A 132,367-nucleotide genomic window follows, 5' to 3' on the forward strand; every position below is an offset into this window, starting at 1 on the left:
TGGGGTTTAGATGGCAGGTCCTCGATGTCCGTTTCACAACTGCCTTGCAGGGCCTTATACTCCATCTGTGGGCACAGCTCCCTGCACCATGGTGGCCCTGTATAATACTCACTTGGTCCAGGGTCAATCAACCGCATGCAGCTATTTTTTGTGGCCTCTTTTTTTTTAGTTCTTTGGAGCTGGTTTGTTTTGTTTTGTTTTGTTTTGTGTCACTAGAAAGAGCAGAAGGGGGATCACAGAACAGCTGAGGGTCCCCAGGAACTCCTGGGTTTTAATTCCAGCTCTGACACAGTCTCTCTTTGTGGCCTTGGTTGGGTCACTTAACTGGTCTGCATATGTAAAATGGGGATAATACTTCTGTCTGGAGAATTAATTAGTTGGTGTTTGTAAAGATCTTGGGAGATGGAGTGCTATATATGTGGTGTAATGAATGGCAAGTGTGTACACCACACTCTGCTGGAGAGAATCAGAACTGTTCCACTGTATGTCCTAGGCCCTATACTGCTAATGGTGATTCTCCTTTAACTCAAGTGGCCAGGGCATGTGAGTTCTGTTCCATCTGGCTGTGGTGTATGGCACAGGGACATCTGTGCTCAGTAGCCAGGTGTCTGTTATTGCATTAATACCAGGGAATAAAAAGGGAGGGAGGTGCCTTTCCCAGCCACTAGTGAGTATAGCCCTGAAACTGAACTGCAGAAGCAGACAGGATTCCTGCTCTCTGGAGAATCTAATCTCTAATCCAGCAAATTGGTGCTTCCAAAATCAACAATTCCACCAATACAAGGAAGCGTTTCCTTACTGGAACTGCCAGCTCCTAGATCAGCCCCAGTGCATGGAGGCCTTCACCCGCTGGGGGCCTGTTTGCTGCCCGTGTGCATTAGACAGGAGCCACCGGCTGGGCACAGCGTTGGGACTGACGTGAAATGAGTTTTGAAGGGTCTCAGTCTGGCTCCCAGGGGACAGTCAAAGCACGTCACCAAAAAATCCCCACGCAAATTGTGCCTGCTTAGTCCTGTTGTCGGCAGCCTGAGTCGAAAAGTCAGGGGCTCTGTGGGCCATCGAGGCAAACCTGTGTCAGGTTCCGTTAAGCTGCAGCTCCATCTGTGTCTCGTCTGACAGCTGCCCCGCGGTCTTTGCAACATCCAGGAATCTAGGTTTCTAACGCAAGGGGCCGACTCGGCGGCTTCTGTTACAGCCACGTTTGCTAAAGCAGTTTCTCTAGAAATAGCTGTGGGGACGTAGCTGGCTTTGGGGATGGCTCGCGCCTTTCACGGCTAGGTCGCGGGTTCAAATCCAGCCTGTCGTCACCTTCCAATGGCTGATGGTGAAGTCAGCTTGGTATGTTTGCAACCCGGTTCCTTGGGGGGCGGGCGGGTGGACAGGTGGCTCCATTACAAAACTCACTGGCGTGGGAATGAATTTGCGGCCTCAGCAGGTCAGTCAAGGGTTGAATGAACAACAAGACAGTGTTTACTGTGAGCTGTGGGATCCTGACAGCTCTGGGGGAAGGCATGTGGTGTTGCTACCTATGCTGTATATAGCGCGTCGGTCTCCAGGGGCCCCGGGCCCTAACCCACTTTAAAATGTAAACAGAGAGCCATCTCTCTCTCAAATCGCCTGGATCTCTGGGCAGATGCTGGGCTCATCTTGCATTTTTCTTCTTTTCTGAGCGTGATTTCTATAGGAGCCTATTGATTTCATGCCTCGGGCTTTCCCACCAGGGCATATGACTTCCCAGGCTGGTGCTAGCAAAGCACCGTGGGTCTCTCCGGTGTTTCTCTCTCTCTCTGGTCGGTTTTTGATCACTCAAAGAACATTCGTCTTGGTGGCTTCTGAAGGCGGCTGGGTTTTCTGATGCATTTCTCTAAAGAAAAAAAAATCACCCTAAAATCTCTCCCTTCACTAGCTGAAACCAAGGAGACATATCACTCTGGTCCCAGATGAGCTCGTCCCTCTCGGCCTGTTCTCTCCTCAGTACGAGCTCCTCTCCTGCCCTAGTGCAAGAGGCAAATGGCTGGATTTTTCCAGAGCCCTGTTAGTGTGATTTAAGACTAGCTCTTGGATTCAAGGCAGCTCTGCTTTCTGAGCAGGAGGTTAAAGCACGAACTGCTTGTTAATGTCGAAAGAGGAACCCAGGCAGACAGGTTGATAAACAGCCCCTGGCACCAGGATCCTTAAATCCTGCAGAAATGCAGCTCTTAAAAGGACCCCTCCCCCCCTCCCCCCCCCCCCCCCGCCGCCCTTGTTTTTGCTTCGCTGGGCTGTCTGGCTCCCAGCACCTCTCCTTTTGCTGTGTGTGTCTCACCTGGGATTTATTTGGCATGTCTGTAGTGCCTTTAAACCCAAAGGGCCTCCCAACCATACTCCATAGCACCAGTGAAATGCAGCCACCTCTGGGGTGGAATGTGGGAGGAGGGGAAATTTTGGCCGGAGACACCTGGGTTGACCCTTGCTCTGATGAAGAGCTCCCGGGGGATCTCTGACATCCAGAAAGCACTGACCAGTGCTCAGTTTATCTTTCATAGGAGGACAAAAGTCTGAGCTGACCCAGTCAGGATCGGAACCTGTCGTTTCAGGGAATCCAAGTATTTTAAAACTGCTGCGTAGAGCCGGCTGGTTTTAGTGGCAGCTGTGTTTGAGGAAGGAAATGAAGCCAGGTGAGTACAGAACGTAGCCCATGGCTTTTTGCTCTAGTTGGTGTTTCTGATCCTAGTTAGGGGAAGGGAGGCAGAGCTGAGACTAGAATCCAGGGGTCTTGGCTCCAGTCTAGCCTAGAAGCCAGTGCTGTGAACATGGACAAAGCCAGTGTCATTGGGTGGGCGCTCAGAATTGCAAAGCAGAAAGTTACCCAAGCTTAGGTGAAAAATACAGAGGCAAATTTTCCTTTTAAATGCTACAGTGAAGATCTGAAACTCCAGAGCTGTAGCTTGCAGGTAAATTTCTCTTCAGTGAAGAGAAGAAAAAAAGAATTTAACTCCTTCCCACCCGCTGCTTCCTGCAGCTGCTGCTGGCATGGGAGGCAGTGTCCAGCATTCAGGCCACGGGCATCAGAACACCTGGGTTCTCTGCCACTGCCCTGCTGGGTGATCTTGGGCAAGTCACTTCCCCTCTGGGTTGCTAAGTCCCCTCCCATCCTTTGTCTGTCTTGTCCATGTAGACGAGAAGCTCTTCAGGGCCTAGCACAGTGGGGCCCTGCTCTCAGCTGGGGTCTCTAGACACTCCTATCATACCAATAAGTCATGCAGCCAGGTGCCTCTTCTCAGAGCTGTCTCTGCTGCCCCTGGCTTTCCTACGGAGATCATACAGTAAGAGGTAAGAGTTTTAGAGGAGCCGGTGCTGGTGATGTTCACTGCTGGGATGGAGTTCAAGGTCTTGGAATGACCCACAGTCCTGTGCTGTTTGTGTGGGGCTCATCCTATTGGTGGAACATGCTTAATTGCTCCCTGGGATGGGCAGAGCACAGGGCTGGGGGCCAAGAACTCCTCAGTAGTTAATATTTGTATGGCCATAGTCCCTGGGGGGCCTTAGCTGAGAGCAGGGCCCCCTTGTGCTAGGCACTGTACGTACATTGAAAGAGACAATAAGAACGGCCCATACTGGGTCAGACCAAGGGTCCATCCAGCCCAGTGTCCTGTCTTCCGACAGTGGCCAGTGCCAGGTGCCCCAGAGGGAATGGCCAGAACAGGGAATCACCAAGTGATCCATCCCCTGTCGCCCATTCCCAGCTTCTGGCAAAATACAATCCCCGCCCCAAAGAGCTCCCAAGATAAATAGACACAACAGACCCAGGATGGGAGGAGAAACAGGAACACCAGAGCGGGGAGGTGTCTCGCCAGAGGTCACCTGCTAGGTTAGTGACGGAGCCAGGAAAAGAAGGCCGGTGTCCTGGTGTCCTCCCGTGGGGGACACTGCCTCTCGGTACAGCAGTACAGCTGCAAGAGGGCGGTGGGCGTAGAGCTTAATTTCTGCGAGGGCTGAGCCCTGACGCCTCTGGGCCTGGCAGTTCATAGCCCCGGTGCCTCTGGGCCTGGCAGTTCATAGCCCAGCACCTCTGGGCCTGGCAATTCAGAGCCCGGCACCTCTGGGCTTGGAAGTTCGTAGCTCCAGCCCCTCTAGGCCTGGCAGTTCGTAGCCCGGCACATCTGGGCCTGGCAGATCAGAGACCCGGCATATCTGGGCCTGGCAGTTCGTAGCCCGGCACCTCTGGGCCTGGCAGTTCAGAGCCCGGCACCTCTGGGCTTGGCGGTTCGTAGCCCCAGCACCTCTGGGCCTGGCGGTTCGTAGCTCCGGCGCCTCTGGGCCTGGCGGTTCGTAGCCCCAGCAATTCTGGGCCTGGCAGTTCATAGCTCCGGCACCTCTGGGCCTGGCAGTTCAGAGCCCGGCACCTCTGGGCCTGGCGGTTCGTAGCCCCGGCATCTTTGGGCCTGGCGGTTCGTAGCCCCAGCACCTCTGGGCCTGGTTGTTTGTAGCCCCAGCACCTCTTGCCATGTCAGTTATGAAAGTAAAAAATTGCTTGAGCCCCAGCACATCTCTCACTACAAAATAAGCTCTGCATATAAGTGCTAGGAAGTGGCAGCGGTTGGGTCCTGTGGGTTTTGTCACCATAGTCCCTACTGCGGCCTCCCTCTCTAATGACTGAGCCTGTGAGATCCCTGTCACCTCTGCAGCAGCTGCTCCCCTGGGTGCCTGGGCTGGGGGGGGTAAGGAGGGGGCATCGCTTTGCTCTCAGCTGCCTTGAAACGGTGCCATAAGCCACAAACCGGGAATGCTTTGTAACGGCGGGAGCTGGCTGGGGGGGAACGGTTCCTCCTTCCCAATTCATCACTAATGCAGGAGCCGCCAGCCCCTCACGGCTGCGGTGAACACGAGATAAAAGCTAAAAGAGGCATCAATAATTAAAACCCACTCAGGAGCCGGTAAGTGCAACCAGGAGCCGATCGAAGGGAGCGCCAGAGGAGAGGCGCGGGCAGCTGCTGTGTTCCTTTAAGGAGTCCGGGCTTTTTGCCTCCTGCCCCTGCCCCCCACCCGTGGAGTGATGTGGTGACAAGGTGTCCTGGAAGCGGGACAGCTTGGTGGCTGGGCCCTGCCTGTCTCCTCTGTAACGAGGCAGCGAGCGCCTTGCCCAGCATGGCAGGAGCTGAGAATTTAGCTTCCTGGAGGTAAACAGCCTCCCGGGTCCTATTAACGGCAGCAGCTGGTCTGCTCGAGCAGCCCTGGGCATGGCCGCAGCCACAAATCTGAGCGCTGTGGGAGGAGGGAGCCTGTGGCATTAAAGGTCAGGAAGAGGTTCCAAGATTGAGGTTCATTTTCCAGGCCTGCTGCTGATTACTTTAATGGGAGGCAGCTAAGTCCAATGGATGGAGCCCTGGACTAGCACTCAGGAGACCCGGGTTCTAGTGCCAGCTCTGCCACTGACCTGCTGGGAGAGCTTGGGCGAGTCACATCGCCCCATGCCTCAGTTTCCCTTCCCGTCCTGCGGTTGTCTTGTGTAAGCGCGGAGCAGGGCTGTGGCTGTCAGATCTTGTTGGAGGTCTCTAAGGGCTCTCAAAGTCAGTGTTGGCTGATTGCCATGGGGGGAGGGCTGTGTGGGGCCCTTCCTGGGTTAGAGGGGAGTGCATGTTAACAGCGCCGGAGACAGATTGTTAGCAGACAGGGGGCAGCGGGAACTCCTGTCTATTGGTATAACACAAAAACTAGGGGTCACCCAATGAAATGAATAGGCAGCAGGTTTAATGCAAATAAAAGGAAGTATTTCTTCACACAACGCATAGTTAACCTGTGGAACTCCTTGCCAGAGGATGTTGTGAAGACCAAGACTATAACAGGGTTAAAAAAGAACTAGACAAATTCCTGGAGGATATTAGCCAGGACGGGCAGCGATGGTGTCCCTAGCCTCTGTTTGCCAGAAGCTGGGAATGGGCAACAGGGGATGGATCACTTGGTGATTACCAGTTCTGTTCATTGCCTCTGGGGCACCTGGCATTGGCCACTGTTGGAAGACAGGACACTGGGCTAGACTGGATCTTTGGTCTGACCCAGTATGGCTTCTCTTATGTTCTTATGGCGTGTCTCCACCCTGCAAGGAGCAAGAAGGGAATCCCGTCTCCACGGGGCATTGTGTCCTTGGCCTCTCTGCTGAGGCTGCCCACAAAGGAGTTAATTAGTGCCAGGAGCGCCGTGCCATGTGGATAGCCAGCTGCTGGGCTGAGACCCTCCAAACTCATCTCACACGGTCCTAGAAGCAAGTCAGATGGTAGCAAACTTCAGCCGCTGCCAGCCTGGGTGGAATTGGAGCCAGCAACTTGGAGGCGAAAGGCTGTCGGCCTTTGCCGGCCCTGTGGAGAGTGTCAGAGAGAACTCATTCGTCCCGTCTGCCATCTGCAGCAGGGAACTGCCATCCAGGTGAGACATCTGTCCCAGGCGAAGGCTGCGGTTCTGGAGGCCTTGGTGCTGTGCTTACAGACCAGCCAGACCAACCTGTAGGATGGGGTGTGGGGTTAGCGCCTCCCCACTGATGAGTTTCAACAGCCAAGCATCTGTGAGTGCAGCTACACTGAGAACAGGCCTGTCCCTGGAGGGGCAGGGCAAACCCGGCCTTTACATCCCAATGGCCAAGGAAGGACTGAATGCAGCAGGGCCAGTAGGGGGCAGGGTATGGGGCGTCTCTACAGGTGTCCTGCAGCCCCTACTCGCAAGGAGCACAATGCAACCAGCGCGCTGGGTGCTTTGAGTCTAGCCAATGGCCAAGCACCCCCCGCAGTGTCTCCATGGTGGGCAGGGAGAGAGGGCTTTGCAGCAGTCACGGAGGCTACTGCAGCCACAGAACGGCGCCGCCACCCCCACACCTGCAGGCCACCCCTGCCGGCTCTCAGACTCATAGACTTTAAGGGACCATTATGATCATCTAGTCTGACCTCCTGCACAACACAGGCCACAGAATCTCACCCACCCACAGGCCATTGGGCATATTTACCGCAAATAGTCAAAGATCAATTAATTGCCAGAATTAGGCTAGCCCATCATCCCATCCCCTCCATAAACTCTTGAAGCCAGATATGTCTTTTGCCTCTCATTTCTTCGGGCTGTGCATGCAGGTCCTGCCCCAAAGCTCAGCTTCCCCTGGGCACCCGTGGCTCTGCAGCAGGCCCCGGCGAGGTCATGCAGGGGAAAAAATCCTGAAGGAGCACGCTGGGCTCTAGGATCAGCGGCGCGGGGTGCTTTGCACCCAAGTCGCCTGCAGGCTGCTGGAGAGAAAAGCTTGTGTCCAAAGTCCTCAAACTGTATTTATATCCTGAAAAATTATGTATGGAGGCCCCAACCGAGATCAACGCCCTGTTGTTCTGGGCATCGCAAACAGACAGAGCCTGCCTTATAGAGTTTACAGTCTAAATAAGCACGGGTGGGAGGGGAAACTGAGGCACAGAGAGGGCAAGTGACTTGCTCAAGGACACCCAGCAGGTCAGTGGCAGAGCTGGGAATAGAACCCAGGTCTCCTGGGTCCCAAGTCACTGCACTAACCACTGCCTTTCAATAGCTGCTGGTCCTCCGCTACCGAACTGCTGCGAGTGGGCCAGTGACCAGCCCCCATGCAAGTGAAATCTTGCCTGCAATCTTGGTTCAGCCTGGCTGTCAGGAAGCATGTCCGTGCCTTGACTCCCACACGCTTCTAAGCGAACAGGGCACTGAGCCGTAGCCAACAATCGCTTAATCTGCCGGTGCCTGATCTGAGACCGCTCCTCAGCGGGACGCTCGGGAAGATTACGCAGTTATCCGATTTGGATTTGAATAGAGCGGAGCCCGTGGCCTGTAATCGAAGTGAGTGCACGGTGGAGACCGTACATCTCATATTCTGTTCCCACCAAATCTGCTGTGCTCAGGCATCTCCTGCCGACCCCCAAATGCAAATCAACCGAGACTCCGGAGATGCTAGTTGTAAATCTGATTTCACAGACTTAGCAGAATTTTTCATTCCCTAATGTGGGGGGTGTTTCCTGGTATTTTAACCATAACCCCTTCAGGCTCAGGATTACCTCCCGGCTCCAAAATCATCAGCAGAGGGAGGATTTTCCCACCAATTGGTTCCCTATAAATTATTTTTCTAAATGAATTTTTCACCAGGGCAAATAACTGCGGGTATATCTGCTGACACTTCACGACCTCAAGTACCCAATTTGCTATTGAATGCACCTGCCAAATTGCACGCACAGTTAATTTGCAAGCACAAAATCAAGGCCCTTAAGATCTTGCGCTTATTTATCACGCGTGGCTTTTTGCGAATGATTGTGTTTGGATTCTCTTGGAAAGGGTATGGGGCAGTGAGGACACAGCCCTGGGTTCTGTTCCCAACTCGGCACTGACCAGCTGGGTCACATCCTCTCTCTGGCCTCAGTTTCCCCTCCCACCATAGGTCTGTCTTGTCTATATAGATTGGAAGCTCTTTGGGACAAGGATTGTGTCTCCCTGTGTATTTGCACAGTGGGGCCCTGATCCTGGTTGAGGCCTCCACGCGCTTATGAAGAATAATAATGGGTGTTTGCACCACTTGAGTTACAATGAAAATGGGTCTGCACAGCGGAGTTTAAACTCCCAGCCATACTTTGGATGGCGACCAGAGTAACTTCCATTAGCGGATGCCCAAAGATTGGATACCCCTTGGGTGTGGACGTGAGGCCGTTCCCCCCGGCATAGGGACAGTCCCGGCAGCGGAAATTTTCCCAGGTGGGCAAGGCCTAAGAAGAGAAGGTAGGTCTCTGCTGCAAGAAGTGTACACTCATTAGACACTGGGATTGCCCAGATTCCAGCCCTCGGCCGCCAGCTGGTTTCAAGCAGGGGAGAACTCTGCGCGGAGAGCAACTTTGCAGGTCTGCGCTAGGGGTCGGTGCCAGCCGCTGGGGTTGTGTTGTGCAGGAGGTCTGAGATGGGGTAAGGTAAGGAAGAAGGATGATGGATTTGGGGGGGGGGAGGGTGTGTATGGCAGGGGGTTTCTATTGCACCCTTTGTTCTCATCTTAAATCGGATCCGGTGTGAGAGGGGGTGTGAACTGGGACTGACGGGGAGAGACCAGGTGTGTGCATGGGTTATTTCTATTTGTACACGTGCCCCTAGAGACACCAGTTGAGATCAAGCCCCTGGTGTGCCAGGTGCTGCACAGAAACACAAGACAGCCCCTGCTTCCAAGAGCCCACAGCCTAAAGAGATGGGATGGGCAAAGGGTTGGGAGAGGAGACAGCAGCCCAGCAAGGGGAAGTGACTTGCCCAGAGTCTTCTAGTGGGTCAGTGGCGGAGGTGGGTGCAAAGCGCAGGTCTCCTGCTTCCCAGCCCCATACCTTATCCACCGAACCTTAACAAGGGGCAGCCCTTACTGGATCGGAATGGATGGGGCATCCAACACCACCGCGCTGCCTCCATGGCAGGGTGGGGAGGGGCAGCCCGTCGGGTCTCTCCAGCTGACGTGCGCAAATGGGGTCCGTGGTAGCTGACAGCAAAAGTTCCTTCTGTCCAACGCTGTGCCTGAGCCGCTGGCATGGCACAGAAGGAATTCTGCCAGCGCCCGCCCAGCCTGGCACAGTCCCCGGCTCTCTGGCCGAGGCTCTCAGCAGGTTCAGCAGCATCCGTGTTCTTGCAAGGGGGGCTTGGCGTGACTTTTGGCTTTCCTCTTGTTTTCCAAATGAGCTGCAATAAGCAAGGCTGGGTTTGGGGATGGGGGGTCTAGCGGGAGGAAACCCCAAGAGGGTGCCCTAATTTGAATTGCCCGTCACAGCTGGAGACCCTGACAGATCGGGGCCCTTTTGTGCTAGGCCCTGTCCATATGCATAGAGACGGTCCCTTCCCCTAAGAGTTTATACCCTAAACAGAGAAAGAGTAGGAGGATTTTTTACAAATGGGGAAACCGAGGCACAGAGCGGGGAAAAGACTTGCCCAAAGTTATGCAGAGAGTCAGGGGCAGAGCCAGGAACTGAGGCCAGGCGATGTTCATGATGGCTCTTTGGTGGGGGCAACATTTCTTAAACTAACCCAGTTTTGTTTGGGTCGGACTCAGAGTGCAAACCCCAGCTCAGGAATGCCCTGAAGGCCAGGCGGGGTGGTGGATCCGGCTTGAGAAGGGCTGTTTTCAGCACACGGCGCTGGAGCCTGGCTTTGATTTCAAACACCCCCATCATACTCACATCGGTCGGTCTCATTGCTGACAGACAAACGGACATAGCTACATGTGGGAGGCCGCATGGCTAATGGACAAAGCAGTGGACTGGGTCTCAGGACAGCTGGCGTCTATTCCTGGCTCTGCCACTGGGTGACCTTGGGCAAGTCACTTACCCGCCCCGTGCCTCAGTTTCCCCATCTGTAAAACAGAGAGAATGATAATGACGTCCGGGGCAAAGGGCTCCCATATCTACCCATGATAAGCGCTAGGTGGTTTTTATGGACTAGTTCCAGTGCACACTGGCCCAAATTACTTCTGGGCTCTAAACTAACCTGCCTCAAGGATGAACCAATCGCTGCGTCAGGGTTCTGAAGACTTTTCCTCCTCATCCTGGTTATTCTATAACTGCCTATTTCAGGGTTACTTGTAACTTCTTCTGAAGCATCTTGTACCGGCCAAGGTTGGAGACTTAATAGCGGCTAGAGCTGGGTTAAAAATGCTTTTGGTTGGTTGGTTTGGTTTTAGAAAAACGGGGGCGAGGGGGGGAGAAAGGTTTTAGTTTTTGTCAAAATATCCCACAAAAATTGGTTTTACCACCAAAATCCAAAACTGAAACATGTTCACCTCTCAAAAAACCAAAACAACCCCTCCTCCCCTTCAGATTTTTTGGTTATTTTTTTTTTTTTCAGTTTATAAAAAATGAAAAAAGTTGACAAAAATCAGTTTGTGATTTTTGGGGGGGTCAAAACTTGAAATTTTCCTGTGGAATTTTATTTTCAACAAAACACCATTTTCTGTTAAAATTACGCAACGCAAACATTTCTGCCAGCTCTACCTGTGAGCTCTGCTTGGTAGGAGGACATCTTTGCCCCACTGAAGTCAACAGAGTTTTCATCTCTTATGCCTGTGGCTGTTAATTGTAGCTTACTGCTAGAGGTCGGGGCTGCCTTCGCTCCTGAGAAATGTCCAAGGGGGATTTTTTAATGAAGCAACGGAAAAGCAGCACGAGGAAGGCGTTTGCTGGGCAGGGAGGCAGGTTGGAGCCTCATTTAAGCATTTAATTGAGGTGAAGTGGGGGAAAATACCAACTGCTTTTTAGTAAGAGAGATTAATTCAACACAGCGTGTGAGCTGAAGAACTCCGGTGTACCTCTGCTGGTCCCATAGTCTCCATCAAGCGTTCAACCAGCCAGTTATTCCACAGATGCATGCTCATGTCACCAGGCAGCCCTCGTAGTCTGGGCAGGATGCACTTACCTAGTGATTTTTTGGGGAGCCGATTAACCCTTTTGTGTCTGTGCCATGCGACAGAAATGGCCCAGCTGGGCATGCAGGGAGGGGAGCTCTGCGAGAGAGGCAGGGTCTCCGTCCAGCAAGTGTGAAAGGACTTGTCCTCTTCTCTGCTAGGATCTGCCACATGTTGTTGTAGTAGAAAGAGCAGGGTGCATGGACACATAGTCCGACCCAGTCCCTGCCCTAAATCGACAAGACTGACCCAGGGTGGGAGAAAGAAAGGAGCATTCTCCCTATTTTATGTATGGGGAAACTGAGGCACAACAAGATTATGGGGCCAGATTCTGAAAAGCTCTTGGCACCAGAATAATGGGGCAGCTTTTAACAAACCCAGCATACCGAGCGCTATTCAGTGGCTTGTCCCAGGTCACCGAGGGCCTCCGGGGAAGAGCTGGCAATCAAACCCAGATCTCCTGAGTCCCACCCCTGTGCCCTAACCGCCAAGCCCCCCCCCCCCCCCACTCTGTGTACACACGTGCCAGGCTTGTCCCACCTGTGCAGTCCCACCAGTGGGAGTTCCCGGCACAGACATGGCCCCGCTGACCTCACCGCCTTGCTCCGAGCAGGGGCGGACGCCCACCGCGGTGGAAACACCAGCTCCCGTCTACACTAACGCTCTGACTGTTGCTGTTGCCAGCGCCGCTGCTCCTGCGGTAGCAACAGCGGGTGATTTTAGGGCTGGGGGTTCGGAGGAGTCTTAGTCTGTCGGTTTGTCAGCTCTGCCTCCTCCGATAGCCTCCATCCTGCGGCAAGTAAATAACATAATTAATAAAAGATTAGGAAGAAATGTGGCACATTAAATATTTAACCTCCTGGCTGCCTGTGTGCGGAGGGCCAGGTACAGCTGGCTCCTGTAATATTTAAGGGTTGGCTCTTCCCCGTCCCCTCCCGTCAAAAGTGGGAACTCTCCAGAAGTGGAGGCCAGGGCAGGGTGCAGCGCGGACAGGGCGGATGAACCCTTCCAGGCGCGGGGGTGCCCTGTGGGCGCGCATGGGGCTGGTTGGTGAGATACAGGCATCGGTGAGGGAGAAAAAACTCAAGCCCGCTCCAGCTGGGAACTCAGCCCCTCCCCACAGCCAGGAGCGCTCTCTGCCTTTGTGGCTGGCAGCAGAGCCCCTCTCCACACCAGGAACCTCAGCTCCTGTGAGCCTGGGAAGGAACTCAGCCCTTTTCCATGCCAAGAGCTGTCACCTCCCACCTCGGTACTGAAGAGGGGCAGCAGCTTGTCTGTCCTGGGTGCATAGCCACTCAGCCGGTGCCCACAGCTGGGAATATCTTTCCTTTCCAGGCCTGGGAATGACATGCCCTCATCATAGCCGAGGCTGGCCACTCATCCTTTCTGGGACCTCTGCTCTCCGTGGCTAACATCTTCCCTTCACGGTACAGCCCCACACCTACAGTAGGGCGTGGTCATGTCCTGGCCAGAGCGATGGATTGGGTGCCACAACAGGTCTCTTCCAGCTCAAATGTTAAGGAGCTCTGATTAGGCGAGGAAATGTCTAGTGGGCAGAGGAGAGGGCTGGGAGCCAGGATGCCTGGCTTCTAGTCCTAGCTCTGGGAAAGGGTGGGTCTAGAGGGGGGACTGGGAGACAGAACTCCTGGGTTCTAGGCCCAGCTCTGGAAAAAGGTGGGTCTAGACGGGGGACTGGGAGCCAGAACTCCTGGGTTCTAGGCCCAGCTCTGGGCAAGATGGGTCTAGAGGGGGGACTGGGAGCCAGAACTCCTGGGTTCTAGGCCTAGCTCTGGAAAAGGTGGGTCTAGGCAGGGGACTGGGAGCCAGAACTCCTGGGTTCTAGGCCCAGCTCTGGGAGGGAAGCAGTATCTAGTGGTTAGAGCATGGGGATTCTCGGGTTGTGTTCTGAGCTCTGCCCCTCACTCTCTGCTGTGCCTTTTGGGAATATCCCTTTGCCTCAGTTTCCCTTCATGTGACACAGCGAGAGAAATCCTTCCCTGCCTCCCAGGGGTGCTGCGACACTTAATTGATTTGAGTTCTCCCCTGCCGAAGGGCTTTAAGGCACAGCGAAGTCCTGTTATTCCAGGAGCTGAGACTGGGGAGGGGGGCGGCAGGGCTTCGACAGCTCCATGCATTTCAGGATCATCCCTGCTCTCGAGCCCTGAACACAGGTTTAATTGGACGGCAAGCCCCAAGAAATCAGCGCTCGGTTAGCAGTGGCAGTAAAAGGTTTGTTGCGTATTAGCCTGATGCCAAGCCAAGTGTGGTTAATACCCTGAAATCCTGGGAATTTACGGTGGTCAGGAGTGGTTGCTGGGGCGGTATCGACGCTACAGCCCATGCGCTCGCTGGCTTTCCTAATTGCAGCTTTTACATTTACGGCGAAACGTGCAGAATGGATGAAATCATCCCTTGGAATCTTTTTGGCAAAAATTCTAGCACTTTGGGGTTTGTCTTTTTGGTTTTGTCTAGGTCCACCCCCCCCCCCCCAGTCTCTTTCCTCGGGGGGGAAAAAAAGGGCCTGCTGCAATCCAGTGAATAACCACACATAGCATCTTCCATCTGTCGCTCTCTCAGTGGGTCTATAGCAGGGGTAGGCAACCTATGGCACGTGTGCCAAAGGCGGCACGCGAGCTGATTTTCAGTGGCACTCACACTGCCCGGGTCCTGGCCACCGGTCCGGGGGGCTTTGCATTTTAATTTAATTTTAAAGGAAGCTTCTTAAACATTTTAAAAACCTTATTTACTTGACATACCACAATAGTTTAGGTCTATATTATAGACTTATAGAAAGAGACCTTCTAAAAACGTTAAAATGTATGACTGGCACGCGAAACCTTACATCAGAGTGAATAAATGAAGACTCGGCACACCACTTCTGCAAGGTTGCCGATCCCTGGTCTATAGCATTATCTTCTTTTCAAAACTGGGGAAACTGAGACATGGGGACTCGCCAAAGGGGATGCAGCAAATTGGTGGCAGAGTCCAGAATAGGACCCCGGCATCCTGGTTCCTGAACTTATGATCTATCCACTGGTCCTTTCTGGCTTGATGGGGTGAGATGAATCAGTCTCTGTGACTCAGTGGTTCTCAACCTTTTCCATGCTGGGATGCCCTTTCTGTCTGGACTGAGACTTAGGCGACCTGGGTTCTATGCCCAACTCTGCATTGACCTGCTGGGTGACCTTGGGCAAATCATTTCCCTGCTCTCTGCCTCAGTTTCCCCATTTGCAAAATGGGGATAATGATGCTAACCCCCTTTTGTAAAGCATGTTGAGACCTCCCGATGAAAAGCATGGTATAAAAGCTAGCTACATTATCTAATCCAAGTTTCAGCAATATGGGAAGGGCAAGGTAGTGGTCATAACTGCCAGCATGGGAACCCCAGCTGTGTGTCCTTCCATCTTTGGTCTCTCTGAGGAGGCTGAGAAGAAGGCAGCTAACAAGGGCTGACTGTGGTGGAGGGCTTTTCCCCCTAGAAATTGGTCTGAGAACCAACAACTTATTACATGTAAGCAACCCTTCCAGCAGCCTGGGTTATACAGGAGGGCAGCTGCGGTGATCATGATGGTCCCTTCTGGCCTTGGAGTCTATAAAACAGACGTCAGCTGGTACCACTTTTTGGTCATTGCCAACCAGTTCCCCTTTATATATTGATTGGAGTGTGGAATAATAAGGCTGCAAAGGACTAATGTATACAAGCCTTTTAATCGGCTCCCCATGTGTTACAGGAGGATTTCAGATTGTCTGTGTAGGGGAGTCCCAGGAATGACATGAGACCCGTGGCTACCTCCTAACAAGACCATCATAAAACGGTCACATTTCTATAGCCTCTTGCACTGCTAAGGGTCCACCTACCTCTACAACCATGCTTCACAACTACAGACAGCCACACAAAAGCAGCCACTTCGGGGGTGGTGTGTGGCCGCTGGCCCATAGCACGCCACACAATACTGGGAGGAAAATATCAGAGGGGGTAGCCGTGTTAGTCTGTATGCACAAAAGCAATGAGGAGTCTGGTGGCACCTTAAAGACTAACAGATTTAGTTGGGCATCAGGTTTTGTGGGTAAAAAACCCACTTCTGCCTCTAAAGAAATGGGTTTTTTACCCACAAAAGCTGCCCAACTAAATCTGTTAGTCTTTAAAGTGCCACCGGACTCCGTTGTTTTTACTGGGAGGAAAGGACATTTGTTTTTTGGGCTGGGCGGGCTGTTCTTATGATCCCAGCAATTTGAAGATCTTTAACATCCCTGCAGCTGGGACAAGACCTGTGTGTAAGGGGGGCTGCAGAGGGGAACTCCGAGGCGGCGTTGACCCAGCTGTGGGTAGGAATTTTTAGGGTTCCCAGGGGCTGGATCGCGCCCCAAAAAGGGGGTTCTGTCTTTGGGGCAGTTTGAAGGGAAGAGCCAAAGATCCGCTGGGTTTTTACTTTGCTTGTTTTCACTTTCCCAGGGGGAGAGCCTGGCTCTGTTTGCTTCTCCCTCTGCTGCGGGCGCAGCCCAGTGGACAGGGAGCTGGGATGTGTGTGTGTCTGCAGAGGCCCTTTGGTGATGGAAGGTGCTGTGCTTAATGTTAAAGGGATGTGCGCCTCTCTGGAAAGCCTGATTCATGGCCAGCAGGAAAGCCTTGCTCAGTTAGATCAATGTGCTGTAATTATACCATCCAGCCACTTCGGGTGGGGATGCTGAGGAGGGAGCAGGCCCCACGTTACTTTGATTGACAGGGCAGAGGAATTAGCCGCAGGAGCTTGTGGGCAATGTAGTTTGCAGTTCCCCCTGCGCTTTGGGGTTGCTGGAGCAAGCTTGGGGCTGGAAGATCAGGGCGTTAATTTGTTTGCCAAGAGCGGGAGGGGAGGGGAGCTGCTGGCTCAGGCACAGAGCGAGGACAGCCCTGGCCCCAAAGAACCGCCAGTCGGGGGCCAGCTAGGGAGGGGAAGGATGCTGTCAATAAATCATAATCCCTAGGTTTTAGCGGCTGCAGATCACCCATCACTTTCCAGGGGCTCAGGGTCCTTCTCCCCCGTTTACAGCTGGGGAAACTGAGGTGCGGCCCAGCAGCTCTCAGTCTGTCCCCAAAAGGACACAGGCCCTGCGGGCGTAGTTTGGGGGACAATGTCCCCTCCAACAAAATGCAAGTGTGGGCTTTGCTCCTCCACACAGGGCCCCATTGGCTTGACAGGAGCGTCTCCCCCCCAGATCTAGAAGTCAAACTACGCCTACGATAGCCCCCCTGGACTAGCGAGCGGCTGGTACGTGGCCCTTCGCCCACAGGCCGGGAAGCAGCGATCAATTCCCCGGTCGGTGGGTCGGGGTGTCTATCTAAGCAGGATGACATTGAGCAGGGAAGGATGCTTGCAAATTGAGCCACCCCTCTCCCAGGAGCCCGCTAGCCCCCGGCCTCCCCCAAAAACTAACTCTGGGAGCTGCCCCAGCTACAGCAAAGGCAGGAGCTGGAGGGGGAGCAGAGAGGACTACAACTCCCAGCCTGCCCCGGGGCTGTTCCCTCCCCCACCCCCAGCTCACTCCTGTTTATCCTCCAGCTGCTCTCGCTCCTGATTAGCCTCTGAAGCCTTTGACATCAGAGACCCATGTGGGAACGGGCGGGGCCGATTGGCTGGCGCTCGCAGCCAATGGAAGCAGGACCCCAGTAGCAGAGGCTGCAAAGCTGTTTAAGGTGGACCTAGGGGCTGGTTTTCTCACCAGCACGAAGGCTTGGGTGTAATAATAATAATTAATCATGATCCTGCAGGGAGTGGGGGCCCTTTGGGAGGAGTCTTCTTCGGGAAGGAGAAGGCAGCCATGGCCTGGCTTTTGGGGCGCCTGGAAAGCCAGGCTGCCTCCCTGCCTAATAATCAGCCGTTGTCATTTAGGGACACACACACACACACACACACACACACAAATGTCTGGAGAAATTGCTCTTACAGCTATTCCAGCAGGAGGCGCTGTAGGGAATGCTGGCCAAAAGGTCGTTCACAGCTTGTCCAGGCTCAGTCCCTGCCAGCAGGCGGCCCGGGAGGGAAGGGTGCAGGAGAGGTGGGTGTGGGGACCTTCCAAGTCCCACCTATGTCAGGTGTAGCTTCACTCAATGCTACAAAATCCTCCAGGGAGCCATGCCAGTCTGCTCCCAGCAGGAGGTGCTGGAAGGGATGGCACAGCTGTGGGGTGGCCACGAAAACCAGCTCTGAATTTTTTCCCGGTCTCTCCAAGGAAGCCTGCCTCAGTGACCCAGGGAACGCCCCGAGACTGCAGCCTGGCTTGGATCACTGGGTCCGACAGAGGCTTTAAAACCCTGAGTACATTTTATGATTCTATATTGATGATGCCTTTACTGCTGTGCGAACAGCACGTGCTATTTCCAGTGTCAAGCCATGGGCTAGCGAGATGCTGCTGCGTAACGCCGGCAGACCGCTCTGCTGTCCAAAGGGCCAGGAAGCATGAAACCAGGTGGATGGAAGCTCCCAGAGGGCAAAGCTTATTAAGGTTGGCTTCATTTGGGTCGGGGGCTTACATCCAGGCCCCTTCAGATCTGGGCCCACCTGTCTGAGGCACTGGCAGTGGGGCAGCATGGATCTCTGTGGGAGTGGAAGATCCCAGAGGCCAGTGGGGTGGGGGGCCTGTATGGAGGAGAGGTCTGGGGGAAGAGACTGTTGGGGCAAAGGGGAGGGACAAGGGGGGTGGGCTGGGAGAGATGGGTGTGTCTGGGGTGCAAGGGAGGGACAGTCAGCGAGTGGGGGGACATTTGGGAGGGGTCCCCATCATTCTGGTTGAGGCAGCCCAGCCCCACACTTTAAGGGGGCCCACGCAGGGATAGAACCGAGCCAGTTTGGAGCTGAACAGCCCAGGGGACACGAAAGGCCAACGAGGAGGCCAACCTCCCCCCCCCCCCCAAATCCGGGGCCCTGTCCTCAAAGGCCAAGCGAGCAGGAGACTGAGCGGGCCAGTCGGCTAGCAACCCATCCTCCCCCAGCCCAGCAGGATGCGGGGGGGCCGCTAGGGAAGTGGGAGCAGCTGCTTCCCTCGGTTCAGTTTGCCTTCCCACCACGATGGGGAGGAGGGAGGCGGGCGTGGAGCGGGGGCGTGTGGTGGGGGGAATCTCTGCCCTCTGACACCTCTAGCGGGTGGGAAGCGTCCCTGGCATGGATCCCAGAGCCAGCAGGCAAAGCCCCTGGTGCCACCTCCTACCGAGAAAGGACCACCTTAAGGATCCGGTTCGACAGACTCCCCTGCTCTCCCTTTGCCTTGCCAGGAGGCAGTTTTCATTCTAGCCAGGGACCGCTATTGAAATCCGGCCAGATTTTCTACTGACCTTCTGTTCCTGCCTTTTTTGTGTGTGTGTGTGTGTGGTGCTTTAAGACAGATTATATTTCCCCCCAGCCCCGTGTCCGATGGGGGGGCCGAGGCGACCCGGCCAAGCACGACCCACTGGGGAGGAATTCTCTCTCCCCTTTCACCCGACGGAAATGTTCTTCGCCCCGGCTGAGCCGTACCCACAACAATAAATAATTGTATTTCAAAAAAAAAAAAAAGCCCATCGGAGGAAGATTCCAATATCCGTCCGTCCCTCCCGGAGACAGGATTCCTTCGCCCGCTTGTTCTCCTGGTGACCAGCGGCTGTTGGAGAAGTTGAAGAAGAAGCCAGGGTGGGGAGGTTAAAGAGGTGTTCTCCCTCCTCCGGTGGGCATCAATTTTGGGCAAGTCCCCCAGGATGTACCCACAAGGACGGCACCCTGTAAGTACCATCCTGGGCTCCGGGTGTGCCGGACGGGCTGGGGGTGAGATGAGGGGGGGCGGTCCCTGGGCCATGAGCTAAGGGAGAGGAGAGGGTTGGGGTTGGAAGGTGGGTCAGGGCAGCGCATTGGCGATGGGGTGGGCTGGGCTGGCAGCAGCGTTGTTGTTACTGATCCACTCTAGGCTCCGCTTCAGTCTGGGCAGCCCTTCAAGTTCTCGATTTTGGAAATCTGCGACCGGATTAAGGAAGAATTCCAGTTCCTGCAGGCTCAGTATCACAGGTGAGGGGCAGGCCGTTGGGGGAGGGGGCGGGCAGGCGTGGGGGAGGAGGCCACGGGGAAGGGACCATCCTGGGGTCGGGTGAGAGATGCAGATAGACAAGTGTCTAGGATCGCAGGGAAAAGGGGGTTGGGGTGGAGAGACTGGTGCCCAGGGTTACAGGTAAGGCAGGGGATGATCACAGAGGGGCGATTCTGAGGGTCCCAGGTAAGGCAGGGCCGGGCGCACACAAATCCGAGGGGGAGCGTTGAGGGGTCTTGGGGTCACAGATCAGGGAGAGGGACCCGGGGGTGGGGTGGGACAGGCAGTTCAGGGGATACATGTCAGGAGCGCGCCAGAGCTGCGCTCGGGGTCACAGGCAAAGTGGGAGGAGGCAGGTTCGTTTTCTCAAGCCACAGCAAGGCCTCGCTGGACTCGGTGTTACAAGGGGGAACAGGCGATGGGAGCAGAGAGGAGCTCAGGGGAGTGGGGCTGGCCGGGGGCCAGATTTATACCCTTCCAAGCCGCTGACCAGCTGGTGGAATGCCGCTGGGGACGTGCGTGGCACGGAGCGATGGCACCCGACTCCTGCTGCGGGGATGGCCCCTTCCCCCCCGCAGCGGGGCTGGGTGGGAGGTGTGCAGGGTGCAGCTTGGGGGTGGAGGTGGATCCGGCTGCAAATAAAGATGGTTTCCCCTTGCAGTCTGAAGCTGGAATGTGAGAAGCTGGCGAGCGAGAAGACCGAGATGCAGAGACATTATGTCATGGTAAGAGACCCTCTTGACCACCCCCCTGAGGGGCCCCATAATCATCCTACCGGGACAGGTCAACAAGCCATTCAGCCTGAGAGCTGGCCTCCAAGGACCGCCACTCCTAGCTGGATAATGTTGCCCTCACCTGCCTATGGGTGCTCTCCCAAGGGGGCGGGGGTGGGGAAGGGCACTGGTCAGGAAGGAGTTAACATCTATTCCTAGCAACGGTTGGTTCCTGCCGCGCCGTCTGCTGCCGCTGCCATGATGCTGTTAGATGCTGGGAACGATGCCATTTTTTCATTTGGCCTCGTAACTATTGACGTCCAGCCCTTCCAGGTGGAGAGGGGGTGGCTGGAAGCAAACCGAACCCCGAGGTCGTTTCATAAAACCCCTTCCAAAGTACTGCCGGAGGTTGGATTCTGACGTGGGCTTCTTGAAACAGCCATCGCGGAGTTAATCAGAATTGCTACTTGCCACTGCCCATAATTCCAGCAAATTATAGGCCTCCGGCGATCAGCCCGGTGGGGTTAGGGCTGAGGTTGGAAACGGGATAGGGACACAGGAATTGCCATGGGGAATTAAACCCAGGGTGTGATTCTAGCCCAATATCTTGTCTCTGATGTTACTGGCTGCTTCAGAGGAAGGTGCAAGAAACCCCTCAATAGGCAGTTATGAGACAAGCTGCCTCCAGGGAAAACTTCCTCCTGACCCCAATAGCTAGGGGTTGTGCATGCCCTGAAGCATGAGGGTTTATTTCCCTTCCAGAACACTCATTGATTCTTTAATCTTTACTGTTGTCACTCTGGCTGTCCCTGTTCATACAGATGTATGATCCCTGTCCAAATCCTGCCAAGTTCTCCACCTCAGTGACTTCTTGTGACAAGGAGTTCCGCAGGCTAAACTGAGCTTTGTCTGGAGAAAAAAAAATCACTTCCTGTGATCAGTTTTGAATTTTCCACCTTTCTGTTTCATTGACTGCTCCTTCGTCCTGGTATTATGACAACAGGGCGAATCAAAGATCCTGAACTACCTTCTTTAAACCATAATATACCTTCTCCAGGTCACCATCCTGAACTCGTGCTAGGTTGTAAGTGACTGAAAAATCATTTCCATTCGTCCGTTCCTGGTGATATGAGTTTGGTGGGTCTCGGTCCAGTCCCTGGTGGACAAGTGCCCCTCCCACCATCACAAAAACCCATTGTTGCCCTTGATGTGCATTGCCAGAGGGAGTATAGCCCAATGGTTAGCGCTGGAGCCAGAGAAGTCAACCCCTTAATCTCTGGGTGGCCCAGAGACTCCGAGTCCAGCGCTCAGAGTTGGCCTAGATTGGGCTGTGGAGACTGAACTCTCCTCCAGGGACAATGCTGAGGAAGCTTGCCCAGGTGGCTACACACAGGCCTTCAATCTCCAGGCCTGGTGAACCATCCCCCTGTCCTTGTTTTCGGCCTCCCTGCTTAGCTGAATCCTGGTCCTGTGGCCCCTCCCTCATCTGAAGGGGCGGGCCTTCTGTGGGCTCCTCCCACCTTCCCAGAACTGAAAGAGGCCAGCACCTGTCCCCAGTCTGTCCCTCAGTCAATAAATCTGGGCCTGGTCCTGGGAAAAGCAAAACTCATCTCTGTAATTGACTGCTGATGGAGTTACACCAGGGCCAGTTTGGCCGGGGGGAGGGAGCCATGTGGAGTAGCTACCAAGCCCTGCTGGTGGCTGGTTTGTTATCTGGTGGCGAATGGAGAGTCCTCTTTTAACCAGCTGTGTTGTGGTTTGCTTTCAGTACTACGAAATGTCCTATGGGCTGAACATTGAAATGCACAAGCAGGTGAGTGAGGGGGGGCTCTTGATTAGCTGGGGGGAATTGGGATAAGGATATACGAGCAACCCCATCTCTGCAGCATCTCTGGAGACTGTTCCCCATCCCAACCCCAGTTATCTCCGACGCCGACCGTTCTGTGTCTTCGTCTGGGGCTGGGTCTGAACGCGGAGCTTCTGGCTTAGACCCGGGGGGCTGGGAGAATTTGCTTAATCCCATAGGACTGCAGCCTGGTGATTGGAAACTGAGGTTCACTTGGGGGCTGGACCTCCAGTCTGCTCAGGGACTTGAATTCAATAGGCAGCCAGGTGAGGAGGACAGTGCAAGGCATTCCCAAGGCACCGTTAGCCGGCCAGCCACCAGGGCCGGCTCCAGGGTTTTGGCCTCCCCAAGCAGCCAAAAAAAAAAAAAAAAAAAAAGCCGCGATCACCATCTGCGGCGGCAATTTGGTGGAAGGTCCTTCGCTCCGAGTGGGAGTGAGGGACCGTCCGCCGAATTGCTGCCGAATAGCTGGACCTGCCGCCCCCCTCCAGAGTGGCCGCCCCAAGCACCTGCTTGCCAAGCTGGTGCCTGGAGCCAGCCCTGCCAGCCACATACCCGATTCAGCGGGTAAGCTCATGCCAGACCATGGACCCATTCACTGCTGACCTGTATGCAGCCTTGGAAGGGTTCCATTTGTATTGGTAAATGTCGATAAGCGTCAATTTCACCGCACGCGCACACACCAGCGAAAATATTTCCGTCGGTGATCATCTACATTTACAGATGGGCAAAGTAAGAAAAATCCTGCCTGAGAAGTTTTGATTTAAGGCTGTTTCCTTTGTGGATTTTGACATGTGATGTTGACAGTTTGTGTTCTAACCGTTCTAAAGCTTTAACTTTCTGGATCTCAACATCTACTGTCATTAAATATTTATTGTCGACGCCTCCCTCCCTAATTTCCTGCAACTGTGAAAATGTAAATTGATAAAACCCGGGGGGGGAGGGTGTGCTTAAAACCCCTAATTTTGTGCAACTGGGAACATTTAAATCCATAACAATTGGAAAATGCACATGGCCGAAGCTCTGGGTGTGATTATGAATTATGTTTAGTAGAGTAGCACCTCGGGACCAATGGAGGATGGAGCCGTGTTGTGCTGGTTGCTGTACAAACCCAGTGTAAGATACTGTCCTTACCCTGAAGCGCTTGCAATCCAAATAGATAAGACAGACCCAGGGGAAGGGATCGAAGGCTTAAGCAGAATGATCAATGTGATGGCTGCAAATAGCATGGTAGCGGCATGATTTTTCTTTCGTTTAATAACGTTTGGGTGGGTTTTGTTAGGAGGGGATCAGCTAAAACGGAAAGACAAGGGGAAAAGGGGGGCTGAGAAGGAGAAAGGTGTGAGGGGCAGGTGTGGAACCAGTTCGCTGGTGGTTATCTGTGTGCTAGAGATTGGCTAGTAGGTCGGTACTTCCTGCCTTTGGGTCTTAGCCAATCTGAGGGGGGCTAAGGGTCAGCTTTGTTAAGGTACTTCGGCATCTAAAGACGCAGAGCCATTGATTTCAAGGCATTTCTGAAAATCCCACTTGGGGCCTATTTTCATCTGTAGGCACCAAAAGACCTTTCAAAATCCAGCCCGCGGTCCCCTAATTAGGCCCCAGCCCAGTGGCCATTAGCACCGCTGCGCTCTTAGGCGGCTGGTTTATCTGGCATCTCCACTACAGAGAAAGCTGGGGGTGACCAGCAGGGAGCCGGAGAGAAGGCCTAGAGAAACTGAAAATCAAATGGATCTTTTTTTTTTCCTTCCCTTCCCAAAGACGCTGGAGTGTTTTTCACCATCCCGGTCTCCTTTTGTTCCAGCTGTAATTTGCTTTCCTCTTCAGATTTATCAAGCTAGTCATCGCAGGGCTGGCTGCCAGGGAAATTAGTTTGGAACGGTGCCTGACAAAGTGGCAAGTCGACTGCCATATTTCTCCAGCTGGCTCAGCCCTCCAAGTTTGCTCCTTTTGTTAGCAGGGTGGTGCGTGAGAGTCACTTTCATTCTCAGCTTCCTAATTGACTCCAAACTCTGATGGGATCCCGAGATCCAGCAGGCACCCCGGGAGCGGAACAAGAACAAACCATATTTGTTTGTTGTACAAGGCAACCAAGCTGCAGCGAGATGGAAAGGAGTGTTGCCAAGTGGTTAGAACAAAGGAGCCTGGGAACAAGGACTCCTGGGTTCTAATCCCAATTCTGGGAGTGGGTCTCAGGACTCCTGGGTTCTACTCCTAGCTCTGAATGTGTGTGTGGTCTACGAGCAGAAGACTGGGTCCGCGGACTCGGGCTCTAGTCTTTAGCTGCGGGTGGAAGTACGCTTCGGTGGTTAGAGCAGGGAGTGGGAGCTGCAGGTGACGAGCAGTGCTGCTTTTATTTCCATTGGACTGAATTAACCCCATTTGGTTTCTGGTTGCTGCATCTCCGATGCCCTGTCGCTGTCGGGTGTCAGGAGGGAAGGCTGGGTGGAATTGCCGGTGCTGTGTGCCCCGCTGGCTGTGACTGGGAATAGCCGGGGCCGTGTTACTTAGGGGGCCTGGCAGATTTTCTTTGTTCTTCGCTGGGCTTTATATTAGCGCTCGCGAGCTCTCTGCACCTCTCTCGGCGAGGCCTAGAAATCTGAGACGGAAAAATAGAGCAGACCAGCTTGTCTGTGTCCCCAGGCGAGTGCCAAGGTGGATTTGCTGCATGAGGTTTAAATGTTATCGAGCTCCGAGGCTTTTACTGCCTCCCTTGGGAAACTGTTTTCGTGCAGGAGGCAGTGTATCCAACGGGGCCGGGCACGAGGCTGGCAGACCTGGGTTCTACCCCTTTGAGACTGTGGGCAAGTAACCGCCCCTCGCGGTGCCTCAGTTTCCCCCTCTGGAAAACTGAGATGATTGTGTTGTCCCCTCTTCAGAAAGGGCTCTGAGATCAGTACAGCTGAAGGGCTAAGTGTCATCATGCATCTAAATAAACACCAGTGCATAAATTATGTCTAGGCAGCCCACCAGCCCTGGCAGTTTAGAAATTCCATGAGTGGGGGTGACGGATCAAGCCCAGTGCAGGGGGTGGAGCAGGTTTTTATATCCCTAGCTATCGCCCTGTAGGGAAGAGCCCCAAATCTCCCAAGCAGCCTGCCAGAAAGAGCTCAGTGTCGGGTGGATGAACTGTTTTGCCTTATTTTGAACCCACTCGAACTCACTGTGGGTTGGAAAGTTTGACTCCAGCTCGAACGCTCTTGGTATCACGTTCCACTTGGCAGGGAAGGGGGAGAAACATCATTCAGAGAAGCCAGTCCTCTCTAGGGCGGTCCCTCTGCTCTGGCCGTGGGCCAGCCGAGCTTCGGGGCTCTTCTGTGCCCCGCGCTGAGCACAGCCTGTCGTTTGGCTAGGAAGAGTTTTTCAGTTGACTCAGCCGTGAAAGACAAGACAGGTGTTAGGTGAGCGAGGAGAGCCTCATGGCTACGGCGCCGGCCTGGGGCTCAGGAGATCAGGGTTAAACCCTGTCTTGTGAGGTACTTAGTCTCTCTGTCTGTTTCCCCATCTGTGCAACGGAGATTATAATGGTCCCCTCCTCCGAGGGGTGTCGTGAACTCCGTGTGTCTGGGTGGTGGTGTTAGGGGGCAGACGAGAGACCCCCTAGGAAGTGTTCTGGGTGAATACCAACTCCTTTGGCAACCCCCAGAAAACAGGGGTTGGCCAAGCACCCAGCCCTCGTACCAGTGGGCAAAAGGCACAGGCTGCATGCAGGATCTGTGCCCGGCAGGAATGGTGGAGCCCATGAAATCCAGTGCATGTAATACCCGGGGACATGCCCTGCAAAGTCCCCACCAGGACTCTGGAGCAGAGATCCCTTAATCCATCCTGGTCTTTGCACCGAGCCCCGCTGCAGGCCGGGATGGGAGTTTGGGAGTTTATCCCAGGCTATCAACATCGCTCTTAGCCCTGAGCCTGGGGGGGTGGGGGGGGCTTGATTTAAAGAGCACCCGTTCTTCTAAGCAGCGCCAGCGCTTGGCATGACAGAGCTGCCTTTTGCCCTTTCAGGCGGAGATAGTGAAGAGGCTGAGTGCCATCTGTGCCCAGATCATACCGTTCCTGACGCAGGAGGTAAGCGGGCGGGCGTCGGGCTGCCTGGGGGATGGGTAGAGTCGTAGTGCAGTGGCGGTGAAAGACACTAGGAGGCGCTAGGTTGCACTGGGATAAAAAGTTGTGCTGTGTGAAAGGGAGATCCCAGGAGGGTGAGCGCCTCTGGGGGTGTTCCCCCTGGGAGGGTCTCCTGGACCATAACCCGGGAGGGGGCAGCTCCGCCTCGTCCCCCAGAGGCTCAGTTGTCTTTTCGATGGGGCGTGAGCTCACGCCCGGCCGGGCTCCTGACCCGCCGTGCCTTCCTTTCCCAGCACCAGCAGCAGGTGCTGCAAGCCGTGGAGCGGGCCAAGCAGGTGACCATGGGGGAACTGAACAGCATCATTGGGGTGAGTAGCCCAGCAATGGGGGAGGGGAAGGGAGTTTTGATCAGGAAATTTGGAGCCAGGATGCCCCTGGCAGGGTAACCCCAGACCACAGCTCCCGGCTCCTCCCAGCCAGCTGGATGGATGCTCCCGAGTCCCTTGTGTCTTCCTCCTTTGCAGCCAGACAGTCGTCCCCCCCTGCGGCGCACCACTCAGTGTCCCACAGGCAGCAAAAGGCAGGAAAGTTGGGTGGAGGGGAGGGAACATCATGGCCTCAAGGCGGCATTGGACAGGCCTGGGTGGAGACCAGGAGCCTTCTGACAACAATGGCCAAACTCCCAGTGACCTAAGAGCTGCTCCGGGCCCTGGGCAGGTCTCGAGGGGAGCTGTTGAAATCGCGCAGGGAGCCTTGGGGGTCATCCTGCAGCAGAGAGCCTGATCACCCCCCACCTCCGAGAGGGTGTCCCTGTTTGTGCTCAGCCCTGGGCACCGTTGGCTCATGGCTGCAGCTGGGCGAAGGATCTTGGAACTGCTTCGGGGCGGGTAGCGGGGCTAAGGGGGTGGGGCGAGTCCGGGGGAAGGACGTCTCGTAGCAATACCCCGCAGCCCTGGCTCTTTCTCCTTCAGCAGCAGCAGCTCCAGCACCTCTCCCACCACGCGCCTCCCATCCCGCTCACCCCGCACCCTTCGGGCATGCAGCCTTCCAGCCTGGTCAGCACCTCGGGACTCCTGGCCCTGTCGGGGGCACTGGTGGCCCAGTCTCAGCTTGCCGCAAAGGAAGACAGGGCGGTTCAGGATGCTGACAATAACAGAGGTAAGGGAGAGGGACTTGCATGGTGCGGGAGTGGGGAGGGACAAGGGGCAATTAGCCCTTTGAAGCCTGAAAGATGCCCGTTCCTCCTGGGGGGGCAGAGTCAGGCTGGCTAGGGCGTGGACTGGAGGGGAAGTGATTGGTCCCTAAGGAGCACTGCCATTTGGTGTAAGCCAACAGCCCCCACACCAGGGGCCTTCAGCAAACCACAGCAGTGAGAGCAGACGTCGCCCCACTCTGCCCTTTACCCAGGGCTCATTGGTGTGCGGCAGCTGCCGGCTCCGGCCAGGAAAGCGCCGGGCGCGGCGAGTGATAGATGAAGCTAATTAAGTCTCTGGAGCCTCGCGAGGTTGGCGCTCTTTTTGACGGAGGGAACAGCTGCGGCGCCGAGTGGACCCCGGAAGGCGCGCCCGTGGGCAGGACGTGTGCCTGGTGGTGTCCGTGAAACCCGTGCACAGGACGCGTGTGTCTTTATCGGTGTGCCCCATGCATGCAGGGGTGTATGTGCCACTGTACGTGCGTGGATTTGTGCACACGTGTGAGTGTGCGCTCGTGAACGCGCACGCAAAGGCGTGTGTGATGGGCTCCACTGGGGCGATCAGCGGAGCTGCTGCTGTTTCTTTGACGCTTTGCCCCGTACGTCTCCCCGGAACGCTCCGTCGTGTACCAGGGGCTTTAGCTAATAAGGATCCTGTTATCCAAACCGCTCCTTAGTCCTGTCTCCAAACGGTTTGGGGGGAAGATGCCATTAACAGCCTGCTCTGGGGCTGCAACCTGTGCACTGCCACTCGGGGACGGGGGGGACTCCTATCAGCTAAAACCCAGCTCGTAGTCTCCTCCGCCCAGCGTGGCCGAGGATTGGGAAAGCCGCAAAGGTAGCACAGTGGGCCTTTGCACCTCCCAAGGATCGGTGCCGACTGGCTCGGAATGGGGGAGGAGGGGGAGGTATGGAGCCAAGCAATGCTGGGATCCTCGGGTACCAAACAGGGCAGGGAAGATGCCTGAGAATCAGCTTCCCCAGCTAGCCCGAGCCAGGTGGAAATCAGGAAGGAGGGTGGCCCTGCTACATTGTGTGTGACATCCACCCCCTGGGCATCTCTCCGGGCTGCATCAGCGGCTGCGACCTCCAGCGCTGCCCTCTCCATCTTTCTCGGTCACTTCCTGTCATTGTTGTTTGACCCTTCCGGACTCAGCCCAGCTTGTTCTCTGTGTCCACCTGCTCCCTGGGCAGACATTGCTTTGAAACTGAATGAAACGGCCACCTCCACCTCCCGTCCTTTCCAGCCTCTCGCCTTCCATGGCTCTGGTCCTGTGTTCCTCCTCTCCCTGTCCGACGTCGGCGTTTAGCTTCCCCCTCTGTGCCCACTGCTTCCAGCATGCTTGGTCAGGCCAGCACCACACTCTGGCTCTATGTCCATGCACTCAGAGGGTAACTCTTGCCAGCTGCTCTCCGCCAACGCTCAGCTTGGCGAGGGGCATGGCATAGGAGCCTAGGCAGGTAGTGGCATTTGGTATTTCCCACGTTGTTTTCAGATAAAGATGCCCGTTGCCAATGCATACCGTTCCATTGGGCCATCAGCGTGACATTATATTGATCAAGAAGCCTGCCTGCTAAAGTCCTTACTGCCAACCCCAAATGTTCAGCGCTCATGAGTCAGGCCCACGAAAATCAGTAGATGGTTCTAAAAACGGCGCTGGGTTCTATGTCTTTTTCCTTCCACTTCAGACCCATTTTCAAGCTTTTTCTCCACAGCTCCGAAGGCTAGAAATTAATTTTCTCCACAGCTCCGAGGGCTAGAAATTAATTTTAATTAATTTTGGTTCCAATGAAAGTTGAGATTCTTGGGCACTCGCCTGACTCCAGGAGCTGGGGCTTTAAGAACATCACTAACATAGTGCAAGACTCAAGAGTTAGGAACAGTGTAATAAACTTGGAACCGATGTCCTCTGTTCCAATGATTTATACTGTGCTGTCTCGCAAAGGGTGGTGGAAGTTAACAATAATAGATCGTTCTTCTCTGATACCTTTTGTAGTAGAGCTGGGCGGGGATTTTTTTTGCTCGGAAAATGCCGATTCACTGAAGATGGAATTTCTGGTTAAAACTAGAGAGACTGACTCTGGAGACCAGTGGTTAAGGGTGTGAGGGGCCCAGGTTCAAGTCCTTGCTTTAAATCAGACAAAGCAGGGATTGGAGCCTGGGTGTCTCGCAGTCCTGGTGAGTGCACTAGGCTATTCTGGGGTGGAGAGAATCCATTTTTCCCCCCCTCTCCTCTCTTGCATGTGTGCGCTTGTGCTTGCTTTCTCTCTTTTCTCATGAAAAGATTTAGAAGGGTCTCACTTTTGTTCTGATAACAGAATGAAACCAAAGGTTGAAATGGAGTTATTTTCCAACCAGCCCTACTTTTTAGACCAGCATCACAAAATGGTTTACAACCCCTTACTTACTATCTTAATAATCGTTAAATTAGCTAAAGGCTAATGTTCATGTCAGCTACTGTGGGTCATCATAGAATCTAGCTCTAAAATGCTTCTTATCCAGACATCTCAAAGCACTTTGTGACAGAGGTTTTGCTATCCCCATTTTACGTATGGGGAAACTGAGGCATTGGGTAGTGAAGTGCATTGCCCAGAGTCACCTGGCAGCCTAGTAGAAGAGCCAGAAATAAAACCCAGGGCTCCTGGGTTGCACACTGGTGCTCTGTCCACTAGGCCATGCTGCCTTTCAGTAGGGGCAGTGTATGTTAAACATAGGTTGCGGTTAAGAGGGATAGCTCAGTGGTTTGAGCATTGGCCTGCTAAACCCAGGGTTGTGAGTTCAGTCCTTGAGGGGGCTATTTAGGGAACTGGGGTAAAAATCTGTCTGGGGATTGGCCCTGCTTTGAGCAGGGGGGTTGGATTAGATGATCTCTTGAGGTCACTTCCAACCCTGATATCCTATGAGTGTGTTCTGAGCCCTGAAGGTACTAGAAATGTTGTTGTGATTTATTTAAAGGAAACAAAAAGGGTGATTCAACCATTTGTTTTGTTTCTTTACACACCGGGGTCCCCATGTAATGTTAGCAACCCAAACACGACAGGACTAGCCTGGTTTATGAGACGCCAGAAGCGAAATGGACCAGTCTAAGGTCTCTGCTAAATTGCAAACAAACCCTAGACTGCAAACTCTTTTTTGTCTTTTCAATAAGTGTTCCGGTGCTTCGGCCGGTTCCCTGATGGAGAACCCTCAGGTGCACACAACGGTTACATAAATAAGAACAAAAATGATGAAAGGGAAACTATGTTTTTAACAGCAACAGAGAGTCCTGTGGCACCTTTAAGACTAACAGATGTATTGCAGGATAAGCTTTCGTGGGTGAATGCCCACTTCGTCAGACGCATTATTAAAAGCAAAACTAGATCATTTTAAGTGGCATAAGTGGCACCAGCAATCGGGTGTGAGCGTGTGTGTGTACACCCTCCCCACACGTAGGTGCACGCTTTTAATTTTGACAGTGTCTCTTTAAGGTGCCCCCCCCCCCCCCAAAGAAAGACAACAGTTGGAAGAGGAGAAAATCAGGCTTTACTCTTTCTTGCTTAACCCTTTGAGAGCCAGACAGGTAGGCCGATGGATGCTTTAAGACAGGGGTTGGCAACCTTTCCGAAGTGGCGTGCCGAGTCTTCATTTATTCACTCTGATTTAAGGTTTCGCGTGCCGGTCATACATTTTAACCTTTTTAGAAGGTCTCTTTCTATAAGTCTATAATATAGAACTAAACTATTGTGGTATGTCAAGTAAATAAGGTTTTTAAAAGGTTTAAGAAGCTTCCTTTAAAATTCAATTAAAATGCAGAGCCCCCCGGACCGGTGGCCAGGACCCGGGCAGTGTGAGTGCCACTGAAAACCAGCTCGTGTGTTGCCTTTGGGACGTGTGCCATAGGTTGTCTACCCCTGCTCTGAGAGGAAGCTTGTCCTGTGCACTGCTGGGCTAGACGCGGGCAGGGCCGGCTCCAGGGTTTTTGCCGCCCCAAGCGGCGGGGGGGAACCCGCGATCGGCGGCAGCTCAGCCGCGCCACTTTCTTCTTCCGCAGCAATTCGGCGGCAGGTCCTTCCCTCTGAGAGGGACCGAGGGACCCACCACCGAATTGCCGCCGAAGAGCCCGACATGCTGCCCCTTCCCCTTGGCCGCCCCAAGCACCTGCTTGCTAAGCTGGTGCTTGGAGCCGGCTCTGGATGCAGGAGACAGTAGGTGCCCTCCTATGGGCTGTGTTGTGTTGGATTAGATGGTCCCTTTTGCCCTTAAAAACCCGTGCAATGCTACGTACATCTAAGGGGTAATCCTAGTATCTCGGGGTGAATTATTCAAGAACTGGTATGATTAAATCCATCCTGCATTATGAGATTGTAATCCCCACCCCCACCCCTTTGTGCTGACCAGTGAGTCCTGGAGCGGTTAAATCTGTTCGGAAACCCCCATCTCTTGATTTCTGTCTGCTTCATCCCTGAGCATCTGTCCTCCTGCCAGAGAAGATTGGGATTCTGCTGGGAGAACCCATTTATCCTCTCCAAATGCTGATGCGATCATTACCAGCCAGGATCTTCGGGGAGCAGGAGCGCTGTACAGACAACCTCCGGCTGAAATTTGCAGCCAGACCCCTGGTGATCTCGGCTCAGTTGATGAGATGGTGTTTGTGTCACATGCATTGCATGCAAAAGAGGCCTGGTCAAAGCTTGGGAGGAGGAAAAGCACACACAGGGCCTGTGGGTATGGGGATGCACCTGGCTTTTTTCTACAGTTGTGTCCAGCATCAGTTAGCCTGTCTCCCTTTAGCCAAGGTATTGTGTATTTACCTCCTGCCCCCGATCTGAGTATCCTCAAACTTTGGGGAAGTTCAGACCCTCCCCTTGTAGCTAACGGTCGCGCTGAGAGGGGAGGAAGGATGGTCTAGGGCAGTGGTTCTCAGCCAGGGGTTCGCGTACCCCTGGGGGGGGACGCAGAGCTCTTCCAGGGGGTATTCGCTTAGTTTGACAACAGGCTACATAAAAGGCAGTAGTGAAGTCAGGACAAAGTAAAATTGCATACAGACCATGACTTGGTTATACTGCTCTGTGTACTATACACCGAAATGTACATACAATAGTTATATTCCAGTTGATTTGTTTTATAATTATATGGAAAAAAGGAGAAAGTCAGCCACTGTTCAGTACGAGTGAGCTGGGACACTTCTGTTCTTGTATGTCTGATTTTGTAAGCAAGTCGTTTTGAAGTGAGGTGGAGCTTGGAGGGACGCGAGACAGAGCAGACTCCGGAAAGGGCACAGTAGTCTGGAAAGGTGGAGAGCCGCTGGGCTCGGGGAGAGGGCTCTAGGCTGGGACTCGGGAGATGTGCTTTCACTTCTCAGCTCGCCCACAGATTTGCTGTGGGACCGTGGGCAAGCCACTTCATCTGCTCTGGGCCTCAGTTCTCCATCTGTGAAATGGGGGTGATGTCCCTACTGTGTGTTTTGAGCTTTACACAATCAGAACAATACAAAGACACGGCACAGGCACGCCTGGGCTCCAAATAACCGTTTTCTCTGGCCAGACATGGACAAGGCCTAGCTGCTTTGGCTGGGTTCTCGCAGCTTCTAAAACACAGAACACGGTGAGCACCACTAGAGGGCTCACAGACTACTCAAAGGGATACCACCCAATTTCTTGACACTGCACTCTCCCTATCTCACTTGGGTATTCGAGTACAGTCCGTTACTGATTGTGAAGTGCTAGAATACACACTGATGAGACCCGAAGAAGCACCCTGATAGAAAGTAGCAAATCCAGGCTACATGGAGATGTTGCAGTTCCCGTATCGCTCACGAGTACAAGCAACATCAGCCCTGCAACCTGGGCCAAGGATCAGGGGTTCACGCTGTCCTCCACCAGAGAAAATTTGCTATTGTTTTACACAGACAGTTTCTCTTTATGGTACAAGCTGCTACATCACAGCCCTCAGGCTTTGGGGTTCTCTAAATTCCTGCTTGGGGGCTGTGCATCAGACTCAGATGGGTGTGTCTCAGACGCTTACCTGTGATTATGTGGGGTGACCAGACCAGGGTAACCCTTGATGCTGGAATGAAGCCCAGTGGGTGAAAAGATCTAATTCTATTCCCAAGTGATCTGGACCATCCATTCACTAGTGCAAGGAAATGATTGTGCCCCTGTAGCCGGGTTGCCAGGAATGGCTCTGTCCAGCCTGTCCTGGCTGGCAGAGAGCCCTGATTACTCTGGGGACGTACAACCCAGCTCAGACCTCTGCGGCTTGGGCTTGGCCTTGTGACATCAGAACTAAATGAATCTCTTTGTTCTCCCTTTGTGTTTTCCCAATCTGGGGCTATCTACGCACCTGTGTCTGCCTGCTGGATGGACCCCAGAGCGCACGCCAAGCCGGGTAAGCCATGCGACGGGGGCCTGGCGAGGACCTGTCTGGGTGAGGGTGGATATTAGCTTAAAGGAAGGTGTTGGACCTCAAGCAATGAGCGAGGGCTCATACTGAAATGACAATCTTGGTGCTCTGGCAGGGTGGGCGCGTCTCATCCCCTCCCGGCCTGCAAGGATCCGGAGACGTGAGGTCAGCTGGGCTGTGCACAGGGCTGGAAGCTGAGTTTGAATCCCAGCTCTCAACCTGAGCCTGGGCAAAGAGGCCTTTGGCTTTCAGTGCCCAGCGGAGCATTGGAAAGCAGAGGCTAGCCACAGTGCAGGGTACTCTGGCCAGGCCATAGGTGGGACCAGGTTTGGTGCATGGCCCTTACACCAGCTATGCCCCCTGCATGGCAGGTGGATTCCCGGGGGGCCGCCCTTTGAGACCCCAGAGCAGCAGAGAGAATGAAGGGCCGAGGGGTCGCTCTGTTGGTGAGACAGATTCAGCCAGACTCCATCTTTGGGTGTTTTCAGGAAGAGCCGTGAGTGGCGTCTTCTCTCCGAGCGCTGCGCCCGGCTCCCTTCTCTTGTGGTTGCACTGGGATTCCCAGGAATGTTTTGTTGCCTGACCTTTTCAAAGCAAACAGCCCCGAGATAGCATTCCTGCTGCCCTTTGTTTTCAATGCCAGGGCTGGAGTCTGAGCCGTGGCCTGGGGGGGAACCAGCGGGAGAGAAACGGGGATGTTTTCTGCAGCGCTCGGGATCCACATTTAATTTGCTTCTGTGGACAGATTATTTCCAGGGGCTGGGGGTGGAGTTGTATTAAAGCCAGAGAGCCCCATTTGGAGCTGGTGTCAATTGGCATCGCTCCGTTGACTTCAGGGAAGCTACCGCTACCTACGCCAGCTGGGGGTCTGACTCCAGGGGGTTCTCCCCTGCCTCGGGGGGCAGACACCAGGGACTTCAGTTGAGCAAGGCTGATTGACAGCAGTTGGGGATTGGGTCCCACTGACTTCAATGGAGCTCTATCTGGTTACACCATCCGGAGATCCGGACCCATTGACATAAATGTAGCTACAGCTGTTTGCACCCGCTGAGTATCTGGCCCAGAACTGGAATTTGCACCAAGGAAGCAAAGATCATTGACGCATTCCCCAAAGAGCTTTGCTTTTCCCTCTTGGGGGTGAGGAGGGATTGGCTGGCTCGGGGAGGGGTGCACAGGATGGGACTTGCCCTTGGATCCAGCCTGTCTGATGGCCTTGCGGAGTGTGTGTGGGGGGGTGAGTCCTGGGCCCGCGTTGGTGGAGAAGGATGATGGCCTTGTAACGAAGACGTGGCCCGAGGAGCTAAGGTTACTAGTTTGTGCCACTGAGTCACTTCCCTGCTCGGTGCCTCAGTTTCCCCCAGCTGTCAATCGGGGACTGTGATCCTCACAGGGCCGGTCTGGAGGCTCAATTGTCTCCAGAAGGAAAGAGCGAGGGACGTGCCAGGGGTGACTTGTCCCAAGGGCTGGGCTTGCAAAGGCTCCGCACGTTGGGTGCTGTTTGGAGGAGCTGGGCCCGGTGGGTGGAGGCTGAGCACTTAGCAAACTCGGCCCCTGGCTGGGAACTTGGGCAGAGAAGCTTGGGACTCGTGGACCATAGAGGCTGAATTCCCCTCCCGTTCCTATCTCCAGGGTGGGTGCCGGCTGGCAGGAGCCGCGAGGCGTGGGAGAAGCTTGCCGGAGGGCTGCCCTGGGCTGGGGACGGAGGAATGGGGACTGTCATGTACACACAGTAATAAACATGGCTGGGTGCCTGCAGTGTGTAAAACAGGTTGCATCCATTACACCCTTGTGTCCGCTGAGGGGGTTTCTGGGAATTGGGGGGGGGGCTCCCCTCCCCCATGGCTGTATAGTTCACTCGAGCCAGCCCCATAGGAAACAGGCATATTCCTATTGTTCCTGACATCAGAAAGTGTTACCTGGAGCATCTCCTACGGTCCTCTTCACCCTACTTAAAAGCGCTACAAAAAGCACACAGGAAACCCATTCACCCACCACTAAAATGCAGCCACCTCTGGGGTGGAGCGTGGCGGCCATTTAACAGCTCCCCAGCAATGCCACACGGCAGCTCAGGATGGGAAGCGAAGGGTAACGGATCCCGATGAAAGCTGTGAGGAGCTCTCAGCAGTGTGGGGGGGGGGGGCGGGGATCAGTGATCAAGTCTGAGCTGGGAATGTGCCAGATAAAGGGGTTCCTTGCTGGGGGATAAAATAACCCCCTCGCTTGGACAGGTGGGCGCCTGTTCAGGAGCATGGGGAGGGGGGGCAGTTTAATGATGGAGGTGTTGAGCCTGACTTGGCCCATTTGCCCGCTCACTACGGCGAGTGTCTAAAGGTCGAGCTCGTCCCAAAATAGCCTCTTACGTCCTTGCCGAGGAGAGAGCTGTTCTGCCCTGCTCTTGCAGCGATCATCTGCGTGTGCTGTGCCTCCCGATCCCCGTGCTGCTGTATTCCCGCCTTGCCTGCCAGTATACTGCGGGCACCTGCGTGAGCAGGCTGGGCCAGGCCCGGGGATGCACAAGGGTAGGGGTGACCTCAAACCCCCACTTAGCGCATCCCTAGCTCTAGCTAGCCAAGGGTCACGGGGAGGGAAACTGAGGCATGGGGCAGGGAAGTGAATTGCCCAAGATCTAGCCAGGGCCAGGAATAGGACCTGCGTGTCTTGAGCCCCCAGTTCTAGGCTTGAACCACTCCTCCTGCCTTTAGATCTCTCTCTCCCTTTGTGTGGGCTCTGAGCGACTGGTCTCTCACCTGAGCCGTGTCCACCTGTGAAATCCAGGTGACTTGACAGGAACCTGATGGGAGGAGGGGGAAGAGGAGGTGTGCTCTGATCTCCCCAGTAGGGCCAAAAATACCCTATTCAAATGTATCCCAGATTCATGCTACTCTGGCATTTGTCCTGGTGGAATAGGAGGCTAGGGAATGCTTCAGGGCAGAGGGAGCTGGCACCGGCAGGGACTGGTGGTGCCTTGGTGTTAAATTGCTTTGTGGTTCAGCCTTTCTGGTCTGTAGCGAACGGTGGAGGCAGGGCAAGGAAGGGTTAAAGAACTCGCTGTGCCCCTCAAGATGGCCAGTCATTTGCATCGATCCACCATGAAGGATGGTCTCGTAATTCCTCCGAGGATGAGCAATGGCGTGGGCTGGACCAGTGATGTGCTAGGCAGCCAGCGCGCGGCACGGGAAGAAAGAACCGTGGCTACCGTGCCACAGCAGATGGATTGATCCAAAAGGGGTCGATTCCAGATCCTTCGAGGAAGGCGTACGCCCTTGGGGGCACGTACGCTGTGTGTTCGTACAGCACCTTGCCCCGTGGGGTTCTGGGCCCTGATTGGGGCTCCCAGGCATTACTGCAGTACGTAAGTGGGGTGGACTGGGGAAAATTCTGCCTGACCACAGCCACGGATCTGCTTGTGCCCTGAAGCCTGAGGATTGATGGCCTTTTGTCCTTTTCATCTTGGCACGTTGTCACTGGAGAGGCCAGATAAGTGACTAATCTTTGGAAGCGGTTTGCGTTTTCCTACAGCAGGGAGTCCCATGCATTAACTATCTGCGGGGCGAACAGGTCGCTTCCTCTGGTCCACTCTGAGTTTACTAGTGGGAGATCTTTGCTCCAAACAAATGCCAATTCATGGAGAGGAGCGGGGGGTGGGGAAATGACCAATCTTAGGCCAAAACTTTCCAGCCTGGCCACTGATTTTGTTTTCAGATCTAGGTGTCCCGGGGCCTTATTTTCATAGATCCTGGGCACCTACAACTTGTTGGGAACTGCGAGTGCCCAGCAGCCTGGCACATCAGGCCCCAGGATGTCTCTGGGGGAGCACCCCAAAGCCCAAGCACCCGGACATCAGTGCCCACTTTGAAACCCCTGTATCCTCTCAACCTAATCCGGTAGATTAGATCCCATGTAACACCAGTGTCAATCCAGTGTCACTCCAGATTATACGCCAGTTCCACCGGGATCAGAATTTGGCCAAAGCAGGTGCGTGGGGATGTGGGGGAGGAGAGCACGGTAGCGGGGGATAAAGGGATTTAAGACACCCACGCAGGTTTTGTTACAATCAAACCTACACCAGGCCGGTGCCAATGGGGCGGGGGGGAAGGGGGAAAGGGACGTACTAACTCATCTTCATACCTCACCTCCCTTGTTCCAGCGGTGAAGGGGTTAAGGCGGGGACGTGCAGAGTAAACAGAAGACTGCTGATGGGGATTTTCCATTCCTGTCATGCCTCATTATCTCCCAAAGGGGCAAAACTTCTTTCAAGTCCAGGGACTAAGGGAGGCCGCTGTTATTCGACTGTTGTTTTAATGTAGCCAGTATACAAACATCTCTGTTAGGGCTGGTCTGCAAAGAGACCACAGCGCTTCCTCCAGTGGTGGGGGTACCGGGGGGGGGCTCTTCTGCTCCCAGCTGCCCCCCCTTTCCTTCTGGAAAATGCTTATTTAAATAGGTCATTTACGAGGCCCACCTGCCGCACACAGATCTGTTTGCATGTGCCAGCTCCCAGCGACTGGTCTCTCTCCTTGAACTGACCCCCCCGCTCCCCATCCAGATGCACTGGCCGTGCCTGACTGGGGAAAGGCATGCGGCCTTGTTGGGCTGGGTGGATTTTTTTATTTCTCCCTCTTCCTTCCGTGCAAGCACAAAAATCCTGCCAGCCCAGCTGTGGAATGATTTACTGAAGAAGTGACATGCTGGCAGCTGAACCATGTGCGTGCCCAAAGGTGGCTGAGCCCAGGAGAGGAGAGATGTTTGTTTGTTTTTAAGGCAGGCGGGTGGGGAGCAGGCAGATCTCAATCTGGACAGTTGCACGGGCTCCCGGCCAGCGCTGGAGGAGTCTTGGCCATGGGAGCTAAGGGCAGAACGTGAAATTGACAAAACTCAGCAGCTGTTTGGTGCCTTTTCAGGGAGATCTTTAAGTGTTTTATAAACATTCAGTGAATTAAGCCTCCTGGTCTTTTCCCCCCTCCTTGGGAGGCAAGTAAGGACCATTATCCTGATTGTGCAGATGGGGAAACTGAGGTGCAGAGAAGCAGTTTGCCGGAGTGAGTCGGTGATCGAGAACCCAGGAGTCCTGGCCCCCAGTCCCTGCTGCCCTGACTGCTCCACTTCACTCCCTCCTGGAATGGGCAGCAGAACCCAGGAGTCGTGACTCCCTGATCCACGCTTGACCCTTAGACAAAATTCCCCCTCCCTGAACCAGGAGTAGCCCCGCGGAGTCCTGTCTCCTAGTGCCCCCTGCTCTAACCCACTTGACCCCACTCCCTCCCCAGAGACAGGACTCCGGGATTCCATTTCTAATACTCGCTGGCTGCTCTAACCACTGGGCTAGAACCTGCCTCTGCCTTTTAACATTTGGGGTGTGATTTTGCACAGTGCCAATCTGAGAGTTTGTGGGTGCGTCCAGGGAGGGGCAGGGTCCCAGGGTGCTAGAAAGGCAGCTGGAGGGCGGGGGGAGCTGAGGGCATGAGTTGACCTCCCCTTTACATCCTGCTGCCAAGAGAGCGGATACGATGGGGGTCTGGTGCCAAGAGACCCCCCCGCCCCCGACTAGCGAGGGAGATCGGGTGAGCGGCAGCATTTACGAGACCCCAAGTCTCCACCCTGGCCTTTGAAGGGGTTCAGATGCCAGAGCCCAGAGGCCCATGATGTTAATTCCCCACCCCGAAAAGAGCGAGGCCACACAGGCTGACGGCCAGCCGCAAAGCTGGCAGCTGCGTGCGGAGCTCCAGTCCCCTTGGCCTCTGGGGAGGAAGCTGTGGGAAATGGCTTGGCAGCTTCTGGGACTCTCCGCCCTCGCTGTGCATTAACTCTGGTCTCCTCTTGCTTCCCCTGTGCAGAGCATTTCTGCCTCCCCTCCGGAGAGCCTGCAGGGCGAGGAGCGGCCGGGCGGCACAGGGCTGAAGCGGAAACGGGAGGAGAAGGACCTACCGGGACATTATGTGAGTGCAGCCAGGGAGCGTGGCGGGCGACACCCGGATCCCTGCCCCTGGGAGGATGGGCCGGGTATTGCTGCAGAGGGAGGGGGGGCGGTTCTGGAGCTGGCAGAGGGCAAGGTCTGGGTTTGCCATACAGTGATGGAAAAGGCAGATCCCGCTCCTCTGGGGCTGTTCGGAAGAACAGGTTAGACAAACCCCTGTCCGGGACGGTCTTAGGTTTACTCGGCCCTGTTTCAGTGCAGGGGGCTGGACTTGATGACCACTCGAGGTCCCTTCCAGCCCTGCAGTTCTATGATTCCGTAGCAAACTCCAGCGGACCAATGTTCCACTGCACCAGGCCGGGGGGCTGCCCTCCCTGAACCCCCAAAGGGTTATCTGAGAACCCCAGGCGGGGGGGCTTTTCAGCCTGGCAGTTATCAGCAGACTTCCCCACTAGGGCCTCATGTAGAAAGGTCGCATGGTTCAGTGGATAATGCACTGGGCTGGGACTCAGGGGACCTGAGTTCTATTCCTGGCTCTGCTGGGTGACCTTGGGGACGAGCAGCTGGGTGCCTCACTGGGAGTTGCTCCAGAAGAATCTGGGGCCGGAGCGGGCCTGATGCTGATCTTGCTTTCAGGGTGTAAATTGGCTTCAACGCCATTTAAGTCAATGAGCCAGATTCTCTGCTGGGGTGACCTGCACCCTGGGGGAGCTCTCGTCCCTTATCGAGCCGTTGGAGGCAAGGCAGGGGGCCTTGGGCGGTGTCCAGAACAGAACCCCAGAGGGGGTCTGCTCCAGCCTCTCTCATTAGGGGTCATGTAGGCAGGTGGCGTGTTCACTGGATTGGGACTCAGCAGACCAGCATTCTTTTCCCAGCTCTGCCACTGACCTGCTGGGTGAACTTGAATAAGTCACATCCCTTCCCCGTGCCTCAGTTTCCCCCTCTGACCTTTTGGACTGCAATCTTGCTGTCTCTCCTTAGTTGTATGTACAGCACCTAGCGCATTGGAGCCCTGATCTCAGTTGAGAGCGTTCGGCTCTGTTCCAATACTACTAACAATTCTACACCCGCCCAGCCTGTTGTTTTTAATGTTGCCCGGATGCTGTGGGATTTTTCTTCCAGATTCTGCAGGAGATTTGGGGGCGAAATCTGGGGGATGATGATGATGACTTTAAAAAAGAAAGTTTGGTCCGGACCCTATGGAGAGAGGAAATGGCGACTCTGAAGAGGTTTTTTAACTAAAAGGGACCTTTCAACATTGCTTGCTAGCTTTAAAGTGCTGCAGAAAAATATTTGAGAAAATATCTTAAAAAAGAATTCCACGGGGAGCCCTTAAATCCGAGGAGTTTCTGGGTCTCTGCTCTGTCTGACGCAGCCTTTGCTTGTGTGGGGTCTGATCCAAAACCCATTGAAGTCACTTCCTTGGGCTTTGGGTTAGGGAGACAAGCCAACAGAGTGGAGAGATGATAATAATCCTTAGGGTTTATCTAGTGTTTTCCAACCGTTAGTTTAAAACACTTTACAAAGGACATCGGTATCATTCTGCCCATTTTCCAGATGGGAAAACTGAGGCACAAAGAGGTGACGTAACTCTCCCATCCAGCAGGCCAGTGGCAGAGCTAGGAATAGACCTCAGGTCTTCTGAGTCACAATCCAGTGCTTGAGCCACTAGGCAGCACTGCCTCGAAGATCTGTCCTGTGTCGGTATTTTGCTGTTTTAATTGTTCCTGGCTCTGTTTCTCCCCTCGGCAGGACAGCGACGGGGACAAGAGTGATTATAACCTAGTAGTGGATGAGGTGAGTGAGAAGTTTTTAATTAGATCTCTTAAGGCCTTGCCTAGACACACAATTCATATTACTTTAGCAGTACTGTTACAGCTGCAACCTAGGATGGAGGCAGTTCTCTCAATGCGAAGGTAAAAGCTGCGCCGAAAGGGGAATGAATTATGCTGGGGTAAGGCACCTCTAGCAACTGTACTGATAAAACCATATCTGGAAACATCTCTCCCCGAACCAGAATAATGATACTGGTCTGAAATCTCTGTATAGACCAGGTCTAAGATGGTAACTGATGGTGATTCTGTTAGACAGAGTTGCCACCTCTGGTGGTTTTATCACAAGTCTCGTGACAGTTGGTGTTTTTTGGGAAGCCCCAGTTCTGGAAGTCACGTGACTGTACCAGAATCTCGGTTTTCTTTAAAAAAAAAAAAACAAGTCCGTTTCTAGCCTTCCTGACTGTGGAGAGAAGCTGGGAAGTGTGACCTCAGAAAGACAAATAGAAAGAACCCCAGAGCTGTTATTTTAAAAGAAAAAATCTCCCTGGTCAGCCAGGTCCGTGGGTTGGCACGCTGGAGGCCAACGGAGTGGACCTGCGCCTGTCCCTGAGTGGAGACTCGACTGATTTGCAAACAGTCGTTTCGTCTGTCTGGTTGATTATATTGTAGCAAATCGGCGGGTGTCCCCCAGTTCTTCCCAGTCGCTACCCAGCAGCCTGTTGCAGCCAATTGGAAACCACCCAACGCATTAAAAGAGAGAGAGAGAGAATTAATATGGCTTGCAAAATTCCCAGTGCATTCAAAAGCAGAGGCAATTTTCTCGTGTCCTCCTAGGCTACATTTGCAAAAGCAGGTCTGGATCCTGCTCCACCACCTGTGTGACTCTGGAGCTCAGCCGATTAACCCCAGTGCACCAGGGTCTGAAGGCTCTGTCTGCTTTTCTCTTCCCCGCTGCAGGACCCGCCCTCGGAGCCCAGCAGCCCTGCCCATGCACCCAGCACGAAGCTCCCGCCCGCCCGCAGGGACATGCCCGAAAGCCCAGCCTCCCTGGCCTCCAGCCGGAGTACAACGCCCCTCAAAGTGAAGGACCAGAGCCTGGTAAAGAGATGGGCTGGCAAGCTGGAGAGAGGCCGTGGGATTGGGGTGGGGGTGGGGGTGTCGGCACCTACCTCTGTATCCCAGGGCACTGCCCCAGGGGGTCTCTCCCTGCTGCAACACATGGGGGGGGGAGGGGAGTGGATCTGGGATTCTCTGTCCCTGCTTAGAGGGCATGTCGCAGGCAGTCCAGCCTGGAGGATGCACCGGGGGCTGCCCCTGCTGGAGCTCTGGACTGGGGAAAGGGGATGCTGCCCCCCCCGCAATCCCTTCCCATGCTCCTTCCCCCATCACACGCAATTGCTTGGGCTTCCCGTCTGGTCCTTAACCCCTCAAGCACTTAACGAGAGAGCTTCTCGCCACTCCTTCTCCCCGCCATCCTATTGCTCCCTGCCCACCCCACCTCTTCCCTGGCTCCCCCGTTCCTGCCAGACACCAGACACCTGCCACCTCCAGAGGGGAAGAATTGCATTGCACTTCCTCCTATCCTGATGCAACCCACGTCCCCCGCTGCTGGTTCCAAGCCCTGGAGGGGTCATAGACTGGCAATGGGGTAAGAAGGATTGTGCCAGGTGGAGAGGTGGCAGTGGGAGCTGGGGGGGGGGCACAACAGACCAGGGGTTACTCCTCCTAACAATCCTCTTCTGCCAGGATCTCTCCCATCTTCTCCAGCACTGAGGGCCAGCTGGAAGCCTAGGAAACAACCTGGTCCCCAAAGGGTTAACCCTCCAGGCCACACTACGCTGGATCAAACCCAGAGTCTGTGTTCCCTGGAGGTTCTCCGGCGCTCTAAGGGTTAACCGCAGCCGAGCGAGACAGAACGGTTTGGGGCGCAGGCAGTATGTGGGCTTTGCTGTGCTATCAGCAGGCAGCCTTGCCTAGTGGTTGCAGCAGGGTGGGCTCTGGGAGCCAGGATGCCTGGGTTCTGTTCCCAGCTCTGTACTGACTCGCTGCACGTCCTTGGGCCAGTCAGTTCCCCGCCCCGGGCCTTGCCTCATCCCATCTGTGCAGCGTGTCTAACGCGCCGGGGGAGCATGAGGAGGCCCTAATTAACGAGTGTGCATCAGGCGCTTGGAGATCCTTGGCGTGCTGATTAATTAATTAATAACGAATCACCGCTATCGCTAGCGGGTCTCCCGCGCTGCCTGGCCAGGGGCGAGTGCCTTTGGAAGGGAGGTTAATATGCCGGTAACTGGAGCTTGGCTTTGCAGGTATTTTCCATCCGGCTGCCTGCAGAATTCCCCTGGGCTCCTCCGCGCGCTGTGCAATCTATCGATTTGCCCAGCATCAACCTGATTCTCAGATTGAAACATCAGCGGGAGGGAGGGTATTGATTGCGCTGTCATTCCCAGCCCAGCCATCGAGTGGAGGAGCGGGAGGCACTTACCAGATTCATTGGGAGCAATCTGTCGGCTGCAGGGGTTTGGGAGCCTTCATTAGGGTTGCTGGCGTTTCTCCCCGGGACAATCTGATTAGAGCAGGCGAAATGCCCTAAGTGATGTGAGATTTGCGGGCTCCGCTTGGATTTCTACCGGTCTCCACAGAATCCCAAGGAGAGCAAAAATGCACCAAGGTTTATTGGACAGCCCTTCAGTGAAACAGCGGGCAGGGTGGGGCGGCTGGTCGATGGGCCTGATCCTGCAAAGGGGCTGGTACACACAGTCCTGGGGCGGGGGCTGCAGACTCTCTGTGCAAGTATTAACTGGAAGGGGGTGTTCTCTAGGGGGTCAGAGCAGGGGGCTGCAAGTCACCACTCCTGTGCTGTCTTCCCAGCTCTGGAAAGGGGTGGGATCCAGTCTGGAAAGGGGTGGGGTCCAGTCCCAGTGGTTGAAGCAGAAAGAGGGGCTGGGAGCCAGGACTCCTAGGTTCTATACCAAACCCGGCCACGGAATCTCTCTGTGACTTTGGGTAAATGACGTCGCTGTCCTGTGCCTCAGTTTCCCCATTGGGGTGTGTGAGGTTTCATGAATGGGCAGGTAGCGCTCTGGGGGGCCTTGGCTGGAAGGCTCTAGAGCAGGGCAGGGCAACATCTCCTTTCCATTGCAGAACGATGTCTCAGCCAACACTCCCACCTCCAAGTCCTCCAGCTCCTCTCCTCCACGGGACTCCTTAACGCCCGGCCCCGGGCCAAGCTCGGCCTCCCATCTCCGGCAACTCTCCTCCAAGCCGCCTGTCACGGACACCATCAGTGAGTCTCTCTAATAAGGCATCCGCGTCCTTCTGAGAAACTGCCTGGCCTCGTAACACAGCATGTGTGTGTGTGTGCGGGGGTGCATGGCAGCCGGTGCAGTTACTACAGGGCTCTGGGTCAGTGGTGGATTTCCACCCATATCACAGCCAATTTTATGGAAGCGCTTCTGCTGTGGTAATATGGCGTGTGGATCAATTACACCAACCGGTCCAATGCGTTAAGGTGCTGAGAGCCTGCTGTGCAATGCAAGGCCCTCCTTGCTTCTCAGGTGTGGGTCCATAGTATGGTTTGTGTCAACCTGTGGAACTCTCTGCTGCAGGAATTCAGTGTGGCGAATACTGTGTCTGGCTTTTGGAAAGGGTTCTGCATTGTTTCTGACTCATAATATTGCTGGCTATTCGTGTTAAAACAAGGGTGATCAAAGCGCATGCTTCAAGACATTGGCTGAAGGGCTCAGGAAGGAACTGGCAGAGGAAGGATGATCTTGTGGGTACGGCGCTGACTGGACAGGGACTCAGGAGATCTGGATTCAGTTCCCGGCTCTGCCACAGACTCCCTGGGTGGCCCTGAGCCAGTCATTTAGGCCCAGATCCTCAAAGGTACCTAACTCCCATTGATTCAGGTGTCTAAATACCTTTTGAGGATCCAGGCTTTACTCTCTCTGTGCCTCAATGCTCCATCTGTGCAAAAGAGATCGTTGGCTTTTCGTCTCTTTCGATGTGTCTACACGGTGCCTAGTTACAAAGGGTCCCTGGTATTGGGGGCCGCGGGTTATTTGGACACAATTAGTTGATCCTAATGTATTTTCCTCCCCACCAAGGTGCATATTTCTCTGTAGCCCAGATGCCTTTGGAGAGTTTTCATCTCCTTCTGATGCATCAGACACTGGCCACTCCCAGAGACCAGGGCCCAATGCTGTGGGTGCCGGGCGTGTGTGTACCCTACACTGCAGCTGAAAGGTGTCAGGCCCGGCCTGGGTTCGATGTACATGTGCTAGCTCTGCTAGAGCGAGCGCCTAAAATAACAAGGTAGCCGGAGCGGCTCGGGCTAGCTGCCCGAGTGAAACTCCGTCAGAGTTCCTCAGCACGTACTAGGTGGCTAGACTGAGCCGCTGTGGCTACGTTGTGATTTTAGGAACCAGGAAAGAGAGACGGAAGCAGACGGAAAACAAGCAAGATCTTACACTGGACCCTCTTGGTCTTGTGCTAGGAGACAGGACAGAAGCTCCCGATCTCCCTTCTCTGGACCATTCAGTGTTTTCGAGACTCTATCCTCTGCCCCCTGTTCGTCTCCTCCCGCAGGTGATGCTCCCAATCCATTCAATCTCTCTTCCTAGGAGAGTTTTCCCAGGTCCTCGGTCATTGGTGGCTCTGCCCCCCCCCCCCCCCCCGTTCTGCAATATCCCTTTGGAGATAGGTTGGCCGGTAGCCAGAAGAAGCCGCACCATTGAGGTATTACTCCCTTGAGTAAGCGGTGCAGGATTGGGCCCTGCACTGTTGGTTGTGGTTTGTTTCACAGTAATGCCCGACTGAGATCAGGGCCCCGTGGTGCTGGGTGCTCCACAGACAGCAAGAGACGTGGTCCCTGCCCTGACGATCTAGCTGTATATGTGGGGATCACTTGAAAGCCCTTAGGGGTGTGGCTCAATGTTAAAGGCACAGGCCCGCCGAGGTGCCTTGGACTCGCTCTGCCTCTCTGGGGGACGCTGGGCAAGTTACTTTGCCGCTTGGTGCCTCAGTTTCCCCATATGTAAACCAGGAGCATGACTGACGTCGGAGGGGTTGCTGTGAACTGGTGTTCGGAGAGCACTTTGCAGTCCTCCCGTGAGAGGAGCCGTAGAGCATCATGGGGCTTTCGGCTAATAGAAATGCGTCCCGGCTGAAAGCTGGGTAGTGGGGGGGAAACGGTTCGATCAAGCCTGGCAGTTTTTGAAGTGGAAATAGAGCAAGACTTTGAGAAATGAAGCCCTTTTCTGTGCTAGAAAATGACTCCGACGAGGGGATGGAAAGGGATCTTGATAAACCAGGAGAACTTCTGAGATAAATGCACCAGGGTCAGCTTCGCACTCACTTGCGCTGATGTAGCGTCATTCAATACAAGCCCAGTTTAAAGGGATTTCGGAGCCTCTGCATCAAGGGTTTGAAAGGCACCACGGCTAGGGCCGCTGGCTTGGGACTCAGGAGACCTGGGTTCTAGTCCTGGCTCTGCCGCTGATGCCCCAGGTCACCCAGGGGAAGTCCCGTCGCCTCTTCGTGCCTCAGTTTCCCTGTTGTCTGCCTTGTCTAAAACATTTGAGGCCGCAGCTGATCTGATCTCAGCTGAGGCTTCATGGTGCTACAAATATTAACTGCTCACAAGTTTCTGGCTTCCAGCCTTGGCTAGCAGAGCTGGCTCTTGGCACTCAGGCAGTTAGATCCACTGGTCCCAGGTTCAATCCCCGCTGGCCATGACCCACCCTGGGGCGTTACGCTGCCATTGCAGGTAACCAGCACCCGGGGTGCTGCTCAGTGGCTGTGTCTCTTCTCTCGAACCCCCAGCTCTGCGCAGCCCCCTGAGCGTGCCCAGCACCTACGCGTCTTCATTCGGGATGGTGCCCCACGCCGCCATCAACGGCGAGCTCGCTGCCCCCAGCACCTACGTGAGCATCCACCTCTCTCCGCAAGTCAGCGGGACGGTGATGTACGGACGGTCCCCTCTGGTGAGTCGCGGACGGGCCGGGGCAGAGGCCAGCTCCGCTCCAGCCGCCTCCTGCAAAGGCCCTTCTCCCCCCCACCCCCAAAATCCCATGTGTGTGCGGGGGATGGAGAGTAGCAGTGGTGACCTCAACAGGGGCAGCTCAGTGCAGGGCATGGGCCAGCCAAATACAGTGGGGCACCTTCAGGGCCGGATTAACCTTTTGTGACCAAACATATCTGCGGGCCCCCATGGAGGCAATGGAGCATGGCACGAGGAGGTCTGTCCCCAAAGCGAGGGGCCGGGCAGGGGCAATGGGGCGGGGCATGGCTGGGCGGCCCCGCTCTGCTCAGCACGAGGGCACTATTTACAAATCGGCAGTTGCCAGACACATAGTGGCCCACCCGGCCCTGTGCTGCCAGCGTGCCCCTTGCCTTCGGGGGCAGGCCCATGCCATGTCACACGGCCCCCTCACCCAACACCTCCCCCCGACTCCCAGTGGCCAGAGCCCCCCTGGATCCACTATGGCCAGCGCCCCTCCAACCCCCGCACAAATGCACAGCGCACCACCACCCCTGCCCAGCGCCCCCCACAGAACCCCCACTCCCTAGTGCCCCAATACACACATTTTCCCCGCCCTCTCACACCCTAGCACCTCCCCCAGCCGGCACTGGGCACCTTTCTAATTAGGGGTGTGTGTGTGTGTGTGTGTGTGTGTGTGTGTGTGTGTGTGTGTGTGTGTGAGAGAGAGAGAGAGAGAGAGAGAGATGGCCCTTTGTCTCTTTGAAGATCTTCCCCCGTTGGAACAAGGCCGGGGCGGTGCCCTTTGCCGCCAAGCCCTGGTCCCATCAGAGTTTTGCTGCCATCGTCAACAGGAGTAGGTCTCAGCCATGGAGATTGTGGCCCCTGGTGTCAGCCGCTGCCCCCTCCCGTATATTCTTGGAGGAAACAGGCTGCAGAGATAGCCAGAGAGGTTGTTCTAAGCCAGTCTTCGTGCAGGGTGGCTGGATACTGCTTGTCTGTAGGCCCAACTCCTGCGACCCCTTCCCACCACGCCGCTTTGTGGACCATGTTCCCTTTGCTTTGCAGGTGGCTTTTGAGTCTCACCCTCACCTGAGGGCTTCCACCGTCTCCTCCTCTCTGCCGGCCATCCCCGGTGGGAAACCGTAAGTGCAGCCAAATCTGTGCTGGGGGGCAGGGAGGAATCATGGAAACACCCCAGGGGGAGGTGGTGGGATGCAGGTCACCGAGCCAGGCACCCGCCAGCCCACAGCAGAATTCTGCACAGAAGCTCCTGCGTGAAGCCGGGAGGAAGGATGGCCCAGTGGTTAGGGCTCTGCTGTAAGACTCTGGAGCCCTGGGTTCAACTCCCTACTCTGCCCCTGACTGAGTCGCGTCATTGTTCTGTGACTCAGTTTCCCCATCTGGGCGCTGGGGTTTACGGCCCTGCCTCTTGGGGGGTGGGGCTGTCAGGACCAATACAGGCTGGGAGGGGCTCAGCTAGCACAGTAATGGGGCTGGGTACCTCCCTGCCTGGAGAGGCCCCTCCTTATCTAGCGTGTGACCCCCGCCCTCCCTGGCAGGGGAAATCCCCAGCACCGCCAGCCGGAAGCTCCGGGACAAAAGTGGGTGACAGAAGCCCAGACACGGAGCGTAACGCCCAGGAGGGCTGCGTCCCTTTAAGGCCCGCCAACACTTACCTGCCTCTCCCCCTCCTCCAGCGCCTACTCCTTCCACGTGAGCGCCGACGGGCAGATGCAGCCGGTCCCCTTCCCTCCCGACGCCCTCATCGGCACCGGCATCCCCCGGCACGCCCGCCAGCTCCACACCCTGACCCACGGCGAGGTGGTCTGCGCCGTCACCATCAGCAACTCCACCCAGCACGTCTACACGGGGGGCAAGGGCTGCGTGAAGGTGTGGGACGTGGGGCAGCCTGGGACCAAGACGCCCGTGGCGCAGCTGGACTGCCTGGTAAGGGGACAGGGCATGGGGACAAAAGAGCTTCCGTTGGCTCCAACACAATTCCTTGCTACCCTTGAGGGCCAGATCCCTGGCTGGGGAAAATCGCTGAGGATCTGGCCCTATTTGCCCGCAGCAGCCGAAGGCACCGGGTCGATACGCACTGGAGATTGTCACTTAGTTTGTTGGAGTGGCACCTTCTCCAAGGCCCCTCTTGGCTGGTAGACTGGACCATAGAGTTTGAACTCAGGATCCCCGAGTTCTAGTTCTGGCTTTGCTGCTGTGTGCCCACCGTGGGCTGGGCTGTGTGTGTGTGTGTGAAGCCCTGCCTCAGTTTCCTCTGTCGAGCCGGCAAAGGAACCTTTCCCGGGCGATGGTGGGAAATGATCTCTGTGTGCGTCGGCTGGGGCCGTTCCAGGCCCGCTTCCCCGGCGCGTCGGGAGCATCGGCGGGCACTGGAATTGCTCCTTCGCTAGAAAACCCTCATCCAAAGGAAGAGCAATTCATATTTGAGCTGCCCCCCGGGGCCCTGCTCATTAGCATGCCAGAGACTCCGGCGCTCCTGCCATGACTGGAAGGTGCTGTGGAGCGTGGCAGGACGGCTCATGGCTGCAGCACTGGGGGAGGAAGGGGGGGGCACTTGCTCTCCTCCCATCTCTGACCAGTTTTTGTCCCTCATGCCACCCCCCACACACACACACTGGGGCTTTTCTGCTTCCGAGGCCTCCATGTGCAATGCCATGACCGCGCCAGCAAGCGCAGGGGTGTACGCCAGCCTGCCAGCCAGGCCAGGCCGGGGAGAGCCACAGGCTGCTTCGGAAGGTAGGGCTGCTGGGGAGGGGCGATCGGGAAGAACTCCAAGGTATTTCGGCTCCTAACGCCCTGTGCGGAGGCCGCCGGCCGGGGTGGGGGGGAGCACGGCCTAGCGTGGAAGCTGGTGGCCTCAAATGCCTGTATCTGAAAGGCCTAATCCCAGTGAAATTTCCTTAAGCCCCAAGCCCACGGGCCGGCGGCAAAGTGTCCCAAGAGCGGCGGGTCTGGGACTGAAGCGGCAGCAGCTTGGGGTCACTGCAGCACTGGGCCGGATGCTGCGGTGCTGGGCATGTTAGAGGGGGGCTGGGCAGGTTTGGCTGACCGTGGTATGTGCTGAGAGCTCCCTGCGCTTTGCACTGCTGTTAAGAGCCTGCGTGGGGCGCTCTCTGTCTCCCCCAGGCCTCAGAAGCCCTGACCGGGATGGAAGGTAAAACAGGCCAGTCTCTGTAACTGGGCACTGACACCCTCAGGCACGCGGGACAACGAATGGGCTTGTGCGTCAGGCGTTGGCCGGGGCTTCAGGAGATCCGGGTTTAATTCCCGGCTCTGCCACTGACTCCCTGTCTGAGCTCGGGCAAGTCATTTAATTGCCTGTGTTCCAATTGTAAACCCTTGGGGCCAGAGCCCTGTGTGCGCGCACGTGCAGCACCTAGCACCGTGGGGCCACTGGGCAATGAATAACAGCTTGTTGTCAATGGCTTGATGCTGAGACCGGACCCTGGGCTGCTTTGCCAAGGGCCCTAGACTCTTGGCAATGGGCAGGACACTGGGTCAGGTGGGGGGGAAGCAGAGGTGGGGAACTGGGCTGCTTTGGAGTAAGGCCCGGAGCGCTTTAGAGCGGGCGGCTGAGCCCTGCAGGGTAAATTCCATTGACCTCCACTGAGTCCCTGGCACTGGTGCCCCCTCCCTGCAGGACAGGTGGCACTGAGAGGCTGCAGGCCTGCCGCTGGCCTCGGGGGTCTGACCCAAAGCCTGCTGAAATCAGGGGAGACTTTCCACTGACCCTTAAGGGGTGCTGGGTCAGGGACCCCCCCACTCCGCAGTGACTGGCTTTAAGGCCGCTCCTCCCTCTCCCTTCCCCAGAACCGCGACAACTACATCCGCTCCTGCAAGCTCCTCCCGGACGGGCGCAGCCTCATCGTGGGGGGGGAGGCCAGCACCTTGTCCATCTGGGACCTGGCCGCGCCCACCCCCCGCATCAAGGCGGAGCTGACCTCCTCGGCGCCCGCCTGCTACGCCCTGGCCATCAGCCCCGACGCCAAGGTCTGCTTCTCCTGCTGCAGCGACGGCAACATCGTGGTGTGGGACCTGCAGAACCAGACGATGGTCAGGTGAGCCCCCCCCCCACACATGTATCTCACAGGGCCTTCCCTGTACAGCATGCGTCTGGGATCAGCTGGATGACCGTTGCTGGTTGGCGACGGTCAGACTTAGGGGTGCCTGGGCTGCTGGTGTGGGACCTGCAGAACCAGACTCTGGTCAGGTGAGCGCCGGGGTTTGCCTTCCCATGCTGCAATGCAGTGAAGCTGGCTAGCGCTGGAGAGGGGAGGTGCTGCCTGCCCCCGGCCACAGGACCCGAACCTGCAGCAGGTGACGGTGCCTGACGGCCACGCTCTCCCCTCCAGGCAGTTCCAGGGCCACACGGATGGCGCCAGCTGCATCGATATCTCCAACTACGGCACCAAGCTGTGGACGGGGGGGCTGGATAACACGGTGCGGTGCTGGGACCTGCGGGAGGGGCGCCAGCTGCAGCAGCACGATTTCAGCTCCCAGGTAGGTGGGCGATGGGGCGCTGCAGAGCCCGAGCAGGTGTGGGGGGAGGGCACTGTGCTCTCCCCTCCCCCAGAGAGCCAGCCAGGCAGGGACCCATTTCCTGGGGCCTGACTCTGCATTCTCCCCAGATCTTCTCGCTGGGTTACTGTCCCTCGGGGGAGTGGCTGGCCGTCGGCATGGAGAGCAGCAATGTGGAGATCCTGCACGTGGCCAAGCCGGAGAAATACCAGCTCCACCTCCACGAGAGCTGCGTCCTCTCCCTCAAATTCGCCTCCTGCGGTAGGAGTGTGGGCAAGTGCAGAGGCGGGCTCGGGATGGCCGAGGGGTTGCATGGCCTAGTGGGCAGAGCAGTGGCGGGGACTCGGGAAAAGGCATCTGTTCCTGGCTCTACCGCTGTCCTGCTGGGTGCCCTTGGGTCAGTTACTGCCTCACTCCGTGCCTCAGTTTCCCCTCCAACCCGAGGTCCATGGAACTGATTAGCAATTTGGGGTTGGGGCAGTTTCCCTACCTGTCTGTGCAGCTCCGGCACAATGGGAACCCAACCTCGGTTGTGGGCTGGAGTTGCTAATGGCGCACACATCTCATCTAAGCGTGAAGTGGCCAGCCCCGGAACGTGAAATGGAACTTGGAAGGCTGCGTGGATGGGAATCCATGTTTACAGGCAGGCTGAAAGTTTATCCAGCCCGGGCTGTGCTTTTGATGCTCCCGGTGCATCGTCCTCTGCTCCCAGGGCAGGTGGCTGCTTGTGGGACGCTGTTGGAATCCCCCACCCCTATGGGCAGCGTCTCCCCTTTTGCTGAATCTCTCGACCAGGCACGTGACAGTCCCCCGCTGACCCATTGGACTCTCCCACTGCAGGTAAATGGTTCGTGAGCACAGGGAAGGACAACCTGCTGAACGCCTGGAGGACGCCCTACGGAGCCAGCATCTTCCAGGTGAGGAAGGGGCACTCTGCTGGGAGGCCCATTCTGTTTAAATCCCTTGCCCCCGGCAATGCATAGCATGGAAGCAACTGCCCAGCCCATCCGTAGCTCCCCAAAGCCAGGATCATAGATTCCAGAGCCAGACAGGACTCTGGTCTGACCTCCTGCACGACGCAGAACAGGAGTGTCCTGAATTAATTCCTGATGGACACAGAGCATCAGTTAAATCAGTGGGAGGCTTTTCCCTTGGTTTTAATGACCCTTAGCGCCAGCTTTCCCTGCCAGGTGGAGATAGAAAGTTGGGCTTCGATTTTAACTCACCGCAGAACAAGGCCTCGGCCAGTCTTTGCCACTGGTCCCCCTGGCCCTGCTCTCTCAGCCTCCCCCCCTCTGTTATCCCACTATCGAGGCCACCCAGGGCAGGTTCCCTCTCCTAACCTCCACCCCCTCTCAGTCCAAAGAGTCCTCGTCGGTGCTAAGCTGCGACATCTCGATCAACGACAAGTTCATCGTCACGGGCTCCGGCGACAAGAAAGCCACCGTCTACGAAGTGGTGTACTGAAGGGTGTGCGCGGGGGTGGCCGGGACTGAGCTGTACCGTGACCAAAACCCCAGCGCCACCCGGGGCAGCCTTTCCAACCACCCGCTGTGGCCTCCGAAGGCGGCGTGCGCTGGGAGTGGGGCCCCTCCCCACCGCGTCAGCTGCAGAGCGGCCCGAGAGCCTCCCGGGCTCGGAGGTGGGACCTGTCAGTGCTTCCTCAGGCTGAGTGCGCAAACAGGTGCAGGCGGATGGAGACACGAGACGCCTCGCTTCCTTTCTGCATCTTCCACGCTTCCTCCCAGGGGCAGATGTGGGGGAGTAAGGACTAGCTGGGATCTGACCAGAGAGGCCGGGCCTGAGCGGTTTCCCAGCGCGGGGACTAGCAATGGCCAGCTCCTAAGGCACGGAGGGGAGTGGCTACAGGTGCAAGCGATGCTGTTCTCACTCAGCGAGCGAAGGGGCTGCGGCCTGCCACTTCTCCCACATTATTGCTACTGATTTAATGACGCCAATTTTCTGTTGAGAAAACAGCTGTAATTTCTCCTCGGTAAATAAATGTATTTAACAGGCCGCGGTTTCAATCCCTGCCTAATGAAACGTGTGGATTTTCCGCGTGGCGGGGGACAAACAGGGGGCCCACTTCAGCACGTTGATTTGCCATGTCAAACTGAGCCTGGAAAAATGTGGAGAAGATGGGCCCCGGGCTGCTAACGAGACCCCTCCTCCCCTCCGGATTACAGCCAGAGCCCCCCCGAAACGCACCCGCTGCTTCAGTGACTTGGTGGAAAAGGAGCCGGCGTCCGCCCTAGAGATGCTGGTGATGGCTGGGTCCTCTCGCGCGGGGGGGGGGCTGAGCTGGGTGAGCTCTGCTACTGCCTCTCTGGGTGACCTTGGGCAAGTCACTTCCTCTCCTGAGGCCTCCATCCCTCACCTGTGGCCTCCATCCCTCACCTGTAAAATGGCTCCCAGGCTTTTGGGGGTTTACTGTGAGCTCTTCAGTGCAGGGCCTCCCCCTCCCCTCCCCCTTGGGGGATGTGCAGTGCCTAGGGTTGCCAATGCTCCCGCATTGGCCAGGAGTCTCCTGAAATTAGCTTCAATCTCCTGCTTGCTATTGAAAGCAATCTGGTAGATTTTACTAGGCCAAAAGTCCGGTTGGCGGGGATGGGGCAGCGGGGCTAAGGCAGGCTCCCTACCTGCCCTGGGTGCGCGCAGCTCCCCGAAGGGGTGGCATGTCCCTGCAGCTCCTAGGCGCAGGCAGGGGCAGCCGGTGGGGGTCTCTGTACGCCAACTCCGTAGCTCCCATTGGCCAGGAACTGTGGCCAATGGGAGCTGTGGGGGCAGTGCCTGCAGGCAGGGGCAGTGCACAGAGCCACCTGGATGCCCCTAGGAGCCACAGGGGCACGCCGCTGCTTCTGGGAGCAGCCAGAGATAAGCGCTACCCGGAGCCTGCCACCCCCTGCCCCAGCCCTGAGCCCCCTCCTACACCCAAACGCCCTCCCAGAGCCTGCAACCCCGCCCTCCTGCCCCCGACCGGTGAAAGTGAGTGAGGGTGGGAGAAAGTGAACAAGGGAGGGAGGGGGAAATGGAGTGAGAAGGGGCAGGGCAAGTGTGTTTGGGTTTGTGCCATTAGCCAGTTGGCAACTTCAGCAGTGCCTAGCACCACGGTGGGCCCAATCTGAGAGGCGGGAGGTGCTAATTAGGAAAATAGTACAGCTGGCTCTAAAGCCCGACCATCAAGAGCCTCCTACAACGCTCTATGGACTAATTAAAGCAGGAGTAGGCCCCCCCGGCTAGGGGGCAGGGAGATGGGGTGTGAGGGGGGGGGGTTGTCTATCCTTCCAGGGCGTGAGACTTAAGGCGCAGCAGGGGCTGCTGGAGAAAGCAGCGGCTGAAAGGCGGCCTGGAGCCTCGGCTGCGCCCGGTAGAGCCAGGCCAGCGGCATTGGTGGCAGCCACCTGGGGCAGAGTGCGGGGCGGCTAGTGACGGCCGGCCGCAGCGATGCCCTGCGGCCGAGGGCCTGCGACTGCCAGCCACCGGCGAACCAGGCCCCGGACACGGCTTAGGAGCCTGCGTCTGAGCGGACGCGAGGCTACCCCATCCATTGCACAGCAGCCGGTGGGGAATCAAAGTTGGGGTGGCCCCAGCTCAGGCCCGTCCATGGCGGTACAGCGTGTGCGTCCGCAACCCCACGACTGTCCTGCTACCTGGAACCAGGTATTGCTTCAACTTTGCCAAAAAGGCACCTTTCAGTGCCAGCGGGAGCTACCCTGGCCGGGACCACAGGTTCAGGGAAGGCTGCTACCGCCCAGGTGCAGGTGGAGCTAGAATACCAGGAACACTCGGGCCCTGAGGCAAACCTACCTGAGTTCAGAGTCCCCCTTGGTGCCTTCCCACCCCCATCGCTTTCACCAGCTTCCTTGCCAGGACACAACCCCATCGCCAAGGCCCCTTGCCCAGCCGAAGACAGGCTGGAGCAGCCGAGCCCGAGGCCAGCCAGCTTGTGCCCCGCAGCAGCCCCTGCCCACCGAAGAGGAAAAACAGGTTTCGAGACAGCTGAATGGAGGGCGGATCTAGTCGGGCTGATCTGCCACCCACCTCTCCAGCCCTTGCCAACTCAGCACGCCCTCGCTTAGCTTCGAAGGCAGGGAGCTCATGCTGAAAGAGCAGCCCCCTTTCTGGACCTTAGCCACAACGGGCCTGGCCCTGGGGGGAGTGGAGTCTCCCTCCCGCGCTCAGCTAGAACTTGGGCTTCTCCCGTCACCCCCGGGCTGGGGCAAGAGGCCATTGCACGGGACAAGAGGGTGAAGGGCTGGATGGCTGCATCCCGGGCAGGGGAAGCTGCAGAGACCAGCTGGCTCGGTGTACAGCACCTGGGCTGGAGATCACTGCAGTGGGGCTTTCAGCACCCACCCCTGTAGGACGTGGATACCACTGGAGATCACCACCCCCACCGGCTGCTTCTGTAGATCTGAGCAACTTCTACTGTCTCTCCCCTTCCTGGGGGGGGAACGCGCTGCCTAAGTCTGCTTCTGCGCTCGGCCTCATCACAAAGACACACTGGCGGAAGCCCAAGCACAGCTGTAACCCTTCCCTTCCTTCTCCCAGCCCTGGCCTAAGGGCAAGGGGAGGTTGGTGCTGTGGTGCCAGAGGGAGCAAAGCATATAGGAAAACACACCCGAGTGCTGCACTGGATTGAAATGAGTGTGTGTGCACCAGACCGCTGCACACGCAGTGTAGACGGCTCTCTGGCATTATTAATACCGAGCACTTTGCATGAGTTGCTCTCAAACCATTTTACAAAGGTCACCACCAGCCCCCTTTTACAGGTGGGGAAGCGATTTGCCCAACGTCAGTGGCAGAAAAGGGGCTAAAACCCAGCACCGCTCACTGCTCCAGCCGCTCACTCGCACTGCCTTCCTCGTCAAAAGCTCTCTAGGTGGGAGAGAGAGCTCACCCTTGGGCCCCGCTCGCCCCACAGCAGCAGACGGTCCCTCGCTCAGAGACAGGGCAGTAGCAGGGAATTCAGACGGAAGGATGATCCTCAACGCCCAGCCCCTATAATCCCAGTTCACCGCTGATACCACAACCACAGCCTGAGCATTCCCAGCTGTGCCAAACGGGAGCATAAAGGCAGGGGGCGGGAAGCCGGCGCTGGAGCCAGTTGAAAATCTGACAAATCCCCACCCCAAACAAAAAAGGGCCATTTTGTTTTACCCAGTTTCCTGGAACCGTAGCCCCTGGCTGAGAATTTCAGCCGGAAGGTGGGGCAGGTTCAGGCTGGAATTTCTAGGCAGAGCCTGGGCTCCAGCCCTCACTCGGGAGTAAAGATGCTGTTTCAAAACCCCACTCTGCACTATTCAGAGCGGGGACAAGAGCCTGGAGGGCCCAGGCAGTTGCCCCAACTCCTGGGCTAGTGGCCGTTCTGGCCGGCAAGGCCAGTTCTAGCACAAAAGTTCCAGAGGTCGTGGTTCTCTCCCCCACAACAGAACAAAAATCTTTAAAACGTCCACTGCTTAGCCCCTGTCACCACCACAAAACAGACTAGTTGTTTTCTGGCCAGTCTGAGACGGTGTTTCCAGCTATAGCAGGGTAGAAAGCCAGAAGTCAGGGCAGGCAGCCAGCAGTTTGCACAGACACACACCTGCAGGAGGGGGAAGGCAGGCCTTGTAAATAGGGCAGCCATCAGAACACCCTCCCCCACCCCCCACATACTTCCTGAAGCAGAGAGCTCCCCCCCAACACAGAGTAAGTGGGGGGGGGGGGGGAGAAGGAGGGAGAAGTTTTTGCTCAACGGTTGGGCCCAAGGAGGCTGACGTACACACGCAGGCTGCACTTGGCAGAAACCCCGGCCTGGAGGCAGCACCAGATGCCAGCTGGAAGGGTAAATCGCTGCAGGGACCTGTTGTGTTCCTGGTGAGTGCCAGGCGGGAAGTAGCAGCAGATCCACCTTGGCAGAAAGAGCAGGGGGTGGGGGCACAGAACTGTGCCCAGTTCCGTAGCTATACCCCCCGGGAGGCACATGCACTTGGGGGAAGCAGGCCCTGCCCATCAGTCTTCTTGCAGGTGGCTGAAAAGAGGAGCAAGGGAGTTACAAGAGAGCTTTCCCCCCAGCAGCTAGGGATGGGGACTGCTTCCATCCCCCTAGATTTTGCTATTTGCTCCCACGCTCAGAGCATCTGGAGCTAGGAACCCCAGCCAGATACAGACCCTACAAGCAGCCCTCTCCCCCCCTGCACCAGCTAGGCCAAAGCAGAACTCCACAGGACATTGGCGCCAGCCCCGGGTGCTCGCACATCTTCCTGCAGAAGAGATAGAAAACCTGAAGCAGGGCGGGGGCCCCTTCCAGCTGGGGTGCCGTGTTCCCTACCTACACCATGAAACCAGGGGCTTTGCCTCTGGTCAGTTACACGCCTCCTGTCCAGAGCCTTGTCCTGGCTCCCAGCAACCTCCACCCAGGGAGCTCTCACCACCATGCGGAAGACCCGGGGACACATACTCCAATGCACCAGGTCCAAAGGGGGCTGGGGGTAAGAATTCTAGCACATGCCAGCCTTTCACCCCCACCCCGTAACCAAGTACGTGTCCGCCCAAACTGCGGCATGATGGAGAATGAAACACACGCAGGAAAAACGACTCCAAAATTGCTCAACACTCAACCTCTTGCTAGGCACTGCCATCATCCCTGCTCCGACGGGAGGGGGGGCAGGGGAAGGATTTCTCAATACACCCCAGCCCAAAGCCACCATGACCCCAGCTCCACTAGGACCGGCAGGGGTTACCCAGGAGCGGTTCTGGTTTGCCAGCCCTCACTCAAGATAGTTTCGGTACTCCACCGCACCACAGCCTGAGGTTCTCTACGGAGTCCAGGGCTCACCGCTCTCGGGGGGGATTGTTCGGGTGTTTTTTTTTATTAAATACAACCTAGAAGCCAGACAGCCAGGGGGGGAGTGGCCACTTCCTTCCCAGCTCAGCCTGGAGCATTAAAAAGAAAAAAAAAAAGTCCCCCAGTGTTCAGATTAAAAACCCAAAAGAATGAGTGCGCCCAGGCTCTAGGCAGACGCTGTCCCTTCGGGCCGAGAGCGATTTCCTCACTGGAAGGGGGCGCTGGCTGGAACTCCAAGGGTCCCCCACTTTGCTCTTCTCTCCAGCTTTGCCGACACCCCCACTCCCTTCCAGGGGTTCTTTGGAAAATCACTGCTGTGGATGTTTGTCCATGGGGCAGAGGTGGCGGGCTGGGACAGACGCCCGGCCGGCCGGTTCCCCCACATCCAGCCACCTTTCAGTAAATGACCTCGTAAACCGTGGCCTTCTTGTCTCCCGAGCCGGTCACGATAAACTGGTCGTCGGTGGAGATGTCGCAGCTCAGGACCGAGGAGGATTCCTTCGACTGCAAGGAAGAGCGGGGAGAGGGGACGTAGCCAACCAGCTCATTTATAAGGCCGTGGAGTGGTGCAGTGATTTATACCAGCTGGCCTTGAACTACTTAGCACGGCCTCCAGGGAGACACTAGGCTGCGCTAGTTTAGAGAGCCGATTGTTTGAGGATAACGGATTAAGACAAATTTACTACTGGGCTAAAAAAAACCCTGGTCTCCTGCTGAGATGGCCTCTCACGCTGCTGCCCCTGGTTTAACCCCTTGCCGGGACAAGCCACCCCCTTTGCTCACCTGGAAGATGCTGGCTCCGTAGGGCGTCCTCCAGGCATTCAGCAGGTTGTCCTTCCCTGTGCTCACGAACCATTTACCTGCGGCAGAGTGTCAGCGCGTGAGCAGGACGGAGGGATGGGGCAAGTCTAGCTCAGGCCAAGTGTGTGACCCCGTCCCCAGGTGAGTCACAGGATAGCCCCAGGACAAAGAAGCGGGGGGGGGGGGGAGAGGAGGGGAGAATGTTTCCCCACCCCCTGCACGAAACCAGAGGCATGCACCAAAATTATACTCCAAAGCCAAATGAAGTGAAGGAAAAGGGATTGCTCTGACTCAGGCAGAGCAACCGGTGGATTGATGCCAGTGGAGAGCCAGGTGAGGCACTCTCATGCTTCAGGGAGTACCAGGCTCGCTGCAAAGGGTCAGGAAGGAAGGCTCCTCTGCTTCCTCCTACCCCCACTGCAGAGCTGCCTAGGTGCACAGTGCAGGAGGGGCTGTTCGCCTTCCCCTAGGGGCTCAGACATGGGACTCTGCTGGTAAGAGGGTCCCAGAGCAGAGGGGATATGGGGCTGGGGCAGGATAGCTCCCTCCCACTGCAGGTGGGACAGTGGCATGGCTCCAGCGACAGGACGCGGGCCTTCGCATGGAACCCTGGTACGAAGGGGTTCACAGCTCCGCTCAGCCCAGCCAGCCCACGCAGCAGGTTACGAGCGACCACACGTCCCTACCGCAGGAGGCGAATTTGAGGGAGAGGACACAGCTCTCATGGAGGTGGAGCTGGTACTTGTCCGGCTTGGCCACGTGCAGGATCTCCACGTTGCTGCTCTCCATGCCGACGGCCAGCCACTCCCCCGAGGGACAGTAACCCAGCGAGAAGATCTGGGGAGAAGGCAGAGTCAGGCCCCAGGAAACGGGTCCCTGCCCGGCTGGCTCTCTGGGGGAGGGGAGAGCACAGCGCCTCCCTCCACACCCGCTTGGGCTCTGCAGCGCCCCATCGCCCACCTACCTGGGAGCTGAAATCGTGCTGCTGCAGCTGGCGCCCCTCCCGCAGGTCCCAGCACCGCACCGTGTTATCCAGCCCCCCCGTCCACAGCTTGGTGCCATCGTTGGAGATATCGATGCAGCTGGCGCCGTCTGTGTGGCCCTGGAACTGCCTGGAGGGGAGAGCGCGGCCGTCAGGCACCTTCTGCAGATTCGGGTCCTGTGGCCAGGGGGCAGGCAGCACCTCCCACTCCAGCGCTAGCCAGCCGCACCGCATTGCAGCCCGGGAAGGCAAACCCCGGCGCTCACCTGACCAGAGTCTGGTTCTGCAGGTCCCACACCACGATGTTGCCGTCGCTGCAGCAGGAGAAGCAGACCTTGGCGTCGGGGCTGATGGCCAGGGCATAGCAGGCGGGCGCCGAGGAGGTCAGCTCCGCCTTGATGCGGGGGGTGGGCGCGGCCAGGTCCCAGATGGACAAGGTGCTGGCCTCCCCCCCCACGATGAGGCTGCGCCCGTCCGGGAGGAGCTTGCAGGAGCGGATGTAGTTGTCGCGGTTCTGGGGAAGGGAGAGGAGATGGAGCGGAGGGGTCAGCCAGGGCCAGTCGCGGCCTCCCATGGGAGAAACCCCAGCGGATGGGCCCGTGTGGGCGGTGGGAAGAGCCCTGCAGCCCACACCCTCTGGAGCTTGGCTTCCAGCAGCGAACACATGTGCCTGGGGGCCCAAAAGGGGGCCTTCACTTTATTAGCACGTGATTGTTCGTGCTTCATGCCCACAGCATCGGCTCTCCCCAGCAGCTGCTCAACAGACACGGCTGGTTCTGGCACATGAACAAGAGGAGCAACCATGCAAGAGCCTGTGGGATGGGGCTCCGGGCCAGAAGCAGATTAGTCAGGAGGGACACAGGCCCTTCTCCCAAGTGGGAAGGGTTAGTGATCAGGACACTGGAGTAGACCTGGATTCTATTCCCAGCTCTGCCACAGACTCCACATCTGACCTTGGTCAAGTCACATAGCCTCACCGTGCCTCAGTTTCCTCACCTGTAAAATGGTGACAGCAGCATTTCCCTGCCTCAAAGGTGGTCATAGATTTTTTAAGGCCAGAATGGGCCACTATGTTCATCTAGTCTAGCCTCCTTCCTAACACAGAACAGAGACCCTTACCCAATAATTTATGTACTACCTACAATTACTAAAATACAGATTTCCCCTCTCCTGAGTTTCCAATGCAGCTTGACGTGATCATGACTCATCCGCTTCCTTGTTTATGCATCAGTATCCTCAAGGTCAGCACAACTCCGGGAAGAAGATTTGTTACCAGACTGCTGCCTTAAGGCCAGCAGGAAAAGAGCGCTCTGGAATTTGTTGTTAGGGACATATTTGAAATCTAGTCAATGTTAAAAAGAGTTCCAGGTACTGTCCCTGCTTCAGTGGCCCCGGAATCCCATTTTCCAGGATGTCTCTCTCTCTCTCTCATTAAACAAGGGAATAAAGACCCCACAAGCAAAAGCAGAAACTGACTACGGCCCATCCTGCAAACACTTATGCAAGTGCTTAGCTTTAAGCACATGTGTGAGTATTTGCAGGACCAGGGCCTCAAGGACTATATCCAGGGGAACACAGTGAAACTGGTTACGCACATCGCTGGCAAAACAGACCGACTCATTTCCTGTCCGCAACAGTAATCAGTTCACCGTGTCCTTCTGACATCTCAGCAAGGGAATAGTGCGGCTACACTTTCATTCTCACCAGATCAGAATGAATCTGGACAGAGCTTTGAAAACCATGTGAACCCACCCCGATGCACAGGTCAAGCTGGGCCCTGTGTGTGTACCATAGTTGCGTGTGTTCACACAACACTGGGCTTGTGTGTGTTCCTCAGTTGGGGTGCATGCTACTGAAGAATTTTTTGCCCTTTGTACATGCACAGAAGCTTTTATCTAAGGATCCAAGAGTGCTTTATAATACCACCCAGCCCTTTTCATCCACCCAGCTTAAAGCACTTGACAAAAGGAGGTCAGTATCATCACCCGTTTTATAGATGGGGAAACTGAGGCATAGGGAGGCAGCGTGACTTGCCTGTGGTGACCCAGCAGGCTGGTGACAGAGCACGGAACAGACCCCAGCCCCGTCCCCAAGACCCAATCCAGTGCACAACGCACTAAAGCCATACTGCTTGATTCAAGGCCCAGCTCGCTAAGGAAGTAGGCTCAGTTATATTAGCTCCAATTTACAGATGGGTAAACTAAAGGCACAAACATCAAGTAATTTGTGCAAGGTTTAAAGGGAGGTGAAATTTGCGGGCAGGGTAAGACATGGAGCAGGGTTTAAATCTATGTCCCTTAATTTTTTTTAAACTGACTCATTGGGACACACAAATGCCTACATGCTACTGGCAGAGGATGAGATGCATTGACAGGGAGATACCAAGATATTCTGATTACGGGGGCCAGGGAAGCACCTAGACAGAAATACCCAGGCTGCTATCAGCCACCAGTGGTCACAAAATCGAAGTACCAAGTGGCAAAGCGGCTGAGGACAAATCCTCTTTGTGGAGTTTCTACTGAATTAACGTCCTGTCTGAAACTGTCGCATTAGCCCAGTGGCCACGCCCCACCCCAAAGGTGGCAGCCAGAAGCGATGGGATGAGGGGGAATATTCAGGCTAATCTGCAGACAACTTCCCATGTGTTTCTCTGGGTGGGAACTTTGCACCGAGGATCACTACACCTGCAGTTCACTGGGTCTCCGGGAGCACCTCCCTTACTCATCTCGGGGAGCTGCTTAAATACAAGATGCCCATCGAAATGCTTCCCTAAACCGGACACATCCATGTGCTCTCCATCTGCACCCACAAACACTGAAGGCTGCATCCACCCCAGCAGGGTCTGTCCCCCTCGAGGCTGCAGGGGAATTCCGAGGACATAAAGAACATAGAGACGCCAAACTGGGTCAGACCAATGGTCCATTTAATCCAGTACCAGAGCGTCAGGGGAGCGTGTCCAGAACAGGACAGCTGGAGTGATCCACCCCAGTCTTCCCCTCCTGGCCATCAGAGGTTTAGGGCTGACCCGAGCACGGGGTTGTATCCCTGGCCATCTTGGCTAATAGCCATTGATGGCCCTAACCTCCATGAACTTAACCGGGTTCAAAAAAGAACTAGATATTTGGCCAGAACAACATCCCCTGGCAGTGAGTTCCACAGGTTGATTGTGCATTGCACTTCCTTGCATTTGTATTAAACCTGCTGCCTACTAATTCCATCAGGTGACTCCTGGGTTGTGTGTGTTATGTGAAGGGGTAAACAACACTTCTCCAAATCACTTTCTCTACACCAGTCATGATTTTATAGATCTCTCATATCCCCTTTTTAAGCCGACTAATCCATTTCTGCTTCTCTTGCTCTGCCTTCCAACCCTTGCCCTTACCAGGCAGTCCAGCTGCGCCACGGGCGTCTTGGTCCCAGGCTGCCCCACGTCCCACACCTTCACGCAGCCCTTGCCCCCCGTGTAGACGTGCCGGGTGGAGTTGCTGATGGTGACGGCGCAGACCACCTCGCCGTGGGTCAGGGTGTGGAGCTGGCGGGCGTGCCGGGGGATGCCGGTGCCGATGAGGGCGTCGGGAGGGAAGGGGACCGGCTGCATCTGCCCGTCGGCGCTCACGTGGAAGGAGTAGGCGCTGGAGGGGGGAGGGAAGCATCAGCAAGACCCAGTCCCATGTGCAAACTGGGTCCGGTTCTCCCTCCACTCCCGGAGGGCACGTCACATTAATAAAAGCCCAGCATCAAACCCAACGCCTCCTCGAAGCCGGGGGGAGGGGGCTGGGGGTGATTTAAAGGAAAGGAGCCCGCTCAGCATCAGAGGCTGGTGGTTCTTTGCCATCCAATGCCAGGGCGATGCCCAACATGAAGAGGTGGCACACAAGGGGAACCCCCACCCCAGCTCAGCTGGCAGCCCCCTGCCAGAGGGGTCTCCCCCGCCCTGGCGTGTGCAGCACTTACGGTTTGCCCGAGGTCCCCGCCTGCATGCCGGCCGACAGCCCCGGGACACGCATGTGGCAGTGCGGGTCGTAGCCGACCTAGCCAAGCAGAGAAGAGAATTCCCTTCAGCCACCCGCAGGAGGAGGAGGCCAGCCGCCGTTCCCCCACCCCACCGGCGCACTCACCAGAGGGGAACGGCCGTAGCCGGCGGCTCCCACAGCCGCCGCTGCCCCGTTGAGCTGTGAGGACACCAGGTGCAGCCCTGCGTAGGCCCCAGCCCCGGCCATGTCGCCGTTGACGGAGGGGTGCGCCATGCCAAAGGCAGCCGGGTAGGAGCTCTGCATGGCCAGCGGGTTCCTCAGGCCCAGAGCTGCGAAAGGAGAAAGTCACAGGGATAGAGGAGCAGCAGCAGTCAGGACCCGGGGATGGGAGGGAGGAGCTCGGGGCCAAACCAAGCTATGGCGTGAACAGGCCCAACCGCATTGCGGTGCCTGGAGCGGCATCCGCTGGCCACACGCGGGGCTAGGCACGAGCATGGCCTTGCTCGGCGCCCGCTCTAGCCCAAGGGAGAGCGGAGCCACCAGCCAGGGGTTGCTCTGGCCACCTGCCGCAGAGAACGGTCCTGCCAGCTTCCGCCACCACCGTCTACAGGGGGCACAGGGAGCTGGCTCTCGCCGCCACACCTGTGCATCTCGACACCGAGCGACTCCCAGGTCAGTCCTGCTTCCCGACGGCCGGATCTGCTGATGCCGCTGGCTTTGAAGCCCTGCCTTTGGCAGAGAGGCGGCATCCCGCCAGGGGTGCGCGTGAGGTCGTTCGCGGATCCTTCCGCTGGGCGTCAGGCCTGGGCTCGCTCAAGCGCCCCCTGCACCCGGCAGGGCAGGCACCGTGCTCGAGGGGCACGGACAGGGGAGCTACCTTGCTGATCGTCGGATACCTGGCTCTGCCTTCGGCTGCTCCCCCAATTCAGCCCTCGTGCCCAGCGAGGCTTCAGCCCCGGCTCTAGGGCTGCCCCACGGCTTTGGGAGCGGATTGCTGGGTACCTGGAGCCAAGGTCTCATTCTCCCAGGACAAGGCCTCTTAGAGCCACCGGACTGGATATCGCAGAGGTGGAGGAGGAATCCCCATCACACCACTCCACCCTAGCTGGGGTGCCCTGTCCCAGCAGCCCGGCCAGGCTCCGGGTTAGCCAGGAACGGCCCATGGTGCCACCTCTCGAGACACGGGACGCATGAGACTGGGGTCTAGTCCCCTGTCCCAGGGCAGAGCCCAGTCTCCTGGGTCACCGCAACAGGCTGATTTGCATCCAAGTGCTGAGTGAACGCGTCTCACTGCCCCCTGCCCCACGGTCACTGTAACCTCCGGCCCCATCCCCAGCCTCCCGCTACCTAACGAATCCACCGAGGGCTTTGCCGCCCCCGGGCGGAACTGCTGGGTGACGCTGCTGCTACTGGAGCCTGGCACCGTGGCGTCTCCTTGGGAAGTCGGGGTGCTGGACTTCAAACCGGGAGTGGCGGCTTTCTCCACCTGCAAAGGAGAGAGTCGGACTCAAAACTCAGCCGCAGCAGCCTGGAAATCCCCCGCCCCCACGGGTGCCGCCTTCAGCCAGGGCTTTTTGGGCACCCCGGGCTCCAAACCCCTCTCGCCCACAGCTCCAAACTGGCAGCCATCCAAGCCTCTGATTTACTGCCTGGTTGGGAGCAGAGAGCCCAGCCTGGCTTCCTCCCCGGACCCCAAACACCGCTGTGAAATCGGGATGCTCCCTTGGGCACGAGAAGGGGGAGACGGAGGGCTCTGTAGGGCGCTTGGAAGCTGGTAAGCGGCACTTGGCAGAGGCCAGCTACATCCATGCCCCCCACGCACAGGAGCCTGGGGCTGTGGGGAGAAGGACCCTGCGACAGGCCAGCATACCCACCTCACCCAGGGCAGAGATCGCTGCCAGAGGCCGTCGCTAGGACGGTGGCTGCATGAGATGCCCAGGAAACACTGTCCTCCTCTCTCCCCCTGGAGCGGGCAGCCTGCATCTGCCCTTGCAATGCCCCGCGTGGCTGGTGGGGTGGACTCCTCTCCAGCAGAGCTCTCCTGGCGGGCTGCACACGGGGCTGGCGAGAGGCGGAACAGCTCCGCTCACGCCAGCAGGGGTACCAACCGCTCCGCTAGCCCGAGGCAGAGCGACCCAGCATGTTGCGCCGAGGATGCGGGCAACTCCTCCGAGCCAAGCCCGGCGTTTGCTCCTGCTGGCAATCAGTGAGGCGGCCACATGGGGCTGCTTTTACATGGTCACTTCCTGACCGTAATGCCCTGCCCTCTCCCGCCCCCCGGAGAGAAGGGGCAGCCCGTTTCATAGCCCTGACGTCTGAGCAAAGCCGGACCAGCTGTGCCCAGGACACGTCTGCGTTGCAAGGGGGGCAGCCCGCATGGGCATACTGGGGTTGCGCTAGCTTGCTAAACGGAGCGGAGGAGCTGCAGCAGCACCGAGGGCAGTGGGGGTCCGTGCCTACGGGCCCGGGCAGGACTGTGCCACTGCGGCCACGCTGCTATCGCTAGCCCGCTCAGAGCTAGCCTGGATACACCAACGCGTGCTGCCCTCGCAGGCCCCGATTCTGATCTCGCTCCCCCCCATGGGAAGCGGAGGCCAGGACGAAACCCGCAGGGCGGCACCAATGTGAGATCAGACTCGGGCTCAGCCTGGCCCTCCCTTTTCGTGACGAGGGGAGCGTGCTTCCTCCCCACGCCCTACTGCTCCCTGGATAGCAGGAAACCAGTGAACCCCAAACACAGCCCCCTCAACACACACACGCACGCACCGTGGGCTGGTCCTTGCTCCGGGATGGGGAGGTGCTGCTGGATGAGGCCAAGGAGGTGGGACTGAGCGGTACAGCCTCCTTCCGCTGCAACGGGACCTTGTCCACCCCGTTCTCGCGGGACGAGTACGAGTGGACGCTGTGCGGGGAGGAGGGGTCCTGTGGGACAGAGCGAGATCGACCGGCCTCAGGTGGGGGGCTCCGGCTGCTGATGGGTACAGGAGCCAGGCACCTCCCACAAAGCCAGCAGGGAACTCCATATAACAGCCAGAGGCAGGGTGAGCTAGCGGTTAGAGCAGGGCTGGGCCCCTGAACTCCTGGGTTCTGTTCCCAGCTCCGGGAAGGAGGGGGCCTCGCAGGTTAGAGCAGTGGGGAGAACTAGTCCAGACTCCTGGGTGCTCGTCCCAGCTCTCCAGGTCTAGCGATTCGAGCAGGACTCCTGGGTTCCACTTCCCACCTCGGCTACACAGTAGTGCGACCTTAACCTCTGAGGGCCAGTTTTGTCTTCAGTAACAGGGCCAGGCCCTGCCACAAGGAAGGTCTAGAGCCCACCAGACTGAGCCGCAGCCCATCTAAACGCCGAACCGAGCCAAGGCATGTTCCCAAGCACTGACCTCATCCACCACCAGGTTGTCCTCACTCTTGTCCGCATCGCTGCCCTGAAACGCAGAGAGAGGCGCGTTCACACCCAACAGCCGGCGCGGCCCCACGCACAGGGCGCTGCCCGGCTGGAGACGGGAACCAACGGGTCACGGCACCGCTTAGGCGGCGTCCCATGGAGGCCTGCTCACGGCTCGGCACACGCAAACCCAGCCTAGAAAAAGGAGCAGTAGAGGGGAGAGGCCCCCTACTACCTCCTGTGCCCCCCCGTCCCGGGAACACACCCCCACACCAGCAGCTGCAAAGAACCACTCACGTAGTCCGTGACGAAGTCCTTCTCCTCAGCCTTCCTCTTCTTGCTGTTGCTCAGGTACTCCGAGATGGCTCGCACCCGCTCCCCGTTGGGCAGCGCCAGGGAGCTCTGGGGAACGAGATGAGAAGCAGCTGTGTTATGAAGCTGAGACAGCCAGCCCAGGCTTAACTCCCCCCCACCCTCCCAGCAGGATGGACAGGGATAACGGCAGAGCCCTCTACCCTCCATCCCATGGTGCACAGGAGACACTCCCATGAGGCCTCTGCCTTAGGACAGCTGGACTCTGCTCTGCCCACGGGACACCTAAGCCACTTACCCCTCCCCTGGCTGCATCTCTCAAGCAGCACGGGATGAACTGAAGTGCCGTTCGCCTCCCCCACTCAGCAATGGGGGCAGAGCGTAAAGCCGGAAGGGGGATCCAGCCAGGAGGCGAACTCCTGACTCCGGAGCGTGCGCCTGCCCAGGGCGGCGGGAGCCTCTAGACCCAGCTGCCGGGCAGTCAACAGGCCCTCCCCCACCGGGACACGGCTCCTCCAGACCAAGCTTCGTTCCCAGCTCCAGTTCACAGCAGAAAGCAGGGTGGGGGCGGGGGCAGGGGCAAGAGACTGGGTCAGAAAGACACAGGAGTGAGCTGAGCTCCATGGCCCCCAGGGCTCCGCTGGCATTTTGCGGCCATTCCCCCCTTCCCCCCCGGTTCCCACTAGCCAGGAGGCTGGGGCCCCAGAGGTTTGCGCAGGGCAGCAGAGCAGGCTGGCTGTGGAGACACACACAGCAAGCTTTGCAATCTGGGAGATATCCCCCCGCCCCCAGATGTGGGTCCTCCCAAGCCTGCTGGACCAAATGTCGTCCTCTTTCCCCTACTGGCAGGTCTCCGGGCACCCCCGATTGGTGGGTAACAGGCTGCATTGCAGGAATGGCTCCAGTTCACCAGCTCGAACCCACAGCTCTGCCCTCAAGCCCAGGTCACGGTGCCCCCGGCTTTGGCCGTCCCGGACTCGGGCACCTGGCAAGCCAGCTGCTCCTGCCACTCCAGCTCCATCCTGCGTCTACAAGGCAGCTACCGGGGGCAGATGCAGCGCTCTAGGCTGGAAAGGTTCCCACTGGCAAGTCCCTGTCTGCTCTGTGTCAGCCAGGGGGGACAACTAGGGATGCGCTGGCAGAGAAAGGAAACCGCTCCCCGACTCCAATGTTAGCAGGAGCTAGGATTCCTGGCTTCCACTCCTTGTGTGACAGCCCCCTGCCTCAGTTTCCCCCTCACTCAACCAGGCATAAGCTTCACCGGCCGCCCACGCACCATGGGCTGCTGTGGATCCAAGACAGCCCTGGCATCAGAAGGCCGGTACCAGACCAACTGGAGTCAATGGGAACTGCACCCGGGGGGCTCAGCTGGGGCCCTACTCTCTGCACAGGGCATTGAGAGCTGCAGAAGGGGCGGGGGGAGCAGGTGTGGCAGGCGAAGGAAAAGGGAGATGAACCCAGCAGCCCACGATGGGGAAAGTCTGGATTGGCAGGGCCGGGCGGGCACAGAGGGAGGGCTGCCAGGGTCACAAGCTGCAGCAGCGTCAGCCCGAACAGGAAGATTTTGCCCAGCTCTAGCCCTAGACAAAAGGTGCGGACCCCACCCCCCAAAACTGCATTCCAAGGGGTGTGCCGCTTCCAGCCCCCATGGCGAGCTAGAGGGTGGGTTCATGCAAAGCCCCCCCTCTTCCCCCCATACGGGGGAGCCATGCACGGCCTCCCTCCCCGGGCAACACAGGGGGGGGAAGGAAAGAGATTCAATCCACCATGACCTTGGCCACCTGGCTGCCTGCCAGCTCCTTACCAGCTGCACGCAGCAAGGATGCTGCTTGAGGTTGTAACCCCTCTTCCGCCAGACCCGCAACTGCCTCCCCCGCCCCGACAGGAGGAAACCTCCCCCCCCCCACGGCTAAAAGGAAGCTTTTAAAACCCCCCCCCCACCCAATCTCCCTGGCCAAAGCCTTTCGCAGCTGGAAGGAAACAATAAGCGGAGGAGGAGGAGGAGTACTTACGGGACCCAGGTCTCGCTCTGTCTCCATGGCAACACGGATCAGCAGCAGGGCAAGAAAGGAAGAGAGAAGAGGGTGCTGCTTTCATCTCCGAGGCGCACCCCCCCAGCATGCACACGCTGTCCTGCCCCCCCCATTCCTCTCACAGGGAGGCAGCGTCTGCTGCCACCCACCTCTGCAGCTTGTGGACAGGACAGGCTGCTAAGCCGGTCCCCGAGACTGGCCCAGCATGTTACTGGGGCGCATGGTGTGGGAGGGGGGTCAGCTCCTTGCTGGGGGCATATCCTGCACCCTGCACCGCAGTGTCCACCCCGGGACAGAGCCCTCTGCCCCAAACCCAAGTGTTCGTTGCACCCCCTGCTAGCGGCTGGGGAGTTCCCCCAGTACGTAGCTCCAGGTGGAGGAGCCAGGCTGCAGCCTGAAATTGGCTGGAAAAGGCCCTCGCTGTAAGAGACCCCCTGCTGGCAAGGGCCTAAGGGAAACTCAGACCCCCTCCCCACCACCCAGCCTCTACCCAGAGGGCCAGATCCACCGATGCCCCGCCCCATGCCCAGTCGTGCTCAGTTATGACGGAGGCTGACTCTCTACCGTTCCCACCCGCAGCACTTCGCCCCGTCCAATCGCTAACCCCAGTGCAAGAGAGCAGGGTGCCCAGAGAGTCTGAGAACGCTCCGGCCAAGGCTGGCCGGGATGGGGCTTAACCCCAGGGCTCTGCTCCCCCTTGCCAGCCGTACCTCAGACTCCCTACTCTCTCTGGAGTTCACCATCTCGACACCTGGGCAGTCAGGGTCAAGTTTCCCTGCTCTCCCAACCCCCTACCCCCCAGCCCTACCTCTGTGCTCGCTGTCGTGAAGTCCCCTGTCGTCCTTCGGGAGGAGCTGGCCCTGAGCTCCCAGGGCCCCGGACAGAGCCAGCAGACCAGACGCTCCACCGATGCCGGGCTGCATGCCGGAGGGGTGAGAGGTCAGCGGGATGGGAGGGGCGTGGTGGGACAGGTGCTGCGCCTGGAGCTGATGCTGTGGAGAGAGAGCGCGGAAGGCCGGGCGGATGAGACGCCAGCGTCTGAGAGGAGGCGTCTGCTTTTCCCCACCCTGCCCTCAAGGGCCAGGCCAGCCTCGCTGACTCAAGGCTGAGACCCCGTGCAAGCCAGGATCTCCAAGAAGCTCACTCCATCTGGGAAGGAACCAGAGGTCGCTGCCCGACCGCGGTCAGACGGCAGTCTGTCCGGGGCCCAGAGGAAGTTTGCCTGGCCACTGCCGCCCATGTGGTACCTGCACTACGGACAGAGGACGTCAGTCTCCAGAGCTCTCAGTCCAGCCCCTGGCACCGGCGCTACATCCGCTTTAAGAAATAAAGGGAGAGGTCAGAACTACAGCGGCGGAAGGACATGAGTCTGGGCCTTCCCTGAAGAGGGCTCCCAGGTAACATCCCAGACAGGGGTCAAAATAACCTGCTTGCTTCCGCCGCAGCTGTCTTGGCTTCCCCCGGCCACCTAAGATATCACAAGCCAGGAGCCAGGCTGGGCTAGCAGCGCAATTCACCATACGCAACAATCCTCTGCTTCAGCCAACCACCACTTTCCCCCTTCCTTGGTCACAAGTGAGTTTTGGATGGCTACTGTTGAGAAGACGGTGGCAAAAAAACACTCTCTTCCCAATAGGGCCACTTGTCAATTTCGCTTGAAAACCAAAAAAATAAACCCCCAGCCCATCCCTTTCTCCAGCTGAGTCCCTAACAGCCCTTTATAAAGTCAATTACGATCCACTTTGCATTCTGCACACTTGACTGTCTACATTTCTCTCTGTGGGGCCAGAGGAGTCGGTTTCCCTCTTGTTTCGAGTCCTGTTTCATTTGCATTCTTAGGGCTGAAACACCCAGGTGGCAAACTACAGCAGGGAAAAGTCTCTGTTTACACTGCAACAGAAAGCTCGTCAGAGAAGCGCCTTGCTTGGCGTTCCTTTTTTATAAGGACGTTGTGGGGGTATTTGATTTTTTTTATTAAAAATCAATATGGAGTATGAATCCGGAGTCACAATATAGCTTGATTGTGTCCTCAACTAAAAATAGGCATGGAAGGGTCAGATTTTTGTTGGTAAACGTTATTGTCACAATATACACACACACATTTTCGATTAGTATTGCTGGAAACACAAACAGGCCACGTAAAAAGAATGCTCCTTGTGAACTCAGTGTTTGATTTGAGAGTTTTTCCATTTGTATATTTTGACACGTGAGGGGATGTTGGTAGTTTGTGTTTTAATGGTTATAAAGCTTTAACTTTTTGATTCTCAGCATCTACTGCCAATAAGTAAGTATTGGCTATTCCATCCATAATTTCCCACAATGGTGAAAATGTAAACGTATGTAAAAAAAGGAAAAAATGCTTTAAAAGAATTGAGGATATTCATCAAAATGATATATACAAATATTGAATTGAATTCTGCCAAGCCTTACTAAGAAGCGGTGATGTCTGTGGCGAAGTAACCCCACACAGACACACCAGCCCACACAATCCTCGGCACCCAAATCTATTGAGCAGTCGTAAAATAAATACACACATCAATTATCCAGCCCTGCCATGATCCAGCTCCATCATTTTTAATGTATTCCTCCTAAGCAGCGCTCCTCTGCCCCACCAAGGTATGCAAGCGCTAATACTCTTAGATCCTCATTTGGGAGAGCCTCTTCTCCCCACCCCCTCTTCTCCTGCATCATTTGTCCTGCTTCTGTCACATCCAGGTCTCTAAGCCTCCAACTCTCAGCTGCGTTCAGCCTTCCCATCGCAGCTTGTAAGAGCCAAGCTGCCAGCCCTCCCCGCCACAAGGATCCACAACGCTTCCTAGGCTTCTGTGCCGCACACTGGCCTCCGCGAACGCCACGTTTTGTTCCAGACGCTCTGCTCGGCGTCTCATGTCCCCAATCCTTGGCACGCCGTGCCAAATCCAATTACCCTGTTCCATTATCGTTTTCACGTCCCTACGTTTAAAGGCTCTCATAATCTGCTCATTAAGTACGGCTATGGAGCAAGTTGTCACCGCTCCTTTATTGGGCCCCGCTTCCTTCCTCCGGTTTTATTTCTGCCAGCGTCTCACATGCTTCCCCTCCGCTCTCGGCCCGAGGGCGGGATTATGCTTCCCTTATCCTCCCACCACTCAGTACAAAATCCGCCCCAAAGTCCCCGAGAGGGCTGGCTGCGTGTCCCCATCCATCCACCTGGCTGACACTGGCCTGACACAGACACAGCCATCCCAGTTCCCCCGGACACACATTCGCCAATTTTCAAGGGGGCTCGTCTCCACGCTCGTCACCCCACGTCCCTGACCAACAGGGCCGGCTCCAGCCACCAGCTTGCCAAGCGGGTGCTTGGGGTGGCCACTCCGGAGAGGGGCGGCACGTCCAGCTATTCGGCGGCAATTTGGCAGACGGTCCCTCACTCCCGCTCAGAGCAAAGGACCTCCCGCCGAGTTGCCGCCGCAGATCACGATTGCGGCTTTTTTTTTTTTTTTTTGCGCGCCGCTTGGGGCGGCAAAAACCCTGGAGTCGGCCCTACTGACCAATAGCTCTTCTCCGGCCTTCGACACCTCACACGGTTCCCCCACGGCCAAGAAGGGGGCAGCCCAACCTTAAGACAATTCTAGGGTCTGCGCCCGGTGGGGACTGAACGGGGTTGGGTTAACGCACTAGCCCGTCCGTACTGGAGAGGGGGCGGTTGATGCTCAGAGGGCATTTCCAGGGAATCTTTGGAGGCACGCATTTCGCTGGCATCTCAGGAAGACGAAGAGAAAGGACCCTGCCCTCCAGTGAATGGTGCCGACCACCCCCATCCTGCGTGCATGGTGCATCTCGCTGGCAGAACACAGGTGTGGAGGACCTATGGGGTACCTACAGCACCAGCCCTTTAAAAAACAACCGCCCCCCCCGCCCTGCCCAGGGTTCCCTGGAACTCGGAGACTCCGCTCCCCAGGGGGGCAGGGCAAATTTTAAAGGGCCAGGAACCTCAATAAAGCATCTTAGGATTCTAAGTTAGGGAAGCGGCTTCCCACCTTGCTGTTAGATGCCAGAGCTAGTGGAGTGCTCCCCTCCCCCATCCTCCCACTGAGCTCATTATGGGATAGAAGTCAGGCATCAGCCGAGGTCCCAGACAGCAGCCGCTCCGGCTAAAGTAGGACAATCCCCTCTCGGATGCTCCGAGCTGTGGGAGAGGCACCCCCCGGTGCCGAGAGAGCCTGCTACTGGGGGACATGGACCCCGCCTCGGACCGGCCAAGAGCCCCTCCCCACGGCCCTGGGGGGGGCAGGAGACCGAGTTAAACCCCGGGAGGGGCGGTACACACTGTGGCCAGCAGCGGGGGACGGTCCACATACCCCGATTGCCGCGTTCAACTCTGCCATAGTCACCTGCTTGGCTCGCTCCACTGCCTGGACCACTTGCTGCTGATGCTGGGAGTAGACAAAAAAAAAATCCTCTGGTCACCTTTAAAAAGGCAGGGAAAGGAAATGGCATGACCTGACCCTCCCCCACCCGCAGGCGGAGGTGCCTGGCTTGCCCAGTGGTTGAGAATACAGCCTGGGATGTTCGAAGCCGTGGCTGGAGCCAGGCCCGCCCAGGCAGCCTGTACGAGCGCACGCACCCCCTGCCCGCAGAGGCAACAGGTCCACCTCACCTCCTGGGACAGGAATGGGATGAGCTGGGCACAGATGACGTTGAGCCGCTTGGCGATCTCCGTCTGGAAGGAGAAAACACGCAAACGTCAGCGGCACCTTTGAGCTGCTCCTGTTGCACTTCCGTTCCCGCACAGGCTCGGGCCCCTGGGCAGGGCTCACCACAGCGTGCAGAGACCTTCAAGAAACACCCCCCACTTTCCTGCCAAGGGCTGCCTGTTGGCCAAGCCTCCAAGCCAAGAGTGAGCCAGAGCTAGGAGACGCTGTGCCCACTAGAGAGCCCAGGAGGAGGAGCACAAACCCGTGTCCTGACCCTATTCTAAAGCAGGGGTTACCTTCCGCCTCTAGAATCCCACTGCAGCCACCACACTTAAGCCCTGTTGTGCACCATCCAAAGCTTCGAGCGTGTCACGTGTGGATCCCCTCACTGCCAATGCAGAACGGCTGGTGCTAAGCAGTTACCATGTCCCATCCCAGATTTGGCTGCATTTCAAACCGAATTACACACAGATGGGTTCTCCCAGCGCCAACGAGCTCTCACATACACATACACACACACACACACACACACACACACACACACACACCACCCGCAGCTCCGTCTCTCCCCTCCCTGGAGAGGTAGGTAGGTATCACCCCTGTTTACTGAGGGCAAAACAGAGAGTGCAGAGCAGGACCGTAACTGACTCACACGATCCCTGTGACAGAGCTGCGAAAAGAACCCCGGAGTTCTAGCCCCGCAAGTCCCTCCACGGCCTCTTCTGCTGTCAATGTGCATGCGTGACGCCCCACGCTCCCCATTTAGCGTTACGGGGGGTGAGGGGGACAGCTTATGCAGCCACCACTCGATACAGCAGAAGCCAGTGCCACGTGTGGATTCTCCCGCTCAGTGGAGCGAGCGGAGAGCCACGAGCCGGACAAGCGTGCAGGCTGCCAGGGCTCGTTTCCTCCTCGGAAAGGGGGAGTCTTGGGGGAGGCAGGCCGTCAGCTCTCTGGGGCAGGGCCCGTTGTTGGTGTAATGCCTGGCGCAGAGGGGAGCTGCTCCAGAACCGGGGCTCCCGGATGCTGCTGCAAGCCAAATACACACTAGTTCCCACCCCTGCAGGAAAGAGGACTAATGCTCCCCTGTTCCTGTGCATTCTCCCCACCCACCATCCCCTGGTAGCAGATACTGCCACTCCCCAGAAGCCACTGACAAGTCAAAGCCCGTCTGGACGGAGAATGTGACGCCCAAGCAAGCTCTTCATTCATTGCTGCGTCCACGGCCCCCCAGGGTAAGAGAGACACTTATCTGCTTAATACCCAGCTCTGCACCCTCCCTTGATAGCCACTCTGTCCTGCGGGCTCCTTCCAATCCAGGTCCTCTAGACCCAGCAGGAGTCCTGCCGCCCAGCTACAATGAATGGGGGAAGGCAGAGGAACCCCACCCTGAAAGGGCACCGTGTGATCCAGAGAACACCTGGAGGGGACGGGGGTGGGGGGAAGGGGTCCTTACTGCAAGGGACGCCACTCAGCTTCCCTGGGAAACCAAGCAACAGTCACCCCTGGAGAGGTGAGGAACAGAGCCCCCTGCACCCCAAGGCTGATCCAAGCCAGTCCCTGCAGACTCAGCCCACTCCATGTTCAGCGCTCCTCCGGCCTCAGCAGCTCTAAGTGCACGGGGCGGGAAGCCCACTGCATCTCAGAAGCCAGATCCGAGCATCCAGACCAGGTGCGGACAGGCCTGCTATGTCCCACCCCAGAGAAAGCTTCCCCCAGCCCCTTAGTGCAACCTTCTCCCCATGACAGATAGCTAATGAGCCATGCAACACCAAATTTCGGTGATAGCATCCTGCCCCCTCCCCACCAACCTCCCCCTCAGTGTCCTGTCAAGATGCCCACCCCCAAACGTCTCCTCTCCCCACCAGAAATAGTTCTCCAGCCCTGCCGAGTGCTAATTGATGCTCTCGGTGGTTTGCCAGGAAGCCCTGGAGAGGTGCTCTCGTTACAGCTGCTGTTTTTCTGCAACACTTGAGTGCCACAAGCAATCAGAAGGCCTGAACGCAGGAAGAGAGCAAGGGAGGGAGAGGAAAAGAGGTGGAGAGAGGACAGCACTGCACTTCAATCAATGCCCCGAGCTACCAAGCTGGGCAAGGCCAGACAAAGACTCCCCCGCCAACGTTCCAGCTTCAAGCAGCTGAAGAAAGCAGTGAATTAAAGAGACAGGGATCCCCTCAAACACAGGGGGGAAGCCAGGCTGGGGTGACCCTCACAGCCCCCACCCCACGAATCAGCTGGGGGGAGGGAATTCCAACTGAGGAACCCCTTCCTGGGGCTGGTTCATTCACACTGCCCTGAGGCCTCTCTCTAGCACGACCCAGTTGTGGGGGAAGGGAAGGGTACCTGGCACCCCAACTCTCACCGGCTTTGGGCCCCAAGCAGCTCTGCTCGTCCCAACGCTGGAGTGAAGGCAGCTGCTTCTAAGAAGCCACCCCAAGCAGGGCAGGAGGCAAACAGCCTCTGGATTTGCCTCCCAAATCAAGAGACTTGCAGGGCTGTGGTGGGGGCATATGCCCGAGAAAAATGACCCACTACAGCCTACTCAGAGCACGCCGGGCAGGATTTGAGCAGACAGAGAAGGGAACATCAGACCCACCCACAGGTGGCCAAAAAAGGGTCCCCACATCTGCAGCCATCGCACACGGGACGCACCTGGGGGAGTCACATGGGCCCGAAGAGATGCTCGGTACCTCCCCCTTTATCGCTATCTAATGGGGTGACCCTCATTCGAGCCATGTGCCGAGGGGGGCTACCGAAGATCAGACAGAGGCCGCGTAGCCTAGCAGATAGGGCACCAGATTGGGAGTCAGGCCAGCGACCTGGGAAAGTCACCTCCCCTCTCTGGACCTCCATTTAGACTGCAAGCTCTTCTGGGGAGGGCCTTTTTGTGTCTGTCCGGCATCTAGCACAGTGCAGCCGTGATCTCAGCTGGAGCCTGTAAATCTAATGATCCCGTCCTAGATCTCTCTCTCTCACCCACGAACAACAAAGCCAAGAGCCATGTGCTCTCTGCATTCCCCCCCCCAGCACTAAAAAGGAAACAGCCACTCCCCTCCCCTGATACACACTAGCCCCCAGAAAAAAAATTTTTGGCAGCAGGTAGTTTCTGGGAAGGATTTAGCCATCTCCTGGGGCCAGCAGTGATGGATTCTCCTTCCTAATGCACTGATGGGCAGCCAGCTCCTCAGGGAACGCTGCCTCCAATTCGCTCGCGCTCGTTAATGTGCAATTTACTGGCACTTTAACGCTCTCAGCATGAAAAATGATCATGCTGTTTTCAGGGCTTTTTCTCCCCCCCCCCAATCTCCTTCGCTCGCTATTTTGGGTAGAAAAGTCCAAATCCAGGCAGATTTGAGGGTTTTTCCTGGTACAAATAACATGCCAAAAATATCATCTCGCCGGGATCTGCCTGCAGCTTCTCCCGCCTGGACCACGGCAGGGTTTATAGTGTTACACGCAGCAGCCATTAGAAGAAAATCTAGCTTCTCCAGCCGCAGTGCAATGACTCCCCTGTTGAATGCTTAGGGACCAGGGCTTCCTTCCCAGTCCGGGAGCCGGCCAGAGAGAAGAAAGCCATTCCAACAGAGCTTGGCCCGCTCACCCCCTGGCCTCTTCAAAGCTCTGACACAAGAAAGCGGCGCACTCCGGAGTCACACGACACGAGGGAGAAACCAGGCAGCCTGGGGAGAAGTGACAGGGCTTAACTAGAGCGTTGCGCCCGGTACTGAAGAGTGGCCAGGGTTAAAAGGGATGGGATGGGTCAGTTGAGAGCTGGCGGGATACAGGGCCTTTTGACCGGGTCGCCGGTTCGAAGTCAGCCAGAGGACAGCAGCGGCGGCGAATCCCAGCACGCGATGGCGACGCCAGAAGAAGCGGATCGCCTTCGGCTCGTTCCGAACGGATGCCTGTAGCCATCACAGCCCATAGCAGCCACCCGCTGGGCGCTCGAGACAACGGGGTTTTGGGATCCTTCTCTGAGCTTACTGAGAGCAGGGCGGGCGACCCGGCTCAGCGAGACACGCGTTGGGTGGACTCTTCCTTGGCCGGACCATTCAGCCGCTTGTCCTTTTTATTAACGAGACTCCTTATTGAGCATTAAGTTAACGACGCGCTCTTTATGCCAGCAGCTAGCGGCGTGCGATAAAGCAAAATAAAATAGGGCTTGTGCGGGTTGGCAGAGGCAGCGGGCTGGGGGGGAGGGGAGAGCAGGCAAGGGGCCCAGGGCATTAGGTTGCCTGCTGGGGGGGTGGGGTGGGAACGGGGACAAGACCCAGACTAAGGCTCCACTTGCAGCGACGAGCCAGCCGTGCAAAGGAGAGGTCCCATCTCCCCGCAGCACCGATAACCTGCGGCCTTCGGCGCGGGCAGCTCCCATTTCTCACACGAGGGCCATTGGCTGTCAGAGCGCAGACTTACGGGCCCTCGTTAAAAGTGCAGACAGCACGCTGGCAGGCGGCCAGCGGCACCTGGAATCGGCAGTAAATACTGCTGTCTGCGCGGCGCTGCGAGTGAGCAGCCAGATGAAATTGGGGGGGGGGGGGGCGCGGAGAGCAGAGCTGTGTCCGTTTCCCTTCGGCTCTCAGTCTCCTACTCCGGGGAGGGAGGGGGGGGCGCGTGAGTCCACCGGGCTGGGGGGATGAGGCGGAAGGGATGTGCCTGGTGAAGGCACACGCTGCTAGACTCCTGTGTAGCCTCTTTAAAAATAGATGAGAAGAAACCTTCTGTCTCAGAGCAGCTGGTAACCCAGTGTGCAGTGCAGCGGGGGGAGGGGGAGAAAAGCCTGACGGCTGGAGTCCCCTCCCCACACCCACCTCTGCTCCCGCGCGGGCTCCCTGATACAGAAGCCGTGTGGCCACTGCGGGTGGCAGGGCAGATCTGGCAGCAGTGGGAGAAGATCCAACACTTGGCCCTTCCTGGGCATCACAGGGCCTCAGGCCACTTGCCAGGTCCCCAGGCAGCCCCGGCGTAGTCGCTCAACGGAGCTCACCAAAAGGCTGGTCACGAATTATCTGGCAGCTTCCACCCCGGCTCGCAGAGCCCAGTTCTCACCCGTCTTCCATTCATTGGCTGAGCGCCCAAGGGCTGCCTGGCTTAGCTCAGGGGTCCCACGGCACCAGGTCCCCGGACTGGGCCAGCGGGACGGCAGCGAATGTCAAAGCCCGCCTCCCACAAGTGCTTGAGCGCGCAGGCCTGAAGCCCATCTTCCCCGCATGCTCACTGGGCTTCCCCAGCACCGGGCAAAGGCTCACAGGAAGCCCCTGCCGCAGGGGCGCACGAAGACCACCTCTGTCGGCCAGAACTATCCCCGGATCGCAGGGGGGAGGCGACACTGAGGGACCACCCCAAGGGCACTAGGCAAGTCAGTAGCAGAGCTGGAAATGGAATCCTCCACTCTAACTCCGCGATAGCGGCTCTTGTCTTTTTCCATAGTGGGGGGCTGCCCCCCCCCCATCCCATGTAACATGGGAAAGACCGGGTGGAACCCACGCCCCAAGCTGTGTTTTGCATAAGGAGAAAAGCGACAGAGTTGGGTTTATCTGGGACGGGGATGGGCTACAAAGCAGGAAGGGTGAGCCCACCAGGGGCTACCACAGACAGCTGGCAGGAAGACCAGGCCTGCCAGAGACTCACCTGTTTGTGCATTTCGATGTTCAGGCCGTAGGACATTTCATAGTACTGCAAGGGAAAGAACACGCCGTCACTAAGGGAGATGCAAGGCTAACGGGCAAACCACCCACTGCAAAGTCCTCTCCAGCACAGGCGTGCGAGGTCAGCCTGACCCCGAATTCCTGCATTATCGGGACCTGCTGGGATCAGAAGATACTGCCCCAAATCTCTCTGCCAGGAGCAGGGCGAGCTCTCCCACGCACCCCACCCAATGGAACAGAGAAACAATACAGCAACCAGGACGCTGTCTTCAAACACAGGCCCCACGTTCTAGGCAATTTCTCTTCCAGCAGAGAGGAGAGAGATGGAAAAGGGAAACTAATGAGCAGATTCCAACCCCTTCCCCTCCCAACTCCAGGAATAAGAGCAGAAATGGGGCTGTACCTGCCTGTCAATTCCCACCCCTCCCCACACAGCTTGGGGCCCAGTAAATCATCAGACCAGTGCTCCCTTCCACCCCCTCCGGCAGCAATAACATGCCGCTGAAAGCCACCAAGGCAGAGCTCAGCTGCACTCATCTCATGAGTGAGCTCACCCAGCCAGATCTCTAGGGGCAGACGCAGCAGCCCAAACATAAACCGGGAGCCAAGGAAACCCAACCCGGTTCGTCTTTCGCTCGCTCCGAACGCTGGGAAAGGGGAGCGCCACCCCGCACCCCACTCACCATGACATAATGTCGCTGGATTTCGGTTTTTTCTGTTGCCAGTTTTTCACATTCTAACTTCAAGCTGTAAAAATAAAGCGCGAGAGAGAGACCCCCATCCACCGCCCCCCACCGAGAGAACAAGGATTAGTCGGCAGCACAGAAGCATAAAGCTTGCATTTAAGACTCATGCAAAACTTTGGTCTGCCAACCCCTAGCCCAGAAAAAGAGCCACTGGGCAGAATCCATTCAGTCCCATCTGCCAAGAGGTAGGGAACTGGAAAAGGAGGTGGGAGGGGGGGGATTCAGGCAGGCGCACAGGAAGGTGTGTGTGTCATGGGCTTCCGTGCTCCAAGGAAACAGGTTGCAGGAAGTTTGAATGTTCCCTCATCTGCTTTCCAAATGTAGCAAGCTACAGAGCAGGGGCGGGGGAAGGGGGTGCATTTAGGGTTTGCTTAGACTGGCAAGAGAACAGGCAGGAATCTGGACCCAGATTACCAGACATGCAGGGGGAAAGCCCAGGCCCACGTTGGGATAGAGCCGAAAGCACAGGAGCTGAGCAGCGCTGCCCAAGAAGAGCGTTTCAAGGAACCGAGGTGGCTTCTTACACTCTTGCTGCACGTATGGCTCAGTGCCCGTGCCGGCGTGGCGTGCCACTTCCCGCCCACCTAGACCCAATGCCCAGCGTGGAGATAGAGGAGCGTTTTGTTGCCAGCCCAGTTAAAGTGGCACCGCTTCTCGCTGGCGCGGTGGGGCTTGGCAGCGCGTTACCTGTGGTATTGGTTTTGCAGGAACTGGAATTCCTCCTTGATCCGGTCCAAGGTCTCCGGGTAGGTCAGTTTCAGGGACTGAGGGGTCGTGGAAACCGTGCTGGCAGCTGCCGAAGCCACGGCGGGTGCCTGGAGATGAGCCTACGGCGGAGGGCATGGAATGAAGAGGATAGTCACCGCAACATGGCCGTGCTATTCACGCAGCCTGCAAGAACCAGGCTCTTGGGAGGGGGGACAACGACTGCAGAAGCCCCAGTCCCAATTCCTGGTGCCACCAGCCCCACACCTGGCTCTGTCACAAGGGAGAGACAGACAGCAGGCACTCGCGGGAAGGGGACAGCTGAGGGAGAATGGACACAAAGGAAATCAGCTCCTCGAAGGGCGAGCCTTTGCCACCTTTGGTCCCAGCTTGACAGCCAGGGTTTAATAGCGAAGCTGGAGAACACCAGCACTAAGACGAACGCAGGACGTACCGTCGGAGGGGTATAAAACCAAGCTCCAACTAAGCGCTCGTGCATACGCAGAAGTTGCGCCAGTTTTAAGCTGATTTAGCTAAATCAGCGCAACCCTCCTGTGTAAACCCTGGTCATTCAGTTTATCTTAGACCCTCTTCCTAAGAGAGACCAGAATAAGAGCGTCCACACCGCCTTTCGCACCGGTTTAAATTCACACTTTAAGCTATACCAGCGAGGGACTCTCACGCAAAGGCAGAAGCACAGATACTTGCAAAAACCGCTTCCTCCCTCTCCTAGGTGGGGCAATCCAGACAGAGCGGCCTGCAGGGATGCGGGTCAAGGAACAGCCCAATGCTGCTCCAAACAGGGCCGTGGGAACGGAGTCTAACCGGGGCACTCACCGGGGGGCGGTTTTGCGGGAACATCTTTGGAGCGAAGCAGGCCTGCAATCCCAGCTTTATCTCACTCCACCACTCCGGTCACGGGATCCTCTCTCAGGGCCCAGGCCCAAGGAAGCCGGCCAGCTCCAGCACGGCTACGGACTCTGAAAGAGAGACAGGGACAGTCATGTTCCAGCCAAGGAAACTCAAAGGAGGAGAATCCTCTTCATTCCTTCCCTGCCAAACCCCCGCCACCACCAGTCCTACTACAGCCGGCCACAGAGCCATTGCTTCTCATCTTCCCCCATCCCGTGGGAGGAGAAGGTGAGATCCAACCAAGAAATGCTTCTTAAATTTCAAGAGGAAGGTCTCTGCCTTACACACCCCTTCTTCATGCATCCCAGTACAACAGTGCCCTCAACCAGAGATGCCTTCCTCAGCCCCCAACAAATATCTCACCCATAGTTTGAATCTAGGCCCCATTGGCCCACTCTTCAACACGCCCACACTCATTCAGCCACAAACTCTCAGGATTCAGCTCACCCAGATCTAAATTCCAACTCCACCAACTCAGACGGTCCTCGCCCAGCTCTGTCATTAAGAACCCACCTGCCACTCTGCACCCCAAGCACCTGGCTGGCCCCCCATCACTGAAGTAGCTAGGCCCACCGGGAACAGCTCTCGTGGTTCCCTATGCATCCCCTATGTCCCATCTATGCACCTCGCCTGCAAGCACCTCTGCCAGCCCTGCGCAGGGGACAAACTCAACCCTCTTCATGTGGGTAAGGCCCTGGACACGGACTGCAGGGCACCCCCAGCAACGCCTCTCCCTAGCTCAGATCCACGCACCACCGCCACGCGCACATGTCCATGCACGGCCACGGGCAGGCAAGGAATACACCCCCCCATCCTTGCAGGATCCCCTGCTCCTAAAGCAAAAACCCAGCAACCCGATCCAGTGATGCCCCAGGCATCCTCCCTCGAGCGCCCCCTCCACGGCTACCCTAGACGATAGCCCCCACTTACGGCCACCCCAGAAAAAGCTCTTCACCCCCGCCTTGCACCCCAGAAAGCTCACTGGCGAGCCAGCAAGCACCCCCTCCCTTGCACCTCCAAAGAGTGCCCCCCCCAGCTGCTCCCGCCCCCAAGTGCCCCCAACTCTGTCTCCTGAGAACGTGCCCCAACTGCCCCCATCCTTTGCCCCCCCCCCAGCAAATGCCCCCACTCACCAGCTCCCCCCCACCTCCATCCAAACAATGGGCCCTGCCCCTCCGCAGCAGGTAGAGCCCGGCGGGCAGGGAGCGGCCCCCGCCGCCCAGCTCCAGCTCCCGCCCCCGGGGGACTCACCGGGCGGCTGCACCCAGCGCGGAGGGGGCGGCCGGAGTCGGGGGCTGCCCGCGCGCTCGCTCCCGGCCGGCCTCGGCCCCCGCCCGCTCCGCCGCGGCGGCAGCAGCAGTAGCTTTGCGGGGGGAGCGCGCGATCAATGAACTAGCGCCAGCTCCACGTGGGGCCTGGCTCGTGCGGGCAATCGCCGAGCCGGCTGGCCAATGGGAGCGCGGCGGGAGCGGCCCGCCCCCACGTGGGGCACGGCCTGGCTGCCGCCGATTGGGCGGCCGGGACCTGCCGCCAGTAGGATGTGTCAATCTGTGGAACGCGATGTAGCAGAGAGGAAGGTTAACCCTTCAAGGGGCAGAAGGGAGCGTCCAGATAGGGAGAGAAAGAGATGGGTGTGTGTGTGTTAGGGTGACCAAGTGTGAAAAATCGGGACTGGGTTGTGGGGTAATAGGAGCCTATATAAAAAAAAGCCCCAAATATCGGGACTGTCCCTATAAAATCGGGACATCTGGTCACCCTTGTGTGTGTGTGTGTGTGTGTGTGTGTGTGTAAGTAAGCGTGTGTAAGCACGATTGCATGTGCAACAGTAATTGGTTGGCTGAACAGCAGCGTGCTGTAGAAGGGAGTTGTGTGCGGAAGGAATCTGGCCTGTGTTGTGTGGAAGCTAACGTGTCAAGTGACTGATTTGGGTTGTGTAGGTGCATTGTGCATATGCTAATCATTGACACTGGGTGCAAGCGTTTGGGCTGTATGAATGACAGACAAAGATGAGAGAAGGACCATGAGAATCCACGTGGAGGGGATTTTCGGAGCTGCATGGGTGGTGGCTGCATTTTGGGGACAAGACCTGATGTGCGGCGTGTGTATGTCATAACACAAATGAGTTGTGTGCCCGTGGGTTTTATCTCTGAGTGAGCGATGAGCCAGCAGGAGGTGTGTTGAGTAGAAAGGTTAAAGCAAGTGTATTGTGGGTCAGGCTGCTTAGTTGTGTGTGAGGTTATACAATATTACCAACTCCGAGCTCTCAGTCAGGCCCTCCAAAAATCACGAGACTGGCTTAAAATTCAAGAGAGAGAGAGAGAGAGAAATCAATTGTATTCTTTTTCTTTTGCCTTCTGGTTTCTGAGCCCGTAGGTCATGCTTTCAGGCTTTTCTCCATAACCACAAGAACTAGAAACCAGTGGTGTGGGGACAATTTCTATAGTGGGGCTGGGTTGAAACCATCTATTTGGGTTGTTATTACTACTTCAAGCCAGGGGATCCGGCAGCACTCTCGGAAACCCTCGTTCCAGCACCTATCCTAGACAGCTGAAATTCACTCCATGGGACTCCAGGTTTTAGACCATCGCTTAAGACTCTTGCAATAAGATTGTAAGAGCTGGTAACACTTCCTGGTGTGTTGTGAGCATGTACAGAGTAGGAGGGAGGAATTGATATTAACAAATGTTAGGGAGAGGATTAAAATAAGACAGGGATCCCACAGATCCTTGACAAGGGGGTTGCACTTTTAGGTACAGGTCTTGCAACATTGGTCCATCCGCTGGCCTAAAGGGGTCCACCCAAAAGGATCCAGTTGTGGGATCAGGGCCTTAGACATCAATTTCATTAAGTTCTTTTCTTTCCTTCAACTTTTAAATGACTATGAAAAACATAAGAATGGCCACACTGGGTCAGACCAATGGTCTGTCTAGCCCGGTACCCTGTCCTCTGATAGTGGCTGGTGGGAATGAACAGAACAGTGGAATTATTGAGTGATCCATCCCCTGTCGTCTAGTCCAGAGGTTTTCAAACGGCGGGTCGTGCCTCAGTACTGGGTCGCGGAATGGAAGGCACTGGGTCGCAGCAGCTCTGGTCAGCACCACCGACCGGGCCATTAAAAGTCCCATTGGTAGTGCTGTCCGGCTAAGGCAGGCTAGTCCCTACCCATTCTGACACCGCGCTGTGCCCCGGAAGTGGCCAGCAGCAGGTCTGGCTCCTAAGCAGGTAGGCCACAGGGTTCCACGTGCTGCCCCCACCCCGAGCACCGGCTCCGCACTCCCATTGGCCAGGAATCGGCCAATGGGAGCTGGGGTGGGGGGCGGTGCCTGCAGGTGAGAGCCGCATGGAACTGCTTGCATGCCTCCATCTAGGAGCTGGACCTGCTGCTGGCTGCTTCCGGGGCGCAGACCGGTCTGTGGTGCCAGGACAGGCAGGAAGCCTGCCTTAGCCACCCCACTGCACCATTGACCAGGAGCTGCCCGAGGTAAGCCCGCTCCCCAATCCCCTGCTCCAGCCCTGAGCCCCCCAACCCAGAACTCCTTCCTGCACCCCAAAACCCTCATCCCCAGCTCTGTTGGGTCACGGGAATCAACAATTTTTTTCAACTGGGTCCCCAGAGAAAAAGTTTGAAAACCACTGGTCTAGTCTCAACTCCTGGCAGTCAGAAGTTTAGGGACACCCAGAGCATGTGGTTGTGCCCCTGACTATCTTGGCTAATAGCTATCGACAGACCTACCCTCCATGAACGTATCCAGCCCTTTTTTGAATCCAGTTCTCCTTTTGGCCATCACAACATCCCCTCGCAAGGAGTTCCACAGGTTGACTGTGCATTGTGTGAAGAAATACTTCCTTTGGTTTGTTTTAAACCTGCTACCTATTAATGTCTTTGGGTGATCCCTGGCTCTTGTGTTATGTGACGGGGTAAGTAACACCTACTTTCACTTTCTCCAGGTCACTCGTGATTTTAGAGACCTCTATCATAGGATGCCCCCTTCATCATCTCTTTTCCAGGCTGAAAAGTCCCAGTCTTTTTAATCTCTCCTCATATGGAAACTGATGAACAACATTTTATACCCCAAAGGATCCCTCCCTGCCTCACCCAATGGGCACCTCTGTGCTTGAAGGTGGCAACCAACCGGCACACAGCAAGCAACATAATGGCAGGGGGAGGTGTGGAGAGTGTGAAATTTTGGTCAAGGGCATCAGAGTAAGCCTAGCTTCTTATGAACAGGCCCTGCAGAGCCAATAGACTCGAAACGCACGCACACGCACAGGGGAAACGGCATGACATTAAATTTGACTTCCACAGAAGGTTGAACTGGGACAGCCGAGCTTTGATCCACGGACATATTTCATGCCCGAAGCTTAAGACTAACGGAGCCAGCCTCGCCAGTCCTCCATGTAAGGAGCAACGCTGTCTGGTGTTTTCATCTTGATTACAATCCTTTTGTTTTCTAAAGGCGGCCTTGGTCTGTGAGATGGTAGATGAGCAATGCAAGGATCTCAAAGCTCTTTGCTAACAAACCTCCAGACCACTTCAGGGAATTACGCAAGCTCATTTTACAGCTAGAGACGCAAGCTCAGGGAGGTGAAATCAGTTGCCCCTCAAGGCAGGAGTAGAACCCAGGCATCCTGATTCCAGTCCCCTGCACTAACCCCTTCCCGCTCCCCGCATGCGCCGTGGCAAAGGGAAGAACGGTATTGCAAGCGTACAGGCAGGTGTGTTTTAAAAGCTTTTCCTGTTTAAATTTAGGGAAGGGGTGGGTGGATGGAGGAAAGTGATGCCTCTCCTCTGACAATTCCCCCCCCGCCCCCAACCCTTATGAATCTTCAGTTCCTGCTGGACACAACATCATGCACTAGAAGGAATCACTTACTAGGCAGAGGAGGTGGAAGGAGAGCCTGAGTTTACTGTTGAATTAGTGGATCTGCTTCCAGCTAGGCCATCTCGCCCCCCCCTCCCCAGTTCCCCCGCCCTCCCACACACCCAGGCCCCACGAGGAAAGGCCAGGCTCCCAATTAGTATTCCACTGGGCCGGGGCCAGGTCTGAACAGTGAGCAGGCCGGGAGCTAACAGAAGCGCAATCTGGTGCGACCAGCAGGGAAGGGGTTTTGGAGTATCTGGGACCAGTGGGTGGGTATCCTCCAAGGAGCAGGGTTTGTATGTCAACACACTGCACAATACCGAGTCTCCTCCAGCAAGGCAGCGGGCGTTGCTTTCTTTCATTCATCCTCCCTAATCCAGAGGCTCCAGCCACATCCCCCTGCTCTTGGCTTTCAGCGCACGCACGTCTGGTCCCCTTTTTCCTGGCAGACAAACACCCCCAGGCAGGAGCCGGGAGTCTGGACAGTTGCACCCTGCTGCTTCTCTCTAGTTTGCTCCCCTCGGAGCACCCTTCCCCGGTCCCCTTTCAGTAGCTGCTTGGCCAGCCGGGTTCCCCCAAAGGATCCCCGTGCCCGACGCCACTTCAGAAGGCGCAGCTCCCCCTGCACCCTGGGCACGGCCTGCCACGCTCCCTCTCTGCCACCGCCCAAACATTCGCAGGTGCGGGAGAGGCTGAAGCAAAGAACTTTCTGTAAAAGGATCCTGGAGCTGTCAGTTTGTCTTGCTGCAGGACCTCTGGGGCAGGGACATAGGGTGATGAGGTCAGGGTGGCATGGATTTTCAACCAGGAGGCCACGATCCCTCACCCATCCTGTGGGGATGGGGGTCGTGCAGACTGGTTTCATTATACCCCTTTGCCCCACCGCAAGGGCTCACAGCATTTGCCGATGTAAAGCCTCACACCCATTCCTGTGAGGTAGGTGCCTCTCGATATGCCTGTTTTATACCCGGGGAAACGGAGGCACGGGGAAGGGCAGCAGGTTTTGTGGCACAGTTGGGAATAGAACGCAGGTCTTCTGGCTGGTAGTCCCCGTCCCCAACCACTGTTTCGATCACTAGTGCAGCGAGTGGCAGAGCACAATGTACACTACTGCTCTTCTTTGTACGTTTCTTCCCACTACTCTTCTACCCCCGCCCTGTTTCCTGTTACAGTTTTCCTAAACTAGGGTGACCAGACAGCAAGTGTGAAAAATCGGGACGGGGGCGGGGGGTAATAGGAGCCCATATTAAAAAAAGCCCCAAATATCAGGACTGTCCCTATAAAATCGGGACATCTAGTCACCGTATCCTAAACTAGGCCAAACTGTTCTCTCTCCCCAGCCATATACATCCATGCCCACCCCCCCATGACTCCCCCACTACCTGAACCGGCTTTTCCATCCAGACATTTCCCCTGCTGTGATGGACAAGAGACACTACATTTTTCTTCTTTTGTATGTTAGCTAGTTGGTTCAACATTTTACAATGGCTGCAGGTCAATCCAGGTTTACAGAGCGAGGAATAAGACATTTCAACAATGCCAGTTCTGTATTTTCTGAGTGGCCATGGCCCTGTACTCCTATTACGCTAATAGCCACAATCCTCCAAGTCTCTGGGCTTAGCCCTTTTTTTTATAACTTTGCACACGGTCCCCGATCTGCGTGTGAAGTCCAAATTGCATTTCCAGGCACCGCAAGTCAAGTCACAACGGAACGAAACCGTTGCATTCTGCCTCCCCTATAGTAACGTACATAGATCAACATTTTCAAAGGTAACGCCTCACAAATTCTGCCTAACCCAAAAGGTGCCTTAAAGAGATCGGATGGCAGCTCGGCTGTTCCTGAACATCGGGCCCCTTTAAGGGGTTTCAGACCAGACCTCCAAAATCACTAGCCCCTGTTGAAAGTCTCAGGCGCAGTGTGGACAGGACCCAGGAAGGAACAGCTAGATAGACAATTAAACAGCTTTTTTAGCTACGATCTCTAATGGAGGGACCATAGTGTGGCTGATCCATTAAAGGCTGAGATTTAGGCCTTATCCACATTTAAACTGTTGCAACTGTGTCACTTCAGTGAAGATGCTACCTACGCCAACAGGCAGGTTCTCCCATAGGTAATCCACCTCCCCGAGAGGTGGTAGCTAGGTCGACAGGAGAATTCTCTCACTGATCTAGTACTGTCTGCACCGGGCTGGGGGGTTAGGTCGGTTTAACTGCATCACTGGGGGCCGTGGATCACTGTCCATGTCACGCTCTCCATCAGCACCCAGCTCGGGCTGGGGAAGCTAATGATCCAACCAGGGGACCAAATTCAGTGAATCCTGGTCACACGCCACTTGAGGCCCATTGTGCAGCCGCTCAGAAGAAGACAGCGTTGCTTGGGAGCATGGATTTTTCACACCCCTGAGCAAGCTAGTTAGACTGACCTAATTTCCTAGCATAGACCAGGCCTTAGAAAAAAAACCCTAAGGGAGTAAGGGGCCAGTTTCTGAAAGAATGAAGCCCTTCAGGCCCCCTTGAAAACCTCAGTTGAACTATGGTTTTAAAAATTATTAACTATGGCTCCAATCCTTCAAACACTAATACACTTGCTCAACTTTGAGCGCTTGGGTAGTTCCAATGGCATCTGTGGGACTACTCAGATTCTTTATGCACGAGTCCTTTTTGTACGTTTGGAGCTGGTCATTTACCATGTTTGGACCGCACCTCGCTCAGCTGGTTTCCCGGCACTACCGCACTATAAGGCTCACATCAGAATAAAGACACGCTTTTTCGTCCTGACCCGGGTCCACTGAGTGGTGTGAGTGTGTCTCCCTCTCACTGTGCCACACAGTCTTTATTGGCCTGATATTCCCCCCCAAGCAGGGTTGCTTCAGGCCCACAACCTTACTAGAAACACTGGCAACGTTTGAAAGCAGAGAAGCTTTCACAGGGACGCCATCGGATCGAATTCGGGCCTAAATGGAAGTTTAAAAAAAAATTACAAACCGTAAGAGCACCAGAACATTTTCCATTTATTTTTATTTAAATAAACGCTCCCCTAGCAGCCCAGAGATGGCAGCCTTGTGTGAGAACAGGGGAACAAGAAAGTAAAATTGACCAGACACAAAGGGGAAACCGACGAATGGATTATCATGCTGAATGAAATGCAAAAGGGAAACCAAAAGCAGCAGTTTCATTTTATTTTGTTTGTTACAGTCATGCAGCAAGGCCGTTTAAGGTGCTCTGGGTAGCTGGGCCAGGCCAGGAGAGTTATTCTCAGGGACAACTACCTTAGGAGCCCGAAACTCAAAACAAACCAACCAAATCTTCCCACAAGTCAGAGAATTTCAAACAGAAGTTCAGAAAGGCTCCCCACAGCCGGGGCTCTAACCTCAGCTAGGGTAATGGCCGTAGGTACTTCTTTATGCTAGCCAAGCATGGCTCCTCACAACACCGCTCTCCCAGCGTGCTAAGGGGATTACTTAATCCACCACTGCTAGCCCAGCTCTAATGCCTTGACAATCCATGCACATACAGCCTGCAGCTCCCCCTACTCAAGGGAAAGATCCGCTCTCTCCCCATCCACCATAGGTGTCTACACCCATCACGTAACAAAGGCAAGGCGTCCCCTCTTTCTCCCCCTTTAAAAACACAACTTTTAGCCTGACCGTTTCCCTTTTCCTGTGACGGTTCCTTTAACCCAACAGTTGTCTATAATGTGAGTTTCCGGTGCATTCAAACATACAGCTGCATTTTTGCTAATATGTGGTGCTTTCGGGAGGAGGGTGCATATAGCTGAGCCAGCGCCTCCCATTGTGCAACTCAGCTGCCCTTATTATATTTTAAAATGTAATAATGGAGATATTTCTATTTTTGTAGATGGTGCTGATAATTTCTGGAGTTGGGCCATAAATCTCAAGGCACAGGGAGATGAAATTACTTACCCAAGGTCACAGCGAATCAGCGGAAAAGATGTTAGCAGCCCTGACACACAGGTCTTTGCACCAACCACTAGGCAGCCCTTTTCTCCCAGAACCAAGAGGAAAACCCAGGAGTCCTGGCTCCAAGGCCCTGCACTGGCCACTAGACCACACTCCCTTTCTGATGCCTTTTGATGCGTATCCTGAGATGCAAAGAAATATTCAGAAATGGAGCAGGGAACCTGGGTTTGGGGTTTTTGCAAAACCTGGTGAGTTACTTTGTTGGGTTTACAAAATGTGGACCGGGATGGTTTGAGGCTGGGTTAGATTTTATTCATGCCACCAGATTTTATTCATGTGTGTGTGTGTGAGAGCGAGAGAGTGAGAGAGAGAGAGAGAGGGGACATGGAATCTCGGAATCAAAAACGCTAGACCTAAATTTTACCCCTCTTTTTGTACTCAATTCTTCCCCCCATCCACCAAAGAATTACAGTATCTGCAATAATAGCCTTTTGTAAACCCTACAATGCCCGAATGGCAAACTGTAGTGTTTGGCCTGTTACTCTGTTAGTGTTGAGCAGAGACAGAGCTGGAGAAGTGGCTTAGTTATAGGGAAATCCCTATGTGATACATTATTGTGGCAGCCCCTAGAGTCCCTCACTGAGATCAAGGCCCTTTTGCGCTAGATGCTGTACACGCACATAGCAAGACCCAGCCTGCAAACAGTTTCCCATCTACATAGACGAGAGAGACAATGGGTGGAGAACGGAGGCACGTAGCGGTGAAGTGACTTGCCCAAAGTCACACAGCTGATCAGTGGCAGAGCCAGGGACAGACCCCCACCCCCCAGGTGTTCTGAATCCCAGTCCAGAGCGCTACCTCTGGGAAGTCACTCATCTTGCTATAGGGCTATCCATAGGATTAAAGCAACGATGAAAAAAAGTGCCCATAATGTGTCTGTGTAATCCCAGCTGAGACCTCCGATCCCCCCCGATTGCATCCTTCTGGGAAAGAGCACACAGTCTTCAGCTGCCAAGACAGGCTCCGGAGTTGAACCGGACAGAGCGCTGACAGCGGTATCCATCATGGTGGAACGGCTTTCTGCTTCCACCTGGCTGCCTGATGTCATCCTGGCTCAAGGGAGGGTGGCCCGAAGACACCGTCTGACACCGCTGGAGGGCTGACGCTTGAATCAGTAAACCCAGGGAGGAAGAGAGCCCGGGCAGCAAGGTTGGGGCTCACTGCATCGCAAGCGGCATGTGTACCAGGTTAAATAAAACCATCCCCAAGCCAGGCCTGCAGCTGTGAGCTAGTCATCGCTCGCTTGCTAAGTCTGGCTGGGAGGCCTTCGATTCAGATGCAGGAATTGGTGAATCGGGGGTGGTCTCACCTCTGAGTCACTGACACTACTATCCCAGTGAGTTAGGGATGGCTGTGCGACAAGAACCTGGGGGTGACCACTAGGGGGGGCGATTCTCCCCTTTGAATCAGTACTGAGCCCTATGTGCCCCAGCATGGTAGGAGGGACTGCGCTGGGTACCTCAGTTGGGAGATGCTCTTTCCTCGGAGTCAGTGCTCCAACACAGAGCGATGCTGAGGTCGCTGAGATCCCAGGCGTCTCTCAGCGCCTGGCCTCTTACGGTCATTAAAGACAGCACGGCCCTGTGAGGTCGACGAATTCCCCCTACATCCCACCCTGGCCATTTCAACGGGATCCCGTGTTTCTCCTCCGCTGTTGCGTAGCCGTGCTACGGCTCACCCCAGAGGCAGGCGTGAGATGTGCTCGAAGCAGGAAGCCATTTGCAGGCCACTACAAGTTTTATTGGCCCTACCAAGCCCAGGCATCGTGCTGTATGTTCTCAAGCGCCACCTACTGGCACTTTCTCTAGTCGCATCCTGTTTACATCCATGGCTGTCAGTAGAAGTTTGGGCTGCAGATCCCGGTTTAATAAATGTCAGATCATTGATGGGGCAAATCTAGGCTGGGGACATAGACGCTAGCAGGTGAGGGTGAACCCCAGGGGCAGCTTTCCGTACGAGGCTTTGAAGTGGGTCACTTCTTGTTTCCACCTCCAGCTCTCTTCTGTAGAAACACAGCCCCAGCCACACACCCGCTGACGACCAAAGAACCGTTTCCCATGCTTCCAGCATCGGAGAGGCCGAATGGTCCTGTGGCCCTTCCTGTTGTCTGTCACGTGCACTCCGTTTCCAACTGCTTCTCTGCACAGGACCCGTCTGGGGAGAGGAGATGTGGCAGTTAGAGCACCGGGCTTGGCTCAAGAGGGCTAGATCTAAACTGGCTTTATCACAGCCTTCCCACATGGCCACGGGCAAGTCGGAAAAGGCCACATTTTCGAAAGAGCCCTGCCTGCCAAGAGATCGCGTGAAAATCTGGCCCTTTGTGTCTCTGTGCCTCAACTCTCCATCTGTAAAATGGGGTTAAGCATCCTTCCTTTCTCCTGCCCTTTGGCTGCCTTCTCTAGTTAGATTTGGGGGGCAGGAGTCCTTCACTTTGTGTCTGGGCAGCACCTGGCACAATAGGGGCTGGAGATCAGCTGGCCCTTCTTGGCTCTGCTGTAATAATGCTGTATAATTATAATGGGGTTCCTCCTTATTTCCTACCTGCTTTTTCTAACAAGCCTCCTTGATTTCCCAGTCTCGCTGCTGCCAGCCTGAGCTCAGGGAGGCCTGCGTGGCTGACGGCGTCTTTTAGAGCATATTGCTTTAATCGGGGGGACGTGGGAGCCCGTGCCGCTAAGGAGAACTTCCTGTTGAGCAAGGAAGCATCTGTGTAACACTCTGTCCCCAGAGGAGAAGGCAGCGTGAGGCAGCGATTCCAAATGGATTCACGGGGCTAGTTATTTATTTATTTTATACCTTATGGCCAGACCCCCCCAAAAAAAAAAAAAATACAAGAAGAGATGAGATCCTGCCGTGTCCCGAAGGGCATCTCTCGAACGCACGCACCAGCGCCTGCTCTGGAAGCCAGCAGCTGCTGCCACGGACAAGGCACGGCTGGCAGCAAGTGCCCACCGCTGGCAGCACTGACTGGCACGGCCAAGGTTAGTGGTGGGAGGGTTGGAATTTGCTCTGGCACTGACAAGCAGATCACGCTTGGAGGAAACGAGCATTAGAGGCAGAACCGGGGCCAGGCAGGGCACTGCCAGGAGGAAGCTCACAGCACACGGGCGCTGGGACAGGGCACTGCTGGGAGGAAGCTCCCAGCACATGGGGGAGGAAGCTCCTGCCAATGGGGTTCTAAGAGAGGGCACTGCTGGGAGGAAGTTCACGGCACACAGGGTCCTAACCAGCCAGGCACAAGGACACCAAGTAGAATTGATTCGGTCGGAGCTGGCAAAGCGCCTCAGAGGGCAGCCAGCCAATGCCCTCAGCCAGTGCCTGTTCAGGAGCTCTGCCAGCCAATGGGCAGCTCAGTGCCAATTGGGCTCCCCCAGCTGCCAAAAGGAAGCAGAGCCCTTTGGGGGGAGCGACCGGTGCCAGGCGGTAAGCTGCAGGGGCAGCCCTGCCCCCCATGCGATCAGATGCAGACGCAGAGAGCCCAAGGGCTCCCAGCCAGCCACAGGAAGCGGAAAGGGCTGCAGAGATGATCAACATGTTGGTCGCTCCTCCTCCTCCACTCCATCCTAGGCTGGGTTAAATCTGCTCTGGTGCTGCCCTCTCCTGCCCACCTCAGCCCTTTGCAGGCACACCAGGGCTGGCTCGGGCACCTGCTCACCTTTGCTCTTCCTGTGCGGATCCAGATTGCCTGGCGTAGCCCACTGAGCCACCTTCCCCTTTCTCCTCCTCTGGCCCATCCATAGACCCTCTCACCAGGCCTTGGGGCATGAGTGGTTAGCTTGGATTAAATCCCATTGATCCACCTTCAATAGAAACTCCCCGGCCTGTTGCCCCCTGCCCAGGCACCGAGAGCTGCAGCGTGGGAGCGACAAAAAAACAACCCCCCACACCTCCCCTCCGCAAGGGAAAATAACAGGCCAGATCCTCAGCTGGCGTCAATCAGCGTTGCTTCATTGACTGTCAGGGATCTAGGCTGATTGATGCCAGCCAGGAATCCACCTCCCAGCTTGGCGCAGGAGTGAGGGATTCGGAAAGGAAATTAGCAGCCCATAAGCCAGAAGAGTGAGTCCCGGATTTCAGCTCCGAAAAGGACATTAAAAGCAGAGCCCAGCCCGTTGGTATTCCCAAGAAAGAATAACTCTCCGGGATCAGGCTGGCTGTAATTACTGTAGTGACAGTCACAAAGGGAAACTAGAAATCGACCCAGATAATTATAGAGGGAGCACGGGGCTGGAAAGGAAACCAGCTGGGAACACTCTGTGCAAGGGGCACCGTGTTACATGTACGACAGTCGGAGCTAGAGGCCTCAGCCGAGATCAGGGCCCCGGCCCCAGGCACTGCACAGACACAGCACGAGAGCCAACCCCTGCCCCAAAGAGCCTGCAGTATAAATAGGCAACAAAGGGTGCGGTTGAGGGGACAGTACTATCCCCATTTTACAGGTGGGGAAAGGAGGCCAGAGAGCTGCCGCAGCTTGTCCGTCCTCACACAGAGTCGGTGTCAGAGCTGGGAATCGCTGGAGCGCCTGAGTTCTGCGAAAAGATCCAAATGATTAAAGAAAAGCGAGGGTCTCGAATAGAGCCGCAAAGGGGTCACTGCCAGGAAGCAGGGCCTGTTGCAGAGCCAGTCTCTGGGCAAGCGACTGAGCACCGCTGGCCTGTAGTCGGCTGCCCGACTAGCTACGCCGTTTGAGTAGCTGGAAGGCCCAGCAAGCCGGCGCTTAAGCCCCGCAGCTGCTCCAAGCATTTGTCTGCCGCTGTGGTAGGGCTTGTGCCTGCTTGTTCCCAGCCGGGCCTCACTCCAGATACCCCAGTGCTGACCCTTGGCTCCGCTTCCTGACCTCTGGCTCCAGCTCTGGGCTCTGGTTCCCGGCTCCTGCGCGGACCGTTAGGCTTGGCTGCTTTGACCGTCACGCCTCTCTCCCTGGTTTTTCATTTGTCGTCCTCAGAATTTACTAGTGGCCTGGGTTCAATGGCCTTGAGCTGTGGGTGGGCTTAGACCTGCCATCGCCTGGCAACCACCAGTGGTAGGCCTGGCTCCCGCTCTGACCACTAGGCCGAGCTGCCCACCGCCCCGTCACTGACAGCCCCACTCCCATTCATATCAGCCTCCGGGTCTCACTTAGATTGTAAGCTCCTCGGGGCAGTGACTGTGTCTTTGTTCTGGGTTTGCCCAGCGCCTAGCACAATGGGGTCCTGGCCCATGACTAACTAACTAACTCAGCAGCACTGGCCTGCCAAGCGGCGGAGCAAAGGGCCCCTCCTAGAAACACAAAATGCCCCCAGGGCTGAGCCAAGATCAACCCCTCCCCTCCCCAGAGCGCAAAAAAATCAGCCTTGGCGACAATACGCTAGAGGTGGAAACTGGCTGATGCAGAGCATTGGCCCGAGCCAGGGGCCCGTCCAGCCGCTACAACACACAGCATGGTGCCTCCTACTGCCACGTCCAAAGTATAAGGGCTGGTGAGAAAGATCTTTCCTCCGATTGGCAGGACTTTTCCAGGGGCGCAGAACCCTTGGGGGGAAGGAGGCAGGACAGCAGAGGGGGCATGGTGCAAATCCTGCGTCTTGGCAGGAGGTTAGACTAGCAGACTCTCGCCGTCTAACCTCTGAAGATCTGGGCCTGGGGATTGACTGCAGTGGCCTTTGGAGCATGGCCGGGTCAAAGTCAAGGTCTCAAGGCACTCGATGGTACAGGTGCAGGCTACCTGGTGACCACCATCCTCAGCACCTCCGCTGCAAGGCGATGCAGGTCAGAACAGGAGATGGGTGTGGGGCTGGTGAAGGAGCGTGGGACTCACTCCTCCAGGAACTAGCAACCATCTCCTCACTCCCTCCACTTCGAGCTGCAAGGAGCCCTGCCCACCTGAGACCACATCAGCGAACAAGGCCCCCCCCTCAAGGAACGGAGACGGACCCGGGAGTGGCCCAGGCCAATCACGTGACTCAGTGCCCAGTGCTCACTCCAGCCCCAGCTCCTCCAAAGGTATTTAGGCGCCTAGCTCCCACAGGAGCCTAAATCTCTTTGCAGCTCCAGGGCTCAGATGCCACGGTGACGAGCGCAGCGTGCGAGCCAGGGTAGACTCCTGCTGCAGAGCAAGGGGGGAGAACCCCAGGCCCTGAGCTTGCTCTCCTTGGTCAGCTTACATTCCCCTGGAAGCGAAGAAGGCAGGATCAGGCCCTTTCTAGAGCCACGGTCCCTAGCTCCCTGGGGGCGCCACAAGCCCAGGCTACAAGGCGTCTGGAGACGGGCTGGCAGGGCCGGAGGGAGGGACTGAAGCACGGGAGAGGGTTTGGATGGACTGACTCTGCGGGGGCTGGGGGACAGCGAGGGTGAAGCCCATTCCGGGTCAGCTGGCCTCCCAGAGCGGAGTGACCCCAACCAGGTGCTCTGGGAAAAGCCGCCCATTGGACGCCAGGCCTCAGGGAGGGCACTGGCCACCAGGGGGCGCGGGTGCCCCTCTGGAGTGACGGGTATAGGGCCATTGACAGCAGGGGAGAGCAGCCCCTAGCCCCCTGCAGCCGGGCACTGCAACTGTGTCCACACTCACGTCCCCCCGCTTCAAAAATGGCCCATGCCAGCGCAGGGTCCAATATAAACACAGGCCAAGCTGCGGCCTCTCCCTCCCCGGAACAAAATACTTTTTTGGGGGGTGGGGGGTAGCTGATCCACAACCCACTGGAGTCCCGGGAAGTCTTTCTGCCGGCGCCAGTGGGCTTTGGCTGGGGCTGGTAGAGCACAAGGCCAGCGGGCAGCAGGCTAGCCAGAGCCCAGTCCTGGGGCGCAGGGCTGTGTTCTTTGGGGGCTCTGGACACTCTGGGTTCTCTCCCCACTCCGGTCAATTCCTCCCCATGGACCCCACCCCTGGTTTTTCATGTGTTGTCTCCAGGATTTACCTGTGGCCTGGGTTCAGTGGCCCCTCCCCCTTGGTTAAGCCTTTAGCTTTGGGTGGGCTTAGGCCCGCCGTCTCCCGGCAACCACAACAGGTACCCTGAGCAAGTTCGTTAACTCTGTGCCTCAGTTTCCCCCAATGGGGCTAACAACACCCGCCTGCCTCCCAGAGGCTGAGGCTAACTGGCCACTTCTGAGTAGGGTACAGGGAGTGCCAAGCAAAAGGGTGTGATGGGTGGGGAGGGGCTCTTTGTGGGAGGGGGAGGATGGAGGGCGGTGGGGGGGAAGGGGCAGGGATGGTGCCACTCAGTCTAACATGCCCATGGAGCAATCCCAGTCCGCCTCAAGCCCGTGGCACTGATCAAAGCCCATGCGAGGGCCCATGTGGGCCCTGCCCTTCCAGCTGCACTTCCCAGTGATCCCAGTAGTCCCTCTGCTCCTGGAGGCTGCAAACTGGGCCCGCCGGAGCGGGCGGGGGGAGCAGTGCTGGCAGGGCAGCTGGGCCTGGCCTGGGGGAATCACAGGCAGGCAGGGCTGGAAGCCGGCGAGGGAGCAGGTCGGAGCATGTTCTCTCCCAGAGACGAGAGCGGGCGAGGCGGGAGGAGAGAGAGAGACGAGGAGGAAACAGAACAATCCCAGCTGGAAGACAGGAGACGCCACCAGTGCAGTGTCATCTCCTCCCCAGCCAGGATCCACCCCCCAGCGAGTCCACAGACAAGCTATTAAACTTTCTCCTCTCCCACTCCTCAGCCCGTCCTACCTTGTGCCCCCCCCATCTCTCCTCCCACCCCCAGGACTCCAGCCCACAAGCTCCTCTTCCCACAGACTCCACCCTTTGGGCTGCCGGCCAGGTTGGAGGGGGATGCTTGAGAGCTGACTAATATCCTCCGCTGGCAGATCCTGGACGTGAAGGGGAAGCAGCAGCAGCAAGAGAGAGAGAGAGAGAGAGAGAGAGAGAGAGTGTGTGTGTGTGTGTGTGTGCGCGCGTGCAAGCACAGAGAGCAATGCTGGCGGAAAGGCCAGACTTTCTCCTGCCTCTTGCTCCCAGGAATGTGGGGGGCAGCCCCGGACACTCCCTGCCAGGGCAGGGGGGGCCTGAGCAGAGCCCCCAGGGAGGGTAAGGCTGGGGAAACAGTGCTAGGGACTCTGTCCCTGGATATGTGGGGGGGCTGAGCAGGCTCTCCCCTTCCTTGGCATCCTCCTGAACAGCCCAGTAAACCAGATTCTTGCCTACTTACCTAGTGGGGTGCACTGCCTCCCTCCACCACCAAGGGACACCCCGCTTCCCTTGCCCACCACTGGAGGCGCTACCTCGTTCACCCTGCCCCTTTGTAGGGTGGGCCCTGACTCCCCTGCCCAGCTGGAATTGCACCGCCACCTTCAGCCTGCAGGGGCGCCCTGCCAAAAGATTTTGGAAGCAATGGAGCAGCTGCAAGCAGGGCCGGGCCTGAGACTCAACAGGGGGTGCCCCAGTGTGGGGACTCCAGATCCCCCCTTGAATTGCACGAGGCTGGGGACCCCTCCCCTGGAGCAGGGTGTTGGGGGGGCAGCTGAGTGGGGGCAGGGAGCAGCAGGGAGGCTGGACAGCGACACCTAAAAGGGGGAGGGGGGGACTCTCCACTGGCCTGGAGCCCTGGTTGCTGCATGGGGCTGGAGGCAGGATCCCTGCCAGACGCTGCTGAAAGCGGCTTGTTTTGGAAAGAGGGAGAGCTGGCCGGGCGCCTTGGAGCCCAGAGTTTCCGACAGTGTTCGCTCGCTCGGGGGGAAGGGAATTTCCATGCAGGGCTCCCAGCGCTGAGCTCTTTCCCTTGGCCTGGCAAACCAGAGCGAATGCAGGACACCAGGGCCCGAGTCTGCCCTGGCTGCCGGTGGTGCAAAACCCCAGGGAGCCTGATCCAACACTCCTGCTTCCCCCAGTGTAATTCCAACGAGCCTGATGCAGGTACTCCGGATTCACTCTAGTGTAACTACATCGAGTCACTCCCGATTCCCCCCCTGGTGTAACTCCAACGAGCCCGATCCAGGTACTCCGGATTCACTCTAGTGTAACTCCATCGAGTCACTCCCGATTCCCCCTGGTGTAACTCCAACGAGCCCGATGCAGGTACTCTGGATTCACTCCAGTGTAACTTCATCGAGTCACTCCCGATTCCCCACACTGTAACTCTAATGAGCTTGATTCGGGTAATCTGGATTCACTCCAGCATAACAACGAAGCATCAGGCCCTAAATCTGACACGAGCTGCCCCTTCCATGCAACAGGCTCCTAGTTCTCTGCAAGCACTAAGCCTTGCACGCCCCATATGGCCAGGATCAATCCCTCGTCACACCCAGGGAAACTGGGGCACAGATCTACAGGAAGGCACCTGCCCAACGTCCTGACTTCCCAGCACCACCCCTCTCTAACCCTTAGACACTGCTCCCATTTTTCTATGGCTCCCTTCAGGCCTAAGGATCCTGACGTGCTTTACAAACCCACATGCAGTTAGACAGCCTGAGCCGCAAAGTTCAGGGTCCAGACCCAAACTCCCTCCATGGTGGGGGCGCCGGTGGGATCCAGAGTTAACCCTTGATAGAGAGAGAACTTCAGATACAGAGCTGGGATCTGGACTTTCCCCTATATCTGGAGCCAGGATTCTGGGCAGGATCCATGCTTAGCCCCATGTGCTTCTAAGCCCCAGCCTGTCTCCAATGTGATGACAGAGGGACGAGACAGAGCTGCCCAGAGAATTCAGGGGGCCTGGGGCAAAGCCATTTTGGGGGCCCCTTCCATAAAAAAAAGTTGCACTACTACAGAATACTATATTCTCGTGGGGGCCCCTGCAGGGCCTGGGGCAAATTGCCCCACTTGCCCCCCACTTTCCCCTCTGGGCGGCCCTGGGAGGAGATCAAAAGCTGAGGGGAATCCCAGAGCCGACTTCAGGTTCAGTACTCCAGCCTGTCCCCATTGACGTCAAGCCCTATTTCCCTCCCTGCCACCTTCGCTGGACCTACCCCAGAAGCCTGGCTCAGGGCTTTTAACTGCTTTCGCTGACAAGGGATTGGGTGATGGGACAGAGCGCCTTGAAGGGCCAGGCCGCTGGGCTGAAGCCACTTCCATCTGCTGGCTGTTCAGGGCCCGGCCTGACACGAGTTGGGTGGGTCTCAGCCACCTTCTCAAGTGCCCACCTGACAAACCCCACCATTGGCGCAGAGGACCCAGCTCTGCCACTGTTCTGTGATCTTGGGCACATCCCTTCCCTCTCTGTTCCTGTCTTTGCTATTTAGCCTGGCGGCCCTGCGGGGCCGGGGCTGTCTCTCACTGTCTGCCCAAGGGGGAGACTGGAGGTGCTACCACACTACGAACACGTCATGAGAAAGGACTGACCGGGCCTTGGACGCAGAAGGATCCATTCACCCCAACCCTGGGTTCCTCCAGCGTGCGAGGTGGTGAACAAGGTGCGTCGTGAAGGTTTGCACGGGCGGAGCTCTAGCTGCAGCACCAAAGACAAACCAAATCCTCCCTCTGAGTCCCCGGAGACTTGGCCATCGCAGATCCCGCTGTTCTGCCCTGCTTGTGTCACGGCAGGAACAAGGGTAATTGACCCCAGCTCTGCTGAGTCTGGGAACGTGGGAGAGAAAAGCTCATAGGCCATCAGGTGCTCCAACCTTCACCCTGCCGTCACGCTCCCAGCTCCCCTGGTGCCCTGCAACCCCTGGCAACAGCCCTTGGTCCCGGCCAGCCGGATTCTGATCTCAGCGAGGGGGAGTGACGGATTTACAGCGCTGGGACTCAGAGCAGCATCTGGCCCCGTGACGGTCACCCTCCCGGCTCGGGTATTTACTGCCCCATTCGCTCTAGCTCGCCAGGCATCCTGCAAGGGTTGCCCCGGCTCCCGTTGTCACCGCCAGCGCCCTGAGTGGAAACAAGTTAAATGGGGCCATGTTGGGAGGCGAGTTTGTGCTAAGGAGGAGCTCGCGGTTGGGGGGGCGGGACTGCCACACTGGGGGGGGAGGGGGAGGAGCAGAGCTCCCACTTGTCCAGGCTGGGTCTTGTGCCAGGCTGCCCCCCACCCCAGCAATTTTGTGAGGGTTTTTTATGCAACTTTGCACAAAACCGCCAGGAACATTTTGACTGGGCCAGGCACAAAACTCAGCGGGCTCCTTCCCTCCCTGCTGGAAAGCCCGTGGGCCAGAATCCCACCGCTGGGCCGTGGGGAGAGAAATAGATGGAAGGTGCAACGCGCCACCCCCTCCGGCCTGGAATAGGGGAGAACCCACCTCATGGCCCCCCTGGCGGGGACAGGGCCACCCCCCTCCCAGCCTTTGGCAGTGGCTCCAGTGCAGCTGTGATTTTGCCCCCCACCCCCAGTATTTTGCCCTGTTTCCCCTGCACTCGCACAGCAGTGCACAGGAGCCCAGCCAGAGCGGCCCTGGCCCTTTAAGAGCCAGAGTGTGGTCCAGCCGGTTTTTCCAGAGATTCATCCAAAGAGCGAGATCCCTTCCTGGGGGAAGGGAGCAGCCTCATTGCACAGAGAGAGAGAAGCCCCTTGTGCCTGCAGCTGCAGAAGGCAGATTCCAGGCAGGAGGCTGCAAAGAGGCAGGTTGAGGCTGTATCTGCGCTGGAGCAGGGCAGCTGCTGGCATTTCAACCACTGCATCCTCTTCCGCTGCTGAGATCGGGGGGCCAGCTAAGAAGACCTGGCTCTGCTAACAGCGGGACTGGGATGGGGAGACCAACAGTAGGCAGGAGCCGAGGCCTGGAGTGGCGGGGGTAGCGGGGAGAGAGCTGGAGGCATGGTCTTGCTGTCATCACTGAAAAAAACCACCAAAACATGAGTCCAGCCTGCTGAAAACCCCCCCCAAGATTAGCTTGAAAAAGCATGGGAGTTTTGAGCTAAGCCACACGGGGTTCTGTTTATTTGCAGGTTGAGTTCCTACATTCAAAGTTTTTCTCCAGAGCCACCAGGCTAGAAACTTTCATTACAAACAAACTCTAAGCTGAAATCCCCCCATCGTCACCTGACTCCAGGAGCTGGGGATTGAAGAAGAGCCCCCCAATACCCCAAGACTTGCAATAAAATCCCCGGAGTCACCCAGACAGATCCCACCCCTCTAACCCCGGCTAGGCTCGGCCTGCTTTGCCGGGGTGGGTATATTGGCATACCATCCCACCATCATCCAGACAGAGCTTATCTCAACAACATTGCCAGGGTAGCTCATTCCAGCCCTGCTCCAACTGAGCAAAACTCTACCGGTGCCAGCGCCGTTCTGCCAGGATCATTGCAGCCAGACTAGCCAGCGCAGCTCTGATCACACATCTGATGGACATAGCTACGCTGGCAGGCTGTAGTGCAAACCTGGCCTCATTGAGAGGGGAACAAGGCCAGAGAGACACCCCTCCCCCCCCCCGCCCGCCCCAGTACACTTCCGTACCTGGCCCAACACTCCTAGCGAGTGGGGGCACGGCCGGGGAGAAGGAAGTCACAGTAGGGACCGTGCTGGCCCTGGGGAGAGGAAAACTGGATGTAAAGAATCAAAGCAGCGTCAGGGCCCCGTAAGCAAATGCAATCTGCAGGGGAGTGCTCTCCTGGGTAGGTAGTGGCTGGTCAGGGCTTGTCTAGACTAGACGCGTGCACTCCGTGACCACATCAATGAAAACAAACCCCAGTGTAGACAGGGCCTTCGGCACAGAATCCAGTACCGTTCCCCTTCCAAGACTCTCTGCTTCAACTAGGGGCTACCGCCGAGCAAGGATGGAGCCCAGATCTGCTGCTGGAGCCAGAGGCCGGGGCTGGGAACTGCCATTTCAGCCCAACGGGGGCGGGGAATTGTTCTAGAAGCCAGGCCTCCTCTAGGCTACAGAATCTGCCTCCCGCTGCAGAAGCCAGAGTCTGTGGCAGGCCTGGAATGAGCACTTGAGAGACACAAACGGCCCCATTCATCTCAATGGCGTGTTGACTCTCAGGCATGACGACAATTGTTACGTGCCCGCTTAGGTTTCACTGACACTCACAACCAGCGAAGGGGCTTACCCCCAACTCCTGAACGGCTGACTAGGCCCTGCCCAGCTGCCACTCCCTCTGCCGGATGGGGTTGTCCATTGGTAATGCACAGAGCCGAAGCGTACGGAAAACCACGTAAAACAACTGGCATACAACTTCAGAGCTGCTACAGCCATGGCATCATTCGTTCCCAGCCAGCATCTCGCCTCTGCTTCAGAATCAAGAGTCTCGGAGACAGAGTTTAGATCCAACTGGCCACAGCACTTTGTCAAGGTAGAGCAAGTTTTGTTCCAGCAGGAGGCAGGAATTCCCATTCTGGCCCCTCCTCACGAGAGGCGCTGGGTGCCCACAGCTACTGTGGTCAGGAGCAGCCGCAGGCGCCAAGTGGCCACTTTGCCATCAATTGGGTGAACTCAGGTAAGTTGCGTCCCCGCTCTATGCCTCAGTTTCCCCACCTGAAAACAGGGCTGATACCAACCTGCCGATGTCACCGTGCTTTGAGCTCGTTCCAGGTCAAAGGCCACAGAAATGCCGGCCATGTTGTAAATGGGCGATGTGGGCACAAGGGGTCTGCCCGGACTCGCCAGCACATGGACAAGCCCCAGCTCCTCTCAGCATTGGCACCACGTCCGCCCTGCCCGCCTGCTGCTGAGGTTTTGGGGCGGGGAGCCCCACCTTGACCAACACAGTTGATGACGGGAGCAGCTTGTCCAGCCGAGTTGGAGCAAACGGCAGCAAAAAATATGAGCAGCCAACAGTGACAGGCAACCCCCCACCCCCAATTACTGATAACCTGGCCACCTCCCGCCAGCAAGCCACTGTTATCCCAGCTCCCCACAGCCCCTTTGCTCTCCCCCCTCAGCCAGACCTGGACTGCTCCACCCATGTCTCTGACTCGGACCTGAAAACCCCCCCGGTTTCTCAACACGCCAGCCCACGTTCAGCTCGAGCAGCACGAGACCTTAAAACCATCATCCCCAACCTGTAGGTGAGGACGGACAGCAGCAGGCCTAGGACGGCAGGATTCGATTCCCAGCTGTGCCCCAGACCTCTCTGAACCGCCACTCACCACTTTCCACGGGGCAGGGTCCCCTCCCTTGGTTATGTGCAGCACCTGGCTCTCAGGAGGGCTAGGATCTGTTAATACAGACAACCGCTGCTGGGTAGAGCGAGGAGCATCCCGGGTCGATTCAGACTCCATCCTTCGAAAAGGGGAACAGACCTGAGCAAATGGCTCTTCCCAGAGATGGGCAATAAAGAATCACAAGAGGCCATGCCTAGTTCTCAGTCCCTCTCTCTATTATTAAAAAAGGCTAACTGGAAATCTGGAAGATAATAAATCACCACGCGAGATCCTGTTTTTACAGGGGTTTGGGGTTTTTTTGCAGCTGGCTGGGCAGCAGAAACATCTGGAAATCTCCGGCAGACGCCTCTGTGCCTCTTTTTGTTTTGCGCTCAGTTTTACAGAGTTGGGCAGGTCAGACGAGCGCCTGAAGCGAAACACGAACAGCTACGCTTTGCTGCTGGCGGCAGAGGGCTCCAGGGGGAGTGGTTTGCACAGCTCAGCTCCTCCCACATGCCCATTTCTGATCTCACACCCGGAGATGGCCTGAACTCCTGATTTGTTCTGGCGTAACAGAGCTCAGAAGCAGGCTCTCGTGCCCCATACGCCAAGTCCCGTCTCAGCCTGCCCCTCCAAGGGTGATTGTCACGCCTGCCCCAAGCTGTCGTCTGTGGCATCCCAGCTGTGAAGGGGATTTGTTCCCTTTCCTGAAGCCCAGCTCCACAGGGGTGGACGTGCAAGGATCAGGCCCAGAGGATCATGTCCAGTTAAGGACAGGAGTACACACCATTCCATTCCTTGCACCCTTTGAACTCCTGGGTGTGCACGAGTAATGCAGGAGCAGCCGCTTACCCACCCGAGGGTCTCGTCAGCCAGTGCCAGCCAAGCCATCACCATCTATCCCTCCTATGAGCTCACCTGGCCCAGCTAAAAAAGTGCCTCTCCCCTCATTGACAAGAACTGCTCCATACTGGACGCGTGGGCTTAAAGTGACGTGACTGTGGTAACACGGCAAATCAGTGGCAGGGCTGGGAATTGAACTGGTTTCTCGACTCCCCAGTGCACTAACCATTACTCTGCGCTGCTTTCCACCACTCCAAGTTTATCATCCGAGGAGCATTTTTATGCTTGTTGCCCTATGTTGTATGCCATTTCAAACCTCTTCCAAGTGTCCATCCTCTCACCCCCTTCTGTTTCTAAACCACCAATTGCCTTGCCAATTACAACACGCTAAGAAACCCGCCAGCAAGCCCTACTTTCCGTCCCCGACCACAGCTTTTGGACTGAGATTTTTTTTCCGTGGCAGGCCTGAATGCCAAAGGGAAAGAGTCACACTCAGCTCTGACTTACAGGGGAATGCAAGAAAAATAGGTCTCATTCAGCGAGCTTTCAGGCTGTTTTTAATGTTGATATAAAATAATAATCCTACCCTGGTCCCGTTACACAGAGCCAAGAAACTTGAATGGTTACCACCTCTGCCTAGCAAAGAGCGTACGGCACTTCTTTGCTCTAGCAACTTCTAAGGCACAAGAAGTTAACAGCCATCTAGAAAGTTGGTAAACTTTCCTGATCTCTCTTAGGTATATGATCCCCCATCACTGCAGTATCTGAGCACCTCACCATTTTTAATGTATTGGTCCCCACAACAACCCCTGTGAGGGAGCCTAGTACGATTATTGCCATTGTACAGATGGAAGTCCAGAGGGGCTAAGTAACTTGACAAGGCTACACGGGAAGTCAGTTGCGGAGCAGGGAATTTAACTCAGGTCTAAATCTCAGACTAGAGCACTAGCCCCTGGACCATGCTTCCTGTCAGTGATGGTGGCAGTTTCCCCATTGGTCCACCTCCTGTTTAAAAGGGCAGCCAGGTTAAAAATCCTAATTAAAAAAAAGAAAATGGATATACAGAGAGCAAATGAAGTTTACAGGATCTGAGGCACGAATTGTGAAATCCGAGCCGCTAGCACATAACAGAGCCAACCGCAGGACCCGTGCCCGTGTTCGCTTTCCATCACTCCTCCCGTTTGTTTTCCTTTTGCATGTCACTCCTCTAGGATCTGCTGAAAGTCAGAACTGGTCGGTTTCACTCACTCTTGTTTCTAGTCATTTTCATATAGCCTTGCCCAATTTCCTGGGGCTTGCCTCGCAAAGCCAGCAAAGAAAGGGATGGGGGGAGGGTATCGATGTTAAGAACCCAAAACCCATTCCCACTGAAATGTTAAAAATCTATAATTTGAGGCAAACGTTGCTATTAATTTGGGGTTTCATAAAAATCCCCCATTTTTAAAAACAAAAAACAAAACATTTAAAGCGATGTATTTCGAGGCCACAAAAATCTGGATTAAAAGAATAGACCTGACACTGCCATTCTTTCAGGATGATCTAATTTAAAAATAAAAAAAACACACTGAATACAAAAACGCATCGTCATGAAAATGTATGTCGTTTAAAAGGAGGCCGCAGTATCCTCGGTGCCAGAGGCAGCTATGCGGTGGAGGCGAGGTGGTTAGCAGGAGCTGGACCAGGTAACGGGCTCTCTCAAAGGGCCAGAATTCGTGTCCGTCTCCAGACTGCAATTTAGTTCCTTTACCACAGAAGATTCCCCCCCATCCCAACCCCCCCCCCCCCCCCAATTAAAGAATCAGCCGAGACGGCCGCAGAGTTTCCTACGGAGCATACAGGGCACGTCACAAACTCAGGTGGCAGTTCACTCCAGCGCGGCGGGGTCAGGGGTGACGGGAGCAGACCCTCCCCAGGCATCCGTCATTTGCATCGGCTGCTGGTTACTGGGAATATTTTAAGGTGATCAAGCTACAGAGAAGAACTCGGTCTCAAATCATTAGCCCGGCAATGTTCCGGTGGCATCGGCCTCCAGGTTTTGTCCCAGCGAGGATCCGGAGTCATCAACGCGAATATAATTTGATGCTCTCAGCACCACACCACCTCAGGCTTCACATGGAGTTTACTCTTCGCTTCACAAGCAGTCCCACCCGTGCCTCTTCCACGCAGAGGGCTGGAAAGCCACCCTCAGAAGCATGAAGCGCACCCACCCACCCACTCATGGAGGGATCCAAGCCTCTGGACTTGAGAGGCAGGAGGGCTGGTTTATCTGGCATCGGCCACCGCACAGCACTCCAAATGAGCGTTAAAAGTCTTTGCCTGGTGCCCCCTGGGGGCGTCCCTCGGGTGCCATGGCGCCATGCAGTATTAAGGAACTCATTAGCCGTGGAACCAATTAACAAGATAAGCTGCTCTTCCCAGTTCCCCCCCCAAAGCCCTGGCAAGCAGCCTGGTGGGGCCTGGGATCTGCCATCAGCTGTCCAGCAGCGCTGCCCCCCCCAGCTCCCACAGCTCAGGGAGCTCCCGGATAGCTGTAGTGGTTGTGATCAGGCTCGCTCCTGGTCAGCGGTAAGCTGGGCTTGTGCTCCGGGTCCTTCTCACACTGGAGAGGCGGACGCTGCTTGAAGAAGTCAGAGACGTAGCGGACCTGGGGGGGGAGGGGAAGGAAGAAAGAAGAGAAAAGAACAAGGCTTTAGGGGATAATTCCATCGAGGGAACATCTCTCAGTGGATCCAGCTGCCAGGCCAGGGAGATCCGGGCCACGGGGCCTGGCTGCATCCAGCAGCCTCGATAAAGTTTTGGTCTGAGTGACTTGCCCAAGGTCACGCAGCGAGTCAGTGGCAGAACTGGGAACAGAGCCCAGGAGTCCTGACTCCTTGTGCTTGGGGACCGTGACGTCCTGCTCTGCTGCACGGGGCGAGGGAGGAGGAGGAGGGGGTGAAGCAATGTCGTAGATGGAGGAGGCTGAATCGAGACGCCCCGTTTCTGGGCTGGATGAGGTCGAAACCACCACCCAGAGCAAAGCTGCCGGGTGTGCAAGATTGTGAGGACAGGGGGTGGGCACAGGGCTGCAAGGTTGGGGAGAAGGGGGGGCGCTAGGATCCATCCGTGAGCAGGCGGGGCACAAGGCAGAGCCAGAGAGCCCACGGCGAGCATGGAGGGAGGGGTGGAGATGCCCCCCCCGGGCGCTTACGATGAGGATGGCAATGAGCGCCCCCTGGAGGAGCCCCACCAGCACATCACTCCAGTGGTGCTTGTAGTCGGAGACCCGGGTGTAGCCCACGAAGATGGCGAAGGCGATCAGGAAGAACTGGATCGTGGGACGCAGCAGCCGGGCCCACTTCCCGATCAGCCGGGCCTGGACGTACAGCTGGGGAGAGAAGAGACGGTCAGTCGGTCGCCCCCGGCGCGGCCCCCAGCCCAGTGCCAGCAGGGTCGCTTCACCCAGACGTTCCCGCCCCGGGATCGCCACGCAGACCACGCGCAGGGGCCCAAAAACAAGTGGGGCAGCGCGACCCCGCTAGCAGGGGCAAGGGTGGTGGTGGCCATACCGCTCGATTCTGCCCCCCGCAGGTGGGTGGGGGCGCTGCAGCTCAGACAGGCAAAGGGATTAAGCCAAGTTCACACAATCAGGGGCACAACTGGGAATAGAACCCAGGAGTCCTGACCCCCCGGCTCTCCCCACTGGACCACACCTCCCCCCAGAGCTAGGAATAGAACCCAGGAGTCCCGACCCCCACCTCCCCCCGGCTCTACCCACTAGACCCCACTCCCCCTTTCTCTGCTGCGACACAGCGCACGCACACCCACACCCAGAGAGCGCTACTCACTGCCAGAAACACCATACAGTACATCCCGAAGGAGGAGTGTCCGGAATAGAAGGATAACCTGGAAGAACAAAGACCAGGATCAGGATGAGAGACCCCCACTCCCTCCACCCTGCCCTCAAATAAGCCCACGGGACCCCTCTCGCTCCCCTCAGGCATCTCTCACGCTCTCCAATCCCGTGGGTAGGTCCTTGGAGCATGAGGCCCAGCCACGCTTTCCCTCCACCTCTGCACGCGCCTTCCGACTCCGCCCTCCCACCCCATATAGCCTCAGCGAGCTGCTTCCCCAGCCTAATGGGGGATCCCTTCCCAGCTCCGCACCTGCCATTGGTCCGTCATCCAGCGGCCAGGAGGGTCCATGGCTCCTTGCCCAGCCTCTCTCCCCTCTAGTGCTCCCCACTGGGAGGTGGCAGCACACGGTGGATATCAGTCTGGTGGGGCATTACTCAGGTTCTGGGCTGGTCTCAAGCCGCCCTCCCCCACCCCCAGCACCCATGAGAAGGTTCCCCCTCACCCCCCGGTGAAGCCCCTTGTGTCACCTGGACTCGGTGATGTTCCTGGCATCCCCCCGGCACACGTTCTCCAGCTGCTTGTAGATGGAGCAGTTCACCTTCGACCAGTCCGGGTCGCAGACGTCCAAGAAGTTGGGCCGGAGCCGACCGATCATGTACTTGGCCAGGTCGGTCAGGGACTGGCTGACGGCCCCGCCGAAGAGGAACGTTCCCAGTACCTTGTAGAGGGCGGCGAGGTAGTTGTTGTACTCGGACTTGGAGTGGAGTTGCTCAGCGTACACCAGGTAGGCCTCGCCTGCAGAGATCTGCGGAAGCCAAGGGAGAGGCAGTGAGCGGCCGTCCGAGAGGAGCCAGGGCCGGCTCTGCTCTCCAAGACCTGGGCGGCAAGGACGGCAGAGCCAAACCCAGCTGGAGCAGCCAGGAGCATGGCTGCTGCGGGGTGGTGGTGAAGGGAGCTGCTGGCTCTGGGGGGAAGCTCCCAGCAGGGGACAGAGAGGCTCAGAGTTATCCCTGCCCTAGCCTCTCCCCGCAGGGAGCCAGCCACACAGTCAGATCAATGGGACCAGAGATGCCCTTTGAGCCCCGGCAGGGCCGGCTGGTCTGTGCGGGAGTCAGCTAACGGATCTGCTGTCCAGGTCGTGGTGTTCCGGGATGGGGTGGAGCAAGGCCGTCTAAGAGGGTGCTCAGGAAGGGGGGGGAATGAAAGGGGGAGCCCCCCAGGTTTCCTTACAATGAGGACGGTGCAGGTGATGGTGACCCCTGCCATGAGCCCGTGGGTGATGGTGTCTGGCCTGTAGGGGTAGCGGATGGAGTCATCGTTGCAGTAGAATCCACGCTCGTACGGAGAGTTCACCAGAGTGAGGATGACGAAGGGCAGGGAAGCTGAAGGCAGAGCGGGGAGGGGAGTCAGGAGGTTCTCTCTGCAGGAGGGGGCACAGCCCCCCCTCCCCCGGGGTATATCCCCCCTTCCCTCTGGAGAGCAGGGAGATACCCAGCAATGGGATCCAGGTCCCATTCTGGCTGGAACCAAAGTCCCTTTCGCTGGTTCAGAGATTTGCCGGCTCCCGGCCCAGCCGCCCCCATTCACCCAGGCCTAACTGGGCTCGGGGAGCCGCACGCCAAACCCAGACAGCACCGGAACCAGCCGCTCCTGCCTGGATCTGCGGTGGGATTCGGAGCATCCTCACCCCTAGGTGGCCGGGTCCTGGTTGGAAGGAACCAGACACGGGGCCCATCACAATCTCTGTGGAAGGAGCTGGCGGTTCCCTGTCCAGTGGGCAGGTGCCCACGACACTGCCACTGGGATGAACGCCCCCCGGTTCAGCCCTTACCTGTGTGCTGAGCCTGGGGCCAAGGGGGACCGGCAGAGGGCAGCACACGGGGGATGGCTGCTCCGTCGCTGCCCACACGGCACCTACTCTCCAGCTAGAGGGGGCTCCCGAATCCAGAGGGGACAAGGCAGCCTCTCCGGCTGGCACTAGAGTCACTTACGACCCTGACCCACACTCCCTCCCCCACATGCCCGCGTGCCACTCACAGAGGGGGGTAGCCGGGGTCTAATTCAATGCAGACGCGCCCCTAGGCTGGGGCAGATCCCAGGGAAGGATCCCGAACTCTCCAGCACCTGGCCAAGTTTGGAGACAGGATCCCAGGCCAGATGGATCAGCTGTTCTAAAGGATCTCTCTAGCCCTGGGTCGGGGTCACCAGCAGGACTGCACGGATGGGCCCAATCACTCCCAGGCACCCACCTTCCCCCGGGGAGGTCTTGACCTCAGTCACAGCTGCCCTGATTCTGCCCAAGGCCACTGGTGGAGGAGCTGGCACCCCTGGGCCCTCCCGTCCACTCCCTGGCTGCTGCCGATTAGCAGAGCCCCGTTATCAGGCCCTGGCAGCTGTGAGGTTGCTGTAAACACAACCACCTGCAGAGCGGAAATTGCAACTCAGCTGCAAGGAGCGTCTCTCCCATCTGCCGATCGGCACTAGCCCCCCGTCCCACGGGCCCGCGTGTCCCTCACCTGCGGCGCCGCATTCAGCCACCGCAGCAGAATGGTCTAAACTGGAGAGAGCCACCAACCCTGGGTCAGAGCGAAATTCAAGCAGCCATTTTTACGTAGGAAGGGTGGGCTTGTGTCTAAGGCCCCCGCACTGGCACTCAGGAGATCGGGGTTCAGGCCCCAGCCCTGCCAGATGCCCTGCGTGGCCCTGGGCAAGTCACTTTGGTTCTGCCTCAGTTTCCCTGCCTGTAAAAATCAGGGTCATACTTCTCTCCCAGTCTTTACCTGTCTTGCCTACTTAGACTGCAAGGTCTTTGGGGCAGGAGCTTTTCTTCTACTCGGTGTACGTACACCACCTCGCACAACGCGGCCCTGATCTGCGCTGGGGCTAGGTGCCGCGCTTAGGTGCTACCGGAGTAGACAGAAAGACATCTCACACTTGCCATTCTCCAAATGCTCCACAGACAGCTCCCCCTGTGAATTTCTCCCCTTTACAGATGGGGAAACTGAGGCACGGAACAGGGGAGTGGCTTGCCCCTGGTCACCCAGCAGGTCAGTGGCAGGAGGCGGGGTTAAGAGTTTGATGGCCAGCCCTGTGTTTATATGCCAGCCCCCACCACGTCCTAGCTGTCCTGCGCAGGCCCAGTGCAGCCTATCTGCAGAAAGGGGGTGATATGCCGGGGCAAGGGGGAGGGGAAAAGGGGGGAGCTTTACAGCAGTGCCTAGCGCCTCCAGTCAGGAATGAGGCCTCCACGTGCCAGGTGCTGCACACAGCAAAACGTGGCTTCTGCCCCGGAAAGCCTCGACTGTAACTTCCCACAGTCATGCAGAGCCAGGAATTAAACGCAGGTTTCTGGAGTCACAGCCCCTTGCTCTAACCACCAGACTATACTGCCCCACCACCTACAATACTACAGGGGTGGCAGCTCTTCCTCATCCCACCACTACAGCATCCAGCGGGATGAGGCATCCACGGGTCTCCATCCTCCTCGCCGGGGAGTCGAGGCGATGACGAAGGACAGGCCGATGCCAGCGGGCCGGGCACAGAGCCTGAGGAGGTGGGGCTGGTGATTTCAAAACTCAGCCATCCCCAGGGCCAACATGCTGCCAGCTCCCCTTGCGCCCAGGAGGCCTCGGAGAATCCTGGCCCAGCCAGCTCCCCCCGGGGGCTGACTTCATCTGCGCCTTCCTCCTACACCGTATAGACCCACCCAGGCCGGGCTGACGAGAGGCGAGGAAAAGGGAGGACAATCGTACTAGGGCCTCTGACATGCAGGCAGCCGGACTCCGGCTCCCACAAGTAGGGCCAAATCTCTGGGGGATCCCCCCACCCCAAACCCTCTTAATCAACATAGCAGGTCGCCCGTATCTTCTTCAATCTTCCAGCTGCCCCAGTCCCTCCATCTCCTGGCCCCCACCAGCCGAGCAGGGCAGTGACCCTCTCTCCTGGCCAGTCGACCCGCTTCCCTTCAGCGCAGTGCTCTTAGAAATGGGGTCCCAGACCCCCCCCCAGTCCCTGGGCAGACAGCGCATCCCTGGGGCCGCCCCCGGAGACCCTGGCGCCCTCCTACAGAGCTGCTCTTCCCAGGAGCCAATAGCCCTTCACTACCGACAGGGAGAGAAGGTTCCCAGCTAACTTTGCGCTCTTCCAAGCCAAAGGCAGACCACTCCCTCTGCCTGCAATGGGGCCATGCCATCGGTGACCAGCCCCCGGGCCAGGATGAAGGTAACGAGCCCCCCCTTCCCCCCCCTGTGTCTCTGTCCCCAAGCTGAGGCTCCACCCCCGTCGTCCCCTCCGCCAGCTGGCTCATTCACGTCAATTAAGACGGCAATTTTCAGCCCCAGAGGTTTTACCCAAAATAGCAGCCCCGGCGCCTGCGTTCGCCGGATGAGCAAGCGGTCATTAGCGTGACATCTCAGCAATTACCTGTGGCTGCCGGAATCTGGAGGGGGAGAAGGAATGCGTGCTCAGGAGTTGCCGTTTTCACTAGCCTCGGCCGTGCTCTGCATTATGGATGGGGCCACGGTGCGTGCCCTGAGGGCCAGGGGGCAGCGCCAGTAACATCACTCAGCCCAATCCTGTCCCATGCTGTCTATCCCCTGCACGCCAGCCCCCAGCTCGGACCGGGCCGCAAGATCCTACCCACTCCCCTGGAGCCCCGCAGATCCGACCTGCTGCTCCCTGCATCGTCCCAAATCCCCTCCCCGAAGTAGAGCTGTTCCCCACGGAGATCATGCTCCGCTGGGCTGATATTTACACAGTCTGCGTCACAGGTGCAAGGCCGCAGCTCCCCCACCTTCCCGCACACGCCACCCGTGCCAGCTCCCGGGTGGAATCAGCAGCGGGGCAGGTCCCATTCTGTGCCAGTTTGGGCAGAGTGGAGGCCTGGCAGTCAGTGCCGGGGTGGGGCAGGAACCCCACCCAATTGGTCCGAACCCTGCCTGCTGCCACTGGAGCGCAGTGCAACAACTCACCAGGCTGCAGCAGGGCACGTGGACCCAGATACAACGGCCCTGGTGCGATGGAGCCCGAGAGCCAGGGCAGGGGCTCCCAGCAGGGGCGCTCCCGTGGGGCAGGACATGAGCCCAGCAGACGTACTAGCCCTAGCCAGGCAGTCGTGGGTACACACATCCCCCTGCCCGGTACGCTGGGCGATCCCCGCCCATGACTCCACAAGGGGCTCGAACCTCATTCTCCCAACAGCTCCAGCCCTGCAGGGATGCCTGGGAGACGGGGCTCTCCCGCGCCCCCCTGCACTCTGCAGACGCCGTGCTTTGCCCCAGCAAGGGACGGCGCTTTCCCCATGATGACCCCATGGCAACATAGGGGAGGAGGAAGCCGGCAGCGCTGGGAGATAACCGGGAAAGGAAGGATTCAGCGACAGGACCGGACCAAGGGCCGCTTTCTGTTCGACTAGGCCCTGCACACGCTGGAGCCCACCCAGCCCCACCCTCCACCATGACAGGGTCCCACAGCCACCTTCGCGGACCCAAGCGCAGTTCTGGGAGCCAGGCACCCCAGTGCAGTCCCACTTGTGGGAGTAGCACCCCCTGGTGTCATGCTCCTATAGCCACACAGGCAACTTAACCCCTTAAGAATGCACCCCCCTTCTGTAACTGATTGAAGAGGTGCTCTGGGAACCGGCAGCTCTCCGACATGAAACCAGCCAGGAGCTCAGTGGCCGTTGTCATACAGGGGCTGCGGCTAATGGGTTGGTTCTATCCGTATAGGGCCACAAAGACTGTCTAGGCCTGGCGTGGGCACTGCCATGCACAGAGCCAGTTAATAGAGCTGGTTAGATAATGGGGAGGATGGGGAAAAAAAAAAAACAACAACACAAAAACAAAATTTGAAAATGGAATTAACTGAAACTTTCCAGACAGCTGCATTCTTAACGACCCCTTGTTGTGCCTGGTCCCTGGAATCAGCCAGGGCTTTGCAGGGTGGTTTATAAGCACTTGGAAAGCAGAGAGATTTCTCTGTCCAAGCACAGATGGCAGAGCAACCATCGGCCACCTGAAGGCGGCAAGCTAGGCCTTGTCAGCACTAGGATTTCTGTCAATGGTGCAGCTGCACCAGTGCAAACCCCTCGTGGAAACACAATTTGCACCAGTAGAGCTTACATTGGTTTAAGACAAGGATAAGTGGCTCCGGTGTGAGTAGCATCTTCACTAGAGGTTTGCCCTGATGCACCTATGCTGGTGGCTGAGATCCCAGTGTAGACAAGGCAGCAGTATCCATCTGGTTTAACACTAGGGATCTGTCTATACTGGGGTGGGTGGCTTGTTTGTGCTTTCACCAGTGCAACCCCCCAGAGTGGATGCGCTGCCCTCGTGCAAGATGGGGCTTGCACTAGTGAGATTTACCCTGTAAATTACCAGCATACATTGCACTTGTGCAAGCCCCATTTTGCACCAGGGCAGTGTCTACATTAGGGGCTTGCACTGGGGAAATTACACGAGTGCAAATTACCCTAGCATAGACAGGCTGCAGGATCATCCACACTCCTCTTCAGCGGCAGTAACCTTCCAGGCCACGAGACCCAGCACCAGGTGCATCCGAGGCAGAGATGGGGAGCCGCAGGAGGTAAGAGGTTAAGCAGGTTTGTTTTAAAGCATTGCAGAGGTTGCATTCGGATCAGCAGCCTCTCCTGAAGCCAGTTCTAATCCGCCCCAGGCCATGGGCCCTCAAGGGTTAAGAAGCAAGGCCAGCGCTGGAGGAAGAGGAAAGGGGTCAACTGGATAGAGAACGGACTTCAGGGGACTGGATGGCTCCGTAGCTTTTCCCATCTAGGCCTCTGGAGTTCAACTCAACCCATGGCTGTGTGGGTTTGGTGGAGAGGGGCTCTACCCAGCCCCCAGCAGGGCAGACACTCCCATCACTGAAACCACCACCAGACATTCATTGGCCTCCTGGTTAGCAATCCCCGCAGAGAATCCCAGCGCACCGCGCCCGCCTCCAGCCCAGCCCAAGGCAGCCGGCAGCGATCTGCCGGTGCCGTGTCTGAACCGAAGAGCCACAGCCCTACACCAACGCTTGAGCGCCAGCAAGCCAAGGTGCCTGCGGGAGAAACCAAGGCTGGAGGCTCTGGGCTGCCTTAAAAGGGACTTATCTCCCAAGTTCCACCTTTAAAAAAAATTTCCATCCAGTCCATTGTTTAATAGGCCTCTGTGGGTAAACAGGCCACCTTTGTCTTCTCCCTGCTGCACAAAGGCAAAACCCAGGAGGTGGGGAAGAGTCACCTCCACCTTTCTTTGGCCAGCCCCTTGCTGCATGGTGCAGCCTCCTGCCCAGGTGAAAAACTCACCCTGCTGGTTCCAGCAACATGCAAAATTCTCCCTTGCAACTTTCTCTGGCGGAAACAATGGCGGGGGAGGAAATCGCAACAGGCCTGTGGCTCCTTTCACACGCCCCAGCTGCACAAGGCTTCCAGGTGAAATGCAAACACAGCAGGCGTCTTAAAAATATACCCAAGACGTTCATTTGCAGCTCAAATTAGACACCAATGTTCTCGCAGGATAATTTCATCCACAGCCACTAAAAATAAAAGGGCCACGCAAGAGACCGACCTAAACAAAACCCGGAACCTCGGTCCCTTCCACCTGTGGTTTACACGGATCCCAGAGGCGGTCCAAGCTGAAATTAAGACCTGTGCCTTTATTTTAAGGGTATTTTAATTATGGACTCGTAGGTGGCTATTTTAGGGGCAGCATTTGTCTGCTCAGGGAGTGAAGAGGGCATGGGAGGTAGCTAAAACCGGCTTGTGCACATTCAACGTTTTTAACCCATTGCCCAATGGGGAAGTCAGCGTCAAGACACTGGTTCAAAGACCAGGTTGGTAGCCAAGGGAAGTTACCCCCATCCAATGGCCGTTGGGTGACATGAGATTGGGGGGTCTCTGTTCAGTTCTTCACAGGGTCCGGGTCACCAGAGGAGCTGCCCGGGAAGGGAGCTGATCCCTTTCCCTCCAGGGCCCGATGGAGGTGCATTGGCAGGGCAGCGTGCCAGTGCTGTAGCAGGTCTGAGGATAAGGGGTCTATGATCCAGCACCTTTCATCAGCACTGGATTCTCGTGATAGACCTGGGGGAGACACGTGCACTGGGGGAAATGCATACACGCCTCAAAATCCAGAGCGATGCCACCCTATTCCAGACCTGGCTCTTTCTTGCCTCTGCCAGCGTGCAAGTCACAGCGAGAAGGATACTAGCCAGTGGCCCACCATTCTGAGCCACAACGGGATAGGGACACAGAGCAAGGCGGCTGGTTCAGCCGGGGCAATCCGGCTCCTGGCAGCAGCCAACACTCAAAGGGGAGAGTGTCCCTCACCAACGCACTGGCTGACGGTGCCAGCTTTATGCCGGGAAAGGGTGAGGGCAAAGGGGAAAGTCAATTACTCTGCAACCCACCAGCTGCATGCCCCGCACCTCTCGACACATTCTCGTGACCCTGGCAGGGCTGGGGAGATGAGACAGGACCCCAGCGCCGATGCCATTTTGTCTCTCTGCATTGGCTGAGCTGCCCCTGGGTGCCGCTGTGTCCAGAGCAGAAGTTTGGATGGGCCCGACTTCGTTGTTTACAGACAAAACGGCTCCCAGCTTTGCTCTAATTTAACCCTAGATTTGCTGGCAAGTCAGCAACTTGCAGTAGAAAACCACTTCCCTGGCTAATCCCCCCAAAGAACGCCCGTTTAAAAACAGAATTCGTGGCTGGCATCTGCCTAAATCAAGCCCCCCCCCCCCCCCGGCCTTTGGTCTACCTTTGGACTTTCCCCTCCAGATGGGATTTCTTTGGAGCAGGATTCACAGCCATCTCTCCCCAGCCCCCTGCCAGTGCACAGAGGGTGATCCATAAACATACGCCGCCTGCTTTTCCCAGCACCAAAAACGCTCTCTGGGTGGGAGGGTGCCAGCACTGCCCATCTGTGCAAATGTTCCTCACGGATGCAAAGGCCAAAGCCGTTAATTCTTATCGCCCTTTCCCTGCACAGTGGCTCCAGGCTGGCAGATCAGAGGGAAACCACTTCCTTATTGTGCCATTAACTCAGGACTGTGCCCTTATGAGCTGGCGAATGGCCTTTGGGAACAAAGGGTAACTGCGTGGCTCGCTCACCCAGCAAAGAGCCAACTCACATCCTCCAACACGGCTCGCAGCGGGCTTCCACCCCCAGCACACCTGCCCCCCTGCAGGTGAGCAGCTGCTTCCATTAGGATCGGGCCCCCCGGTTCGGAGGGCAGCAGGGCTCCCTCCTGCGATGCAGGTTCACCCACTAGCCCCAACGCACCCCAGGGAGTCAAAGGGGATCATAGGGAAGAGGGTCTGCTCTGGGAACTAGGGACAACTCCTGCCACAGGAGGTCGGAAAGGAGAAGAGACACAAGCCAAGTCGGGGTTAAGGGAGTCTCGCTTAACCAGCCCCTCACTTAACCTCCCATGCCAGCCCCGCCGCCCCCCAGCCCTGCACAGGCAGGAACACTGGGCCGGGAGAGGAGAAGTTCGCTCCTCTCTCCGCTGGGGACGGAGAGGAGCCGGGCCGGGCCCTGGCTCGGAAAGCGGCGAGCAATGCACAGCTGGAGCCGGGGGGGTTGGGGACACGCTGCACAGCTGGCGCTGGTGAACGAGGCGGGGCTGCCCAGCTGGTACCAGGACCGGACGGGGGGTCGTTTTCCAACTGGCTCCGAACCGGGCAGCTGGCGCCAGGACCGGACAAGGGGGGGGGGGTCCTTACCGACCACCACGCAGAGCACATCGAGCACCACGAAGACTTTCCTGCGCTCCATACTGGCTCCGCTCCGCCTGCCGAGCGCTGCCCCCGTGCGCCCTCCGCTCCGCTCGGCCCCAGCCGGCTCACATGGCCCCCGGCACAGGAGAAGGGCGAACCAGCGAGCGCCGGGCGAGGAGTTAAAGTCCGGGGCTTGGGGGGCGGGGCGGGGCGGGGGCGGACTGGGAACGGACCGCCCTCCCCAGCCGCCTGCAGCCGCCAGGGGGCAGCGCCGCCGCCCGGGGAGCACGGGAGAGTTGGGGGCAGGGAGCGATGGGGCAGGGATAAGAGGTGGGGGTTATAGGGTAGGAGATGGGGATGGGGAGAGGGGAGTTATGGGGCAGGGATGAGAGGTGGGGGTAGGGTAGGAGATGGGGATGAGGAGAGGGGAGTTATGGGGCAGGGATGAGAGATGGAGGTTATAGGGTAGGAGATGGGGATGGGGAGAGGGGAGTTATGGGGCAGGGATGAGAGGTGGGGGTTATAGGGTAGGAGATGGGGATGGGGAGAGGGGAGTTATGGGGCAGGGATGAGAGGTGGGGGTTATAGGGTAGGAGATGGGGATGGGGAGAGGGGAGTTATGGGGCAGGGATGAGAGGTGGGGGTTATAGGGTAGGAGATGAGGATGGGGAGGGAGAGAGGGGAGTTATGGGGCAGGGATGAGAGGTGGGGGTTATAGGGTAGGAGATGGGAGCAGGGAGCGATGGGGCAGGAGGGTATGGGGGTATGGGGCAGGGATAAGAGGTGGGGGTTCTGATGTAGAAGATAGGGCAGGAGATGAGAATGGGGGATTATGGGGTGGAGGTTGGGGGCAGGGGCTGACGGACTGTTGATGGGACCGAAGACAGGGCACAGGCGTGTTTTGAGGTTGGAGATGGGGGGCAGGAGATGAGGGGTAGGGGCTTTTAGGACCAGAGATGGGGGGCGGGGGGGTTATGAGACAGAAGATGGGGGCGGGAGGAGGAGAGAATGTTTCTGGTCACATGGGGAAGGGGAAAGCTTCAGAAGACCAGTTACCTAGTGCTCCTGAGTCGTAATCCCAGCTCTGCTTTCTGAGTGTCGGGGCCCTGCTTAGCACCCACTCCTTCCCTCGCTGCCCATCACAGTGGTTCTAAATCCCTCCTCTCCTGATCTAGGCTGGCTCCCGTTCCCACCTCCCCTGCTGTGCTGTGCGGGACCCCCCCCCGGCACCTCACTCTGCTATCCTGCCTCCTAGAGTGCCCTGTACAAACTCTCCTGCCCCCTGGCCAATTGTGCAAGGCTTGACCCCGGCAGGGAGAAACCAAACCAGCCAGGCAGGTAGTGGGGCCTTCAACCCGAGGCCGTGAGAGACACAACCTACATTGCGCCAGCTGTAAATCCGGGCCAAAGAAAGGGAACTGTTTGTTTAAACTTTCCCGTGTCCCCGCCAGGGCCTGCGAAAGGGAGGACGAGATGACCTCATAGAAACTGGAGATGGAAAAGAAGCATCACAAATGTGCAAGATCCTGGACTTGATGGGCCTTGGGCTTGAGCTGGGAGGGCAAATCCCATCATGCCCGGCCCCTGGGCCTGTGCAGGACCGTTCCCTCCGAGTACTGTATTCCAGAGCGCTCTGTCCAGAGAATTGTTAAATGACTCCAGCGATGGGGTTCTTGATGCTTCCCTTGGGAGATGATTCTGTTGCCTGCTTGATTTCAGCATTAGGACATTTTTTTCCTGTGGCTTATCTCCAGTTTCCCCTGTGCTCAATTTCATCCCATGACTCCTGGTGACACCCCCATTTGGCTGGTGTCCCTAGCCTGTTTGCCAGAAGCTAGGACCAGACGACAGGGGATGGATCACTTGATGATTCCCTGTTCTGTTCATTCCCTCTGGGGCACTGGCCACTGTCGGAAGACAGGATACTGGGCTAGATGGACCCTTGGTCTGACCCAATATGGCCGCTCTTATGTTCTTACAATAGGTCTTTCCCAACTCTAAATTGCTGTGGCTAAAAGAGCTTCTACCACCCTTGGAGGGATAAAGACGGGAGGCGTGAGGTGGGAGGGGATTTGCCCTTTGTACGCAGCGCTGGCGAGACCGAGGCAGAAATGCCATATCCAGTTCTGGTCTCCTCAGTTCGAAACAGAGGTTGAAAAATTGGAGAGGGGCAGAGAAGAGCCACAAAAATGATCCAAGGGTTGGAGCAAACGCCTGATGTGGAGAGATTTAAGGAGTTCAGTCTGTTTAGCTTACCACAAAGATGACTGAGAAGTGACTTGATTACCGTGTATAAGTACCGCCCGGGGAGAAAAATCCTGGGGATCTTTCACCTAGCAGAGAAAGGCATCACAAGAAGCAAGGGCTGGCAGTTAAAGCCAGACAAATTCAAATCAGAACTGAGGCATGAATTTTGAACAGTGTGGACGACTAACCACTGGATAGGGTGACCAGATGTCCCAATTTTGCAGGGACAGTCCCGATTTTTGGGTCTTTTTCTTACATAGGCTCCTATTACCCTCCACCCCTGTCCTGATTTTTCACACTTGCTGTCTGGTCACCCTACCACTGGAACAAACTTCCAAGGGAAGTGATGGATTCGCTGCCTCTTGATGTCTTCAAATCAAGACTGGATGCCAGGAAGAGATGTTAGGGGTCAGTGCGGGGATAACTGGGAGAAAATTTATGGCCCGCCTGTGTTGTACAAGATTAGATGATCTAACGTCTCTTCTGGCCTTAAAATCTATGAATCTAAATTCTTTGAATCTAGGTAGCAGGGCACAGACGTTAGCCTAGAGATGGGGACAAAGCCTGCAATGGAAAACTCAAACAATGCAAACATTAAAACAGTGAAGGCAAAAGTCTAGCGTGCCAGGGCTACATAAAACATTCGATTCTTATGGTGCTGGTTGTTTATATTGCATTTATCATGTCAGTTGCATTTTGTTTGCTTCAGCTTTGTAGGAAAGGCCCAGACCCCAGGACTAATTCCTGGTTAGAAACTGAAGGAAATATAATAATGTAGAAACCACCCAGATGATAGCTACCAATCCAGTTTGTTTACATACTTCATGGCTGGCTTGTAGAGGATGTTCACGGTCATTGTGGGAAGCCAGCAGGCCTGGAACCTCTTGCAGGATGCCCCGGGGTTTAAGGAGAGGAATATAACTGCTCCCTGCCATCCTGGAAGGTGCCATTCACTGGACACACACGCCGAGGCCCGGCTTTTACAATGTAATCGACCTGGGCGGAAGGAGCCCCGTTGATGATAGTGCGAACCCACGGGGGCGCAAGGGCTGGTTGCAGGATTCATTGACTTGGGTTGCAGGCTTGAGGCCTAAAGATAGTGGGCGTGATTCTGCAGTGCCCTGCACCCTGTGCAGTCATTCCCACCGGGCAAAGTGGGTGCGCAGCAGGTGTAAGCCGTGCCCATTGTGTTTTGCACTCATGTTGCACTAGTGGGAATGGCCGTGCAAGGTGCAAAGCCAGGCCCGTGAAGTCCTACAGCATGTCCTCCCTCTGCCCCTCTTTTAAGCCCCCATCCTGCAATGAGCACCAAGCAGGCATGGGGGCCCCCCTGACTTCCCTGGGGCGCTGTGCGAGGGCAGCGACCGGCTTGTCTGGAGGCCGCTGCAGCATCAGGGGCTGGGATTCAGCCTCCGATGGCTTCCCCAGCCAGCAGGTCAGCCAAGTATTGGGCTGCGTGCTCTGCGTCCCCGCTGCCGGGGGTGGCACAAAGCAGGAGCGTCACATTGGACTTTGCACTTCCAGCCGTTTGTTCACTAGTGCCACAACCCTCGCTAGTACCAAGTCGAGAGCAGCGCCTCCCTTTCCTTGGAGACTTCCTGCTGCCCCTCCCAGGGCATGGACCCCCATCTACAAAGCCTTTCCATCTCTCTAGGCGTGTAACTACCCCCTTGCCAGCTGCTAAGAGCTTAGATTCTCGCCCATTTGCTTTCCTCACTTGAGGTCTTTCTGTGGGAGGAGCTGGTCCATAGAGCCCCTGGGAGAGGCAGGGCCACTTAGCTGGCAGCCAGCCCTGGGCGTTCGTTAGGTAACCACGCCGTGTTTCTTTCCTTGGTGGGGTGTAATGTGTGCTGCCATGCGTGTGACAGCCGTGCCGCCCTCAGAATGCCGCGTAAGTCAACACACAGAACAGGGCGGGGTGGTTACCCAGATGCCTGTGGGGATGTCTACACTGCATCTAGGCGCGGGTGGCGGGGTGGCTGGAGCTGAGGCTCGCTCCCAGCTGCGGTGTAGACATCCCTGGGTGCTGGCAGTGGGCAGCCAAGTCTCTCCCCTTCCCCCCCCAGAGAAGGGCAGTGAGTCCAGCATGGCCGCTCTCCTCGCAGCTTCTTTAAAGGGCCGTTTCTCAACTGGCCTGGTGACCCCGTGGTCAGTGCTTTGTCCAGCCCCTGATCCAGCTCCGGTGGGGGCAGCATCTGCAGCTAGCAAGATGCCATGCATGGCCTAGGGGAAGGGAGGGTGAAAAGGAGACATGGTTTCAATAGGGAGGTGTTTGGGGGGGGGGGTAGGGGAATGTTTCCTGGGTATTTAAACTAACCCTTTCTCTCCCACTCATCTGGCACTAAACTCCCCGAGATCTCTCTAGCAGCTCTGCTAGCCCTTAGGTCCCCATCGGGCTGTAGTATTAACCCTGGAATCCCCTTCCCTAATACCGGTTCCCCCAGCTCCTCCAGTGCCCTGAGACATTTGAAGTGACTGGACAGTGGCTCTGTGATCTGAGCAGCCCTGAAATCTCTATAGACTCCCTGGAAAGACAGGATCAAACCCCACCAGACTCACCCAGCTGATCCCTCCAAGGCTGGTAAAGTGAGCGTCACGCCCCTTATTCTAGGTGGCCTTCTAGGCCGCTGAGCCCTCGGCCTGCTCTGTGCAGATATTGAAGATCCAAGATCACTTTCCAGGAGGACAGGGGGTTCCCCTGCTCTCCTCGGCCCAAACCTTTCCCCGCACCGACGTGTGGTGCAATGTGCAAGTTGGTGGCCTCTGGCCGGAGCGGCTACAGCTGAGCGGCGCTGTCTCTTTGCGGGGCATGATGAGCCGGCCTCCAGCGGGAGCTCTGCCCGCAAAGGGGCTTGCGGGGCAGGGTCCTTTGGCAGAAAAGGCTCCGTATAGACATCAAATATTACTAAGCCACCTGACGTGCTCCTGCTAAATTCTCTAGCCAGCCCTGTTCTCTACCGGAAATGAAGTGGATCCTGCCATGTCCCTGGCTTGTTTGCTTAGCCTGGGTGCAGTTAAACAAACAAAATAGTGCCTCTTTTCTTCCCAGCACCCAGCTGATTTGCCTAGAGGGAGGTGGTGCAGCCGAGAACCCGCAGCGCACGTGGTGCTCCCAGCTTGCAACCAAGGCCGGTGAAGGGATGGGTGGAGAGCTGCAAAGAGCGGACGAGCCAGGCAAGGCCCGGCCTGTAAATCTGTTCCTCTAATCAGGATGCTGCCGGGTGAGTCCCATGGGTCCTTGGAGAACCCCAGCCTTATTTCCAAGGAGTGTTTCCATTCTAGTGACTCAGAACCTAGCAGGGGTTGCCAACTTTCTAATCGCACAAAACCAAACGCCCCGGCCCCGCCCCTTCCCTGAGGCTCTGCCCCGCCCCTTCTCCAAGACCCCGCCCCTGCTTGCTCCATCCCCCCCTCCCTCCATCGCTCGCTCTCCACCACCTTCACTGGGCTGGGGCAGGGGGTTGGGATATGGGGGGGGGGGTGAGGGCTCCACTGGCAGTGTGAGTTCTGGGGCGGGGCCGGGGATGAGGGGTTTGGGGTGAAGGAGGGGGCTCTGGGCTGGGGTAGGAGGTTGGAGTGCAAGGGAGGGTGCAGGCTCCGGGAGAGGACTCCAGGCTGGGACAGTGGGTTGGGGTGTGGAAGGGGGGTGAGGGCTTTGGGAGGGAGTTTGGGCGCAGGAAAGGGCTCTGGCCTGGGGCAGTGGGTTGGGGTGCAGGGTCCCAGCGGCACTTACTGTGGCTCGCGGATGCCAGATCCCTGCAGCCCCTAGACACATGGGTGGCCAGGGAGGCTCTCTGCGCTGCCCTCGCGCCTGCAGGCACTGCCCCCGCAGCTCCCATTGGTTGCGGTTCCCGGCCAATGGGAGCTGCGGAGCCGACATTCGGAGCAACCCTAGCCCCAGGCCTGCTATGAGCTCTGCACTGGCAGCCCACTGCCCCGACCTGGAGCCCGTTGCAAGCAGTGGGACTTTGCAGAGAGCTCATTGCAGGAGCGGGGTCTTAAATATTTGCCCTATCAGGGCATTTAAAATCCAAGGGAGCCCCACAGGTACTCACCATTATTTGTTGATGCAGACAGAGGGGCCGTGAGCTGGGATCTGTAGCAGATCCTGAAACAGACCCCATCATCCTAGTCATTCCAAGTGGCCACGTCTTATTACCCGGCAGCTGGCTACAACAGCCAGTCGAAGGCGGCAGCAGCTGCTCAGAAATGCAGCACTTAATAAGCCAAATTCATCCCTGCTGTCGAGTCAGTTACGCCTCTGATTTATACCGGGGAGGGCTTTGCCCCAAGATGTTTTCTTTCCCGCCTTGTCCATTTCAATTCATAATTAAGCGGACAGGGCTGTGTGGCCCAGGGGTCTGCCCCGGGGGAGTCCCTGACAAAGCTGGGTCTGTCGAAAACGTGAGTCTCTCCTGGCTAAGCTGAAGATCCAGCCTCCGGCTGCAGCTGGAATAGGGTTACACCCGCTGGGGGGGGGGGGGGGGGGGCTGTCCAGTGGTTACACCTCCACGTGCGTGGAATGCTCCCTTTCTGTCCCGGAGGCTGCCTGCCATTTCTGGTGATTCTACAGCTACATTCGCCTATTTTCAATCAAGATTTTGCTCCTTCTGTTGCTCCATGAACCTCCCCCCGCCTCCCAGGACAGAGGGGAACCCGAGGAACTAAGTATCTATCCTGGAGATTCAGCGAAACTGACGCTATGCAAAGGGCTCTCAGACGCACAAAGCAAAGGGCGAGAAATCATTATTTATGTTCGAATCCCAATAGCGTCGTCTTCCGTGGTTCTTGGAACAGTAGGTAAAAAAGGTCAGGTGCATCTGACCTTAATACTTCAATCTAAGAGGGGTAGTGCCAGTTAATGGCTGGGAAGGGAGTGTTAGCAGAAGCGGGGGCGGAGGGGCAGGTTTCCGAGGCGCGAGACCGTTAAATAATCCCTATGATTTAATGATGTGAAATCCCATTAACAGGGGGAAACTCGGGCTTTTTTGAGACAGGTCCTAGAACAAGACTGGCCGAAAGGGGATGGCCTGCGGAACCCAGGCAGGGCTTTAATGGCTCGAAGGGAGCAGGGCAGGGCTTGGCACAAAGGCCCAGGAAAGGAGCAGGACTAGGTAGGGTCACTTCGGGGTTTTGAATTGAGAACAATGAGAAGCTGAAGCTCTGTTGCCCTCCGGTGTCAGAACAGCAGAACTGCAGCGGGAGAAACCAGTCCAGGATTGGCATCAAACCATTGGCCCTCCCATTTTCATGAAGACCCTATGAATGAAAGCATGAGGCCCACCCCCCAGTAGGGTGACCAGCTGTCCCGGTTTTATAGGGACAGTCCCGATATTTGGGGCTTTGTCTTATATAGGTGCCTATTACCCCCCCATCTCATCCAGATTTTTCACACTTGCTGTCTGGTCACCTTACCCCCCAGTCACCTCTGCTCACCGGTCTCCCGGCTAACAGCATTACAGGACGTGCTCTGCTGTATTGCTGACTTATGATCGTAGTAGGAGATGGCGTGTGTTTTGGCTAGCGGGTGTGTGATGGCTGTAGCCAAGGCTAACCGGGCTGTACGGCGGGCCGGCAGTTTCAAATGGATGTGATAGCCTTTGCGTTCTTCACTTTCTGTCTTGCGTCGCGGCTGTGTGCCCCGTTCTGCCCCAGCGGTGGCCGGATTTGGCAGGCACAGGGGATCCTCGCATTGCAGAAGCAGTTGGCCAGTTGCGAGTTAGCCGAGCAGTTTGGCATCTACAAATGAAAGGCATTATGGGGAACATTTGCAAAAGCCCTTCAGTGGCTTGGGAGGCTAAGTCCCATTCGGGGACCTCGACACAGCACCCCCCCAAAAAAGAGTCTCAGAGCCCAGGTCAGCTGACTCGGGCTCACACCATGGAGGGTAAAAATAACCGTTTGGGCTGCGGCTGGAGCCTGGCTTCTGGAACCCAGCGAGGGTGGAGGGTTCCTCGCCCAGAATCCAGCCTCAGCCGGAACCTCTACACGGCTATTTTCATCATAGAATCATAGGTTAGAATCTCAGGGTTGGAAGGGACCTCAGGAGGTATCTAGTCCCACCCCCTGCTCAAAGCAGGACCAGTCCCCAACTAAATCATCCCAGCCAGGGCTTTGTCAAGCCGGGCCTTAAAAACCTCTAAGGAAGGAGATTCCACCACCTCCCTTGATAACCCATTCCAGTGCTTCACCACCCTCCTAGTGAAAAAGTTTTTCCTAATATCCAACCTAGACCTCCCCCACTGCAACTTGAGACCATTGCTCCTTGTTCTGTCATCTGCCACCACTGAGAACAGTCTAGATCCATCCTCTTTGGAACCCCCCTTCAGGTACTTGAAAGCAGCTATCAAATCCCCCCTCATTCTTCTCTTCTGCAGACTAAACAATCCCAGTTCCCTCAGCCTCTCCTCATAAGTCCTGTGCTTCCAATTTTTCCACATCCTTCTTGTAGTGTGGGGCCCAAAACTGGACACAGTACTCCAGATGAGGCCTCACCAATGTCAAATAGAGGGGAATGATCACGTCCCTCGATCTGCTGGCAATGCCCCTACTTATACAGCCCAGAATGCCGTTAGCCTTCTTGGCAACAAGAGCACACTGTCGACTCACATCCAGCGTCTCATCCACTGTAACCCCTTGGTCCTTTTCTGCAGAACTGCTACCTAGCCATTCGGTCCCTAGTCTGTAGCACTGCATGGGATTCCTCCGTCCTAAGTGCAGGACTCTGCACTTGTCCTTGTTGACCCGAGCTCTGACTTGCTGCCACGGGTGGTGATTTTGCAGCGTTCGATGGCCCCTGTGGCTCTCTGAACTCTAAATCCCATTTCAATGAGACTCAGGAACGTCGGAACGGCTACCGTGGCTGCGGAAAGCTGGGTTTCATTGGGGCACTGAATGGAACAGGATAAAACAAGTGACCTGGTGACTAGCGCATAGGGAGCTAATCCTGCTGCGGCTGCATTTCCCCTACAAACCTCTCCAGCCGGGCATGAAATCTAGGCCAGGCTGACCTATGGCCGACGCAGGGCTGCAAACAATGTGCGTGTGTAACGTAGTCTAGGTCAGTTTCATCCTTATTATGTGTAGCGGAGGAGCTTCTAGAGCAGCGGCTCTCCGCCTTTCCAGACGCCCGGCCCCCTTTCAGGAGTCTGATTTGTCTGGCGTCGCTCCAGTTCCACCTCCCTTCCAAACGGCTTGCTGACAAAATCAGGCTTAAGAATAAAAAGGGTCACAGCCACCCGGGCACTGAACAGCGGCTGACTTCCTCGTTTTCACCGTATCAGTAGAAAATCAATCGCCTGGAATACAAATATTGTGCTCGCAGTTCAGCGTGAGACTTCCGCCTGTGAGCCTTGGCTGAAGCCTGCCCCGCCCGGGGCTGAACTTCGCTTCCGGGGGCCTCTGTGGGGTGTGGGGCCCTGAGCAACGGCCCTGCTTGCCACCCCCTAACGCCGGCCCTGCACTTGCGACCCCCCTAAACCTGTTGCACCACCCCCTGGGGGATCACAACCCCCAGGTGGAGAAACACTGATCTAGATGAGTTGATCTACCCCCTGGGAGACCTCTGCGTACCCCCAGGAGTACGCTTACCCCTGGTTGAGAACCACTGCTCTATGGGACCAAACCAATCTCAGGCCCCACAGGGCTAGCCCCTGCCCCCAGAGAGCTTACTGTCAAAATACACAAGGAACGTTAGAAGCTTTTCCTGCAGGCTGTCATGCCAAAGGCCCTTAGATCCAGAGCTGTAAACCAGGCCCAGACAGGGCACGCAGACCTGGGGGAAGGTTAAGAACCAAAAACTGCAGGCAATTTCTTTCTACAGAAAAATGTCTCTGTTTTCCTAGGCTGCGAATTTCTCCAACACATTCTCCTCGCAGCCACCATGACAGCTGCTGTGTACTGACGCATCCCTACCCTTCCCGCTAGCAGCGGCTCGCAAGCTGTTCTCTAGAATAATTAGCCACAAGTGCAGGCTAGAACATTCGCTGGAACAATGTGTCGTACTTTGTTTCGCTGGAACAACGTGTGCCGTTTTGTCTGTTTCCTAGGGACCGCGCCGAGAAAGGCTCCAGGCGCAGACATGATGAACCCTTTGGTTGCCGGATTAAAAATAATACAACAAAGCCGATATCCGAGAACATCCGGTCAGGAAAGGCAGTGTGCTGTTGCTACGTACTGCTGGGGTTTTTGAAAGACATGCAAAATGGCCTCCGCCCTGCACCCATTGGAGAACTGTGTGCACAAAGCAGGTATCCAGTTGGCATGCAAATCAGCTCCTCCCATAACGTGCCTATGGACCTGACTCAACAAGGGGTTTAAGCATATGATGGCATTTAACAGGATTATGCCGGATAGCTCAGTGGTTTGAGCACAAACCCAGGGTTGTGAGTTCAATCCTTGAGGGGGCCACTTAGGAATCTGGGGTGCAAAATCAGTACCTGGTCCTGCTAGTGAAGGCAGGGGGCTGGACTTGATGACTTTTCGGGGTCCCTTCCAGTTCTATGAGATAGGCCTTAAAGCAGGGCCATGATTTTCAAACAAGACTAGTGATTTTGAGTTCACTTCTTCGGATGCATAGAGTGAAAGTTACAGACGCAGGCATTAGATACTGACCCATGGAGAGCAGGGAGTTACTTCGCAAGTGGAGAACCAGTGTTAACAGGGCCAATTCAATCAGGGTGGATGTGGTCCACTCCCAATAATGGATGAGGAGATGTCAATTCCAGGAGAGGAAAAGCTGCTTCTGTAATGAGCCAGCCACTCCCAGTCCCTATTCAAGCCCAGACTAATGATGTTAAATTTGCAAATGAATTTTAGTTCTGCTGTTTCTCTTTGAAGTCTGTTTCTGATGTTTTTTTGTTCAATGATAGTGACTTTTAAATCTGTAATAGAATGACCAGGGAGATTGAAGTGTTCACTTACTGGCTTATGTATGTTACCATTCCTGATGTCCGATTTGTGCCCATTTATTCTTTTGCGGAGGGACTGTCCGGTTTGGCCAATGTACATGGCAGAGGGGCATTGCTGGCACATGATGGCATATATAACATTAGTGGATGTGCAGGTGAATGAGCCCTTGATGGTGTGGCGGATCTGGTTGGGTCCTCTGATGCTGTTGCCAGAGTAGATATGGGGACAGAGTAGGCAACGAGGTTTGCTACAGGGATTGGTTCCTGGGTTGGTGTTTCTGTGGTGTGGTGTGTAGTTGCTAGTGAGTATTTGCTTCAGGTTGGGGGGTTGTCTGTAAGCGAGGACTGGCCTGCCTCCCAAGGTCTGTGAGAGTGACTCAATAAAGGGCAGGTGGGTGAAAACATAAGCTGGAGCGAAGCGAGGATGGAAAATCCCAGCGCGCGCTTCTTGCATTTCCTGCCATTAGCCGGTTTGCAGCTCTGCTTTACCAGGGAAACGGCAAAGGTTTGAGTCCCAGACCAACTGGTTTATATTGCATCGCTCCACTGAAAAATGACCTTCGTGCAAATATTACAATATGTGTGCATTTGCACCACTGCCCTCTGCTGTATGTAATCTGAATGGAGTGTGTCATACGCCCTATACTGCAAGCAGCTCATGACGATTCTCCGTTAGCTCAAATGACTAGTGCCTGGGCTCTCTGGACCAGAAGGGTCAGTTCTGTTCCCACTGCTGCTGTGGTATGCTGCATCCCAACAGCTGTCAAATTCCTAGCTAGATGCCTCCTTGCTGAGCAGCTGTTACCTGCGCCGTTCCGTGTCACATCCACAACTTCACCCACGCTACTTCGTGTACCCATTGGCATGAGCAGAGGGGATGCAGCCACACCTACAATCAGCCACGTTCTCCCTACATGGCCGCCTCGGTCCCCCATCTGCAAAACAGGGAAGATCCGTACCCGCTTCTCCCGGCCTGTGTCTGGTCTATTTAGCGTGTAAGCGCCTGGGTGCTGGAACGGTCTCACTGGGTGTCTACCCGCGAGTCCCAGCTCTAGGAGGCATGCTGGCTAAAAACAGCATAAAGCCGCGGCAGCACGACTACATGATGGGCTAGTTGAACTGGGGTGGGAGGGTGAGCCCCACCTGCTGCCCATGCGGCTAGGCTCTGCTTTTAGCAAGCTAGTGGGCTGAGAGTGAGCGGGAATCTGCTTCCTTGCG

General features: G+C 56.7%; 3 protein-coding genes across 8 annotated transcripts; 1 reads left to right on the forward strand and 2 right to left on the reverse strand.

The window, feature by feature from the left end:
- Positions 1-18,585: 18,585 nt before the first annotated feature.
- On the forward strand, positions 18,586-53,839 carry TLE2 (TLE family member 2, transcriptional corepressor). 3 transcript variants are annotated; one of them, XM_054013775.1, is made up of 20 exons: positions 18,586-19,118; positions 19,301-19,398; positions 20,079-20,142; positions 21,899-21,943; positions 25,979-26,041; positions 26,332-26,406; positions 27,010-27,196; positions 33,581-33,597; positions 39,447-39,548; positions 41,279-41,323; positions 42,259-42,399; positions 44,443-44,584; positions 47,125-47,285; positions 48,350-48,426; positions 48,982-49,231; positions 51,116-51,363; positions 51,658-51,805; positions 51,934-52,084; positions 52,664-52,740; positions 53,183-53,839. In XM_054013775.1, exons 1-20 carry the CDS (start codon positions 19,095-19,097, stop codon positions 53,288-53,290), a joined length of 2,223 nt encoding a protein of 740 aa, XP_053869750.1. In that variant the 5' UTR covers positions 18,586-19,094; the 3' UTR covers positions 53,291-53,839. The 3 variants fall into 3 exon arrangements, with proteins under 3 accessions (XP_053869750.1, XP_053869751.1, XP_053869752.1); XM_054013776.1 differs by having other exon boundaries at positions 27,013-27,196; XM_054013777.1 differs by having other exon boundaries at positions 19,313-19,398.
- A 4,817-nt stretch (positions 53,840-58,656) lies between these two features.
- Positions 58,657-84,182, reverse strand: LOC128828754 (transducin-like enhancer protein 1). 4 transcript variants are annotated; one of them, XM_054013684.1, is made up of 21 exons: positions 84,075-84,182; positions 82,749-82,891; positions 81,894-82,033; positions 81,144-81,207; positions 80,444-80,488; positions 74,776-74,838; positions 74,510-74,551; positions 70,945-71,128; positions 70,116-70,132; positions 68,089-68,193; positions 67,787-67,831; positions 67,176-67,331; positions 65,757-65,895; positions 64,554-64,738; positions 64,390-64,466; positions 63,818-64,067; positions 60,702-60,949; positions 60,418-60,565; positions 60,140-60,290; positions 59,436-59,512; positions 58,657-59,156 (listed from the first exon to the last, which is right to left on the reverse strand). In XM_054013684.1, exons 2-21 carry the CDS (start codon positions 82,770-82,772, stop codon positions 59,049-59,051), a joined length of 2,268 nt encoding a protein of 755 aa, XP_053869659.1. In that variant the 5' UTR covers positions 82,773-82,891; positions 84,075-84,182; the 3' UTR covers positions 58,657-59,048. The 4 variants fall into 4 exon arrangements, with proteins under 4 accessions (XP_053869659.1, XP_053869656.1, XP_053869658.1 ...); XM_054013681.1 differs by having other exon boundaries at positions 74,477-74,551; XM_054013683.1 differs by lacking the exon at positions 84,075-84,182 and adding an exon at positions 83,957-84,052 and having other exon boundaries at positions 74,477-74,551.
- A 22,800-nt stretch (positions 84,183-106,982) lies between these two features.
- On the reverse strand, positions 106,983-120,178 carry PLPP2 (phospholipid phosphatase 2). Its single transcript, XM_054013419.1, has 6 exons — positions 120,000-120,178; positions 111,509-111,660; positions 110,806-111,083; positions 110,270-110,327; positions 109,633-109,809; positions 106,983-109,086 (listed from the first exon to the last, which is right to left on the reverse strand). The coding sequence occupies exons 1-6, from the start codon at positions 120,049-120,051 to the stop codon at positions 108,952-108,954; spliced, it is 852 nt and encodes a 283-aa protein (XP_053869394.1). The 5' UTR covers positions 120,052-120,178; the 3' UTR covers positions 106,983-108,951.
- Between the last annotated feature and the right edge of the window lie 12,189 nt (positions 120,179-132,367).

Source organism: Malaclemys terrapin, chromosome 24 (assembly GCF_027887155.1).
Source record: "Malaclemys terrapin pileata isolate rMalTer1 chromosome 24, rMalTer1.hap1, whole genome shotgun sequence".
In the NCBI taxonomy this organism is placed as follows: Eukaryota; Metazoa; Chordata; order Testudines; family Emydidae; genus Malaclemys; species Malaclemys terrapin.

Bases quoted from the DNA above. Each gene is read 5' to 3' on its own strand.
- TLE2 (XM_054013775.1), top strand. From the start codon at position 19,095: ATGTACCCACAAGGACGGCACCCT. The intron at 47,286-48,349 runs GTGAGTCGCGGA...TTTGCTTTGCAG, and splicing joins TGTACGGACGGTCCCCTCTG to GTGGCTTTTGAGTCTCACCC. The intron at 52,741-53,182 runs GTGAGGAAGGGG...ACCCCCTCTCAG, and splicing joins ACGGAGCCAGCATCTTCCAG to TCCAAAGAGTCCTCGTCGGT.
- LOC128828754 (XM_054013681.1), bottom strand. From the start codon at position 82,772: ATGTTCCCGCAAAACCGCCCCCCG. The intron at 64,739-65,756 runs GTAGCGGGAGGC...CTCCTTTCGCAG, and splicing joins GCCCTCGGTGGATTCGTTAG to CTCTGGGCCTGAGGAACCCG. The intron at 59,157-59,435 runs GTGAGCAAAGGG...TCTTCCTTGCAG, and splicing joins ACGGAGCCAGCATCTTCCAG to TCGAAGGAATCCTCCTCGGT.
- PLPP2 (XM_054013419.1), bottom strand. From the start codon at position 120,051: ATGGAGCGCAGGAAAGTCTTCGTGGTGCTCGATGTGCTCTGCGTGGTG. The intron at 111,661-119,999 runs GTAAGGACCCCC...CTCTGCCTTCAG, and splicing joins TGTGCTCTGCGTGGTGGTCG to CTTCCCTGCCCTTCGTCATC. The intron at 109,810-110,269 runs GTGAGTAGCGCT...TTCTCTCCCCAG, and splicing joins ACTGTATGGTGTTTCTGGCA to CTGTACGTCCAGGCCCGGCT.